Genomic DNA, 102,417 nt, shown 5'->3' with positions numbered 1-102,417 from the left:
TGTGATGACTTTATACTCCTTTATCACAATTTGAAAGGAAGTTTCAACCTCAGCAGCATCCCTTGTGGACCCGGTTATGTGTGTTATCTAAAAGGCTTGCACTGGCAAGCTTAGCACAGCATGGGTACAGATACAGGTCTCTCACTTGCCACTGTGCAGGCTGAAATGTGTCTGGCCACCTGAACTAGCAAGTGCAATCACTGTTTTCTTCTTCCACCTGCTTATTTCTTTTTACCCAGTGGCCCTGCTATAGGCTTTCTGGCAGAACGAATACCTGGCTGTATCCCTAGGCTGAGCAAGTACTGGCTGGGGAGAACCTGGGTGGTCTTGGGGCAGGCACAGCTACCTGAGCAAGAAAACTGCCCCTAGATCCTGGGCTTTCCACTCCCGCTGAGCTCTGCAGGCCTGGCCTTGGTGGGGTGCTTGGTGAGAGCTGCTCCGCTCCCTGGTGCGCAGTCTGGGCTTGGGGAGAGGGATGACTCTTCAAAGGCGAAGGGTCAGCTGCACTGCTCTGTGTTTTAGTTTGGCAGATGCAGCTGCTGGTAGGGCTGTGAGGGTTGGGGGTTTTTAACTGAAATTTAACAATATAAAGGTACAACAATCTTTTCTTGTTCAAGAATAAGCATGCTGCTCTACAGAGCTGTCCGTACAGGGGTTTGATACTGCTCTCTTCCAGGCGTGCATGAGCCATACAGTGGGGAGGAGATGGGATCCTCAGCTGCCTTCCACCACCGATGCCTTCTTGGGCGGGAGGCTGAGACAATCACATTTGGGGAATTAAGGTGTGTTGTTTTTTTTTTTAATTAGTAGAAGTAGACAAAGCTTTAGCTATTTTTAAAACAGGAGCCAATAAATGTCAGGCTGTGGTATTTCTAACCCCTGGAGTTGGAGCAGTGGCTGAACCATCCATTTATGGTTGGGCTGGTCTTTCAGATTTTATCCAAGCTGTAAAGTTTCTAAAATGAGAATCTTTTAACTATGGCCATGGAGGTCTGTCAGCAAGACCAGATGGCTGCCTGACCTACTTCAAGTCTTAACATGTGGCCAATATTTTTATGCCAGTGCATAATTATAATGGACCGACTTACTGCTGCTCTGGATGTTACTAAATACAAAAGCCCTTGAAAAGACATTGTGCAAGAAGGTGGCTTTGGCTGTTGCACTGCACTGTGCCTGGGGAGGCTTTGGGAAAGCTGTCTTCCCCGGCCAGTGCTCCTCTCTTGAAACGGCGATTAAAACTGAGAGCCTCAAACCTTATTTGAACGGAGCAGGTGATAATAGTGCGGGCAGGGGCTGCTCTGCCATGCAGCTCCCCTTGGAAAAGCATTAATCTGGCTGAACCACGGATTTTGGTTTTGGGGGCTTTTTTGGTGGCTTTTTTGAGACAAAGCAAAATTCCCGGAAGAAATTTCACCTGCCCTTTTCCACCTGACTCCCCTGCCACCCCTCCTTGCTCCCCGCAAAGCCGAGGGCTCCCTCTTCTCCAGGTGTGAGACCTTGTTGTCCTTTCTCATTTGCCCATCTAGCTTACCGACAAGCCTGTAAATTCTCAGTCACCCAAGGCGAAGGGTCCTGAACTGCCATTTTCAAGTCTCCCTGCACATCCCTTCTGCTGGCGCTGGCTCACGGTCCAGCATCGCTGCCCGAACAGCAGCACACGGGTTCCCCACGGGAGCAGCCAGCACCGTTTGCTCTTCCCATCGCTTCGCAGGGCAGGCTAATTCTGGTGCTTGGTGTAGGCAGACAAGTTAAAGTGATGATGGAAAAAAGGACTTTCTGTAATCCCTGCTAGCGCACGGACAATGCAGGATGCACGCGGAGCCCTCGCCTCCGTGTCGGCGCTGTGCTGCGGGTACCCGGTGTGTTCCGGGGACAGCCGGGCACCCTCCTGCACCCCGGCTGCTGTGCTCCGAGCTCCTGGGGGGCTGCACGGCACCGGCAGCTTTGGAGGAAGGTGCGAGGCCGGCACAGCGTGCACCAGCCGGGAAAGCTGCTTCCTGGGGCAGGGGCTGCGTAACACCTCCGGGAGAGAAAAATCCTAAGCCTGAAGTGTTAGGTTTTGGCTGTCTTTCAAAAGTCATTAATATCCAGCACAATTTAGGCTTTAAAAAAAAATTGCCATCTCCCTTTTTTTTGGGGGGAAGAGGAGGAGAGAACTTATTTTATTTCCCTGACTCATGCTATTGTAAGGAGTTTGGGAAAGAAAATACCAGGATTTTTCTAGCTTGTTGTTTTTCTTTTATTCCCTCCCCTATGATCACTGCTGAATTCCTCGCACTTCATGCTGTAAGCCTTGCTCCCTTAGCAGGCACTTGGCAGCCGCAGGCCTGAGGGGAGCTGGGACAGCACCCCAGTTTGGTGCCGGGACAGCACCCCAGTTTGGTGCCGGGTCTGATTCAGCCCTTTCCCCCGTGCTCACGGGGGCTGCAGAAACAGGGGTTAACGCTGGCCCACTTCATGGATCAGGAAAGTCCCGGAGGACACAGGGGAGAGGCAGAGCTGAGCCTCCCCCAACCCTCCTCCTGGCCTAATAAACAAATAAATAAATCTCAGGCTTTTCTTGGTGCTGACAGAGCCGTGGGGTGACCTGAACAGGGCAGCTCCCCCCCTGGGATGGGCAGCCCGAGGGGAGTCCCGGCTCCCAAACCCCCCAGGCAGGTCGGGCTTGGGATGCTGCTGTGACCCAGCACTGCCCCACACCTGAGTTTTTTAAATTGTTTGGAAAAAAAGGAAAAGGAGGAAAAGGAAAAGGAGGAAAAGGAAAAGGTAAAAAGGAAAAGAAAAATAAGGAAAAGGTAAAAAGGAAAAGAAAAATAAGGAAAAGGAAAAAAGGAAAAGAAAAATAAGGAAAAGGAAAAAAGGAAAAGAAAAATAAGGAAAAGGAAAAAAGGAAAAGAAAAATAAGGAAAAGGAAAAAAGGAAAAGAAAAATAAGGAAAAGGAAAAAAGGAAAAGAAAAATAAGGAAAAGGAAAAAGGGAAAAGAAAAATAAGGAAAAAGGGAAAAGAAAAATAAGGAAAAAGGGAAAAAAAAAATAAGGAAAAGGAAAAAGGGAAAAGGAAAAGGGAAAACGGAAAGGGAAAGGGAAAAGGAAAAAAGTAAAAGGGAAAGAAAAAAGGAAAAGAAGGAAAAGGAAAATGAAAAAAGGAAAAGGTAAAGGAAAGAGGAAAAGGAAAAAGGAATATTAAAAAAAAGAAAAGGGAAAAGGAAAAGGAAAAAGGAAAAGGCGTTCCCGTGTTAGATACGCTTCATCCTGCCACTACTCAGCACCAAAACAGCGCAGGGCAGCCCCAGCCACCCGCTATTTCACCCGTAGCCCCCGTTTACACCCCCCCCCCCCCGCTTTTCCTAATTGCATTTTGCGCAGGAAACCTCCACCTGCTTGGTGAAGACCCCCCCCCCCCCCCCCCCCCCCCCCGCCGAGCTGTGCCGGGGAGGAGCCGCAGCCCGGCCCGAGTGGGGCCCGGCCCTGTCCTGCCACGGACACCACCCCGCAGGCTGCCGTCCCGCGCTCACCCCTCGGACCCCCCCGCCGGGGCTACCGAGCCCCACGGTGCCGTGGGGTGGGCAGGCTGAGGCCGGCTGAGCCGGGCGCTGCTGTACCCAGCATGATGCTGAGGGGGTGCCTGGGGGCGCCCGGCTTTGCGGGCAGCTGTACCCCGAAACACCCCATCCGGCACCGCTGGCACTGCCCGGGGGGGGGGTACGGCACAAACCCAACCAGCCCGAGCCCGGCGTCGAGAACCCACGGGGGCCAAGGGCTGGGGGGAATCCCACGAGTGGGGCAGCAGGCAGGGCCGGCCGGGGGGGCCGGGGCTGTGCTGCTCTCCCAGGGGACAGGGACAGAACTGGGGGGGCTGCAGCAGAGGCAGGCGCTGGCAGAAACCCCACTAGATGGTGCCAACAGCCCGCGCACGGCCCCGCGGCTCTTCCGCACGGCCCCGTGTCCCCCCCCCCCGCACGGCCCCGCGGCTCTTCCGCACGGCCCCGTGTCCCCCCCCCCGCACGGCCCCGCGGCTCTTCCGCACGGCCCCGCGTCCCCCCCGTACGGCCCCGTGTCCCCCGCACGGCCCCATGTCCCCCCCCCGCACGGCCCCGCGTCCCCCCCGCACGGACCCGTGTCCCCCCGCACGGCCCCATGTCCCCCCCCCCGCACGGCCCCGCGTCACCCCCGCACGGCCCCGTGTCCCCTCCCCACGGCCCCGTGTGTCCCCCGCACGGCCCCGTGTCCCCCCCCCCGCACGGCCCCGCGTCCTCCCCGCACGGCACCGTGTCCCCCCGCACGGCCCCGTGTGTCCCCCGCACGGCCCCGCGTCCCCCCGCACGGCCCCGTGTGTCCCCCGCACGGCCCCGTGTCCCCCCCCGCACGGCCCCGTGTCCCCCCCGCACGGACCCGTGTCCCCCCGCACGGACCCGTGTTCCCCCGCACGGCCCCATGTCCCCCCCCCGCACGGCCCCGTGTGTCCCCCGCACGGCCCCGTGTCCCCCCCGCACAGACCCGTGTCCCCCCCCGCACGGCCCCGTGTCCCCCCCGCCCGCACGGCCCCATGTCCCCCCCGCACGGCCCCATGTCCCCGCTGCCCGGGGCTCGGCCCGGGGCTGGGGCTGTCCTGCTGCCCCCCCAGCACCCCAAGGCACTGGTCCGTACTGGGAGGGCTGGAAACAGGGCAAGCGTCCCCCGTGTAACCCCCTCCAGCACCGGGAAAGCGTTTGGCAGGGGACAGCCACCTCTCCGGTGCCCGGACCCACGGGGCAGCAGGGCTGGGTCATCGCCCAGCCCCACGGCCGCATCCTCACCCCATGCCCTGTGCCTGCGCAAGCCCCCCAAAACCGCCTGGCCCGCGATGAGGGGACGCTCGAGTGTCCTTCAAGCATCAGCCTGTCCTTTGTTTTGCTCTGCTGCTATTAGGGATCTTCCAAAGGACTCATCATGTCACAAGAGTACTGAGAAAATTAATCAACACTGGAGCAAACCCTTGAGGAGCAGGCGGGAGAAACCCTGCAGAAGTGAAAAAATATTCTGCTTATTGCTATGGCCCCAGTACGAAGTGGCCCACGAGCTGCAATGGGCTGTAACCAACCATTTAAGTTTAATTACGTGCAGGACTCTACCGGGAAAGGGAGATGGGAAGAAGAGGAACAGCACAGTGAAAAAGATGGGAACTGAAAATACAACATTGCTCCTCACAAGAGTATCATAAACCGACCCAGGGTGTCTATCGGCCGGGGCCACCACCCTGGGTTTGTAGTAAAATTTTATGTCCCTCTTGCCCCATGGGACTGCAGGTGTGAGCGTCGCTTCGGGTCCCACCCTGGGGCTCCCGGGACACAGGCAGGAGCTGGGCAGGGAACAGGGTCCCCGGCAGGAGCCATCGCAGACCCTCCGCGGCTTTCCGGGGCCTCCTGCTCTGTCTCCAGCAGCAGTCACAAGCTGAAAAGGGCAAGAACAAGGTAAATGCATAAAATGCCTCATCTCAGTCCGTCCGTGCTTGTGTGCGTTCACACTCACAGCATGTCCCCCCCACCAAGGCGCTGGGCCCCTGCCCTGCCTCCCGGGGCACCCCTCAACACCTCCTTCATCCCCCGCCATCCTCCACGGGAGCCAGCACCTCCGACGGGCTGGGTTCTGGAAATCAGAATTCGGCATAAATAGGGAAATCCAGGCTTTTGCCTGTTCCCGTGGCAGAGAAAGCACAGAGAGAGATAAATACGTGAGGGGGTGAATGAATAAATAACCTGGCAGCCAAGGGTACAACCGCATTTGGCTAACGCAGCCGAGGACCAGGCGATGCCGGCAGCGGGGCTCTCTTTGGCGCGTGCATTTTGGTAGTCCCTATAATAACACGACTATGTGGTCCTTGTCCCTCCTGTGCTCCTTGGGCTCCCTGCAAGCACCGGGGCTGGTCAGAAAAGGGGCAGTTGGCAGGAGGGAAGAAGGAGGAGGCTCAGCTGAGTCCCAGGACAGCCCCTTTTTAAGCATTAAAATAAATCACTGTACACATATCCCAGTCACAGGGCTTGTCAGGGTCAGCCCTGAAGAGGTTAATTAACACTCTTTCCAATAAATGAATTTCTATGCTTTACAGCAAGCAAAGCTGTTCAGCAGAGGCCGACCGGCCCGTGCCAATTAATGCTGGGTGAGCGTGCCTGCCGAACCGCGTGCCCCTTGGCTGGTGCTACAATTCCTGTGTGGTGACACATAATGATCAGCAATAAAGCAGCCCCCGATCCAGCCGGGCTCTCTGGTCGTTCTCAGCCCCATGGCAGGAGCCGACACTACTGGCACGAGGGCCGGCAGCTGGGATGTGCTCCTGTCCACACAGGACACAGGGCAAGCAGCAAACAGTGTCCTGGTTTGAAATGGATGGATTCAGCCCAGATTTGGCCGAAAAGAGCCCCAACCACCCCGTCACAGGGGTGAGCTGTCTCCTGGGGTCCTGGGTGCCGCCTGGGGTGTACGCCTTCATCTCAGCATCACCCCACCCTGTAGCGTTGACCTGCTGGGACCACAGCCCCTTCCCCAGCACTTCTGCATCTGGCAGGGGGGAGCCCAGCTTGGAGGGACCCTGCGGGAAAGCGCTGCACCCTTTGCAACCTACCTGGGATGGGGAAAGGCACTGACTCCCCCTCCAAAATGCACCAGGTGCTTTGGGGATGGAAACCCCCCTCACCCTGGCAGGGCTGGGGGCTCCCATGCCAATGTGCCCGGCTGCAGCCATGCACAGACGTGTTCGTGGGCAGGAGCAGGCAGGCACCGGCCTCTCTCCCTTTCAGGCTCCTCTGGCTCCCCACACATATTCCTGGGCGGGGGGCACGGGAATGTGGGGGCGTACCCGCACAGTGCGGTACCACACTGGGTTTCACTCTTGATTTGGTCTTCCTAAGGCAAGGATGCAACCGACTGCACAACCACGCTGCTGCAGCCGTGCTGTACTTCATTAGCTTGTGCATGCAAGGTCTCCCGAAAAATAAGACTTGAAAGGAAGGCAAACCAAAATTTTTCTCAAGTATTTATGCCTTTGCATAATTATTTGTATTATTATAATACACTGCCTCTTCTTGGAGGTGTTAAAATAGCAGCGAAGGGGCTGGAGGACTCTCGGGTCCGAAACGTGTTTGCCAGAGCAGGGAGGGCAGGACTTGCTCCTCTCCCCATGGCTGGCACCAGTGCCGCCGGGTCATGGCCAGAGGCCTTACCAGCCCTGGGGAGCGATGGGCAGGTCAGCGCATCCCCCCTTGACGCTTCTGCCCTTCCCTCCGGCCAAGTGGAGAGGCCAAACAGCGCCGGCGTCTCTGACCGCGGCCCCGCTCAAACCGCAGAGCCCATCTGCCACCGTGACAGAGGGCACGTGCTGCTGTGAATATGGCCGGTTCATTGATTGCTCTTGCTCCAGCGGATTTCCCTGAAATCCCTCATCAGTTGGTGATGGATCTGTTTCATAACAGCTCCCAGAAACCTTCTCCCACCATGGCCTGTGCCAGCAGAGTGTCGCTGGGCTCGCTCACATCCCGGCCGCGTGGTGCAGCTGCACTTTGCACACCTAAAGCCAGCAGCTCGCTGGCGCGGGGGGCACGAGGGCTGCCCGGGGGGGCCAGGGACCCATGAGGACGAGGTTTCTAGACCGGGCTGTGGTGAGGCTGCTTGGCCGCCAGCATCAGCCCAACACCATGCTGCCCACCCCAGGCTCAGCACCCTGTGTGCAGCCAGCGCAGCCGGGGTGGGTGGCCCTGCAGGACCACAGCACCCATTGCCACCCCAGACCGGACCCAAGCAAAGCAGCCAGAAGATATTTTTTCTTCCCAGACATGGGGCAGTTGGGGGATGAAAGCTCCTGGGGCAGCTCTGGCCCTAGAGAGGGGCCAGCTGCCGATGGGGTCTCTGCGGGCAGCCTCCTCTGCATGGGTTTTCCTAAGAAAACCCTGTTTTCCTGAGCAAGGGAAGGGCCCGTCTGTCCACCAGCCTGTTTCATCAGCCCATTTCATCAGCCCCTCTGCAGCAGTCTCGCCAAGGAGCTGGCTGTGCGCCTCTGCCTTTGTCTCTGAAGATGAAATAGGACACACTTGCATGATAACATTGATGCCCTGAGGCAGCTCTGGGCAGCCAGGGACGCGGGTGTTTATTCATCCTTCACAGGAATTTAACAAGAAAACAAGCAGGAAAGGATTGTGTCAGCTCTCCGGGGAGGGCTGGACTGGGGACGGCTGCCTGGCACTGGCAGGAGGATGTCACCCCACCGCCAGTATCCATGAGCAGGGTCACCAGCACCTCCAGCCTGCCCAGTAGCGCTCCCCAGATAACCCCACAGCAACCCAGGCAGTGGGGCAGAGCTGCCCTGGGCAGGACAACCCTGCAGGCAGTGAGGCAGAGCCACCAGCCCCATCCCACCACCCTGCTGCAGCCACTCGGGGCCCCGCGGGGCCCTCAGCACCCAAGGAACGCAGGGGCAGGCACTGGTCCGCGGGCAGGCCAGGAGCTCTGCTTTGCACCATCCTCCTCCTCCTCGGAGCAAAGGGTTTGGGCCGCGTGGAGCTGCCCGGTGCCTGCAATGAGCCGTTCTCTTTGAAGAGATTTAATGCTCTGCTGCGTGGCAGAGAGGAATAAGCCCGTTCTCCGCCCGCCTCTCTGGCTCTCTCCTGAGCCCTAGACGTTGCTGAGAGGAACTACAAAGAACTGAGAAGAGGGAGGAATGGTGAATCCCATCCCCTGGGACAAGGGGCCTCCCCCAGGGCGAGTAGCAGCCTTCCTCCTCGCCTGGGATGAGGCAGGATCTGGCCAAGCGGCGGCTGGTGCTGCTGCCCCGGACTCGTGCAAAGCAGCGGGAGGTTGGAGCCGGAGCATCCCAACCCCCAGGCGCAGCTCCAGGGGTGGCCCCGTGGCCGGCACCCGGTGAGAGCAGCGGGCACCATGCAGACCGCTTCCACACCGGGACCAGCGTGGCCACGGGGAGCACTGGTGCGAGGGCAGGCGCAGCAGGCTGTCCCAGTCACCCCCCAGCACCGTGGCGGTTGTCCTGCAGGACCTCCCACAGCAGGACACTCGGCAGCCACGTCTCCAGGCCCTTCCCCTGGGGGACCTGGAGAAGTGACACCAACCTGTGCAAGCAGATCGCCAAAACTCCACTGAAACATGGGCCAAACCCCCATGGGACACACTCCTGCCGGGGGAGCCATGGGAAGGGAACCCCGAGAGCGTGCCACTGGCAGTGCTGGGTCTTTGCCTCCTAAAACAGAAGAAGAAAAGTGCTCAGGCCCAAAGGCTGCGATGCTATTCCACTATTGCATTGTTTCACCCTCTGAGACCACCCTCGCTGGGGGCAGAGAAGCGCTTGTGGGCACGTGTTAGACCTGCGGGGCAATGCTGGGGTGTGGATCTGAAATAGCATCCTTGGGGATGGTGCTGGTCCCCTCCCAGGGTGGTGGAGGAGCAGGGCTCTGCTGCGGGGGCCGGGGACCGAGGTGGGACAGGGACGGGCTGCTGTGACTTGCAAGGAGCCTGGCACGGGACCAGACGCGGAGCTGCAGGAGGAGGAGGAGGAGGACGCGGGTTAATTAGCGAGGGGCTGGGAGAGTGGGCGAGAAGTAGGGCAGTGGATAACACACAGCACTGGGTTCTTGGAAAGCTGCTGCAGCTTTGTGGCATGTCAGGGACCTGGCGGTGCCCGCAGCCGCCCCAGGGCTCTCCGCGGAGATCGGAGGGGAGATGCAGTCATCCGCTCCTCCAGCCCAGCCCAAGCAGCAGCCCTAACCCACCCCTTGGGAGGAACTGCCGAGTTAAGAAACCAGTTCAAGGAGCCCATCAGGGATGAAGAGAAGGACGTGGGGACCTGGAGTGACGTCTGGCACACACATACCAACCTCCCCCGGGAGAGCCAGGAGAGTGGAGATCCTGGGGCAGGCAGGGATAGATGGGGATGGAGCAGTCAGTGATAGATGGGGATGGAGCAGTGAGGGATAGATGGGGATGGAGCAGGCAGGGATAGATGGGGATGGAGCAGGCAGGGATAGATGGGGATGGAGCAGTGAGGGATAGATGGGGATGGAGCAGGCAGGGATAGATGGGGATGGAGCAGTCAGGGATAGATGGGGATGGAGCAGGCAGGGCCTCGGGGCTCTGAGTCAGCCAAGAATGCTGCCAGCTCCTGCCATGCTGGCGGCCCCTGGGAGCCCCCACGGCGAAGGGGAGATGCTGCTGGGGCCAGTGCTCAATGGAAGAGGTTGGGGGAGAGATGCTGGCGAAGAGGGACCTGGAGAGCTCAAACCCGGCAGGTGAAGGCAGAGCAAAGAGCAGAGCTTCTGCCTTCATCCCACATGTTTCGGTCTCCTGGTTCAGGGAGGGCAAAGTCATAAATTTTCAGCTGTCTCCGGTTTGCAGCTCTGTGGAAATCGCTGCCAAAAAAAAAGTGTTTTCAGCCCTGGAGCAAGTGCCTAGCTGAGGGCAGAGGGCCACCGAAGCTGAACGAGTGCCAGGCTGCAGCAGGGGTGCTCGGTGGCAAATTTAAGCTCCCTGACAATGCGAGTGCTTTTCCTAACCTCCTGCAGCCCCTCTTTGCAAGGGGCTTTGCAAGGAGGTTTCTTAAAGCCTTCTGAACTGCAGGCTCCCAGGGGCTCGTGCAGCAAAGCACCATCGGCCTCAGAGCAGGATCCCTCCCTGGGCAGCGCAGTCCTCTCCAGTCCTTCATCCCAAGCTACCTTAGCTGTGCTGGATGGGCGAGGACAGCAGCCATGTCTTCAGACATGAGCTTTACAGAGTGCCTGTATCATTCCCCATATATAAAAATAAATCTATGGGGAAAAAAAGAGGGGGAGTGGGCTTTAAACAAGCCAGGATGGAACAGGCAGCAGCTAGAAGTGAAAGGCAGCTTGAAGGAGGACATCCCTGGAGCCCGTTCTCAGCCGCGTGCTTTAGCCTGCCTTTGCTCAGCACCGGCACCGTGGCTTTGCAAACACTATTTATTTGTTTTTTTGCAAACACTATGCACAAGCACACCCATGTGTGTGCAAACACTATTCCCCTCATTCACAGGTGAACACAACCCTGAAAGACCCTTTTACGTGAGTCTACCTGGGGGTAGGAGCAGATGCCAGCACTTGTCCGAGGCTCACCATGCAACCGTGCACCCCCGGCACTGGGGCACACATACCGTGCCATCTGGAGCGTGACACGGCGGTGGCAAATCCAATTTATGCGGCAGCAGGGCCAGAGAAATGCCAGACACATCTGGCCGAGTCAGGTCGTCCCGCACCGCTGGCGCTGGTCATACGGATCTAGGACAAACCCTCGTCTTTGTTTTCTCCTGTTTGGGCATCACGAGCATCCTGGGCTTTGTAGGATGGCAGCTCGGGAACATTAACCCACCGTAGGGTTATTTTGTCTTCATGCTAAACTCTTCCCGGAGATGTCAGCTGCCAGAACGTGTCATTTATGCTTCACGGCGCTGCCTTAGCATTCCGTGGATGTGACAGAGTGACAAGAAACAGCATCCTTGAAGGAAGGGCTCAATCCGGATGGTTCTTCTCTAACAAACAAGTGCGAACTGGGCTGGGCTGAGCTGGTCACTCGGGGTGACTCTGAAGGGGCCAGGGACGTCCATGGAGGTGGCTGTGGTGGTGGGGACATGCCGTGAGCTATCCTGAAACAGCCTCAGTCACTGGGATGTGCTCCCGAGTCCAAAGGCAAGACTCGGGCTGTTAAGGTCTGCTCAGACCCGGCGAGTCTGGTGGGATGCTGCCCACCCACCTCCTGGGTTCTAGCGAGTCACGGCACGTCGCCCTGGAAAATCCGAGGTGACGGGCGTTAACTGGGTTGCTGCTCTCCTTGCAATGGGCAGGCAGGAATGGCAGTCGTCAGGGCTTTTGGAAATGAAATTGTGGGGTGTTTCTGTCCGCGGCAGCTGCAGGTTAATGTTCTCATGGGGCTCCTTCTCCCCATCCATCCCAGGAAAATTCTTCACCAGCGTGAGCCTGCCTGCAGAGAGCGGCAGTTGGCACCGCACCGCAGCCCCTATTTCCTGGTGTTCACCTCTCGGCATCGGGGCGGGTTCCACATGGGTGCTGGCAGGGGAGCAGCACCGTGCAGGGGAGCAGGCTGCACCCCGGAGCGGGGTCCAGCCCCGGCTGGCAGCCCCGTGGACACGTCTCCGCTGCAGCCCAGGTGGCCAGCTGGCAATTTGCAGCGTTGCACTTTTATTTTCGCCTTTAAAGCCGCTGCTCTGTGAGCAGGGAATGCAGCAGTGCTTTGCCTTCCCTGACTCAGTTTACCTTTTAAAAAAAATCTCACCTCTCTTCCCTCTGCAGAGGTTTTTGGCAACACCCCCCGGCCTGCAGCACTCAGCCGGAGGGATGGAGCTGAGAAACTGGAGCCGTGAATTGAAGCCTGGGACATTTTTCCTTCCCACGCCCCTGTTGTGAAATGAGAAGGAACTTGGCCAGCATCAGCACAACAAGCCGTATCCATCAGCTCTGGCAAAATACAGACAATTGTTTCGAATGTTATTGGAAGGGAGAGGAGAGAAACACCTGCGCACGCACACAGGTCGTTGCACAAGGAAAATAAAGCCGGTCAGTTGCTGCGGGAGGTCCTGCCTGAACCCACGGGGCGAGCATGTGAAGAGGTCTTCAAATCCTGGTGTTCTATCAGCATCCCCTCCCCTCCCAGTGCCACTGGAGTTACACTGGCCTTGATAAAAATGGGAGCTGATTTTGAGCATAAAGCAGCTGCATGGGGTATCTTACCGCTGCCAGCTCATCTCCGCTTCACGCTGATGCTGGAGCGGGCTGATGGAAGTGAAGCGCACGTCGTTCCCCATCTTTAAAGCCACTGAAGAGCCACAGAGCTCTGCTCAGCTCTGATGCCAGGAGGCACCACGGCTCCAGCCGTGCCCTCCGGCCCTGCGCAGAAGGGGAGCCCCGAGCCCCCCCTTTCCCCACTGGACCCCCAGGTCAGCTTCTGCAGTGTCCCCTGCCCTCCACTCCACTTGCAAGCGTGTTTTTGGGTTCTTTGTCTTTTATTCCCACAGCATCACTCCTCCTGGCTTAGCTGGCAGTCTCTGTCCCACTGGGGACAGTCCCCAACGCCTCTGCTCAGACAGGGACGCAGCCGCCCCGTTAACCGCGACGAGAGGGGCCTTTTCTTCTTCGGAGGTGGTTTACAGGTGGCCAGGGTGTTCTGCAAAGCAGAAACACAGCAAGACTCCTTCTCTGGGGCAGGGCAGAGTCCCGCGGCAGCAGACTCCAGCCGCAGGCAGCGAGGGGAAGGTGCCATTTCACGGCTCACCAACACCATTTTGCTTCAAAACAAGAGCAACTTGGGGAAAACAAGAGAGCTCAAGGTCTGGGTGGACGCCAGAAGTTTGGAGAGCAACACCGAGCCGGGCACGCAGGAGCTCAGCGGGATGGTGCTCCCGGGCTGAACAGGGACGGCTGCCGCTGATACTGACGGACAGAAAATATGTTTTAAAAATGAGATGTCCTGACAGGCTGCGGCTGCGCTGGAGCCCCCGGCGCAGTCTGCAGAGCGGAGCCAGCGGCTGCTCAAGCAGCGCTGTCAGGAGCTCTTACGGTGACGCCGGCTTCGGCGAGAGGGCGGCGGGGGAGCGGGGATGGTGTATGCGGAGCAGGCGGAGGTTTCCTCCTCCGAACCCAAAAGGGGCAGGAGGAGAGGTTTTGGGGGAAGCCAGACCAAAATGCTGAGGCTCAACAGCTGAAGGTTGCAGCCAAGGAGTGCCACCCCAGGTCACCGGTCCCCCAGCTCGCAGGACGCCTGGGCAGGGGACACGCAGCCCACACTGTGGGACCCGGCACATTCAGAGGGAACATCAAACTCCCTTGTAAAATGAATGAAACCTTCATTTTTTTTCAACCCTGCTTTCTGATAGTTCCACCCTTTGCACGTGCCCTGAAAAGGAAGGAACAGTTTGACCATAAACATGGCTACGGCAAAAATCAGCTCAGATCTGGGACAACAGTGAAGTCACTTTTACTCTGGGATGTAAAGGTTTATTTTGTTATTTAAGGACAAGGGGTCACTGGGGAAAGGGTAGAGGACCGTGGCATGAAAGCCCAAGGGGTCAAGGCCATGTAGTCAGCGGGGAACCAGCCTTCATGGGCAGTGACAGGCAGCATCACTGGGGGATGTTTACAACATGACATTTTCATGCACTCGGAAAAAAAAAAAGCAGTTGGTTTTCAGGGCGGGAGCGTCACGTCTGCCTGCCTTTGCACCGGGGCACGACACAGAGCGCTGCTCGCATTAAGACACGGGTCAGGGGAGGCACTGCTGCAAACGCCGCTCGGGGACAGGAGCGGCAGCAGGGCTGCTTGGGAGCCAAGGCGAGACGTGACACTGGCTGCAGCAGCAGCCTCGGTGGCAGCCTGGGAGAGAGGGGCTGTGGCCCCAGCCCGAGCTGCAGGAGCACCCTGGATGGGTGAAGACAGGCAGGGGGGGTTTGGTCCAGCTGGTGGGCTGCCCATGAAACCCCCCTCTGTGCTCCCGTCTCCCGAGTCTGGGGTTTCGGGCATCTCCTGCCAGTGTCAGACCGTGCTGCGCTCGACCTTGCTGAAGATCCCATCTCCCTTCTGACACTGCCACGAGAAGCCATATATCCACTCTCGGCTCCCCAAAGCCCCTCAGTCATCCCTCGGAGGTGCCAGGCTTTCTTTGAGCTTCAGAGTAGCTCCTCTCTTCACTTCACATTTAAGTTTCTTGGACAATGGCAGGACCCTACGCTGTATTTCAGGGGGGTTCCTACCTAATTCTGCCAGTTTTCTCCTGGAAATACCTTAGCTGTGCATGCTAGGACATGTACCAGTCACCCAGAGATGCACTGCCAGGTATGCAAGTCCTGCCCTGGTGAATGCTATTACACCATCTCTTTTTATCCCTCTTTCACATTCAGCTCCACTGGTCTGTCAGCATCCCCGTCCCCCCCCACCAGTCTGCTCCTGGCCTTTCTCCCTGCCCTTCCCCACCTGCACCCCAAACCCAGGACAGCGAGACCGGTCTTCATTTGGGGCTTTCATGGCTATAGTAGCATCAGCCATACAGTCCAGAGCCTCCCACTGCTGCCCGGACTGATTGATTTGCAGTGGCCAAGGCTGAAAGGAGGGAGTGTGCACGGGGATGGTCACAGCACCCTCCCCATCCCCAGCCCACCCACCCATCGCCTCTGCGGCTGCAGCCCTGTGTGGAGGAGGCTCAGCCCCGCTCGGAGCAGCGTGGGGGGAACCGGCTGCTCAGGGTACCTTCTAACACCCCATCAGTCGGCCGGCTGCCGGCTTTATTGGCCCTCAAAGTGGATCAGCGCTAATACAAAGCCATATGCTTGTGTCTAGAGAGGTTAAGGCACGTGCCGGGGCTGGGCTTCCCTCCTCGATGCCACTGCAGTGGGCAAAGCCGGGCAGAGCCCGGCACCGGGACCACCGGGACGGCTGCAGCCTGCCACGGAAGGGGGTGGGCTGTACCCCTGCCCCGCACAGCACCTCGGGGCTGCAGAGACACACGTCTGAGACCCCGGCACCACACATTTCCTCTCCTGATGACCCGAGAGCGTGGCTGCAGAGCGTGTCACCCCGTGTCACCTGAGGAAAAGCCGTGTCGGTGGCCTGAAGAGAAGCGAGCTTTTTGCTCCAGCTAATAATCCCAACCAGGGTAAGATAAGAGATGCTATAGAAACTCCTCCAAGCTGGAGAACAGCTGCGCTAAATCCCTTTAGTCCTCAGCAAGACATTTGTTTACAGGGAGACTAGATTTTATTACCCGGGGCTGTCTAGTACAGGCTGTTCGCGGGCTCCCTGCCCGCCCCCCCGCAGCGCCGGCGCTGGCACGCGTCCCTCGGCCCCATCGGCAGGGGGGTATGGGGGCTGCGGCAGGAAACGGGGGCTTGGGGCAAGGTGGGTTTTCAAACCCCAGATGACCTCTCTTGGAAGAGGTCGGTCTTCTGGAGGAGGGATGAGCCGGGGAGCGCCCGTGCCAGGGTCAGCTTCCCTTTGCCCCCGTGCCCGAGACTGGCTGCCACGGCTGTGACAGCGGGGCCCAGCACCCTCGCCAACGGCTGCACAAGTGACATTGGTTTCCACCAGCCCAGCTGCGGGTTGGATCAGCCCCATCCCCGGGGAGGGTCCCGTCCCCTCGGGCAGGGCACGTCACAAGATGCCCTCGGTCCCCCCTGAAGCTGTCGGTGATGCCAGCAGGGATCTCTTCTCATCCTGTCTCCAGCGGCACCGGCAGACCCCAAATCCAGCCCCGCTCTCCTCCCCTCTCCCCACTGATGCCCAGCCTGGGGCTATGGGCAAATCTCAGCCCTCACCTCTTGCAACCAACTCCTGCCTCATGCCACCTTGCAATTACAGCCTTTCATTAAGCCATTAACCCCGTTTGGCATTGGGGGTCACGAGGCAGCAGGGAGGCAGTGGGGCAGGAGCCAGGGTTGGCATGACCCTCGCTGGGGCCAGTCACCCCCATGTACCCCCCGAAATAGGGCTGAGCCACAGGCTTTCCCCGCTCGGTGTGGTGTGTACCCCGCGGTGGCCCCGCCGGCGCCGGGAACAGGATCCGTCCGGCGACACGCTGTTCCAGACAGAGGTAGCACGGAGCACCATGTATGGCTGATCCATCTATGCATCAGGGAAGGCTGCGGCTCCCCTTTAAAGTGGGGGCGGAAGCTATAGCGGTTCAGATTTCTCCTCTCACCTGTCGCTAAATCAAAGGCCATTTGGATTTAATCTCCGGGAGAGGCAGGTTTAACTCTCTCCTGCGCGGCTGGGTGTCCCCGTGCCGGGGTGAGGACCTGCCTCGCCGACCTCCGGTACAGGCAGGGGGGACAGGCAGGCAGCTCGCTGCCAGCCCTCTCCTCTCCCGTTTTTGCCTGGTCTCCCATCCAGGGCTCATTCCCGGTGAGAGAAGCGATGCTTCACCCCCCTGAGGCTCTTGCCTGGCTGCTGCCTGCGGTGATGGAGACATGCTGCTTGGTGGGGACGCTCTCACTGGGGTTTCTCATTACTGACTGCTTCCTTCTCACCGTCTCAGCTGAAACGCCAGAAAGCCCTGCTGAAAACGCAGCCACCCTCACGTACGCCATGAATTTAACCATGGGCAGAAACAGGAGGCACAGGCACGAGCGGGTGGTGCAGGATGGAAGCATCCTGCGGGCATGGGCTGCATTTGCTGCCTCTGTGTCCTGTTACGGGGTGCAAAGGCACGGGGTTCTGGAGCACTGGGCACCCCATCGCAGGAGTCAGCGATGTATCAGCTCCATCAGCTTCCAGAAGCTGGCCCTGACTCAGGGAAATACGTCACAGTGCTGAAAACTATTTGCCACCACATTTCTAACGATGCTTCACTGCCTGTGAGCAATGGGCAAGGCACACCGCTCCCATCAGCTGGGAAAGCTCTTCACCCCCTGTGTGACTGCACAGTGCTGATCTGCTCGCTGGGCAGCGCAGGTTACTGGGGCACCGCGTCCGGGACTGGAGCAATGCCCAGCACTGGCTGCTCCAGCACCGTGCTGGAGAACATTGCTCCTGGCTTCCTCAGCAGCCACCATCCCCTCTGAACCGTGACAGCCGAGCATTGAGATACAAGCTCTCCAAAAACACATCTAGATGCAGCACGGGCTGTACCTGAAGTTTGCAAATTGTCTTACTGAAGCGCATCTCAGGGCTGCAGTGGAGCTGCGGCCGGCAGCGGAGCAGGGGAGTGCTTGGCTGGTGGGAAAGCTCTGCTTGTTCTTTTGGGTTCCCCCTCGCACGATCACGTTAAGGCACCATACATAAGGCTTGCTAGTGAAATAAAAATGAATGTTTGTAAAAGATGCTGCAAAACTTGGCAGAACATTAGGACCTTATTTTTGGGAGAGCTCAGCTCACGCCCCTCCAGCGGAGGAGCTCCGTCCCTCCCGAGCATGAGCTGCAGGAACAGAAGAGGCACCTCAGTGTCCCACAACCCGGGCTGCAAACAGCAGTGGGAGGGGAGCGTGCGACTTGGGCAGAGCCCAGACTTTCTCCCCTACTAAGTGTTGTTGGCTTTTTCCAGGAGCCGGGGGGTCCAGCTCCCTCCTCTGCCCTCGTCCCTGCGCCTCCCCTGGTCCCTGCATCTGCTGCTGCCCCCCGGCTCTCCCCTGCCAGCACATGGGGGGGAGCAGCAGCGCACACACCATTTTCCAGCGTTCTGTCCCAAACTGCCCTCTCCCGACTGTTGAAGGCTGCCCAGCTCGCGGGGGCTGCGCTCAGGCAGGGGCTGGCTGGCGTTTCAAGCTCGGCTCACTGCTCTGCCTGAGCCCTGGCACTGGCGGGGACCTTGGGGACTGCCCCTCACCTCCCCGCGGGGTACCCCACCGCTCCATGGCTGTTGGCCCTGCAGAGGGTTGGCTTTGGGGTTAAGGATGACCAAGAACCCTCTTGTCGCACGTCTCCAAGCGCCCCTTCCTCCAGACCTGCCTGTGAACGCCAGGTGTGGGGGTCCACCTGCCCCAAACCCACCCCCCAGCTCCTTTGTGCCCTGTCCCAGCTCCTGCCCATCACTACCGTCATCCTTTCGTCCTCCCGCTGCCTGCACTCCTCCCTACCAGCAGCTCAGGGCTGTTCTCCCTCCCTGCGCCCTTGCAGGCAAGTCACTGCCTCCCTCCCTCCCTCCTAGGGGCATCACGGTCCCCTCTCCTACGGGCACAGCCCAGGGCACGCTCCGGCTCAGCGCTGGCAGAGGCTTTGCCCCACGGGTGCGGTGCATGCCCTTGGTGCAGGACCCAACACTCCACCTGCATTACTAAACCCCACAGGGGACGGATCCTGGCCGCTCCCACAGCCCTGCTGAAGCCAAGACCCATCTCGGCTCCGCTCGCCATCTCGGTGGGTCCCCACGGTCCAATGCACGGCTCACGGGATGCAGGGCTTTTCTGTAGGACTCAGCCACGAGTGTCCCCATCTCCGAGTGCCCATAAAGGTCCCGTGGATCTCTCCCTGGGGAAAACACAGGCTTTAATTATTACTTTTATTGTAATACCTGACCCAAGCTGGCTGGCCAAGCCCTCCTTGAAAAATACAGTATTTAAGCGAATCATTCTGGACACAAAAGGCTGGAATGGAAAACAAGTCGCTGCATTCATCCTTCTCTGGTTTCTTCCCCTCCTTGAACACAGTCCCCCCGCGCCTTGCTTTCCCTGCTGTCAGTGGACATAAGCTAATACGGAACAATATTCATGCAAAAGGCCTTTGGAAATATTCATTGCTCATCTCTTAACAAGATTACCCCTGAAATACTCCATTGCTCTGAGGGAGATTTAAAACCTTTCAGGCTCTCGGTAACCATAGCAGCACAGATGTGAGAACTAAGGGGAGACAACTGATGTGAAAAATCATTGGGGGTGTACAGACAGGCTGTGTGCGACTGCAGCGCCGAGGCAGGGGAGCTTCTTATCTTGCAACACATTTCTTTGTCTAAGACAGCCAGGGCTGGCTCTTCACGCTGGCCAGACCACGCAGGACACATCCACTCTTTGCAGAAACGACTCCAACTGCAGACAGCGGTAGTGATGGGACCCGGTGGTGGCTCCCACGGCACCAGGGTCACCTTCCCGGCCACAATTTGGGAAACCCTCCCTGGCTGGTGATGCTGCTCAGAGTTTCTCAGCATGTCCATCAGCTCACGGCTCCTTCCCCGCAGGGTGCCAGTGATAACGGCTGGTTTAGAGCCAGGACGGGGTGTTTGGAGCCTGGGGTCTCCGCTCTCTCCTGCCATGGGTTCCTCCCTCACCTTGGGCACCACTTCTGCACCTCTAAGATATGCTGGGTGTTGTGAGGTTGAACAGATCCATGTTTTGAGGTCCTTTGGAATGAAACACTGGGAAAGCGAGCGGCGGCGAGGGCATCGCACAGCCCCCAGGCACCTCCCGAGAGCTGGCTGAGCCCTGCGGAGTTTCGCCATAGCTGCCTGGGAGCAACCGTGGGAAACAGTTTGTTCTCCTCTCTTGAAGAACCCTGTCACTGTCTCTATCTAAGCACAAAGCAGCATTAACCAATTTCTTTTCTAATTAAAAAAAAACCCATTTTTTTTCCAAAGCTGGGGTGAGATGACTTGTCATGCCCTGCTTCCTCACCGTCTTTGGTTCTTCATTTCCACCCATGTCGAGGGATGCCAGGCACCAAAACACGATCACTGCTTCATTCATGTGCCTAAACCCGGCAGTCTCTGCTCATCCACCCTTTCTCCTGGTTTTTGGCTCGTCAGGGTCCCATGGCTGTGCCATCACACCTTCTGTGTCCTCAGCTCCTTTTAACTACTGCAGCTCAGTCCAGCGCATCACCTCATGGCAGAATAAGTCTCTTCAGAAAGAGCTTCACGTGTGCGAGTGAAGGTGCATCCCTGGATGGTGCAAAAGCCCATCGGGCGCCATGGTGTGCTGGGTATTTCTGGACACCAGTCCCATTGCCAGTCCTCTTAGGGACCCAACCTTCCCCTTCTCCCAGGGCAGGCTGAGCTAAGAAGAGGACTCTGCACACACCGATGCAATCTCTTGGCTCTCCTCATGACAGGATCAGCTAGGGAAAGCTCTTAATATGGCTAGAATGTAATGATAATTGGGGAATTGAGAGGCGGGAATAATTCTTGTGAAAATTCTTCTGAAATGAACAGAATAAATTCAGCCAGAACTAAACGCTGAAACGGGTACTTCGCTATAGAAAGAAAACCAACGGCATTAAAACTACAAAAACTAGTCCAAAGCTAGACACCCCCCCCCCGCCCCAAGTTTATGATAAAGACTTATTTTAACTTTTGAGCAAGTTCACTTTGTATTTGCACTTCGCATAAATCAGCTTCTGAAACAACTCCAGCACGGACTAGGGAAGGCGACTGCTGAGGAAACACACCCAGATGGGGCAACCTGCACCTCTACGAGCAAACCCACTTCCAGAGGTGATGCCCACCCACGCGGCGCCGAGGACCGACACACATCCCACCTCTCCGCCCAATAAATCAACCGACCGTTCTGGGTCATAGTTTTGCTGAAGCCGGGTCATGGCCAGTGTTCCTACCCACAACTGCTCGGCATCTGCTCGTGGAGATCGCGATGCATCGTTTTCAGGGAGATTTTATTTTCCCCTTAGGTTAAATAGTTCATAAAATCACAGAATAACTGACAGCTGAACGTGGAGGTTGTGACGCACGGGTTTCAGGGAGACCTTTTTCCCCTCAGGTCAAATATTTCATAGGCTCACGGAAGAGTTGGGCACATTTACAGCAAGCCAGTCTGCAAACAAGTCCCCAGCCCCAGATAAGTGCAAGAAACACTGTGGGTGACTGGCCAGCCCCTGCCATGTCCCGCCATGAGCCACCCAACGGGTGGGGGGCCCCCACCGAGCTCCCCTGCTGCCAGAAAGCCCACGCCAAGAAACACACGATAATCTCCAGGGAGGACAAAAGGGCAGGACGGCTCGCGCAGCGTGACGGCTGCGATGCTGTCGGCTCCCTGGCGCTACCGGCAGCGGCAGGCGATGCAAGCGCAAAGTGCAACGTAGCGCGGTGCTCTCCAGGGCTGGAGTGGCTTTCCAGGACTGAGCTCCGCGGATTGGCCCGGAACACCCAGCTCTCCTCCCTCCCTGCCCTCCCTCCTTCAGCACCCTCAACCCACTGAGATTGGACAGCCTGGTGCCACATGGCAGAGAGGAACCAGGATAAAAGATGAGCTGGACTTGGGGACTGTAGCCTCCGCAGCGGAACAGCTGGGAGAAGTTTGCAGGGAGGTGGCACCAAACTTTGCCGGCTGCACCAAGCCAGTGCAGAGGAGGACAGACGGGCACCGGGGCTGCGGCCACCCAGGGACACCCGTGGGGTGAGCGCCAGCTGCGGAGCATCCCGTCCCCTCTGCGCCCGGCCATGTCCCTGGTGGTGAAGGAGAAGAACCACGTGCGGTTGGTCTTCTTGGGCGCCGCCGGCGTGGGCAAGACAGCCCTCATCCGCCGCTTCCTGATGGACACCTTCGAGCCCAAGCACCGGCGCACGGTGGAGGAGCTGCACAGCAAGGAGTACGAGGTGTGCGGGGCCACGGTCAAGGTGGAAATCCTGGACACCAGCGGCAGCTACTCCTTCCCGGCCATGAGGAAGCTCTCAATCCAGAACAGCGATGCTTTCGCCCTGGTCTACGCCATAGACGACGCTGAGTCCTTCGAGAGCATCAAGAGCCTGCGGGAGGAGATCCTGGAGGTGAAGGAAGACAAGTTCCCTCCCATCGTGGTGGTCGGCAACAAGGCGGAGAGTGGCAGCGAGCGGCAGGTGCCGGCGGAGGATGCCTTGTCGCTGGTGGAGCTGGACTGGAACAGCCGCTTTGTGGAGACGTCGGCCAAGGACAACGAGAATGTCCTGGAGGTCTTCAGGGAGCTGCTGCAGCAAGCTAACCTGCCCAGCCGGCTCAGCCCGGCGCTCTGCAAGAGGAGGGAGACGTTGCCCAAGGAGCAGGCGCTCCGGCCTCCCATGAACAAGACCAACAGCTGCTCGGTGTGCTGAGCCGGCCGCCCGGGGCCGGGAGGAAGGCACCGGCAGCAGCGACACCGGCTGGAAACTCAGGTGGGCTGGGTGGGGAGAGGCGCTGCCTCGGCCAAAACCAACCCTGCTGCCTCCCAACCCTTCCCTCCTCTTCCCCACCCAGCCCGCCGGGACCGGTGAGAGTTGGAGATGACAAGGAGGAGGGATTTGGAAGGGATGCTGGTTGCTGGAAGGGCACGGGGAGAGGGAGAGTTCCCAAAAAAGGCAGGAGGTGTACCTGGGAAATGGCCGGTGGGCAGCCAGCATGTTGCATCTGTGCCATGGTGAGCTTGCAGGCGGGCAGGCAGCTCCTCGCGTGTTAGGAAAGGGGGACAAGCAACGGGTCTTTGGCTGCATGCATCAGAAGGCAGATGCGGGCATCCGTGCAGCTGCATCGCACCCGCCGGTGCCGCTCTCCCGGGTCTTGTTCGGGTCCTGTGTCACCTCGCCCCAAACACCTGCACGTACAACCTCCTGGCGCGGCTGTGGTTACGACAGACCCAGTGTCCAAAGTAGTTTTGATTTTTGTACCTTGGCGTAGAGCATGCGATAGGGCGGTCTGTGCATCTCTTTGGTTTTCTCTTTTCTATTTTTGTGGGTTTTTAAGCATACCCAATAAACACGTTGTTGCAAAGCGGAGCTGGAAAGCGTCTGGGTTTCTTTCTCCTGTACTTCAAATGCTGCAGTGCCTGGTATCAGTGTTTTATGCCCAGACCCTTATCGCTGCGTTTGTGTTCCCTCCTCCACCTTATCTGGAGCGTCCCGGCACCGGCGGAGCCTCCCCAGCTCTCCAGCCTCCCTTGGCAGTGTCAGGACATCTGGTGTTACGATTTTCCTGACAATTTAACCCCTAAAGTTTTTACCAAGCATGAGTAACTAAAAATAAAACAGCTCTTCTCACGTCCAAGTACAGAAAAGAACAACAGCCATTAAAAGACAGCTGATCCACTGAAATAAAAACTATAAACACATTAAATGGAGATAATAAAAGGAGTGGGAGAAGAGCACAGAAGGGCAGTGTTTACTGTGCCTTAGCATGCACCACACTGGTTTACTCTCCCCTCGCACAGCCCATCCATGCCGTAATGAGCATTTAACCGGCTCAGCAGCCACACAAAAACAATAAATAAAGATATTAAAGCTTGGTGGATTAAAGAGTCATCCACCCTGGACCAGACCCAAGGGAGCTGGGTAATTTGGGGTCCCCAGCTTTCAGAAGCCCAGCCCTGCAGTATGGTGTGCCCCCCGCCCAGCCGGGCAGGCTGACACAGGATCACACCCAGTGATCCCAGCCCCTTCCCGACCCGGACAGGGGAGGAGAAGGTGCCGGCAGGGAGAGCCCAGCCTCCCCGTGGGCATCCCTCACTGGGGCACCCCACTGCCACGTCCTCCACGGGCACCGGTGCAATGACAGTGACCTCCAGGCAGGCGAAATCCACCCCCCCCGCCCCGAAGAGGTGCAGGATGAGGCCGGGGGCAGGCAGCGGGGAGGGCAGGCAGCGGGGAGGGCAGGCAGCGGGGAGGGCAGGCAGGCTCCGGCAGGACCCACTGCTGCTGGCCGGGTGCATCGGGGTGCCCTCACCGCTCTCCAGCTCGCAGCCACGTACCTCGTGCTGCCACCCGCGATGCTCTGCGAAGGTGTGTGGCCGCTCCTCGCCCAGCGCCGTGGGGACATGCGGAGCAGCTCAGGACAGAGCCCTTTCCTGGGGAAAACCAGGCTTCTGCCTGGAGGGAATGAAATACGAAGGAAGTTCACTTTCGGCAGCTGATCCAAGGCGGTGGCACCCTGCCCGCGGCAGGGATGGGCACGACGGATGCAGCCGCAGGTGATGCTGCGCCCTGGCTGTACCCATCACCCGAGCCACCCCGCCGTGGCAGGATGGGGACGGGGCTGTCCCTGCCAGCGCTGCCCACACTCGGCCCTGACCGGGGGTGACCTGGCCATGCTGAGGCACCTCCCGGCCGGTGCAGTGATTCCTGCCTCCATGAGCCGACCTCTCGCAATTTAGCCAGCCCTGCAGGAGTTTCACAACTTGCAGAGAGGGGTTTTTTTTGTTTTAGAGCAGGGTTATGCTAGACTCAGGAGCACTGGGCTTTTTGGTTTATAGTATTACGCTAAAAGCAGACGAAAACCTCTTTGCAGTGTAAATTTAGGAAGCTGGGACGAGCACGGCTGCCTGCCAGCCCCCTCCTGCACAGTGCGCCCTGCATGGTTTGATCCACGATACGGACTGGAAACAGCTGCTTATGTCTGGGGTGTCCCAACAGCCTCCCCAGGCTCAGGCTGGCGGAGTTCCCCCCGGGAGCCATCGTGGGGAGAGGCTCCCCCATGCCCCAGCACCAACTTCCCTGGGCTGACCACTACCCCCCCCCCAGGTGCTTCAGGACCCCCGCTCCCAGCCAGCCCCGGCCCATGACCTGCAGAGTACAGCAGCCGCTGGCGCAGAGATGCTGGCCGAGATGCTGGAGCTGCAGGAGATGCAGAAACTGAGATGCTGGAGCTGCAGCAGATGCAGAGACCGAGATGCTGGAGCTGCAGCAGATGCAGAGACCGAGATGCTGGAGCTGCAGCAGATGCAGAGACTGAGATGCTGGAGCTGCAGGAGGTGCAGAGACCGAGATGCTGGAGCTGCAGCAGATGCAGAGACCGAGATGCTGGAGCTGCAGGAGGTGCAGAAACTGAGCTGCTGGAGCTGCAGGAGCTGCAGGAGATGTTGGAGCTGCAGGAGCTGCAGCAGATGCAGAGACCGAGCTGCTGGAGCTGCAGGAGATGTTGGAGCTGCAGGAGCTGCAGGAGCTGCAGCAGATGCAGAGACCGAGCTGCTGGAGCTGTAGGAGATGCTGGAGCTGCAGGAGCTGCAGGGACCCTCTCGACGGGCCCACCTCCACGTGCCCCTGCAGTTCTGGGCTCCAGCAATGAGCAGAGCCATTGGAGGAACTCGCCCAGCAGCACATGCCACACGCCCAATGCCTGGCTGTGTTATACAGCCCCCCCCCGCCTCCCCCCGGCTGCGCAGGGGAAGGGGGCTCAGGGGCGGTGGGCAGGGATGCTCTTGGGATGGAGGGCAGCGCTCCCCAGCCCTTCTGCCCCTCAACTGCAACCCCACACCCCGGGGCATAGCGGGTTTGGGGGTTTTTTTGCAACGCTCCGTTGAAATCCTGTTGCAGGGGGCTGCTTAGCCGGGGTTACATACAGCTGCCTCACTTCAACCTTGGGGTCAGCAAGCTTTGGCCATGCAGGGACCTGGCACGAAGTTGGGGTTTGCAAGCATTTGCCATGCAAGGACTCCGGCAGGACAAGAGGGTTTCAGACACGGTCTCCCCAGGGCTCTGTGCGGGATGCAGGGCAAGGGAGAGCAGCCAGGAGCCTCAGCCCGTGCCAAGCTGCAAGGCACTGCGCTGCACCGCAGGGACGTGGTAGAATAACTGTAATATCAAAATGCAAATAAAGCAGCGGGGTAAGAGCCCCTGGTGCCTGTCCTAGAGGAGTCCATGCCGGACACGGCGTTGTCCCCCGAGGCGGTGTAAGCCCCGCTCCGGTTTCTGCCTGTGCACATCGGTGTGCTGGGACTCAAGCAGTGCTTCTCCTGTGACCGAGCAGGGCAAGAAGTGACCTGACTGCAAATGTGTCGAGTGAGGTTAAAAATAAGCCGGTCCTGTGTCTCATGGCCTGAGATGTGGGTGTGCAGCCTGTGTTCGCCCTCTGTTTTAGCAGAAAAATGCAGCTAAGGGCACTCCCGGGGTAGCTGTGTCACACAGGGGAGGTAAAGCCCTCCTGAGGGCTACAGCTGGTTTGGTACCAACCTGTACAATGGGATGTGTTGAAGAACTAAACACATGCAGCTCATTTTCTTTCAACAAGTGGCAACAAGTGAAATGGCTTTTCTTGCCCAGACACCGCTCACAGCTACTGAACACAGCGTATCCGCAGCTGAGTCTGGGGGACAGCAGGCGAGCGCAGACTGAGCACGAGATAGACCGAGCCATGCACGCAGAGGTTTGCTAGAGCTGTCCCTGCAAAAATCCCAGAGGCACACACCTAATGAGAGGAGCAAAATCTGCCCTTCCTTCTGCTTCCCCTCCCTGGAGGAGAGGGCAGCTGGGGCAGATGCTTCGTGCTGGGGCTTCAGGGGAAAGCCTGGGAGAACAGGGTCCATCCCAGCACCCGTCTGGGTCCCCCCCCCAGCTCAGCTCTGCCCTGACATGCTTGGCTGTCCCCGTGACCATGGCCCGGTGGCAATCAGAGCCTGCCGGGGCTGAAGGGCTGCCATCTCCATCAGCAGCAGGCTGCTGCAGTGCCCAGCGGCACAAGATCCAGGGAAAAGCCTTGGTCCCCGCTGAGCCACGGACGGGCACGACAGCACGACACCGCTGTCCCCAGGATGGCATCTCAGGCAGCAGCAGCGCTCGCTCTCACGATCCCCTCTCTGGGGCTGGAGAGGTTTCATCCCACTGGTTCTCTTAGTTAATTAGCTGTGGTTTAAGTTTGAGTTGGTTTTTCATAGGTGGGCTGTTATGGCCATATGCAGAGTGGCCCTGGTACCAGGGAAGGGAGATGTTCTGCTGGGCGTAACGGCGTGGCGGGGACAGTGGGACGAGGCCACGGGGGTCCCTGCCCCTCTGGGGCGACGGTGGACAAGCCGCTCTCCCTTCACAGGGCTGCTCTGTATATCACAACCCCCCCCAGAAGCAGCAAGGTCTGTGCCAGGACACACACCACTTCCCAGTGCCGCCGTGGCTGGTGCTGAGGTCTCTGGTGCTGCTTTTCTACAAAACAACATTGCAGTGAACTTGACCCGTCCACACGCAGAACCAAGGGCTGCTCCTTCCATCCCCAAAACACCAGAAAGATCCTGAACATCTTTCCATCGCAACTTTTTTCTTTCCCTTCCTTCTGCCTCCCCCTTCCCCCAGTTGGACCATTTTACTCCAGACTCTCCTCCAGACCAGACGCCAGCCCTGCTCCCGCGCTTGCCCACGTCACCCCCCCCCAGCCCGGAGAAGAGCTCCGTGTGATCCCTCCTGTTCTGTTCCACATCATGTAGCACATCCCATCAAACCGCTGCGAGATGCTCCCGCTTAATTTGTGTACACAAACAATCAGGGAGAATCAAGATGCTGCCGGCGAGAGCCGCACACCAGTGACAGCCGCGCTGGCCGCGGGGGGGGCATCAGCTGCGAGACCGTGATGTGCCTAATTGGTGCTGCCTGCTGCCGTTTGCTCAGGTCTTGATTGATGCAAAACTGTGGCACAAACACTTAAGCCAAGGACACCGAACGAGAAAGCAAAACATTTTAAAACGAAAAGCCGCACTTACTCGTTGAGGGTATAATTAGCCGTATTTGTCTTTAGGGCCTTTCGCTAAGCGAGGCTCAGCACCGGGGAAAACAAGCGGCCGTGCTAAGTGCTCTGGAAAGAGCAAACCTGCCGCCCTCGCATCACATGCGCCCCATTAGGGCTCTCCCAACCGGTCCCGCAGCGGGGCCGTCCCGGCAGCATGGCTGGGCTTCAGCTGGCCCACTCCGGGGCCGGCTGTGGAGGGCTGCAAAGAGCCTGGGTATTGCACCCTGTAAGAGCAGCACCCTCCCGTGGTCTTCAGTCTGATAAATGCATGTATAGAACATGGTGCCCGCTTTCCTCACTCACCTACGGCTTGCTCCACGCTGGCGATGAAGCCGGTTCCGTGCAGCGAAGACCCTCGCAAACCTGCTCCAGCGGCTTGCACTCTCCGTGGCGTAACAGCCTTCCAGCAACGCAGAAAGCCTATTTCAAAATTCAAGCTGAAATTGCTTGCAAGCAAGGAGTTTTTTAAAATATATGGCCCAATTCAAGCCACTTTTGGGAGGAGAGCCTCCCCTTGCACGCGAGTGGGACCCACAGTGCTGGACCCACGGCACACACCGCATTACGGCTGCAAACAAGCGGTCGGAGCGTGCCGAAGCCCTCTGCAAGCAGTCCTGCCCGATGGGCTGCGGGCATTGCAGCAGCCCCGAAGAACGGGTGGCCCCGGGAGGCCCCACTGCCTGGGGCGGAGGGGCTGGGGCTGGCACCGGGTGTCCGAGGCCGGGGCTGCTACCCCTGCCTGGTGTGTGCTGCGAGCAGTTACAGAATCACAGAATGACTATGGTTGGAAAAGACCTGTAAGATCATCAAGTCCAACCACCAACCCAACCCCACCATGCCCACTAAACCATGTCCCGCAGTGCCACGTCTACACATTCCTTGAACATCTCCAGTGGTGGTGACTCCACCACCTCCCTGGGCAGCCTCTTCCAAAGCTTCACCACTCTCTCAGTAAAGAAATTTTTCCTGATATCCAGCCTGAACCTCCCCTGGCACAACTTGAGGCCATTTCCTCTTGTCCTATCACTTGTCACTTGGGAGAAGAGGCCAACACCCACCTCACCACAACCCCCTTTCAGGTAATTCCCTGCCACCATCTCGTGGGGGAACCCGGGAATTACAGCCGAGGACATTTTGTGAAAGGAAAGGGCTTTCTCCCATTTCCTACCGCAAGGAAGGCTGCAGCGTTCAGAAAGCGATGTAAGGCAGCCCCGACATGTCCATGAGATGAGAGGGGACAGACGGGGTGAGCATTGCTTCTGCCCCTCAGGGCTGCCCAAATAATGCATTTTATTTTGGCCTGAGCGCACTACCAACTCACACTAATGTGGGCAAGGCCAGTTAATACGTGTTTTTTATCGCTATCCAAGTGACGGAGGCTTGCACGTACAAACGGTTCTGAGAACAGGACTTGCCTGGGTTTTAGGCAGAGTGTCCAGCTTTTTCTGAGCAGAAATTTCGGTATATGGAACTGTGTATATGAGAGAAAAATTGTTAGTCTGCAACACTCGGAAAGCACACGGTTGGGTCAGCATAAATACTACTCTCCCTGTGAACTCCTCAGGGCGCCCAGTGCTCGCTTGCACCCGCATAACCACCGACCCACCCTGCAGAACACGCAGAGCCGATGCAGATATCTTTCCCAGACAGAACAGACTGCAAGAGCTCAGGGATCCGCACGCTGCAGGACCTGGAGCATTTGCAAAGAGGATTTATAGTTCTTTGCCTTTTAATTGACAGCTCAGCTGCCAGGGGACAAGCGTGCAGAACTTTGCTTGATACAAAGGCTTTTCAAAATCAAAAGCCTCCTTTTGGGAGCCTAAACTAGTCCGTAAACACCCGAGTTTGTGCCCTGCTTCCTTCCAGTGCTGAGCGTCCAGGCAGCCTTCAGGAAAGACAAGGTAAGCTCCTGACCGCTCATGCCGCAGTAGACAGTGCTGCTTGTCCAGACAGGCAAGGAGAGGAGAAGTGGGGTTTGTGCTCCTGACACAACGCCGTGCCCCAGTGAAACGGCAGCGTCTCTTCCCCCCGCACCTCGGAGAGGCAGACGGGCTTCTGGTGCCGGAGGAGCCGGGCAGAGGATCTCCACTCTGCCCAGCGGAGCTTTCCACGGCAGCTCTGCTCATCCCCGTTAAGGCTCTGGCCCTTCATCACAGGGCAGCAAAACCCAGCGTTGCCTGTGCTGCTGGAAGCCGCCACGTCCCTTGCCTTACAACCGTGTAGCCGGCGGGGAGAAGCTGAGATGCCGATAAGCGGTTTCCTTCTTTTGCAGCCCATGAACCTCTGGCCTCTGCCGTGACGCACCGTAAAAGACTGGATAAATCCTCATACGTTGGTTTTTCTTCTCTCCCGGGTCCCATATAGCACAGAAGTCGGACACACAACTGATGCCTTTGTGGTCCTACCACTGTCTATCAAAACGGCAAAGCATTTTTTAAGAATGCGTCAATCACTTCTTACCCCAGGTGGAAATACTGCAATTTAAATGCCCCGTATTGACACGAACACTAAGAATAACCCCATTTAGAAAATGTGCTATTTGGCCTCCTAGCCTTCTTGAAGGTCCAAGTGGAAAAGAAGACGTCTTCAGCCATTTCCCTCTAGCCCCACTTGAGAAAAGTTTCCCTTTTTTCTCAGCTAGAGGTGGTGCCCACAGTGGTAAATCTCCAATGTCTTAGAGTTCTATAAAACAGATAAACCCATCGGTGTTTGAACTATGAGGTGATAAAGATCACTATCTTTACTTGGAGGTGTCTGTACCAGAAGACGTGATCTCTCACCTATGTACCTGATCCCATTATTTTTGGGTACTTTCTCTTCCTTTCCCTCTTCCTCCCGCCCCTCATCTAGGGACACAATTAAAACCTATTTACTTACACCGTGTCCTAAATTTCATACTATGAGGGTTTAGTGCTTTGTGTTTCCTCTCCACTAAACGATGAAAAAATAATGTTCTTCTGCTGCAGACAAAGTATTCAGCTTTATTCTGCGTGAACCCCAATTTTAGTCTCTAACGGTCTATGCTCGAAAGCGACACCGAGGGGTGGCCGAGGCCCCGTGCTGGGCTCACGCCTTCCCTTCGCTGGTCCCGAGCGCTCAACCTCACTTCTGGCAGCTGCGTTACGGAAGAGCCCCAGGAAAAAGGTGTTTTTCAGAGACGCTGAAGCACCCTGGGGGAATGGGTTTGAAACCGCTTCCAACTGCGCTCCCATCCAGGTTACTGTGCAACCCGTAATTCACAAAGTAAGAGGCAGCAAAAGCTTAAAAAAAAGCAGTTCAGGGAGACAGCACCAAAACACGTAGTAACCATGCTACCATTGCATGATGAGCAAGAAATAAAGGATATTAGACTAATACAGTAAGTTAGACATAGCTTTAGAGCCACCTTACTACATGCTCATGTTTACGTGTTGATGCTATAAAGAAAACCATCACCGAAAACCAGTTTGTTGGGTTTTGTGTTTGGGTTTTTTTTTTTTTAATTTGAGCAATTTGTAGCTATTTCAGAAATGAAACTCACCTAGAAATCAAGCAGATCCTTGTAGGCTTCCTTCTAGCCCTGTCCCCGGGCTCTCCGCCCTGCTCACCCGCTTGTCTTTCCGCGGTCTGGCCCCTCTTACGTGTTTCGGGTATTTTAGCCTGGTGTTGAATCTCCCACTGAGCACAGGGACTGTGTTTCTTTGTAGGTAACCTACGTACTTCACACTGGCAGAACTTGCAATTCGTTACCTGCAGAATAATCACCTCCTCTGCCTTTATCGGAAGTTTCCCGTCACCCGTAGGGTGAGAAGAGTTGGGAAGGAGACAGACACGTGCCAAGAGAAGGCAGAGGAAGTGGGTCCCACTTGAAATCAGGTAAAATAATGAAAAATCTGGGTTTTTTTTCCTGCTCCTGTGGGGTACAGCCAGTAACACGTTAATTGTAAACCATGAATGCTGTAGCCAAAACCAGGAGACCTCCTGCAAAACCGGGAAGAGAATCTCCTCCTTTCCAACACCATCAGTAACACAGGTCTTGAGTCTGCTTGAATGCATTTTTTCGGTATAAATTAAGAAAAGAAGTGGGCAAAGGATCCAGGAGCTAAAACCACAGCAAAATTAGAGAGGCATCTACCACAGTTTTGAATATTAAGTCCACTCCCTTGAACAAATGGAACATTTAAAACAATAAACTATTTAACTGCCTCCCAGCTAGTTCAAGGCAAGCCACCTTTGCCAATAATGAGTTATTGAAAGCAAAGCAATCTTCCAGCTTGTTGTGTTTGATAACATTTTAATAACCCTGAAATCATGACTGCACTGGGACCACGTTTTCATCAGAGAAAAATTTACAAGCAACTCGTTTCCAATGCATCCGACAGTAAAAAACACACACTGGGGGCACACACAGGACCAAGTGTCATGTTCATTTCTAATGAAGCATTTTCATTAGAGAGAAGAGAAACGGTGGGAGCGCGAGGGGTTTAAACTGGTCAGCTCGACTGTCTTTGCACGGGCTGGGTTGGCCGTTAGAGGATGGAGTCTGGCAACTTGCAGGAAGCAATAGTTAACCTGAGAGATTGGGTGTATCCGCTGGAGGAAGACACCTTAGACCCCACTAGAACATGGGCACGTTAGTAGTCCGTCCTCCCTCAGGAAAGCTACAATGTGGGTGAGTGGTGGAGGTGCCTCTCCCAAATTCCAAGAGCACGCGTGTATTACTGGAAGAGACCCCTTGGGAACGAGGGGGAATGTGAGAGGACAGAAGTTGGGCTGCTCCCGTAGACGTTAAGGTTTCACGGGTGCGTTACCGCCTTCGAAGCGACGCAAGGACCGGGGTGAAGCAGTCCAAGAGACCTGCCGGGAGCTAAAATCGTCCTGTGCGGGCCGCGGAGGGGCCCGTGGTCTCCTTCGAATTCCCGCTAAAGATAACATTGCGAATCACAGACATTTCCAGACATTTACGGAGCCGTCGTTTACCTTGGGGTTTGGCGGGGAAGGCGGGGTACGCCAGGCATCCGTACAGTTTACATACAGAGTTCGTTTGAGCTCGATATCCGATTTTTCAGAACTCCCCTTCCCTGAAACTGGCTACGCAGGACTTGGGCGGAGATTGTACATTCAGCATCAACGCGGCGATACAATTAGTACACCCGTCATTTGTACAACGCATGAACTCTAACAGACATTTAGCAGCAGTTCATACACAACGTCAGGAGATGATCCTACGGGTCACCACGGCAATCTTTGATCTGGTGTCATAGGTATGCTCCACACTACCGCTGCCCATAACCCAAATCCTAAAGGGTTTTTCAATTCCATTTCCAGACTCTTCCAACTCCAGTAATTCTTAACATATACAGATATCCATATACAGTTTTTAATTAAAATGCTCCTTCACATACACAATCATATATTGAATTATTAAGAACAATAATATATTTTTGGAGCAGAACAGCGAAACGATCTGCTCTGCCAGTGCCACCCACAAACGAGACAAGTAACTAAGAAGAAGTTTGACAGTTTCAGACCACTTAGGAAAGAGAAATTCTCTCGGCCTAAGGACGGGGGAGCCATGCAGTGAAAGTGCTATGGAGGATACAGTAAATGCAATATACGGAAAACCACAAATTGTTAAAAATGTTTTCTTGTAAAGATTCCGGAGCCATAAGGAGAATCCTTATCATCAGGAGCTATCTTTACAATTTCAGAAATAGCGGATAGCATTAAAGCAGAAGAGTATGACACTGAAAAAAATCAAAAAGAGCTACACAAACACGAAAAGATTGATTTTGGCCAAAAGCTGTATTTCTTTTAACATACCAGGGTGGATACTAAATTTTAAGAGTGCATCCGATTTACAAAAAGCCATCTCTGCCAACCTGATGGAAGACAAAAGCTCTCCTTAGCCAAAACATCCGACTCCGCGATGGACTTTGATGTCTATAGGCAAACAAACCCCAGGGATGCTGAAAGGGGAAGGCCTCCTTGCTAAGGAAAAAACCCAAACAAAATACAACCCACACAAAAAAACAAGGAAGGAAAAGAGAAGGTGACTCTTAGAAGAGTTTCATTACAAACACCTGGAAGAGAAAAAAAAAAAACCAACCAGGAGATGGGCAGGGAAGCAGTTCCCAATAAAAAACTCCCAGCAACAAGAGCTCTGCAGCTTTGGGGCGGTGTCGGTAACAAAACGAGCAGGACAGGCTGCAGGCTGGACATTTTAGGCATTTAGGGAACAGCAGTTACCCCCAAATCTGGGTTTGATGGTTTTTTAACTGTATCACATGTACCAGCAAACTCGCAAGACTTCCTTGGGGTCTTTCTTATTCTTATTAAAGGTATAGTTTATGGCAGAGCGGCCGATAATCCTAGCGAGAGCAAAGCCGGGCGGCAGCCGCGGCGCAGGTAGCTGTTCAGGGCTGTGAACTTCTTTCGTGTTAATCCAGCTCTCACCTTAGCTTTGTTCCCTTCTCAAACGACTTAGCGGAATGAGTTTTACTGTACAAAAACTGGGAACCGCTGGAGACCTGGGGCCAGACCTCCTGTAAATCACGCTTTCCGTAGGAACCACCTCAGTGCCACTACAAGGTGAAGAACCGGTTTGATGGAGCGGGAGGAGAACGTGAACTGGTCGTTAGACAAGGCAGACGGAGCAAGCTTGGGTCCCTCCACGAACCTTCTGCGATTCCCCTCCTATGCCTAAGGTCAGCCACTGTAAGTATTCTCCCTCCATTTCCAAACCTGAAAGGCCAAACGTGAGAATAGTTTGGTGTTTCTACCCAATTTTATTTACAGGTTATTTGCCCACCTCATAAAATTGAGCGGAACTGGCATCCAGAAAACGGGAGGCTACGGGGTGATGGAATGGTAGAGCCGGAGAGCAGCCTTCAGCCTCGCAATATTCAAAGTGTTAATGATTCACCTACTATTACTACTAAAGACATGAATAAATGAGAAAAACACAATTCTAACACAAAAAAATGATTACTGCTTTTTACGCAGCACTCTTTTGGATGCGATATGCAAAGCGTTGATGGTACAAGCTTACGAGAACGCCGTCACCAAGCAGCAGATTCAAAGTGCGTGGCGACGCTTACAGGAGTGATTTGCCTGGCTGTACACTTAATTCTCATTAGTATTGAAAGAGTTAAACTTCTTCCATGAAATACCTTAACAGATTTAACAATAGTATTTTTTTTTTAGTATCCCCTGCATAAAAGAAAAATAGACATTATTTGAACAGCCAAGAAAAAACTGCAATTTATTAAGTTTCAAAGAATCTTCGTACTCTTGAAAGCAACTTTCGGTGCATGTTCTTTAACAATCACATTCTATGAGGAGAATAAACATTAAAAGCCACAATTGTTGTTTGTTTTTTTTTTTTAAATCTCAGAGTTACAGACATCTTTAATTCAAAAGGAAAGGCAAAAAAAAAAAAGCGCCCCCAAACAAAACCCCACCCCCCAAACCCTTAAACAGAAATTTTCGTTCCCAATTTTAAAATATCAGGAGTTTTTCTACAACTCAATGCTAAACTTCAGCATGGAAAATTGTATGTAAACACGCACATACACACATACATATTTTATATAAGTGTGTGTGTATATATATATATAAAATATATATATGTTGGAGGCGTGTAATGGCAATGAGATGCAATTACTCTGAGGAAAGGTTATTCAGCTAAATACACTACTAAAACTCGAGAAAAAAAAACAAGTCTTGAACCCAGTTTGTGCATAGTTCATGATCCTCTATAAAACCAGCTTTTGTTAATTTGCAATCTTGCAGGACCCTTTAAATCTGATAAAACCATTAAAAAGCTAATCTTCCAAAAAAAAAAAAAAAAAAGTAATGCACAAGTTTCCTGATCCAAGCAGGCAGGGAGCACAATGTTCATATAATTTTTTAAACATACTTGAAGTGTATGTTATTCCATTGTCTTTCTTCCTTTCAAAACAATCAAAAACATTGATCTTTTTTTAAACATAAAGCGATTTTTTAATATATAAAGCACTCTTCAAACATCTATTTCTTTTGAGTCCATTATTTGGTAAATATGTAACTGCTACACATTAGATTAGGTATTTTCTTCTTTCTTACTGTCTTTTTTTTATTTTATTTTGTTTTTTAATAATATCTTCAGTGCTAGGAGTTGGGTTTTAAAAATACATGAAATGGTGTGGAGTTGCTCCTCGGGAAACCCGGCTTTCCTGAGACATCTTCCACCATGTGCAAGATAGTGATCACAAAGTTTTCGCCACTTTGACGAAGAGGAGGAAAACAACAACAAAAATAGTACACAGCAATGGCCAAAGAAAAGAATAATACAACAACACTGTTCAATCCCAGAGCTCTGAAGTAGCATATCTTCATTCTGAAAATAGTTTTCTTTACGATGGAAGTCTTTTTTTTTTTTCTTTTTTTTTTTTTTTTTTAATTCCTTTTTTATTTTAAAGTTTGAAGGAGAAAAAAAGGTCTGTAAACAGGTGGGAGCCAAAACTCCTGGCTCCTCCAAAAGCAGTCAAAACCTATGTCCAAGTGCTTGTTTCTGTTCCTGCTTGCAAGGGAACTATACACTCTTTACAATTATCTATGGCCACAGTTCAACAAGAGTATTTTTTTTAAACTTTATATTCCGAATGGAAAAATGGTGCAATACTCCGGTAATAATTTTCTTGCATTAGTCCACAATAAAAAGCCGCTAAAGGTAGATATACATATTATTCTCCAGAGATACACACTGTAATTTTTAAAATGCGGTAAGAGTCCTTGAGTAAACATTTACACGTGAATTGTCGCCGGCCCCTTCTATCAGTTTCTTTCTTTTCTTTTTTTTTTTTCTTTTTTTCCTTTTTAACATTATAGGATTAGCTACAAGAAGGGCTGCGGACACTCAGTGCAAAGTTAGAAGCTAATAACAATTAAACATTTGACCAATGAGCAAATAAAAAGCATATACTGAATAAAAGGAAAAAAAATTCACACTTTTAGTTAAACCACACATGGGCACACACATACCCACCCACACCCACAAGCACACTCACATACGTACATCTGTTCCAACAAAAACATAGTCTGAACTTTAAAAAAAAATTCTTAGAGCCTGTTTTTTGTGTACTGATGCCGACCTGGAAGTGTAATAATTAGACTTAGAAAGTGTTCACATTTTGTTATTGGCCTGCTGGATTCAAGTATTTGCATGTTGATATGTGGGGTTGGTGGTGTTTTTTTTTGTTGTTTTTTTTTTTTTTTTTTTACTTTTTATATTTTTGGGATAAAAAAATGACATGACAAAGTAATGAAACAAGGGTAATGTGCATAGGCAGATCCATGGGAGTAGTGGACACAGAGATACCCCAGCCCTGCCCTCCCGCCCCCCCGCTCAACCTGTACAGTCCAGAGTTACCATTCAGGTTCATTACTTTTCTGTACCAATGGTAAATATCACACTTCACCCTTTCTGATTATTGGGTCCGCCTCTGGTAATGTGCATAATAGTCACAGGCTCATTTTAAATAGGCTTTCATTTCCCCCTTCCCCCCCGCCCCCCCAGCTGATAAAATAACCCTTTCCAGCCCAAATTCGGAAAAGTGCCCTTCATGACAGACCTATTCTAAGCAGCTTTTATACTTTGTTTTTAAAATCACCATACAAACATAAAAAGACAACATAAAACAAAAAAGCCATGAAAAAAATAAAACCTGTCATTAGCATGTGACACTGACCAAAAGTAGCCCATACTGTTTCACGAACAGTTCACAAGGACTTCTGCAGTTCATACTCGATCCTGGACAGAGGTACTAAAAAGGGCTGCCAGTCTGATCTGTTAAAGCTGGATTCTTCATCAAGCCCGGGACTGGAAAGGGTTACAATTTTTATTTTTTTTTTCCTTTAGTGCTGATGATTGTTATTTCCATTTTGTTTCTCTCGTTTCCTAGATGGACTCCCCACTGAGAAGATCACCTGGAAGAAGAGTATTCAAAGGTGTCGGGCTGCCGATAACTCTGCCGTCGTCGGTGCTCGGGGGTCCCCAAAGGCTGCTGGAGTACTGCGGCACCCCACCCCACAGCAGGTCGCTGCTCCCCTTGCCCCCCAGGCAGGGAGCGTTCCAGTGGCCGGCGTCGTTGCGCACCAAGCCGTGGGAGCTGCTCGAGGAGCCCAGGCGCGTCTGGTTGGTTCCAGTGTTGGACTGCCAGCTGGAGGTGGGCGGCAGCGGCTGGCCTTGTGCTAAGAAACGGTTGACTTCCTCTTCGCCAGCAAACTCGGCCAGGATGGTAGTGTTTCCCAGGACACACCTGGGGAGAAAAAGAAGAGGTGCAGCGGCATGAAACCGGGGGTGCAAAGGGCGCTTTCGGGAATATCCAAGAGGGGTGTACATTCGTTTTCCTCCCAAGCGGAATTTGAGATGAAGATTTTTACCACGTCTGCTCACTTTCAGCAATGCCAGTCTCTCCAACAAAGACTTCTCTGCCCTGTTTTCTATTTACCTTTCTACACCCACAGGCAAACACAAAACCATACATCTGGAGACCACCTCGTTTAACTAACGCATCATGGGAGGCTGTACCCTATTTAGGCCTAAAGATACCTGCACACCAGCATTATCAGTAATAAATGACGCCAATAATGACAAATTTATTACAATACATTTTCAAAAACGACTCTCTTCACATTAATTTGTCATCCCAGAATATAATATAGGATTTAAATCCTGCAACACATTCAATCATGTGCTGTGTATTTTAAAATCAACTAACCAGGAGAAGAAAAGAAGTCTCTCTTTTTTTTTATTTTATTTTGGTTTTGAATCTGCCAGATATACGAGCAGAATAAAATTCAGACACCTTGCACCTCCGAAGGCTACAGCCATCGCACTTGATGGTAACTTTTTAGTTACAGCAAAGGCTGAAATGCTGTTTCTCAGTCTGTGCTCAAGCACCTGGTAACACTGCCTCCTTTCCCCACTTCTGCTTTTGCATAAATGTTGTAGCTTTTATTATTTCTGAGCACTGGGCAGTGGGACCTGTAGTAATTATGGCACTTTGCTTTACTAAAAAGATAAGATACAAAATATGGATCCAACAATGCATCATATGATGTAGCAAAGCAAGCTCCGCACCATGAGGTGTGTAATCCGTTCTCCTTTTTTAAATATTCTCAGAAGACCTAAGAGACTCAGAAAGATGAGAGAACCCTTCTTTTTTTCCACGCGTAACAAGTATGCTATCATACCTTTAAAGGTCTTATCCCATCACAATGCTTAACATTAACCCTTCAGTGTAGAGTTGAACTCTCTCGTGTCTAATGCTTAGTCCTGCTTTTATTTAAAGATACACTTGAAACCCACTGGCTGTGCTGGGAACACATTTCCAACATCTGTACTCTGAAAATTGATTTGTACTTTAACGCAAGTCACCACTCATCCTACAAAGTTGAAGGTTTTTTCTTTTTTTCCCCCCGTTTCCTGAGACCTCCCTTTTCTTTAATAGTATGTTTAAAATTCATTTCCTTTGTGTATGTTTGACAAGAATAACTGCATGACTAATGCAATGGATGCAGAATTCTTCCAAGAACCTAGCTTTCATTTTCTTCTAGAATTGATTTTGCAACCTAAGATCTTTTAAAGAAGAATGGAAGATAAATCTACCTGGCACTGTCTGCCTAAACCTCCAGGTTCTCTCTCTCAGTCCAGTCTCACCATTGCATGGCATTTAACTCTGAACATACAGTTAACGACTACGCTTTCGTTGGAATACAAATGTGTTTGTAACGGCTGTTCCCCCTCACCGCCCGACTGCAGCCTCTGGTTTGGAAGCCATCAACAAGCTGGGTTTGTGCAAATGCTCCTTGCTGAAAAATCACATCTTAAGAATTTCTACCTTTCCTAAATGAAAAGATGCAAATGCAGTCTTTGAAAACTACACATTCTTCATAAAATTTTTAATTAATTTTCAAAAAGTATTAATCGCTGCTGCTCTAATTTATATAGCAAAAAACCCCACCCAACCAGGGATGGAAAGTGTGAGCGAGCTATTCTCGTATCAAATCAGATGGGATCTGAGACTGTTGGCTCTGCGATGTATTTTCCAGTGATCAACTCCATGTAAACATTTCTCTATGCAACAGAGTGGCTGATGTATCTTGGAACTCTAATACTGTCCCGTTGGCTTCCACAAATCCCGTTGTATTTTACTGTTGTCACCCTGCCAGCAAACCAAACACGCGTATAGCTCAACCCTTTTCATTCGGAAAGGTCGGTCCTGTCCTTGCCAGCAGTGTAACTACAGGTATGCCACAACCTATTAAAAAACCAATTTAAACGGAGGCCTTCTGGATCACTGATAATGTAAGGACATTGCCATGTACATATTTAAAATAAGTGCTTATCTTTAACCTGGCACATTAATTTTGCCTCTGGTGTTATTTCTTTCACCTGATGCCCACATCTAAAGTGATGTAACTAAGACATGTCAATTTTTCATCTCCAATTGTTCTGAATGATGCTTTGTAATATTTAATTAAGGAATGGTCAACAGTTAAAAAAGCGACATGGTCATTAATATAATTATTATTACTACCATTTCTGTTAATCAGGTTCATAACGGGAGATGAGTTGCAACGTTACATATGGAGTATCCATTGCTCCTAAATCTCTAAGTACAGGGAAGGTAATCAGGCCAGTAGTACCGCTAGTTCCAAACGTTGCTCCCGCTACGCTCAGTATTATTCATTATACTCATGCTATAACCTGTTCAGAAAGAAAATTGCTTTCCAACTCTAAGCACCTTAGTATTCTTTTGAAACATCAGTCTTCATATTCTTAATCCTCCCTAACGTCACTGATTTTATCACTCAAATTCTCCAGCTCTTGTGTAGTATGCTGATTAGTCCCATGGATTTTAAAACACCTAAAAAGCACAATTTTTGTCATACATTTCTTCCAATTTCTTAACTCCTTTAAAAAAGGTGACCACCATGAACGCATTCTTTATGGATCATCGTTTTGTCCTTTCTTTTGCTCTCTAAGCTAAAACCCTGTCTCATGCTCTCTTTTCTCCGAGTCTCCTTTGGAATTCTTATCACATCTTACAAATTCTTTGCAGTCTTATAGGTGACAAACCCTTACTGAGCACATTATTAATGGTGAATACCTATTATCAAGTTTTGTAATGACCTCTTACTCAGTAGTATATGAGTATCTAACCCCAATTATTTTTTCTCTCTCTCATTAGGTAATTTCCAAAATCAGATTAAACTAACTAGTGACCAGTTCCGAGTCCTAGCAAATAAATGCCCAAGAAAATAGTTTCTGAGACAAAACTGGCTTCGTAACAAAGGAAAGAGAGAGCGGAAACGTACATATGCAGAGACTTTTGGGCCTTGGCTGCTTCCTCCTTGGAACTGTATCGGACCACAGCATTCCCTTGCGTCAGGTTCAAGTGGAATGTTATTAGAGGGCCATGTTGCAAACACAGTGTCCGCAGTGTGGAACCATCAATCTGGTAAGAGGGAAGGGAGGAAAGGTTATCTGTATTTTTGTGATTTTACTTTAAATGCTTGGTAACTAAGCAAGTTTTAAAAGCTAAAGAATAAGTACAGGAGAAAGGAAAAAAATAAAAGGTTTGCTTCCATAAGAAGAATTTAATTATCGACATAGCACTGTCTTCATTGAGCGAGACATCCTGTCTTTTTAAGGCTTCCCTACGGTCCAGTGCACAAAATTTCCCAATTTAGGTGACACAAATTGTATTTATCATTACAAGCCCACAGAAGTCCAGAAATAAGTCAAAGGAAAAACACATTGTTCATAAATACAACTATATTTTCCCCAAGATTAATTTGGACGTCGTCTACACTCAAGGCTTTGTGACTTATGTTCTTCCTTGTGAATGATGCTACGTGGAGGACTAGAGGATTTGACAGACTTAGGAGAAGAACAAAAAAAAAAAAAACCCATAGGAAAAGCACATTTTACATCTCTGTATCCGCTCTAAAACATCATTCACCTTCAAACTTACACATACGTAAATGCTGCACACTCAATGACTAATTACAGTCTTAAAAGTTCATACTTGATTTGACAGCACTTTGAAAACTTAACAAATTCCCTGTAGAAGACAGACACTGTAATAAATGCAGAATAATTATCTTCCCTTCAAATGAAGCAAATGACCAAGGCTGATAAATGTTCTTCGTGTCACATTTAAGAGATAAGACTCTTTCCATAACTAGTTATGTACAACTCTATTTACCTGGGGTGTGAGGTTTCGAAGAACCAGCCAGCTGCTTGTTCTCCCTGAGCTGTCAGTACTCCATGCAGAACCTACAATACAAATTCCGCAACAAAACATTTTATCACGATGTGGAGAGCATATTGCTAGAAGAAAACTTATCTGGAATCACAACATAGTAGCAAGCGTTATTGCTACAGAGAACAAATCCTACAGCAGTTTCCTCACGTCTTGATTTATTGTCTTCTTCGGAACGAAAGGTCGCTGGATGAAAACCTGCTTTTGTTACGTTTAAAAGATCTGTGGCTTTTTTCACATTCCCACAATAACGATTTGAAAACTAGCGGATGCAGGTATGACACTGCAGCAAACTGCATCTTCAGGTTACATTAGAATTAATCAGGAAGACACGTTTTAAAAGCAATTCAGATGTCCAAGCTCAGATCGCTGCTTGCTATTACAGAGTTTTATAGCACTGCAGCATTCGGCTATCTTGCCAATGATGGATTAATCCATATGACTTATTCAAAACAGATATTTCTGCACTGACAACCTTCTGATTAAAGATACAAGGACATAACCAACAAAATCCGCTTTTCCAACTTCAGCCTGGTGTTTTACAATGAGAAACTGTACAAGCTTGGTATTTATGAGTGGCATTTGAGAACCTGCGGTACTTCTGTAGTCACACGTGTGACCACACTCAGGCTCCAGAGAGAATCCTGGCTCCAGCAATATCTGCCCACCAGGTGGGGGTTTGGTAAAGAAAATAAAACAAAATAAATGGCAAGAAGAGGGAAGAAGATTTAATTCCCAACTTAGCGAAAGCAGATTAGTAAAACAGTCAGCTTTATAAAATAGGTGTAATACTTTTGAAGCTGACAATACTCCACAAACAAACATGATCTATAAATACATGTATTTATATAGCCACATCCATGGTTTCTCATATTTGTATTTAAGCAAAACAACAACATCTAAAAAAAGAGTCTGCATGAAAAAATTAAGACATTCCCTGAGGGCCCTGCAATGCCATCGGGTCCTAAATGCTTCACATCCATGCTCCAAAAATGTGTTCCATATTAAATTCCATGGGCTGATTCACTCCTCTTGAAGCCTCGTAGGCAGTCATAGATCATACCACAAAACAAGAAACATGTTTAAAAGATAATTTTAGAAATTAAGGAAATGGAAAAAAATCCTAGTTGGAGCTAAGTAATTTGGCAATTGCTACGTAAAATTCCTAATATGACCACCTGAAAGATGACTGCTTCGTTTAGGACTTATCCTAACTAAAATAAACAGACACCAGCTTCATCACCAAAACAGACAGACTCTACTTGTATTAACACTCAAGTTTCTGGAGCCTAATACAACAGTGAGGCACCCCGTAGCTGTGTAACACAGAATAAAAGCAAACAACTGTAAAAAGAAGGCACTGCGGTGTTAGAAAACACAGAAGTCAAGAGTACCAGAGGAGTAAGAGCTGGTCCAACCCAGGGGACTGGCACCCCACGTAGATGATGGCTTGGTGTTTGTTAAGCCTGGAGGTGGTCTCGTCGGAGCAGTAGTGTTTCTGGGTACCTTCCATAGTTCATGGGATAGAGAGGCTTGTGTGTGAGAGATTGGGCCAGAGGACCACGTAGACTTGATGTCTGACAATTTACCTGCAAGAGAAAGAAATACATTTGGGTTTTTTTAGTTAGCAACAACTGTTGAACCAAGCAGGATGGGTAATCATCAAGCTTCCGTATTGACTAAATTCTTCCAACTTTTCAGGAGAGAAAAAATAGCATTCTGTACCAGCCAGTGACATAAATCCTATTGCCTTTGAACCTACTTACACTAGTATTTACATTCTCAGGGAATATTATATTTAATGAACCTCACACCTGCTACATATGCAGTTCCCTTTTTACAATCTCCTACTATTTCGCTTTCTTGTAAAAGACGATACGTGAAAAAAAGACCAGAAAATGGACTTAAATATTTGAAATCTAATTTCATCAAAATGATAATGAAATGCTTCAAGATTGTCTCTCTCACAGGTTTAATAGAACTTAACTACTTTTTCTTACACAACTCATTTTATCTAATATAAAGTAACCAGTATACCCATATGTTCTCCTGATATATTATTAAAATTTCAAAGAGATCAAAGACCGACAAAAACTGTATTTCTGAATATTCAAAGTAACAGATACTCTTTTTTCCAAGTGTCTTTGAGAAAAATGAAGTCTTCAGAAGATTAGACCATATCACATGTCACTCTGTAACTTTTTACTGTTCAGTTTGTTATTTCCCTAATCATTTTTTAAACTACCTTACTACTGTCCCTGCCAAATCAGAGTTTTACAAAATCATACAAAAACCAAGAATAACAAATACAGTTTAGCATTCAGAGTGGCAGACAAAACTGATTCAAATTACGGATACCAAAACAAAACCCTTTATTGACCTTTAGACTTACACATCCCTGCCTTTCTTCCTTGCACCAACATATGTTGTGAAATTAAGAGTCCAATTTCCCTGTCACAGCACAGTCCCACCGTTACTAACATGAGCAGCACATGTTCGCCTGGAAGGGACTGAAATGGTCCCATCACGGCGTCTTCTGCCAGAGCAAATGATATTGCGATTATGCTGCCTTAATGCTTTAATGTTGACTGCAGACAGTAAGAAAATACTTGGTCTGACAAAGTCTAAGATGCAAAAATCTTGTGTTTTTTTTTTTTTTAAACCAGATTTGAACTGGCAGATTAAGCTTGTACTGAATCAGCGCTTTGCATCAGGCAGCCATTGAGGGTTTTTTATTAGTCCTAAAGCCCAATTTACCAGCCACCAAATCACAGCCTCAGTTATATACACACATGCTCCCCAAATTGCCTCTATTTACCTGTATCATTTAACTCCATGATTTTATACTGAATCATAACAATTTAAATGAAAGGGCAACCACTCTCCCATCCTCCTGCAAACTGTAGCGACAAAAATAATTTGACGATGATGATGAAGACATTAACAAGGGTAAAATGGTGGGGGGAAAGGGAGAAATTCTGAGTTTCAGAACTCAGAGCAGCTCAGCCTGCAATGGAGCACATGATACATGCATGTTACCACAGATTAGATGTTGCTATGTCAATATTTCTCATGTGTTTAACACAAAGATTAGATGATACTGCAAAAAAAAAAAGCAAATAAAGCAGAAATGCACGGCAGATAAAAGAAAAGCAAGCCATTCCTTTCTTCCCATTCACCGGAGTAAAACATTTCAAACAAACTCTCTTTGTTTTGCATTCTGCAGTATGACCTGGAGGTTGCACCTTCCTTTATTCAAAGAAGTGGAGGGTTTTCACTGATTAGATATGAAAATGCCAATACAATCCATACAACAGCCCCAGCGCATTTTTGCAATGGGACAAACCAGATATTTAGGAAGCTAGTTCGCAAGCAGAGTTTCCATGATTTGCAGAGCGAGATGCTCCAGAGTTTATAGCTCATTAAAAAGAATGGGGTAATTATTTAGACCATCTACAAGCTCAGCCATATAGGGGAGCATCAGGCTTTGGATTGACTATTAAAAGACATTTAAGCGCCCCAAACCCAACCCCTCCAGAGCCATGCAGAGTACCTCCTTGAGGTACTACTAAAATTTTTCCTGAGCTGAAGATGGTTCACTTTTAACAGTGAGTTTATTAACAAAAATTTCCTATCAGCTCTTACTGGAAGGGTCTAGTAGGGCTGTTGCTGCTAAGGTGCTAGACAATATTCCTCCTCAAAGTTGCAATGGAAATAGTCATTAAGAGATCTCGATGCCAATACAGAGTGTCAGCATGTGGCACCAAGTGGAATAAATACATTTTTCCTTAGCACCATTCCAGGCATACCATCCAACGCTCACCACTGAAGAGCTGCCAGGAGAGCTGCCTACCTAGCACAGTACTAAAAAATATGCTTCTGTCTATAGTAGCACTACTATAATAACTGGGAAAGCACTTTCTAGGGCCTTTTCTCAGAATGCAGAAGGATGTGAAAGTAGAAAGGCCATTTTTCGTACCTGCAATGCTAGGTGCGGATGCAATGCTGCTGAAAGAGCTACTGTAGCCGGAGGCACTAAGCGGCCAGGCACTCGATGAAGGCAGCGTGGCATTCTGAGATGATGTTGGGGATGACCCTGCAGAACCAGCAGAGAAGCAACTAAGAAAGATGGGCATAATGATGTTTGGTGTGACATAAGCAAATCTATTATGTGCAAATACAAACCATGCAAGGCATTTTCCTTAATCAGCCTGGTCTCTGAAGTCTAGGAATGAAATGTTATAGAAAGCATGATAAAGTGAAGCAGAAGTCTTTAGTAGAAAAGAAAAGAAAGCTGACTCAGTAGCAAACGTACTAGCGCCTCTGCAGAAGATAAATTCTGCATTTCCTTTAAGATACGTGACTCTCTCAAAAAACTCAGTGTTAAACTGTTTAGTCTCAAGGAACAGGCTTCATTTATAAAGGCGCTCTGCCAGCTGACTTAAGCAACGGCAACTGTAGATGAGCATAGATGTATATGATAAACTAACCTCTTACCATGGGTGATTTGTCCTAAATTACTTGAGGTAGGCACTTCTCCTACATCCTAATGCCCACAAACATCTTTAGCTTTTTGCAGACTTTCAGTAAAGCAAGGACATATTTTAGCAATCTCTTCTCAAACTGATAACATTAAATGAAATAGCCTGAAACCATCTTGGTAAATAATTTACAATCTGAGGAGCTATCTAAGCATACATACAATTTCCTTGCTGGCACCAAATGAAAGAAACCAAACATAAAATAAAATATCTTCATTATAAAGACCAGAAAAGCTGGAAGTATTCTCTCTAGCCACCAACAAAATTAAGTGTGTATCCTAGGTGACTTATCATTCCTGACATACATAGATGGGACTGCGATACCGAAACATCCTTAGCTGACTAATAAAAAGAGGTGAGTCCTTTGGAAAAGAGCGCTGTACTGAGGTAGAAGGGAGGAGGTAAAAGGACAATCTCATCCCTCACAGCTCAATTAAAAACACAGGCTGTATTTTCAACTGGAACAGCAACCAACCAAACTTTACCTTATCCAGACTCACTGCGCTCCAAAGGACACCAATACAGACATCGGTCTCAAGCAAAATACCTCTATATCAAGGCCCTCTCCGGAAATAACCTATTCCCCAGGCAGGAGTGAGGGAATTACATCAGATTCCAAGGCCCCTGTGCCCACAGAGCTGAAACCGTTCCTGATTCCACCTGGCTGGGACTTTCAGCTCACAGTAATCCTGCAAAACTTCATCAGCAAACAGGGTAAACCAAAAATCAACCCAAAAGCTTAGGTTTTATCTGTTCCTACGTGTACAGTGCAAGGACGGGATACACCAAGTCTAGCCCTCGAAATGGAGATCAGCTCTGTTAATACAATCCGTGTCCTTCAAGCTGTAGTATTCAAAGACAGTCCCTTCCTGGCAGCGTGTCACAAAAGCCCTTATCTCGTATGGAGGAGTACTGAAAATAACAGGTAATTTTACCTAGGAGCAAGCACCTAGGTTATATGAGCATAAAGAAACAGATTCAGCAACTACATTTTTTATTAAAGTTATATTATTAACAAGCTAAAACACTAGTGAGGAAAGGAAGCCTACACGGACCCCAACACTCACTGCTTTTCAGAAGGTTTTGGCTCTTGAGGACCTGTTTACTTCTGCAAAGACCATCTACACTGACCCTCTCTAAGTAGCGTAATTATTTCTTCATTCCACAGACAGATTATACACCAACAGAGCTAACGTATACCTTCCTTCTGTAAAGGCGGCGGACCTGTAGTAGGTATCATCTAACTTACAGGTACAGCTCTGTAGGGCTAAGCTTTTGGCCTAAAGGGAGTATTTCTTGGGGGCACCGTTTCTGAACTGTGACTGAATTATATCTTTGTGCTTTTCTTTTTCTAACTTCAAACCATCCAGGTTTCCTGCCCCTTGAAGTACATTTGGGTCATTAAAAGTTAATTCAACACTACTCATGCACACAAATACTTGACATTTCACCTTAAATAAAGGTTGCTTTCCGGCAAGAGACAGCTAAAATCATTTGAGGCCATGAAAACCCCTGCCTCCTTTCCCTCACGTCTCCCATCCCTTCGCCTGAGTTAACGAGCCCCGAGCTGGAAACCCGTTTCAAGGATAGTTCCGATTTACAATCTACGCAGATGTCACAGATGTAACTACTAGAGCAAAATCCACATTTTTAATCCTGACAGGTCCTTCTTGACAACCTGGTTATACCATTCATGTGTATATTGCAGTGCTCTAATAGGGTGCACATAACTTGCCTATTTCAGCACGCTGACCGTAGTTGAACCAAGCACCTTTCCCCTGATCCACTTTCAGTAGATCTAGTTAACAAGTAGCATAGGTTTATTGTTTTAGAGAATACCCTTCTAAGTCTGGAGTAAGCACTGCCAAGACAAAAGGAATGGAAATGGCACTGGGAAATACTAGTTTACTAGTCAATTCCTTATTTTTTTTCTTTGCTTTGATGGTTTCAGAGATAAAACAGTTCTAATTTATTTTGCCAATTGATCTTCTAACAAAGCTACAATTAATTAGTGTGACAGAAGCCTGCCGCCTCAGCAACCACTGTGGAACTTCTGTATTGTGTCTTCCGAGTATTTCACAGAGTGTACGTAAGAGGTTGGTCAGTACGGAGAGCGAAATCTTGTTCAAAACAAAGCGTTACAGGTTACAAAAACTTCCAGTGACCACAGAAGTTTATATTACATCTCACAGCCTTTTCCAATATGAAAATATTTACATTTCCATGGAAAATCAGAAGCTTCTTAGTCCCATATTTAAATCAAGTATTTCTGGATTTTCAGTGAAAGTTCAGAGCAGAAGCATTATTAGATTAAGATTACACGCAAAAATACACTACATCCATAATATATGAAGTCAACTTTTTTGGAAAGAAAGAATTTGCAGATGTGAAAGTAATTTGTGTGTTTACCTCCACTCTTGAGAAGATAGCGATTAACATCCTGTATCGTGGTGTTTATGGTAGGCCCAGTTGGAACACTTCCAGGAGTAACATCGGGGTCATTTTCAGGATCAATATTCTGCAGTCCTTTCCATGGCACTCCTGGATGAAACTCTGTTTCAAAGATAATAAAAAGAAGAGTACATAAAGTCATAATTCTCCGAAGTTCCTGCGTATCAGAAGGCACGAGGATTCAATAAACAAACCCAACAGTACGTTTTAAGGACAGCAGTTTAACCCGAATGCTTTGCATTTTGTTACCTGGTGGCCAGTTTATGCTGGAGCCATTGGAAATTTTATCACTATCGGTTTTGGCACGTGACCAGCTGTGAGGAACAGCTACGGGTGGGCTGGCGGGTGATTCACTGTTTTGAATCAGATCATACCGGCCATAAGAGTCATCAATGGAGGACTTTCCCGGAGGACCAATACTTAAACCTCCAGGTATAGCACCTGTAATGAAGGAAATGGAAAGGCTTTGTTTAGGAGTAGGACTAATTTTGGGTATGGAGTTTCATCAGTCCCTGTATTTTTTTTTTCTTTTTTTCTTTCTGTATTACAAAGATAAAAAAGAAAATTAAAATATAAACACAGTAAGCAAGGCTTAACAGCCTCAGAAGCCTTACTAGGAATTACAGCTGTGAGATACACCGCTGGTACAATCTAGACACTCAAGTTAAAGAAATTCGCATTACATTACTGCCAAAAAGAGACCAAGTAATTCAAATCATTACACTGATGGTGAACAGGCATTTGCTGAGACAGCATACTACAGAATATCACTGTAGGCAAGCCCTCTTCTCATCCTTCTCTAGGTACTCGTTGCTGACGGGATGGATGATTTGAAATGGCCATTCTCATGTTCCTACAATCTAGCGAACAACTATTTGGTGTAAGCAGTGCAGCTACTTGCAGAATAGAATAAAAAAAACTATTGTAAAAGAAAGAATTCATGCTGCTCGTAATAAAATCCAGGATACAATAAAGTTAAGAGAGCACCATGTTCTAACAGAACCAACTTGGTACAGGAAATAAAGGAATAAACGACTCAGGATACTGGAGGCGTTAGGGATAAAGGTGTTCAAACAGATTAGCAATCACTTCTGGAAAAATATGAAGTTTGTGCTCCTAACTCCCAGGGTGGGTAATTATGTAATCTATCATGTCTTTCTACAGGACTGGCTGTGAAAGGTTGATGATGTTGGAAAAATTGTGGGAGAAAGCCAATGTAAAGTTTTTTTGGATTGAAGGTATGCAGATCTGGAGTAAGGGGAAGCTTGTGGGACTTGTTTTGCCAACACTAATGGCGTGTTTTACTTCACATTCTGAGCAACAAAATTCAGCAAATGAAAAAAACCATTCTTGCATTGCATGTAGGAAATCACTTCAGCTATCACAGCTGCAAGAACTTCAATACATTGCTGCATGGGACTGCAGAAATCATCTTAAAAACATCGCAGTTTCAAAGGGTGCTCTGCACCAGCCATTTATAAGCACTTACCGAAAATAGTAACATGAGAAAAAAATAACAATTGCAATATGACTCAAGTCTCAAAAAGCCAGACTGACACAGAGATTAAATGCGACATACCGTGCTTGCTGGAGTTCTGGTCAAGCGAAGAAGCAGCACTAGACAGATTATCCATTGAGTTGGGGTGTGTCCACTGAGGAAGGCGAGACTGGGACTGAGAAGTGTCCTTCACTGACAAACCACCAGTAATGTCCATGTTATTTACATTCATGTTCGGGTTCAGTCCAGCTAAGGGGAAATAGGTCATTAGACACCCGTAATATACCGGAGGATTAAAAGATGTGTTTAAAATTCCAGCTAAAGGAAACATCGATTTTCAGGCATCTGTACATATGTGTAGTAATTCACTACGCACATTTTCAACCTGCTGTCAAGAACTTTTGGTTTTATAGGAACACCGATATCACTCCCATGAATTCAAAAAATGTTAAAACTTTGCTAAAAGGAAAAAAGAAAAAAGATGCGGGGATACTATTTCAAAGCTGTCAGTATTTCTACTTGCAGGCTCTTCACTTGTCTCTGAAAAGGCATTCTGGAAGAATGCACTGGAACGCTACGTTTAAACCAGTGAAGAATCTGCAGCATTCCATTGCTAAGCCAAAATATTCCTAATGTCTCACCAGCACACCCCATGATGTCTGCCATTTTATTTTGCTAACAGCATTTTAAAAATCCCAAAGCAACTAATTAAAAGGTCATACAAACAACTGCTATTCATCAGAGCAGGTATTGTACTGTTTGGGCATCTATTTTGTATACACCAAACAAAATCACTCAGACTATATTCAAGGAATAATTTTGACATGCTTCTGTGACACGAGTCTGGGTCCTTCTTGATATATAATCCTGAATTTTAGCAGATCACAGGAAGCTGAGATATGATAAGAACCTCTTAAGACTTAGGCCTTTAATTCATAAGTTCTTTTGCCTTCTGATGCTCCCTGCTATGACAGCTCACCACAGCAGTCAAAATTACCTTCTTAACTGCTGCATGGCAGATAAAGCTTGGCAATTCTATTGTACACAGCATAAAGAGAGTCACAGAGAGATTAAATTAATTCCTTTATGTCATAAATGAAGTCTGTAGCACACATCAAACAATCACAGAAAACAGGTCTGAAATGTTGTTCAGTTCACCCTGTCTCAAGGCCGAATCGATTATTTTGAGATCAATCATGTCTGACAGATCTACATCTAACCTACCACAAAATGACCGGTGAAGATGATTTCGGCAACTTCCCAGATAATTTATTCCAGTACTATACCTTGCTTAAAGCAAATAAGCGATCCTTAATTTTTAACTAGATCTCCTTTAACGCGACAAAGGTTTATTACCTCTTGCATTAGCCACATGCAAGAAAACTTCTTCAAAGCCATCTTTTACATTTTTGAAGATTCCTGCATGTCTCTTAAGTCTTCTCTTCAGACTAAAGTGAGCAGAGGATTTCGTTTTTTCCCTAGCAGTCACGTTTTTGAAAAGTCTAATAATCTGCACAACACTCTTCCTGCATTCCTTCAAACTGATCTGTATCTTTCTTGAAATACATTGACCAAAATTGATGCTTTACCAGTGCTGATTAGAGCGGAAAGATGACTTTGCATGACTTCTGGGTGATATTCCTGTTTCTCAACATGACATTTGTGTATCTTAGAACATGATGCTGTTAATATATATTTCATTCATAGTAGATAGTTAATTAAGCAAATCTTCTGTTCCCATATTTGTAGGCAGAGCACAGGTGAGCAAACACAGCCCACTTGAACACCTACCAGGTAGGCATGTAGTACCATGATTTTGTTTAGACATTTCAACATTATTTAATAAACACATCTTCTGTATTCCTTGAATGGTAGAGCAAAATATTTAGATGCTGAAATAATGAAATATACTCCCCTCTGCCTTTTTCATACGGAACTGCTTTAACGAAGGACACTCACCAAGAGGGTAAGGAGCAAAGGTGTTCGGTGAAGACTGTTGCTCTTTGGTCTGCAGGTCAGGTAGGCCGGGAGCCTGGGGATGGGGTGAAAAGCTATCCATGGCTGATTTGCCTGCAGAGGGGTGCAAAGATAGATGCGGAGGGGGAGGCTGCTGCTTCATAAGCAGGGCCTGGGCCAGCTGGCGCTGGTGCTGCTGGATCTGCTGCTGCATGTTATTGATTGTACGTGCAACCTGGCAAGAAAAAGAATCGATATACGCTCAATTCAACAAAAAGACTCTCGATTTCTCGTGCCTTTCTCTACAGTGAAATAACACAACAGATCTCTTTACAAATAAAAGTTGACTGTATTAAGGGTTGAAGAGCTTTCCTCCAATGACTGAATGCTGTGAAATAGCTTTATTACTCTAGCACGCTTTCAATACTCAAGCCGTGCACTGTATTACTGTTTCTAAGGATGCTTTAGCTACTTTGGCATAACATAGCACAATCTCTTTAAGCCATTGAAACCAAACTCTAATGGAGAGATTGAACTGGCAGGCAAACCTACTTGCTGCTCCTGTTGTCTCATGGGTCCGGAAACATTACGCTGAGCCTGTAACATCTGCTGCTGGATTTGTAAACGTTGGTACGCCTACAAGACAGAAACAAGAGGTCAGAGGTCCTAACATATACAATAAGCTGAACAGGCTTGCTTCAACTGCTCTGGTACATTATAAAATAGAAAAGACAGAAACAACAGAGTTCTCTGAGAACAGTCAATGAAGGAAAAGTAACAAACTTGTTACACGTGTATTTTATAACACATTTGTTTAAGTCCAGTGTTTGTTGCGTTGTGGTTTGTTTTTTTTTAAACCAAACACATCAATAAAAAACCTGGTGAGTAAGTTTGTGAGCAATAAGTGGTCATTAAAGATAGGAACCTTTTTTTTTTTCCTGAAAAAAACTGTACACAAAGCAAAACCTGTAATAGCAGTACCTCTTCTTAAAATATTCTTAAATATTTTCATACACACACACACATATGTAAAATTTGCAAATATAGCAAAAGTACACAACTTTTCAAAAACAAGTACTTCTTATCACATGATGTGTTTAATACACATTCCATTAATTACAGGAAATTTACCCTACAATTTATTTTTTAGTGAGGCAACTGAAGGAACTTCTCCAGGTAACTCAGGTGACCAGCACTGCCAAGATTTCTCTCTTGTTATGTTATGACACAAATCTCCCAGTTGGTCAATCAGTGGCATATGTTGGCATGTAATACACAGATTAGTGCTGTTTGAGAATATATTACGTTACTCATACCAGTACAAAGACAACTGACTTTTTAGTTCCACTGATCCACTGTAAAGGATAATTATTCCACAAACGACTATTTATAAAGCCTGAGGCAAAAAACATGTTTTTGTTTCTTTAAAAAGAAACCCTACCAAAGAAATCAGCATCTGATTGTTTTAAAGATCTGTCATGTCCATTTAAAAATTTAGTTAGCCATTTTCTTATTTTATCTTCATGCCTTCAATTCTGATTTAGAGCTTATTTGCCATGTCTTTTAACTTACCAGCTGCAGCTGATAGAGCTGGTTCAACATCGTCATATGCTGAGGATTATTAATTGGCGAGGTTAACTGTGCAGGGCTGAGACCAATGTTTTTTGCTGCAAACTGCAAAAGCTGTGCTTGAACCTAAGAAAGAGCAGTGTATTAAACATTGTACATTTACTTTTAACACTGGCAACTGTGTAAGCCGTTAATAAGAGTCACAAGACATCAGCTGGAAAATATTACTATTACCAGAAGTAGTACCATGAACTATCAAAAAATTAACAAGAGGCAGTAACACAAATCTGAATAACCCTACTCAAATGTCCATTTATAGAAGAAGAGCTGAGAACAGACTCCTCAACTCTCTAGAAACACTACGTTTTGCAAAAAGGAACGCGAGAATGTGCCCACACAGATAACATACAGAATATACCCGTGAGAACATGCTTACTGGCTAGTAAATAAATCAACACAGACACAGCCAGGCAACAGTAGCTGCAAAGCCTTGGGAGCATGACAGAATGCATATGGAAGGGTGAGTGCATATGGAAGAGTTCCAGGGAAAGGGAAAACTCAAGAGTGGAAGGGCTGTCTAACCTGAGGGGATAGAAACTGAGGCACTTGAGCACGAAGACTAGGCTGGGATGAATTAAGAGGTTGCACTGGCGGTTGCTGCGGCTGTTGCATGGTCCTGGCTTGTGCTGCTCCGCTATTGCCAAACATACCCAGATTGCCACTCGGTATCTAGAGCAGGACAAGAAAGACATTGGCATTTAAAGACATCACTCAACACATAAGCTGAAAGTCACTTATCTGTGCAGTCTTTATCCTCAATGATTATGACAGGCAGGGATAAAGAACCCAGTACATACAGACTGTATTGACAATCAGGTTTAGAATCAGGCATGGCAAAGATCACCATGTACCCAACAACATCCCAAACCTCGAAAACTTTGTACAGATGCCTGAACAAAAGGTAGCTGAAGCTGAAGATCGCTTTTATAAGGATGCATAACCCCAGAGGGTCACAAGATGAACAATGAAAAGTACTTGCCAAAAACGTTTGTATTTGTGTAGCAAGGGACAGGAGAATGGAGTCATTAAACTCACAGCATCCTAATCCTTAAATTACCTAGGCAGGGTTTTTTACGAACTATGGATAAATGGGCATGCTCTTAGCACAGTCTCCACTTCTCAAAGATATGCCTAATGGGCTGTAAGTGCTGGACAAGTGTTGGCCTTTAGAAAACTAACTTTAAAAGAATATACGTAATAAAAGCCACCATAGAATGATACATGGAGTTTTTCTGTGTCATTATTTCTTATCTTTGCTGGAACTTCAATTTATATGGCAAAAATAACCTTTTCATAATCAACAGTAGTCTATGAACTCTCAGTCTCGTGGTGTTCATGAATCTTCCGCTCCATCTCCTTTCCATTTCCTTCCTTTTCTTTCCCTTTCAGCACATTCTACCCAGGGGCCAAAACATCCCTCTTGCCACAATGCTCTCTTTGACCAGAGGTGCTAGAAGCACAGTTTCTTTCTTACCACCTGTCAAATCTATGAGCTGTCTTGACACTTACAGCAGGAATAAAAAAGCCCCCATCACTTCTCACCCATCTCATCACTGAATAATTATGCCAGCCAGGAAAGACGAATTAGAACAATGTCTCTGCCTTAGAGTCTGTGACAATTAGCAACACCTCAAAAAACCAGAAACCTCACATCAATCAAGGCAGAGCTATAGCAGGGTTCAGTGGTATAAACCCATAACTCTTCAGTCTCTTCTCAATGGATGCGTGTAATTAGCAGGCTAATTACAACTAAGCAGTTGTTTTACGTCCTGTAATGTGAACCGTTTACACAGCAGGTAGTTTCTCCACCGACGTTTCATGCGAACAAAGACGCTGCACGCGCTTTCAGCTTAAACCACCGTTTACCCCGGGGAAGTGACGGGCACTAGCAGCGAGTCCAAGAGAGCTGAAATTCAACTTGGGATCTCCCCCAACAGCCTTACCTGTCTAGAAGAATTCAAGTTTTGCATGCCCAGCCCTGAGGCAATCCCGCCCAGGGTCTGATTAGGGAGTGCACTGTTTGAAAGGGGGAGCTTCAGGCTTGGTGAAGGCAAAAATGGTGAAGTAGTGGGCTCTTCCACTAGGCCGCCATCCTGATTGGAGAAAGAAAGGGTGAGCTGTGCGCAGCACCCAGGAGCAGACAGCGCACAAAACAGCGTCCCATGGAAATACAAAAGGGCATGGATGAATAAAAATATTTGAAGAAAAAAAAAAAAAGGTATGAGTAACAGGGAATGAAAAGTATGGAGTGAAGGGAGAAGAAAGAGAGAAAGAGGATTAAGGTACTGTTTTTCTTTACTTTGTTGCACTTAACCCACAAATGCACAACCACCCTCACCCACCTCTCCAGAAGGAAAGGAGGGATTCTAGCAAGCGATCGCAGAGCTATTATGCGGCCATCCCCTCCTCCCCCCTTGGATTTTTCCCTCTCTTCTCCACCAGATCAAAAGGTGGAAAGGGAAGAGACCCAGCATGTTTCAGGGAGGTCTTCTGTTGGTTTGGTAAGCTCTCGGCAGCGGAGCACAGACGTATATACGACATCCCGCTTTTGCTAACCCAGAACTTGGGAAAGGCCAGATCAGCTTATTTGATATCAGTCTGCATTTGGTTCCACATCATAACTCTGCTCTTAAAAAAGCGTTTTTGCATTAATCCCCTCTCCTAACTGAGACACAAGAGCCTCTTTTCATATTCACATAGCACTGAGTTATTATTATCCACTATGAAACATTACACTAACGCACTCAATGAACACAAAAATACTTAAAAACAGTAACGATAATGCTGTCTGCGTAGCCCTCCTAGGAAAGCGATTAAGACACTGCCTGAACATTCCCCAGGAGGAGGCAGATTCTAGGAAGACATAAGGAGCCCCTCCTGATAACGGGGCTGTAAGGAACCATGGTTGAACATGGATACGATGCACAGAAGGCAGCCCCCGCGGAGGGCAAACAGCAAGTCAGAAAATAAAATAAACCATATAATCCCCAATCAAACAGGTAGATATCTAGCTGGTATTACAGTGGGGTACCGACTTCTATCTCAAACTGTGCTTTGATGTCTGGGAAGCCTGCGGCAAGCATGATCAAATAACACTGTGTACAAAGTAGAGCTCCAAAAACAGGCAGAGTGAAAAATCTTTAATTTGCAGTGTGCTGGACTGGTGTTTTTCAGGCAATATATTCATTGCAAAGAAAGGCTTTTGAATAGGTGAGGAGCTAGGTTATTTCACCCAATAAATTCAATGCCCCAGAAGATTGTGAGAAACTGATAAAGCTCCTTTGTTAAAAACGCAGCCCAGTCCGCTAACCAGATACCCAAACAAATGACCTAATGCAGCAAGCACGCTCGGTAAATTTTATGTTCTAAGTTAATCCTGAAAAATGCATTTTCAACAGCTCTCCTTTGATGCAAAGAAAAAGTTTCTCTACTATCAGGCAAAGTGACACTTGACGCGCTATCCGACTATCCTGAGGGGGACACTGACATTTTCTAATGATATCCCCAAGGCCTTTCAGCTCAAGATATTTTACATTCTACTGGACATCAGTCACACTCCACAAACAACTGCAGCTTGCATGACAGTAACAGGTTCAAGGATTTCTCCTTAGATCACAGACATATGTTTACAATTCTACCCTTCCCCCTTTAAAGTGAAAATAATTTCAAGCTTCGTGCGTGCTCTCTCCTTCAGATGCCATTGTTTCCTATGTGAACAGACCTATTGACCATGAAAGACCAATGCAATCCCTCCCTGCCCCCAAAATTTATTCAAGTCTTGTCTCATTGACATTATTTTTTCTCATTTTGGAAACAGGCAGTGCCAGGGACAGTGGAGGACAAGCCACACTGGAGACTCAGGCATCTAATTTCCAGAACAGGCGGACTCTTGCTGCAAGGCCGCCTTCACAAGCGCGTTCCTTGGCTCAGCTGCAGCAAACGTGTTTTGTAGCAAGTTTATAACACAGTGTTCACATTCACTTTGTTCTGTTTTTTTTTTTATTTGAACTTACTGTAAGGTGCCAACCCTGCTGCACAAATCTGCTCTATAGGTGGAGCTGAAATCAATTCATTTCACATAAAGTATTTTAGTCAGTCAACTTAAAGTACTCCTCAGTCATTCTCAACCTAGATAGCTGATACCTTTACCGCTGACAATGCTTTGTGACCCATGATTTTTCAGGCTCTTTATGTACTAATTGTTTCCTTTTCTACCTAACCTTTCCTCCACAGTGATTTTCTTACAAATTTACGTTGCATTTCTCCCTCAGGCTAATCAATTCAACAAATCCCCTACATCTGAATTGTCAAAATCACGCTCAATCCAGCAATGCCTTTACCTTTTTTGAAGGGACTTGACACAACTGTAAAATCCTACTAGTTGAAGTATATCCTTCTACAGTTATCCAACACAAAGCACCACACCGGTGCTCAACAATACATTACTTTTAGGACTTCGGAAAGTCTCTCACAATAGTCTCACGTACCAAATATGACAGAATGCAAGCGGCATTACTCAAGCATTTTTTAGCCCTGTGAGATATGGACAATTTAGCAGAGGATTCCTGGACACATTGGCAGTCATCTGCTAACAACTGCCACTTCATGAATCAAAATGTCCCAACAGACAGATGAGAGACTGATGAATTTGCCAGATGTCTTTGTACAAAGTCAGTTACAGAAGTAGTCAGTAAAAAATAGACACTAACAACTTCTTAAAACAGAAGAAAACCTTTTCCAAAAGAGGAAGTTGAAGTAATAAAATCTCACCTCAAAATAAGTTCTCTTCAAATCTGACAGGAGTTAGGTACAGGCAAGAGAAACTCGCAGGAAATGCAATACTCCAAGAAGTACTCATCATTGGTATTTTTCATTTTGAAAACACAGGAATATGAAAGAGGTTTCAAAATTTGGAATTTCAAAAAAGAAACAGTCACTGGATCATAGGAAGCCAAATGGAGCAAAGAATAATTATTTAAAAGTCAACCTTAAAATTCTAGTCATCATCATCATCATCTAATCGCAAGGCCTGCAAAAGTGTTTCTGCATAATGACAAAATATCCCATTTATTATCCCAAAGACAAAAAGCAATCCCACTCACCAGAGACAAGTGGGATCAGAATGTGAAGGACGAGGTTGAAAAAACCCAACAAACACTAGGTTCACATTAGAAACAAGGGAAAAGTCTAGTCAGAATATTTTTGGAAGAACATGATTGCAGCCAACAGGCATCAAGACTTGTAGACCTGGCTTCCTCAACAGTAGAGAAGAAGATCCGATCAATGAGTAAGACAGTAGTGAAAAGGAGACTGAATTTGTAAGGCGAGAATTTCACAGTCTCCTACACGCTCAAAAATTTGGGAGAAAGTTTGGAAGCAGCATCAGGGCAAAGGAAGACAGGAGCCTCTGCTGGCAGTATGGGAGAAAGGATGAAAAAAACAAAACCAGAGGAGAACAGGAGGGAAAACAAGTCTGCCATGGAACTAACAGAAGCCTCGCAGAAGGCAAGACTGAGCTAATGCCAAAGCTGGCTGACGTTACTTCTCTTCAGAGAGCTGACCTGACTTCTCATCACATACATTTGATACAATGGTCCAGAGTTCAATGCTTGCATCTGAATGTGCTAAAAAATTAAGCGACGTCACTGTATGGTTCAAGATTTTCAATTACGGGGTGGTCAGAGCAGGTCAGCAAACCACCACATTTTTCTTCTGAGCTTAGAAGAACACTCGATAGGTGCAGTGAGAATACACACCAAACCTGAGTCCCAGTTCTCAGAAGTGGTACCCAAGCCAAATCCCTACGCTTTAAGAAAAGATTCTTTGAAGCACTCTGGGCTTATTTCCAATATTTTTCAAGTTGTTTCCAGGAAAATCTTACATGCTTTTCTTACAAATTGATGGCTCCAGAAGACACCAGGTAACATCTTCAAGCAAACCTGATACCTAAGCACAGCATGCTCGCCACCAAGTATAAGATAACGTGGTCGAGATCACGTATCAGGGTACTGCTAGGCTGGATCTTTATTTCCTCGAAGCCACCGGATTTTCCCCCTTCTCCTTTTATGGTGCTACAGGGCAAGATAACATCCTGAAAAACAGGGAGTTTTACCTGTCAGAGAAAATGCAGAAGAAATAATCATGGAGACTCAACTCAGGTGAGCTGAGAGAATCAGCTGAGAAAGAGTGGTAGCAATGAGCATACTAACCCAACTTACAATTTAATGAACAGGAACCTCGCATAACTTATTGAAGACTCAGCAAAGCCAAGCAAAAGGATAATGACTTGATAAGACAATAAGTAAAATAAGGAACATTGGCTGGAGTGCTTTGTGCAGCTGTGCGGAGAGCTTGTTCACCGACCAAGGATGTCCTGAGCAGGAAGTGAGACAGCTCCAGGCTCATGCTCTGAAATAGTACCTCAAAGGGCAAAAAGGTTTTGGAGAAGAGGAGTCGCTCTAGTAGCATGAGCTATAAATCTGAAAGGAATCTCTTTGGAAAAATATCTATTCTTAGAGTAGAAACTACATTTGTTTAATTCACTTAGCGAGTTGCTCAACACTTTGATAGCTAACAAATATAGTTTGGGATTATTTCCTTTGTTATAGTAAAGTCACTGTGACAGATTATGCCTAGACTGGCAGACTTTAGTTGCTGTATGAATATTAATGATTTTAGTACTCTCTTCTCAGTAGTTGTGTTTAACATATGTTTCCATAATTATGCACCATGCTGCACACAATGCACCTCCCTCCCTGGCAACAATTTTACTCAAGATAAATTACAATAATTTGCTCAAGATATTGTTACCCTTGAAAAGAAAAGGTTAACTGGCATGCATGCGTTAATTTTGTGACCTTCATCAGGACAGAGATCCTTCTATTAACATATTCGTTAAAATTTGCCATCAAGAAATAGATTGGCCATAGTTAAGGATGAACTTTACACGGCAGGAAGAGAAAAAGAAGGAGGAAGATCCAGGTTGAGCCTCACATTGTAGGAAATACACAATCAGTTTAGTCTGGTTTAGGGAACAACAACGTAACGGACACCACATCATTCCGATATAAGTAGGGAGCCCAGAAAGAACGAACGTTATTACTCCCCCAAAAGCAGAAAAGCAGTTTTCTAATACATAACCTTCGGAGGAAACTGCCGTGACACGAGATTACACAGCACTGCGGCAGCATTTGAACTATCACAAAACTTTTGGTATGTGAGGACCCTCTAAAGCACATTTTATACAGATGCTAATTGTTCCTTATTAATATAAATAACCCACAATTATGTAAGATGCATTTGTGTTTAACCAAATTAACTTGTTTACAGTTTGCATTGTACCAGCACAAAACCTCAGCAAACTGTTTATTTAGACTGTGATGACAGCAGAAATAGTAATAGCTGTCATTAGAAGGTCAGTATTTATCAGATGTCCTAGCATAGCGCCAGGCTAATTTTCTTAGCACAACACCTGGGAACCTGTCACAACACAAACCATAACTTTAAGGATAACGCTATAGTTAAGACTATAAGAAAACACAGGGTGGAGAACTGGAAAGATAATCGTTATTCAGGGTCGGTAAAGTTTTTAATACAGTCTGTGTTAACAAGACTAGATATCATTACTGTCTCACATCCTGTAAACACCTTATGTAAAATGAATTGGCTTCAGCACAGTTTGTGACAAGTACCGATTTCTGCACTCAGAAACCACCACCCCACACCTTTATGAATATTTCAAATAAACTGTGAAATACAGAATGGCACCAGCAGCTCTTCATTGCTTATTAATAATTTGGGGGGGATTCTGAGGTGGTCTCGTGGGTCTCTTTGTAGGACTTTGTGTCAGGTTGTAGCTCTCATTTCCTACTGAAGATCCGGCTGCAGTGTTCCCTACATCCTTTTCTTTAGGCACTTTGAATCTTGGACACCAGGAACTTCTGGAGCCTTCTCCTCAGCCATTAAACGGTGCTGGAGAATGTGTCATACGTGATCACAGAAAAGGAAGCTCATAGGGGAAGCTATTTATGACTGTGCGTGGCTGCTCTTTGACTTAACAAAAATACCTCAGCTCCTCATTCCTATTTAAGTACTGAACTTTCACTGAAATCTATAAGGAGTTCAAAACTAAAACAGGAATTAGGAGCCTAATTCTTGAAGATTTTGGCCTTGGTCCTGCCTGATCATTCTTTTGGGCAAGGGTCACGGACTCTCTGGACTCTTACAGAGTGAAAGGCTTCCCGTGCTCTGTTTCTTTGTTCTTCCCATTTCTAGTTCCATTGCATTACTGATTCCTTAGCAGGTTTTCATTTCGGGTGTAACACTGGGGGTGACCATTGTTAATTTCTATGTGGGAATCAAATCGCTGGTCCTTTCCACAAGGACTAAATTTCCCCACGAGATTAAAGAAGAGAAGAAAAAGAATAAAGCACCATGTAATTACCTATCACATTTCTCTCTACAGCTTTCTAAACGGACAGTACAAATCATCAGTATTTCTATACTGTGTACAGTTTTGACTTGTAAATCACATTCATATTTCTGAACTTACCTTGTCAAGGAAGGTGGGGCGGTCCATGGAAGACTCTTTGGAGATTGGTGGTGGGCGGCAGCCAAGGGGTTTGGTGACCATTCCATTATAGTCGGTCACTCCCATTCCACGCTTGTCCATTTCCACCTTCTTTTCCAGCAGAGCACCTTCACAGAAAGAGGAAACATATTGAAAAAGCTGACGCAAAGACAGTGAAATTTGCCAACAGTAGTTCAGAGAAGTAGGTCTTGCTTACAAAAGCAAAAGCAAGAAGGTAAGTATTATTATCAAATACATCTGGGTAAGATCAAACTCTCAGAATCTTGAATGGTTCCTGTGTTGCTTTAAAGAGAAAAAAAATTTAGTTACACAGATACTTACTCATGGCCTGATCGAGATTCATATTGTTGCTCTTCAAGGCCTCTTCCGCTGGCTCTCTCTGTCAAAAACGTGGATTATGTTAAGAGAAAAAGTAATCATGCTTATATGATTTCAAAGCAAAGAGAAAACAGATAAGTCTCAAATACCAGATTTAGTATTTACTCAGCAGCACAAATAATGTCTGCGCACATTTTTTTTCTGCCTTTACCAATTCCTGCAACAATTCAGTTAGTTTCGGATTGTCAAGTAAGTACCAGTTCAACAAGGTCAAATCATACTGTTCTATTCAAACGTCTCCCTGTTTTCTATGGACAACTTAAATATCACTATGACATGCCTTTCTCTAAAAACAAAACAGAATAAAACAAACACAAACCCACCAAAAAACCAACCAACTATACTCTAATTTCACCTGTTTAATAAGAAAAGGGGAACAGCAGTGGAATTATTACGGAAGTTCAAAGTAACACCTACTGTTACACAACTCTGAACTTCAAAAGATTTATAAATGTCATCACACAAAGTATATCATCAAGTAATCTATCTCAGAAAGCACTCTGCTAGTTTACGGTAGATTTCTGAAATTAGAGTAACGTCTAAATGCAGGTAACAGAACCACTTCCCGGTGTGAAGAAGAGACCGAAGATCTTTTTGTAGCTACAGTCTGAAACATCGCAAGTCAGAACTACAGGCTACAAAAGCTAAGCCACAGGTGTGCTAGCTATGAGCACTACTCACAGGGAAGCCCATGTCTGTGAGCTGTTTTATCAGACGGTTCATGATCCAGGCCTCATCTTGCTTGCTAGATGTCTTCATGCCCTTAGTAAATAAATGGGAGATTCCATTAATGGTCTGGTTCCTGTATTCATACCAGTGAGATGTACATAAAATAGATGGTGAGTTTTTCTTATTAATGATACATGCTACTGAAAGATATATTAGTACATTAATTTAGAAAGTATTGAAGAACCCTCCGAACAACGTAACTACGATTCTCTTCCCCCAAAGCGTACAAATTTTATCTCAGCTGAATAGGCGTTCAGTGTACTATTTAGTATTTGATTTGCCGACCACTGAATTAAAGCCACCTTTGAATTTACATTTTTCATTTTAATCCTTGGCAGAAAAACATAATGAAATAGTACAACACTTCCTAAAAAACATTCCCAAAAACAAGTTTGCAACCTTGAAGTTAAGAACGTTACTCAGTGTATTTTCTTAAAAACAAACAAGAGCGTCTAGATAAACACCTTTAAAAGATCTCTGTGCAGCTTTTCTATCACAAAATCCTTAAGAAGTCTCTTCCTTTCAGTTCTCCAGAAAGTACCAAGGGACAAGCGTGGATTTGTTTTGGGCTGCGGACAGTACAAGAAACAACCATACTTGATCAAATCACTGGCCTAACTGTTGGCTAATGGAATAACAAACAAACTGGCTAAATGCATTCCCAATTCCTTTAAGTTACAGCCTGGCCTTCTCCTGAAATAAAGACTGTGCAATGGAACACTTCCTAACACAATTGTCTATGTTCTTGGTTGACTGCGTCATTAATACAATTTGCTTTGTTCTCATACCAGTACACACCTTACAATTATCTGTTTGTTCCTCAGAAATGGGAAATAGGTATTTTTTTGTTGAACCACTTCATCACGAACTACTGTTTGCTTTTCTACCACCACGGAAAGTGTCTGAAAGCCCCCTTAACACCATTTCTGTTTCTGCTAATACATTATCAGTTCTTTAGAATAATTGAAAGCTTCTAAAACTTAAGAGAAAACAAAAGCAACACCAACAAAACTCCCAAAGCATCGGACATGCTTAAAGTCAAAGATCTCCCATTTTGCCCTGGAAACAAGCTAGGCTGTACTTGAACCACTGTAGTGGCAAGCTGTCTTTGGGTTCAGGTGTCAGGTCTAATTTAAGAGTACAGGTGTAATGCAACAGAAAATTTGTGACAACTTATTCTAGAAATGTTATACTAATTCCACTCTTTTCTAGAGAGTATCTTTATTTTTGTCTTACCTTTTGAAGTCCTTTCTTCGGGGCGTTCCCCCAGGAATTACAGGAGGAGCTGCTCTCTTGTGAAGCAGTATTATTCCACATATCTCCTTCTTCATCTTCCCACTGACTAGTACTGAGATTCACTTCATCCCCACCACTGCCCCAGCCTTCTTGCATAGATTTTGAAGCTGGAGGGAAAGGAATGAGGGAGAAGAAAAATCTTATTCAGTTTCCTGCAAATTTTACAGAAATATCGTTTTGTGCCATACCCAGTATGCTAACATTTGAGTCTTTTCAAGAGATAGAGAGGTTCACCAAGGAGCTTAAGTGGTATTAAATGATAAGGATGCCTTCTTTGAAGCTAGCAAAAAAGAAAAGTTCTCTAAAGACTTCATAGAAGAAAAAGTCCAGCAACAGCAAGTCTTGCTTTTTCCTGAACAAGTAAGAACTGTGGTCACGGTCATTCCAGTCTCCTAGGAACAAGGAACCAAAAGTATGACCACACACTTGCTAAGTGCTATTTTGCTTTCAATGAATCTCACCGTTTTAGCTGCCACATTCTTCCGATGAACAAAACCAAATTTTGAGGTCATTAATGGTCAGAAACTCATTCCCAACTCAGAAGAACGGAATCTGAAAGGAGCACGTGGGCTGCAGGGAACACTTTACATTCAGTGACGAGGTTGTGTCACCTCGTTCCGTTTTATCCTGTTTGCTCTGTTTAAAGCTGGGATTACTCATCTTAAGATCTCTCACTCCTCATTTTAGGTTTTCTGGGCCTTCTAACTATCTCTCAGTAGAGTACTTTGCAGGAGTGCAACTTGAAGACTTCCATGGCCAAAACAGAAGCCTAAAGCAAGCACTGTAGCCTTCAGGGCATTTAGAGATGGAGGATTTTTATCAAAAAACATTAGTTAGGAATCGTGAAGCAGTAAGTAGATGAAGACGTTCCTCAACCTGTGAACAGTTTTAACAGCTGAAGAAGATAGCCACTCCCTCAGTTTTACGGAATAGCGAGGTTATGACTAGTTGTTGTCATGTGTTGCTCTTCCTACCAGAATCAACCCTAGTTTGACTGAGCTCAGTTGCTTCTCATCCCAATACAGGTTTCTTTTAGGCACCCAGGGATAAGCACTATTCATGTTCTTCTGCAGTTTCGCTGTTTCCTGCATCTCTGCTACACTGCTTTCCAGGTACGCAAAAATACTCGAAGGAATACCTTTAAATTTACTGGACAGATGCACTATATTCATATTTTTGTTTGACTTTGGTATCTGGAATATCAACATTTTGAGACAGCTAGCGGAGTTTGGAGAATGAAATTATTAAGACAGTCCGATTGAAATGCACAGAAAACCAGAAGCGCTGTTTAAAAATACCGGCAGAAGCAAACCCACCGTGCCCTTTTTTCCCCCCAGCCTCTTACGACAGTGACGATCCACGCACGTACCTGGTTTGCACAGTGCTGGGGCAGCAGCTGGAGCATTTGTTCTTCCATATGTCCCTGCCGACTCGGCAGGATTATCTCCCCACCCTGTACCACTGCTGGGGGGTTTCCCCCATGCTGAAGTGCCATTATCAACTGCAGCAGAAGGGGATGACGGCTCTCCCCAAGAAGCTTCGTTCTTTGTGTGGACAGTAGGCATCTCTCCCCAGCCTGCTGAAGCAAGGGGAAGGAGAGAAGAACAGTGACGAGAGGAAAGGTTTCTTTTGTCAATAATTTCAAAGACGGACATTGTATTAAAGTCTTCGTCTGGAAAGAGCGTGCATGAACCAGTAAGTACACACAGTGACTCTAATTCAGCATATAAAAAAAAAATCCCTTTGATTTGGTCTTAAAAGTCTTTTTCTTTAGTGATGCCAAGTTGTCAGGACAGAAAGGGTATCTTTCAACGTAGCCGGGAGCAGTCAGGCTGCCACGTGGGCAGCCGCTTCCAGCGGGACCTCTCAGAGAGACCGAACAGGGCTCGGGGAGCACAGGCAGCAGCACCAGCGTTCCGGAGACCACGACCCAAATCTGAGTTGGGCCTTGCTTCACTGAAAGATTTTAAGCTATTTTAATTCCTTTTAGCTATTTACAAATCATCAAATCTCTTTTCTCATGCCCTAGGAGTAAGAGGATATTTGTTTTGTTACCACTTTCAATGTAGATTATATATGTTGTATGCATTCCTTAAAGCTTTTATTACAGCTCACGGTTGACTGTGTTCCCTATGTACCCCTTCATCACTGAGTCTCTACATTATAATAAATACGATTTTTAAAGAGAACTAGACAAGACTGCAATTAGCATCTGTAGTCAAATCATAAGGAACGACAGGTAGAAGTAATTTTCCTACAGAGTATTATTTTAACTCATTAAAAGACGTAAGTCACTATAAAGACACTGTCTTAGTCTGGCTTGGCTTGAATGTAATGCCCTTAAATCTGTATGACACCGATTTTAGGCCTGAAGTTGAATGTGCCAGCAACAGCCATATAGCTTCCAAGTCCTAAAAAGCAACGCTGACCAACACAGCAAAAGTGTAAGCTGAATTTAAAATAACCATTACCTCTTAAAAAAAGTTTTTTCTGAAGAGACAGATTTGGGTCAGATGGAGTTCAAGGTACTTTTTAAAAATATACAAAAGAGACAGATACATAACAGGCAAGAAAACATCGTTATTACATATACCTGATATTAACCTATTTGTCTACAATTATCACAAAAAGCATTCCATTAACACGACAACTGAGATCTCAACAAGTATTGCAGAATTCAGTCTGCTTAAAAATTCCACTATTGCCCTGCCAAATTTGTAACTTCTGGCAGCTCACAACATGGACCCAGATCTGGTAGGAAAGAAACTTGGTTTTGCTACTACCCAAAAAAGTGTCATTTCTGTTTCCAGCCGATTTTTATAACTTAAGGACGAGATGCCTACTTTGCTGCAGCACTATTCCTTTTTTGCTCCCCAATGCTCTCTGTAAAAATGCTCTGGAAAGGTTTCAAAGAGCAGAAACATAACATTTTCTACAAAACCTGACACCTAGAGTAGGCAGACAGCAGCAACGAAGCCGCCGCAAAAGAACTTTATTTAAGAGTACCTTGAAATACATTAAACTAACCAGGCAACGGTGTTTCATTGAACAAGTCTGTGCAGAACTTAACTGATTTCAACAGAATTTCTGTTACTAGAAACTGCAGGCAATATACATCGCCAATAATAACTCAAACACTGGCTAGCAGAGAAAAAAATTCCTTTCAAATAGATGGGCTTTTATTTGTCCGCCGCTCCAGTGCCACCATATTACAGATTTATTTTAGGCTCTATTTCTTAAAGGAACTGCAGTTCTCTCAGATACCGATAAAAGTGCCTATGACATAAAACATATCCAAACTAAGCCGACACGTTCAGGAATACGTAGGTTAATAAAGCTCCCTCACTACCAGCAAGATTCATTGCGTTTTACAACGTACTCCTGAAACAACTCAAAATTTCCCTGTTTCATTAAATTGATTTCCATTTGAAACAAAAATACTGTGTTCTAAGCTCTATCAACGTATCTTAAATTTCTGGGTATTTTAAGGTGTGTACCGAAGACAAACTCGCAGACGCACACGTGTATGTATATAAATGAACCTCTACTTAACACGACAACTTCCTTGGTGTTGCACATAAAATACTTATTCAAGCTTTCTGCTTGTGTCTTTAAGCCAACTTTATTTAAGGAACGCTTTATTTGAATTTCTGCCTCGCTACTCAGGAGGCAACCTTGTCAGACAACTGCATGTATTTAATCATACTGGCATCTGAAAAAGATTAACTACAGGCAAATGAAACAGAAAACAAAACAGCTCTAAAGCACCAACTAGAATACAAATACAAATAGAGTGCAGAATACGAACATTTCCCTGAGTTCATGCAACCTATACTAGAAACCCTAAGTAATTGAATTTATGAAATCAACCTTAAAACACAATTCACATATCGAAAAGGCAAAGCGTGCTAGGTTGTAGAATAAAAACCTCAAAAGCACTGGTCCTTCTGTTGCTCTTCACTATAAATTCAACAACATTGATTCAAGACCACAGATGTGTAACGTCCGAGTTATTTTGAGTTAAGTGCTTTAAATGCGCTGAGCAGTAAATAATACGGGATTACAAGTAACGAGGGAGCCAGCCTTTACTGAAAGAGAATACTTGCAAGCACAGAAAAACAAACAAAATGCATCAACCAGAAGTTTTCAAAACTATCTTAAGAGATCAAATTAAGTGCAGGAAATCAGTCAATAAAACCTGAAGGCTGCTGGAGAAATGTCTTGTGCGCTGCAAAAATTAACCTGTAGGTAAGTGCCAGAGCACTTCTCCATTACAAACCTGTTTTCCCCTCTGTGTTAAGTACCTGCTGTCTTAAGGCTACTATCTCTGTGCTACCTTTTTATGATTCCGTATGACTCTACTGTAGAAACTTAAAAAGGTGAATAGTTATATTTTTGAATGAATGATGCAAAACTCTACAGGTGAAAGAAGAAATTTACTCTGTATTCGCCAAAGGACTCTCTTTCTTTAAACCAGGTTTTTCCTCAATTTTTAAAATAACCCAGTATGCTTCACATTTGAAACAGACACAGGTGGAATATTAGTTCCAAGAGTTTGCAGTTCCGAGAGCTTGCCTCTGGCAGCGCGATGCTTTCCAGTACTGTCGTACACCCCGCAATAAAGGCAGCTCACAAACGGCCTTCCAGGGGGTTGAATGAACGCAAGAAGCTACTCCTAAGTTCCTTCACACAGCTATTTGGAAGGAAAACATCTTCACAGTGGTCTCAAAATCTGAACCTGTCTGAAATTCTCAAAAATTCTGCTCCGAGAAAACTTATTTCTCTTCCTGAGAAAAAGCTCCATGCCTTAAATAACACCCCGATCCGCAGGAAATGTTGTTTTGCAACAGAATGAGCTCCGTTAAAGGGTTCTTTGGCAAGAAAGCAAGGTTTTAATACTCAAGTTTTTCAACACTGTTAGAATTGCAAGAAACAAAAAGATCACAGTGAGTAATAAACATGGACACATTGGCAGAGCTTTGTTTTATAGAAATAAAAACATAATTAACATTGGGCCACAGCCAACAGGAAATCCTCAAGGGAAAGTGAAACGTTAACTAAGCTGTGGCAGGACGCAGTTGTTTTCCCTCAAAATAACCCTATAGCCATTTGGATGGCAGAAATTGTTTTCCTTCAAGTTGTTTGGTCCATGATAAATACCAGAGCATATGACCACGATACAGGCAAACCAAAATATTAGAACCTTATGTAGATGAAGAAGGACGATATTAGGTAGAAAAATGAGATAGTTTACTAAATAGTCACTAGTTAATCTGCTAATAATAGGAAAGAAATAAGCTATAGGGGAGTGTGCGTGTAAAGGGGAGGGTTATGGACATTTTTAAGAGACACCTGAACCCTTAACCTATCAGGTCTTCATTTTCTGAAAGGTATTCTGGTTCATGCGGTGGAGCTCCATGCCTTCTTTCATGGCTCAGCATTAGGGAAGCTCTTATTTGGCTTTCAACCTTGTGTGAAAACAGAGGGCAGGTTTCTGAGGATCACCTGGCTGTGCCCCAGAACTTGGCTGTTAGAGGGCTGAGCACCCGTAACAGGATTTTAGGTTTTTACACATCAGCATCCTAAAGGAGCTCAAAACTGATCTGGTTTCAAACCCACTCTGCTGAAAGTTCAAAGGCAAACGCATCGCTTGCATTCTCCGTTTCACATAAATTACATGCTATGAATGACACGTAAGTCGCCACTGAGACAACGGCACTGCATTATAAAAGGAACAGAGAGATGTTCAGAGCTTTCAGAATTTAGACCTGGTTCAGATTTTTAAAACTTAAGCTCCTTACTCTCTAGGAACCACAAAGACCTTAGTTTTCGACCTAAAATCTCCATAGGGAAGCCTACAGTATCTTTTGTTGAGGACGGGCTGTTGGAACCCTGCCAGTCTCTACCCACCTAATGGGAACAGGAAAGTATCAAGCCCCCTCCTCAGCATTTGGAGGAAGGATCTGGTGCTGTTTGGGATCCAGAGATCTCTCTTCTCATCGTCCCTGTTTGCAAAACCTTTTCTCACTTCTTATTCTCCTTGTATCAAAGCTGCAAGAGTTAAAAGTGCTAGCAAGAACTATGCACAAGTAATTTGGATAAAAATTGAACCTCAATCAAAACCACTAGCTTTCTGCTTGTCTTTCTAAACAACTCACCAATGGTTTGGGAGCAAGCTCCTATAACCAGAAAGGACTACGTTTATCACATTATCTACCTTTTTTTTCTTCCTCCAATAAAAAAAATAAACTCCTTCGAGCATTATGCATGTTCATCAAGCATGTACCAACATCTGCTTCCCATCAATAGCTTTTAAGTTCTGTATTCAAAGAATTCTGAGAACTTCTGGGGATGGGTGACAACTTGAATAACAAGACTGCAGCTTGGCCTCCATTTCTAAACTAACACAGTATAAACTTAAAACCCAAAAGGGACTGCTGCTCCCCTGTGAACAGTTAACTAGTGCTGTACAGCAAAATTAAAATCCACTTCTTTGCTTTCAGGATGCGTGACTGTGCCACCTGACAGCTACTCCAGACTTCCCTGCTATACAGGAACAGAACCCAGGGTTCCTTATTCATGATATTCCCTAAATAACAGGGAATGATAACAGTGATTGGCAAAGCGCATCATGACCGATGCCGAAGACAAAATGCCAGCGGTAAATAACTACTTAGTTCAAGCGTCGTAAGATTTTAGATGAGCACTTAACCTGCGCCCTACGGCACAACCTTTAATTAATCAATTATGTTTTGCATGGAAATACTGTACATGGAAAACTGCTGTTGGGTGAAATTTGGTTCTGGATGAGGGAAGTCTCCTGGCTACAGGATTCTCGTCTCCCTTACCGGAGAGGTTGGAAATGCATAGCCAACAGGACAGGGAATTGGAGTAGGAAAAAATAAGGTTAGACCACATGACAACAAACTATAAGCCCACGTCTGTGTCGTAGGAAAGCCGCTCATTACTTGCTTCTCATCTTTTAGCTGCCGCAGATGGGACACGGTCTGTAGATGTTTTAAGTCTGTGTAAATTTCCACAAAGACCAACAGGATATTGCTCTACAGCTGCTATGTGCTACACGCAGTGTTAAAAATAGGTCTCCTGCGCTTCGAATGGGGAAACTAATAGGATCATTTTAAATTACATTTTTTGCTCTGTGTGAGATAAGCAACGAGACTAGCCCCTCTCAGGCAGTCAAAAGTAAAGATGGGCGTAACACACGAAGAACAGGGGACTGCTCCCACCTTCCATCTGCAGATTAGACAATAATCCTCCAAAATATTTCCATGTATGGCCTTTAGATCGGTACCTGTGTACACAACTAAACGTATGTAAGCAAAAATACACAACAAAAGGCCTAACCTAACCTACGCCCTCAGTAACTTTCTCTGAATTTTAATACCAGAACCGTATTTTAAATTGTCTTCACTATTACTCAGTTTATCCTCTTTCTTGCATGCTGTCTTAAGTATATTCTGAGAGTTGCTCTTGCTTTAGTATCTTAGAGTCTTTCTAATGGACATTTTGCAAGATGCACAATACTGTCATTTTAACCTAGGCTTGCGGTAGCTTGAGTGGACGGTTGCAAATTAATAAGCAGTTCTCTGACTGCATAAACATATTACTTCAAAGAAACCCTTCCTTTGCTACCACCACCTGTTCTCCAGAGGAACCACTGTAGAGCAACACCAGTTTTAAATTCCATTTTCAAGATCTGAAGGACTCGGAGCAGGATGTTTTCCTCTGCAAGGTGTTACATTATTTGAAGAGCATTAACAATATATGAACAGTTTTACAAGCACCAATGTAATCATCCAAAAATTCAGCTTAACGCAGAAAAACCACCCAAAACCAAACAAAACTCCACTTTCATGATATCTCCACTACAACTCAGAAATCTGAATTGTCAGTTTCATGAGTAAAGTTTTAAATATGGATGAAATAAGTTTAAGGGAAACGAATTACAGATCACATATGTTGGACTGACCAAGTACAAACCTATTTAAAGATTTCTCCTTCTGGAGCACATGTTATTTTATTAAAATAGATACCCTCAACTGTTAAAATATTTGACCAGAGTAGGGAACATGAGACTATTTTTACACAGACATTACAGTAAGCTTGAATTATTTGAGAACATCAAAGAGAAAAATGATGGAAATAAGAGAAGTAGAACAAATCCCACTTGGAGAAAAACATAGTTAAAAAGTCAATATTTAGCCATGACCAAGACGAAACAAAAACTTGGAGACAAAAATCAGATGAAGAATTTCAAAGAGCATTGCAAGATCAGATTTATTTTGAGAAGTCTGTGGTCGTGATATAGAGCAGGGCTGCCAGTAACTTTTATTTAAATACCTCCCTCCTAAGTAGTTTTCTCATTTCTTCCCCATTTTTTATTCCTTGCTGCTTGTCTACCACAGCGCCTCATCTTTGATTAGAAAAAACCCTAGATGCCTAAACGCTTGTCTTTGGAACACAGTTGAAGTTAAAATAACTTTTCCCAGCCACCCTGAATATTAACATCTTTAACCAATCCAGCTTTATGAGAATCACATAAAAGTCCAGGATACTAGCCGTGCTTGAGACCTGAAGTATGGAACAGAACCGTTTCTTCATGAAAGACAACAAACAGAAGACAGAGAAACAGCAACAGCCTAGATTCATGCAACCGTTAAAAAACATCTGTTGCCAAGAGATATGGTTTGCAGAAAAGAAACAGATGCATACTGTCTAAACAAGAACAAAGACTGAGCAATGGTAACAGAGGACAAGTAAGAGAAAAAAGGTTAGCAAAAGGACCCCAAACTCTCAAATGGCTGAATTAAAAGAAAGTGCTAAGTAACTGTGGAAGACCTGAGGAAATAAATACGGATCGACAACCTAAGGATCTAGCGCGTTTTTGACCAGGTGTTGTTTCAAGCCTTTCTTACATTCACTTGGACTATGGAAGTTTGTGGGTCAGGTTCCATGGGTTCTGTCCTCAAGCCAAGAAGTTAACATTGCTTCAGAGTAAACGAGTACACTTATTCTACGACAAAAATACAGGATTTCTGTCTTTAATGGGTTACTACACACCGATCAGGCCAGACAGCATTCAGTAATCGGTACTGGTATAAAGCATCCTATAAAACTATTTTCATACCTGGACCAAGCAGCGGGGACCGGTTCGGCTGGGCACTTGACTGGTGCGATGGCTGAGGTTCAACCATATTTGTGTTGATAATGGTGCTAGTGGTGGTGGTATTGGTTGTGGTACTGCTCTGAATTATAGGATTATTTCTATCCCACATGTTTACAGTCTTGTTGTTGTTGTAATTTGGGTCGCCCCAAGCTGAGGTACCGTCATCGATTTCCATCTTGCGGCGAATGGACGGTGGAGATGGCTCTTCCCAGCCAGTTGCCTCACAGTTCTCTTTTTGTTTGGCTGGCACTGGCCCACCAACCCACCCTGACCCCGTCTGTTTTACAGAAGCAGCTCCTCCCCAGTTACTCACATTGTTGTCCTGGGGTTTGTTAGCCCAATTTTGTTGGGGGCCTGGCTTTAAAGATTCCCCCCAACTTGTACCTGTATTAGCCTTGCTGTTTGTGCCATTTCCCCAACCACTGGTCCCAGACCTTGTGGAATCATTCCAGCCAGACCCTGATCTATTGTCAGAATCCCAGCCAGATCCATTCTTCTTCCCATCACCCAAGTGTCCAGGAACAGATGACGAATCTGTCCAATCTCCACCTCCTGACGTCCAGCTTGGATTTGATTTCTGTCCATCTCCCCAGTTTTGAGATTTGGGTTTCTGAGGTTCACCCCAGGTAGGCGATTTGTCCTCCTGATTTGCGGTCCCACTCCAAGCGTGGCCGCTTTTGGCAGCAGCAGCATTATTAACAGTAGTAGAGCTTGCTGACTCTCCCCATCCCCCTGGGCCATTTGGTGCTTTGTTGGTATTGTCTCCCCAACCTGTATTTGTTGGAACAGCTGCCGGCGGAGAGTTGACCCACCCAGATACTGAAGAGGTATTTGTACTGTTCATGATGGACCCATCGTTCTTCCCCCCTGAGTTTGAAGATTGAGTAGCTGCACAACCCCAGGCCTCTGTTCCATTGTCATTCTTTCGTTCAGACCTTGGGGACTCTTCAAATTCCCAGGCAGTGTTTTGCTTTACAGGGGTCTGTCCCCACCCTGTATTGGACAGGACCCTGGGGTCAAGGTCATTTCTTGGCAACTGAACTTGCCCTTGGTCTATCATCCCTTTGTCTCTCCTCCTGCCCTCTCCAGCCCCCTCCCTCCCAGTACTGCCTTCGTTTTGACTGCCACCGCTGTCGTTACTTCCTTCGCTAGCTGTGGTGCCAGATGCTGCAGCTTTGGCCCAAGAGTTTATTTGTTCGTTGCCCTGCTGCACGGCAGGATTCGGACTGGTAACATTAGAGCTCTCCCACCCTGTTGATCCTTTCCCATTGATGTCGCTATTGGAATGCTGGTTTGGGGGCTTGCCCCATTCACCGTTCACACCGTTGCTGGCGTTACGGTTGGGGTGGCCCCAAGCTCCAGAATGCATACTCCCAACACCGCTGTTGCCACCGCCCCTGCCCCACGCTAGTACCCCAGGGCCAGAAGGAGGGCCCGAATCCCACGCGCTCGCTCCATTTCCTTCCTTTTGCACAGCACTGCTGGATCCATTTTGTTTAGCACTTAATGCTGAGTTCACAGTGTCTCCATTCCCCTGACTGAACCCAGAATTGCTGTTTCCTGTGGCAGGATTACCTGGGGACATCCCCCACACTGAACTGCCCATTCCTTCACCACTGCCCCCGCTGACTTGAGAAACCGATGTTCCGTTAGCACCAGGAAGGCCTTGCAGGTGGGGCGGGATGATGGCCCCCATACCAACGGCCATCCCCCAGTTCGGCAGTCCATTTGTCTGCATTGCATTGATAGGGTTTGGTGAAGAGTTCATGGGGTTAGTGTTATTTGGTCCATCAGTGTTAAGGTTCTGAGGTTGTACGCTGAAAGACACATTCTGAGAAGTGGACGTTTGTGGTTCTGTGCTCTCTTGCGGCAGCAAGTTCCCCCAAGCACCTAAGGTGCCTGTTGGGTTCCCATTCTGGTTGCCCATGTTCTGACCTATGGCACTGACTGGACTGCAAATACTGGAAGGGTTGCCTGCTCCCACAGTTCCTTCATGTCCGAGTACAGGCCAGGCAGCTGGATTGGCATTAGGGTTAAGGTTAAGATTAATGCCAGCATTCGAGTTGGAAGCACCCCAGCAGTTCTGACTTCTACCATCTCCCATCATGTTGTCCATCTTGCCATCCCCACCGCTGGCAGAGCAGTGAGCTAGGCCAGAGCTGGAGCCCGCAGCCACACCCCAGACTCTGGCCGAGTTGCCGTTACCGTTTGCTCCACCAGCTCCAAGGGCACTCTGGTTAGAAGTGCTTTGGACGAGTGCTCCGTTGGCGCCATTATTGCCATTAGTTTTCTTTGTATGTCCAGTGAAGTTGCCTTGGGCACTCCCTGTAGCCATGCTACTGTTCTCTGAGCCACAGTTGGAGGCAGAGTCAGTGTCTGTAGTACATTCTGAGGCAGACTCAGTCTCGGCTCCAGTAATGGAAGGCCACGCTTCCTTGTCAGTCCTGTCTATTATCACTTTATCCCAGCTGCAGTTGCCTTCACTCCTGAAAGCGGGCTGCTGTCCCCAGTGGGAATTCTCATAATGGTCTCCCAATCCACTGTGGCTGAGATCTGAAAGGATCCAACAAGGTTAAAAATGAGTCCACTGTTCAAGCACTGCAAAAGCCCTCTATTAACTACTATTTTACATTGCTAGTTACAACACTGCATTCTGCTAAAATTTAGAGTACATTCTCTAACATAATACAGCAATTTTCCTCACTACAATAAAACACGATGCTCATATTTAGGGTTTTTTTTTAATCTGGCAAAACTCTCAATTAAAATAATGGAACAATTCAGTTTTAGAACAGAGCAACAGGAGTGTTTTGGACCCCTTAGTATACTAGTAAAAATAATAAGCAGGCAATAAATAAGGACAGCAAATACACTAACGTATGTGAAAAAAATCTAAGGAGCAAGTTTGGAAAAAACACAGAAGAGTATCTAGCAGACTCTTACCGTTTATTTTGACTCAACTCTCATTCTTCAGAGAAACACAAAGAAAGAGCATCCAATAAAAAAATGTAAAATGTCTGCCTGCCATTAGAATTACACACACACCCACGTCACACTCAACACCCTAAATTCATACTGCTTTTAGGTTTTCAAGCCTTCCTGTAAGTAAAGGAACAAATACGGACAGCCACCTTTACTATTCAGCGTCAATTATACATTTAAACACCGCTACCGTAACTTACATTTTTAGCAGTCAACTTGGGCATTTCTAAATAACAGTTTTGTCAAGACACTTCTCTCAAAGGATTTACATGCCGTTTAAACAGTTTTTGGCACTTGCACATACAGCCCGATTTCCCCCGCCCCCCACCCAATGAAAATCAATGCTCTGTTGTACAGATACGCCGAAGACAGTCTTTTCAGAGCACTGCCCACATCCCCAAACGCAGACGCTAATCCAAAAAATAAAACAAAAGCTCTCGAGCATCTAATTGCTTGCTAAGGCACAAAGTTAAACTGGAAGACACAACACTTCTCATGCTAAGAACTCAAGCTTAGTTCAAGTTTTTGCCTTTACTTCCATCCTGATTGCTCTCTACAGGATTTCTAGTACAGATTACTCCTTTTAGTTTCTTTTGATGGGGATTTTATAGCAAGTAACTCAGTCTGATCCTACAGATACGTAACGAGAGACGATCTGCAGAACGCTTCCTCTTAACTGGTTGTCTAAGTAAGGGAGAAAACTGCATACACATAAATTAAAATTTTTGGATGTCAATTATTTTTACTTGCTGTAAATCTGCAGAAACATTACTTTTATTTTTTAGGATTTGAGTAAGAAGAATATTTTGTGGGGAAGATGGATGCAACAAACTCCCAAATAAGCTGTTAACAGTGGATGCCGAATATGCATTAATTTAAATCGCAAATATTTTGGTGTGATTAGCTCCTCTAACTGCCTGCAATGAGAGGTGTTCTAATTCTGCAAAAAAAATTGTTCACAGCATAAAAAAAGCTCACTGTCTTTGACAAAGTCGCATTATTCACACAGTTCACCTGCAGCTTTTAAAGAAAGGGGGGTGATTACTTGGTTGCCTCATGAAGATTTATCAAGATGAAGAAAGAACACGCTAAACCAGGACAGACTGCATTTTTCCTTTTTTTTAAAAAAAACTTAAACCAACTGAAGCAAAAGTACCAATGCTAGAGAAAGGAAAACAGTCTTAGCTCATCACCTCACCTTCTCATGATGCCAGGAAAAGCCTAGCGTTTCACAGAAAGAGCTAAATAATTGACATGTTTATGACAAATCCCAAAGAGAATGTGAAAGGAGCCACTTGGATTTACCTGGATTCTCTCCCCTACATGCAATGACTAGAAAGGCAGAAAGCATCATGCTATTCCTGGATAAAGCCAACTGGATACACTACGGAGCTAAGGAAGAAGGTTGAAAATTTACCTGATAATCTAGGTTTGCTATACAGGTGTTAAATAGAGACCAGAATCCGAGATAAGACATGGAAGGGAAAGGAAGCCTCTGAAAGGACTTAAAAAGGGTCAACAGGGTCAGAAAAATGAGCCAGGCAGCATCCTTAGCAGAGTAGGAATGAACAAAGGAAAAAGCAGCGGCAGTCCAGGCCAGAAGATAAGAAGTTGAGGCAACCAAGGAATCAGATAAGAGGAGTTATGCGAGATTTTTTTACAACACTGTGGGTGGTGAGATTTGGCACTACATTTCAGACTTGACAGAAAGATTTAAAAGTAGCTTGAAATAATTGTTCCAATAAAAAGGTCTTGTCAAAGCCGAAACCTAAGCTACATGTGCAAGCGCCTGGGAGAACGACGGTGCTGCCCAAGGCAAGCGAGAGCGTCTGTGCGGGGCAGGTTTGCGAAGAAGGATCAAGAGCGCAGTGCAAGACGTCTCAATACTCACAAAGACCGACGAGATGAAAGGGAGCTGCTTGTTTCATAATTTCTTTCTCCTCTCCCCCAAAGACGGTGGTTAAAGCAACGCTCAAGTTTGAGAGCACTCAAGAGACAGAAAGTAAAGGGAAGGGGTGGGAATGGAAGAGGATGATGACAAAACAGCTTAGAAAGATTCCCGAGAACAGGGAGCAAAATGGTTCATTAAATAAGATACCAAGATTTTGAAAGGCAGTCGGAGAAACAGAAACAAGAAGACAAAAAATTATGAGGGGGGAAGATCTATAAGGACCAAGAGATGACCATGGTGAAAGTAGAAAATGGCCAAGGGCCTCAGCTTGGATAAGCACATCTACTCCAGACAGCACCACGCCGAGCATGTTTGGCTTGGGAGCAGCACACGTGTGGCTCCAACCCCTTTGCTTTTCAAGGGTTTGCAACTCCAAAATTACTCCCTTTCATGCACCATCAGCATAGTTCCTTTTACTGAGATTCAGATTACACCCTCAACAACCACCACTGATTAACCCAAAAGTGGTTACTTTGATAGGGATTACAGGAATTTTTTTAGGTGACGTAAAATAAGAAGCCCTCTCTTGAGCAGCAGCGTCCCTGTGCTGCGCCTTCCCTGCTGCGGGGTCAGCGGGACCACGCTGGTACCTTCCACAAGTCAGCGATTCAAAAAAAAGAGCAAAACCAGAGATGTGCAATAACTTCGTAGTGTCCAAATTAGTTACTGGAACAACTGGTTCTAACACCAAAGGCTGCTGCTCTAAAACTTGGAAGGAACTGGACAGATAAAGAAAATGACAAAAAAAAAAAATCACAATATAAATGGAAAGCTGCAAATCCTGTGACTTTGCTGCTGGACAAACATAACAGAGTTTGAGTACAGAACTGATCCTGAAGAGAGTACTTTTTATATTCTCGTCTCTAGAAGCAAATAACTGAAAGACATTTTTCCATTTTCTCTAGATTAAAAGTAGTTCATTCCTATAAATCAAATAACCAAAGAGTAGCACGGACCTACTTAATCCATAAGGACTTTAAACATTTGGGAAAAAATAATGAAAGCAAAATATTTTATATTATTAAATCTAGAGAATTTTTTTGTTTGTTTGGGTTTTGGTTTTTTTTAACACAGAAATTTCCTCCAACTTTCTAGGAAACCAACTCTTCATAAACATTGCCAGTATTTTATTTTCAAAGCTATTGAGACTGAAATGGGAAACACATTTAACAACTTAATTCTTAAGAATCAGTTCCTTTTTATTTATGCAAAGGTCAGAAATAAAGCACTGCAGTCCACCAGAAGCATTTCTGCCCTTCCTCTGTGAACTGAGCAAAGATTTTAAACAAAGCATCAGGAACAGGAACGACAGGTATTTTGTGTTAGTAAATCCTCATGCTGGTACACTGCAAAATGAAATTGATTTTTAAATTAATACTTTGTGTTTGAAAATCTTAATCATGCATCTTTTATAAAATACGATTCCCTTGATTAACAACATTTCTTCAGCAATCAGGAAGGAAAAATTAACCTAATACCAAGAATAACAGCTCAACTTCATTTAAACCAAACATAACTTCTGTCAAATTGCAATCATACATGCTACCTGAAATGTGCACGGCTTTGGTCAGTGTTACCAATAAGCATGAGGGTTTTGTTTGGTTTTTAAATAATATCCTTAATGGGATGGGAGGAGATTGCTGGTGTTACTACATACTGCACCCAACATGCTTTACCAACTTCAATGCAGTACTTATTAAAAATAGAAAACCTTTTTGGCTGTGTTTGATAATGAATACGAATAATTAGTTGCAAAATCAGTTTAATGTTTACACAGGTTACAAATGTTAAGGATGAACAGAGTGAAATGGGAGAAGCTGTTGCATGCATTTCTTAGAAAAGCAAAATACTTTGCCTGCACAAGCAGTTTACCCAAAACCTTCAATCCTTCTCCAAAAATGTCATTTATAATAACATTTCTTTTCATTTTTATTCAGCCAAGTTAAAAGTAACTGTATCTTCGTAACTTCCACTGCAGTAATTAGTTCGAAAGCTGCGCAGTAAGATTATGCATCCTGAACCATAATCTAACATGCAGCTGATTTAGGAACCGAAGTATGGGGAGGGTGCGAAATGGCAAAGCCTGGGATAAACTTCTAATGAGAACCACGTTATTACTAAGTTTTGCTCATCTAATTTTAAACCAGATGTAATAGCGACTCCCCCTCTTTTTACTAGTTTTATTTTTCAGTCCATGTTAGTCAGCGTAACAACAACCAGATTCATTGGCTCGTCCCGTCCTGCCCAGAGGACAGATTACAGACGGCGTTGTTGTTTGCTTTGACATGCAGAAGAGAGAAAAATCCCAAAGGCCAGTGACAGTCCTACCGGGATTTTACTTGTCACACAAAGGTTAGCGATTCTGAGCAGGAAGTCAGGAAAAAAGGGCAAATTACTTTCTCTCCCCAGAAGAAACAGTTTTCCATTCAACGTGAGCAGATCTTTAAAAGACTACACAGTAATTTTTTCTAAATCTGAATTAAATAGGAATTACCCGAAACATTTTAAGTGCTAGACCAAATGTATGCTAATTTCATAGGAGAAAAAGAACAGATGAGACAAGTATCTCTTCTGAAGAACAAAACAGAAGAAAATAGAAAATCTGGGAACTGCAGTGCTAATATTTCAGGTTACCTGCTACACCCGGCGCTATGCACACGCTCGCTGAGGCTGAGGACAATTTGAAAACTGTCATCTATTTGAAGCCACTTACGAAGCTAACTTACAACAAGTCTCATAGACGTTAGGAAGCTGAAATCTTGAATAGCCTACGTAACGTGGAAAGACAGAAAAGAGATGGAAGCATTGAATAAAGCAGCTTTATTTATTTTTAAACTAAACCGTAGTTAAGTACACAAGTGGGAAAGCCTGTTACCGTGTTTTAATTTTCTGCACTACGACGTTAAAATGTAGTTCCTCTCCTCTGATGCTGAAAGCGTTCAAATGCATTAAGAAAACAAGCAAAAACAAACAACATTTTTCATTGTTAGTAGAGATTCCACTAAATGCCACCTCTCCAAAACAAAAGCAGCAGTAGAAACCACCAAATAATTGCATTTTTCTGCTCAGAGCAACATATCTTTAGCAAGCAGCTCACTGCGAAGACGCCATTTTATCAAACCTGAAATGCAGCCAAAAGCTTAGGACGCTGTGCTGCTGCTCTCTCTCTGAAATGTTATGTAATAAATGGATTTAACAGAAGCAGATGCTATTTTCTCAGGGTTAGGGTTACTTTCTCTCTTTTTTTGGCTCTAAAAAGGGCTGATGGGTAATAAAATACCTGAAGAAAGGAGCCGCCCAACCATCCTAGGAGACGCTACATTGTGTGCAGAGCTGTTTCTACTCCTGCATCTACGTTCTCCAGGGCTCTCGGCTTCAATATGTCGGCTGTGTACAGTGTGAGCCTCATCCTGTAGAGCTGCCAAGAAAATCTCTCTGTGCAAGCGTGCGCCCAGACAACCTGCAAGCTCGGTCGGGCCTCGGTTGCACTGGCTATGGAAATGCCCTTTCCACGCACAGCCCTCCTCCCCCTTCCCCTCGCTCCGCTCCTTAACGCTCGGTGAAGGTATCAACAGAGTAGGATTTTTAAGCTTTGATTATCTAATTGCAGCCGACACTAAACCGATCTTCCTTCCTCTTTAAATTCTTCCAACTGTCACAAAACATTTTCACTTCGGGACCCAGCTACAATTAGCACCCTTGCTGCTTTTCTCTCGCTTTTGAAAGTCAGCCAAGAGAAGACGCAGGCACTGCTGACTGCCTGCACGGGCAGCAGCTCCTGCCTCCTCCTGCCTGCCCCAGCCCCAGCCTCTGCCTCCTGCCTGCCCCAGCCCCAGCCCCTGCCTGGCGTCCTCCTGCCTACCCCAGCCCCTGCCTCCTCCTGCCTACCCCAGCTCCTGCCCGGCATCCTCCCGCCTGCCCAAGCCCCAGCTCCTGCCTCCTCCTGCCTGCCCCAACCCCAGCCCCTGCCTCCTGCCCAGCGTCCTCCCGCCTGCCCCAGCCCCAGCCCCTGCCTACCCCAGCCCCTGCCTCCTCCTGCCTGCCCCAGCCACAGCTCCTGCCTCCTCCTGTCCCAGCCCCTGCCTCCTGCCCACCACAGCCCCAGCCCCTGCCTGGTGTCCTCCTGCCTACCCCAGCCCCTGCCTCCTCCTGCCTACCCCAGCTCCTGCCCGGCATCCTCCCGCCTGCCCCAGCCCCAGCCTCTGCCTACCCCAGCCCCTGCCTCCTCCCGCCTGCCCCAGCCCCTGCCTACCCCAGCCCCTGCCTCCTCCTGCCTGCCCCAGCCCCTGCCTCCTCCTGCCCCAGCCCCTGCCTCCTCCTGCCCCAGCCCCTGCCTCCTGCCCACCACAGCCCCAGCCCCTGCCTGACGTCCTGCCTACCCCAGCCCCTGCCTCTGCCTGCCAGCCCCAGCTCCTGCCCGGCATCCTCCCGCCTGCCCCAGCCCCAGCTCCTGCCTCCTCCTGCCTGCCCCAGCCTGCCCCTGCCTCCTCCAGCCCCAGCCTGCCCCTGCCTCCTCCTGCCTGCCCCAACCCCAGCCCCTGCCTCCTGCCCAGCGTCCTCCCGCCTGCCCCAGCCCCAGCCCCTGCCTACCCCAGCTCCTGCCTCCTCCTGCCTGCCCCAGCCCCAGCCTCTGCCTCCTGCCTGCCACAGCCCCAGCCCCTGCCTGGCGTCCTCCTGCCTACCCCAGCTCCTGCCTGGCATCCTCCCGCCTGCCCCAGCCACAGCCCCTGCCTCCCCCAGCCCCTGCTTCCTCCTGCCTGCCCCAGCCACAGCTCCTGCCTCCTCTTGCCTGCCCCAGCTCCTGCCTCCTCCTGCCTGCCCCAGCCACAGCTCCTGCCTCCTCTTGCCTGCCCCAGCTCCTGCCTCCTCCTGCCCCAGCCCCTGCCTCCTCCTGCCCCAGCCCCTGCCCCTGCCTGGCGTCCTCCTGCCTACCCCAGCCCCTGCCTCCTCCTGCCTACCCCAGCCCCTGCCCGGCATCCTCCCGCCTGCCCCAGCCCCAGCTCCTGCCTCCTCCTGCCTGCCCCAGCCCCAGCCCCTGCCTGGCGTCCTCCTGCCTACCCCAGCCCCTGCCTCCTCCTGCCTACCCCAGCCCCTGCCCAGCATCCTCCCACCTGCCCCAGCTCCAGCCCCTGCCTCCTCCTGCCTGCCCCAGCCCCAGCCCCTGCCTGGCGTCCTCCTGCCTACCCCAGCCCCTGCCCAGCATCCTCCCACCTGCCCCAGCTCCAGCCCCTGCCTCCTCCTGCCTGCCCCAGCCTCAGCCCCTGCCTCCTGCCCAGCATCCTCCCACCTGCCCCAGCTCCAGCCCCTGCCTCCTCCTGCCTGCCCCAGCCCCTGCCCAGCGTCCTCCTGCCCGCCCCAGTGACAGCTCCTGCCCCAGCAGCGGCTCCCGCCGCTTGGCGGGCGAGCAGCAGACCAAGTCCCAGATGTATATTGGCGCGCTGCCAAGCCCTTAATGACTTCCCTGCCTCTATCTAAAAAAGATCTAAGTGGCAAACATGAGAGCGTATTAATCAAAGGCGCTGTTGTTTATAAACGCAGAGGAGAACTGCCCTAAACAATGCAGCGTGGATCCGGGCGCTTTCTGCCTCCTGCAGCAGCGGGGACCGACCATCTTACCAACCGCAGGCTGGAGAGCACTGCCTCTTTCAGACACAGAAACACACAGAGTGTGAACAGAAGGGGGGGCAGCTGAATGTTTTCAGGACCTAACTATCATCGCAAATTCTGAGAACACGCGTAGAGAACTTTTATCAATGCATAGATACAAATCTCAAAGGATAATTTACACACAGACTTCCAGCATGTCTAATACACTCCTTCACAATTATTTCCCCTTCTCCCTTCCTTGCTCTTCCTCCTCCTATCTGCCCCAAATACATATTAACGACACAGTAAATGGAGCACGTTTTAAATTTGCTGTTTCAATTCTTGTCAGGTGTTCATTGAGCAGTTTTACCCTTCTGCACCGATCGCACACAACTGATGTCTCTTTAAAGGTTTGGCTGCATTCTCCAAAGCGCTGCCACTTCACTACCAAAGCACAATCGCTGCTGCTATTCTTGGCTCAAGAACTGTTCCACTAAAGTACTCCTGAAAATAGTTGGTTTCCTCCTGAAGACATTTATTCTCCGTTTCTCTGCAACAGCCTCGGAATACTGGACAGGTTTAACCTCATTTCAAACACAACACATGAATGAAAATCAAATCCGTTTGGTTTTGTTCCCATTCGGAAAACTATTGCAAATGCAACCAGAAACTAAGCTTGAGAGTTAATTTTGCAATAACTTTAAAGCAAAAATATTGTTGCAGTTTATTACATTCCTTTAATACCAGCTATACACGATTGAAATTTCCATTAGTTAAAATGGTATGTCAAAACTGGAAGAGAACATAAGACACATTCCCACGTTCCTTCTATTTTTCTTATTAATAAAACATAAACTTCCTGTAATCAGCTTCAATTTACAGAGGCAGGTGCTTATAAAGGGCACCAAATCACAGGGACTGCGTTTACCGGACAGGGTACATAGGAAGGCAACGCAGAACCCCAAGGAGAAGTCAGAGCCCACACCAAAGTCTGGGGCAAAATAAAGCACAGCTTCTACTCCAGCTCGTGCTGGCAGAGAGCGGCTGTTCCCTTCCACATGCCCCGTCTTGTAGCAACCTCGACAGGGCATGTGACTGATGAATAGGAAATCCTTATGGATACCTGAAGGCTAAAAAAGGGGGATTTGAGAGGTTATGCAGACCACTCACCTGATCTAAGCGACTGTTCCCGATACGCTGTAAGTGACATTTGCCCAACCCACCAAGGAAGCCCTCCAGCAACAGAGACTGCACATTCCCAAGTGCTCTATCTCACTTCTTAAGATAGCTTTCATACCGGCACGTTTTTCCTAATGTCTAACCTTAATCTTCCTTGTTGAAATTTAAGCCCATTATTTCTTATCTGATCCATCACAGGCATATAGAACACATCATTTGCTTCCTTGCAGCAGTCATTTAGGTATTTCTGCATTTCTAATTCCAGTCTCCCTTCAACTCAGCAGCTCCAATTCCTTCACTCCTTGCAAGGCTTGTTTTCAAGATCCCTACTCATTCCTGTTGCATTCCTCTGCTCTTCTTCCAGCTGGTTCACTTCCTTCTGAAGGCACAGTACCCCAAACCGGACTCGATATTCAGAGGCCTTATCTGAAGGGCCTCATGGGAAGCAATACTGTTTATATCCCTCAGTACGTCTGTCGTCTTTTCAACAGCGTGACACCGTTAATCTGGTTTACCCTGTGAGCAACTCCAGATGCATTTTCGCAGCGTGATACTCACGTAACCATATCTGTGTACAGAGCTGCTCTGGCCAAAATAAAGAACCTCTCCCCTTTTCTTTATTTCTTACTCAATTACAGAATTTTGTCACCACTATTCCATATTGTAATTTTGCCTTCTGGTCGCCTTGCACTCTTCTCCAGTTTGGCATCATTCAAAAATTTAACGAAAGCTGTTTACAGCCAAAAGACTGATGCAAATATCAAAGAGTACAAATTTGCACTCTCACTCAAAACATTCTCATTTTGCCAGTAAGGGCTGAGAGCTGCTCTCTGTCTGCACCCTCCCGAGCAGCTATGACACTTCTCGCAATACTTTCACCTTAAACTTCCCACTTACTTACACTGCCACACATCCATCACGAGGAAGTCTTCTGAGGCGCTGTGAAAGGCTGTACGAGGTTGACTCCTAGGACGTGATTTCCCCTCCCGCGTTGCAGTGCCTGCCGCACTGCTGACAGGGAACCACTCTCCTCTGGCTGCACCCGCTCTCCACAAACCCACGTTGGCCCTCTTCTTCTCTCTTGCAAAGTTCCCAATGCACAGAAATAGCCATTTCGGTTATTTTTTCTAGTGTCATGCTAGCAGACTACTCTGACTGATCTGTAATTCCTCAGTTTCTCCTTTCTCACCTTTTAACACTGGTTGGTTGATTTTCTGTTTTCTCGTGCTCACGCTCTGAAAGAATGCCGGCGGGCCAGATTGCTCCAACCCACCCTCAGGGGAGTCTATGACGAGATTCATCACTTCTGGACAATCTGAAACAATTCATTTCCTTAAGTACTCTAACTCACTGCAGCCTTAGTTCTAAGTCAACCATTCGTTTACAGATGAAGGGAAAAGCATTTAAAGTATTCCTGATGCCATCTATCAATGGTTCTCCCTGCTGAAGATCAGGCCGGTTCCCTTGGCCTTCCTTTCCCTAATGGACTTAAGAAAATATTGTCTTTTTGTTTGTTTGTTTGTTTTTCCTAACACCTACAAACTTCTTCCTTTTATATGTTTCTTGTAGTATCATACCTGTTTCCTGAGCTGTACAAATTCAGCTTTCCAATAATTTTCACATGATGTTACTCTCTTTCTGCTCTTCCCAAGGACCAAACTCTTATTTGCCGGTCACTTTGACCTCAGTTAGTTGCCTTCTACCTTTTACTTCTCCACCGTCAGAGACAGGTCCTGCTACTCCGGCTCTTCACCTGCTTTGTCAGAAAACTGCCATCTGCACATTTTAACAAGGTGCCAGACTCTTCGTCTCCTGACCCCTGTCCCCCAGAGACGCGGGCAGCTCTCGTACCTGGCTCTGACGGAGCACAGCCGGCTACAGGGAAGCTGGAAGTAGGATGCAGGTCTACTGATGCCAAAGCAGAAGCAGTGGCCTTTGAGTAGTGATGTTTTTGCACAGCCCCACTCTTTGAAAGTGAGGACAGCAAAACTATAAAGGCATTTCAGTTATTTATCCTTTTAGAGTTTCCTATTTTTCCTTCTCCTGGTGAAAAATTTTAATCACTGTCAAATAGATTTGAAGCAGCAGATTTATTTTTCACGCTCTGCTGCCTGATGTCAGATAACATACACAATACAGAAAAATTAATTCCAAAGATTAGTTTAGTGATGAGTTTTTACCATAATTTTTCATTCATAATGCCCGTATTTGTGCTACACAGCGGTTGCTACTTCTCTATCTATATTCAAAGCATTATATGGAATTTTTGAAAGTTTACATGGGAGAGAAAACCCTTTACTAGCTGACACCCACGTCCCATGGACTTTCCCATTTCCACATTTCAGAAAGTGTTCATTGCTCAGGGGTATATCCACACAGTACCTCCTGGTTAGATCCCAACTCCATGTTAACGGCTACATTTTTGTCCCTGTACGATGTTTTTTCTAACTTCCTTTTGTCTAAACATATACCTGTCACTTGCGACCTTTGGTAACGCTGCCCGATTTCCAGGGACACGTACCAGACAACAAGCACTACACCAAATGCTAAACAAAGCCCTCAGGAATAAAACAAGAAGAAAGAAATGTAATCACCACTCATGCAACCTCTAGTGGTACCTGACCATCCCTTTACAACGCCAATTCCATGAGACTATTGGCAAAAGATTTAATCAAAACAAAACACTGATAATGCCCATATTTTTTAAAAAATGGCGTAACATCAAATTTGATCCCACTAGTAGGAAAACTTTTACATAGCCACATTGTGGAAACCTTGTGTATAGTGATGAGCTGTACAGTGAACTACTCTGCAAATTACGGCTAACACCTAGTCAAGTGATGGAAAAACTGAAAGCTGTTAGGAGTTTTATTGCAGATTAAGCATCATATGTTTGCTATATACAGTGATCTTCCACAAAAGTAGTAGAAATAGCCAATTCTTGTTCTTACAAAGAAACATCACCATGCTAGTTCCTACATTCAAGATCAACAGCCGTGATACAACAATGAACGTCTTCCAGGTGCTATGTAGTACACTTGAAAAAAGTGTATTTGCTGTAGAAAGTGTTAAATTATATACATAGAAAGTGTACAAACAAGGTGAGTAAATAGAAATCTAAACCTTGATTTCTACTTTATAGCACTTAGTGTTTTGACTATTACATATGAAAAACACTGTTTATGGACGATCCAGGAAAAAAAAGTTTTTGTTCCTTAACTTTCCAACTAAAAGCAAAACCACAGTCATGTTTTGCCAACAAAGATACTCTGCTAGTGGAATTACAGAACAAGGGCGCAAAGAGATAAAGTTCATCCATAGAAGCGGTCCTCACATGTGCTTTATTTGTCAAAAATCAGCCCGTCTGCCACGCATCCAGGAAATCAAGCTAAATCTTATTTCAAGCTTTGGAAACGAGACTTTATTCATACGCTTCGGAACTACGTATGCATATACATGCCTTAGCTACAGTCATCGCAAAGTACAGTGAGCTGAACTGGGCAATTGTTCAAACGTGTGTTTACCTTGAAGGTTACTACTACTTTGCTAGATCTGATGAAACAACTGTATGTCAAAGCTTATCTGTGTTTTCCAACTATATTGACTGGTTTTAGACGAGATTATCTCTCCCTAAAACTTTTCTCCAAATTTGACCCTACAACCGTATAAAATTGCTGTATTAGAAGAAACTCCAAAGTAACCCACAGTTGAAGGATTGGATGCTTGAAACTAGTATTGTCAGCCATGCTTTAACAGTAAGCAGGTTTTTTTAATCTTGCTCCCTTAAAAAAGTTATCAAAACCGAAGTTAATACAAACAGATTTATAAGAAGAGTTAACCTGCCACACAATGGCATTCAGCAGCTTCCAACTGCCCACACCACTTACTTGAACACTGCACATTCCATGCCACAAGCGCGAATACGCAAACTGCAGCTAAAGAAATCTTGAAACATGAAATAAAACTTCCAGCTTCATAGAAAAGAAGAGAAAATTTCAGCACAGAATCTGGCATCAGCCCACAGTAGGAAAATAAATCTCCGTAACTGCTGTCAAATTCTCACTTCCCAGAAAACAACAGACAGAACAAATTAAAAGCGTAACTCTTCCGTTTCCACAACGCTTGCGTGTTTTCTCGTTTTGACTACTGCATGAATTACTTGCTTTCCTTTCTTTTTAGACTTCGGGAACATATGTTACGGATCCGTTCCACAAAATACTCTGCTCGCCAATACAAAAGAAGGCAGAAGTTTCATCGTGACTCCTGCAGGACACGCTCCATTTCTTTGGAGTTGATGGATGTTGGTTTCACATTGCTGAATTGCAGAAAAGTGAGAGGCATCTTCACGAAAAACTACTTCTTTTGATCTTTGTTCTTATAATCATCAAATGCCTGGAGACTCCTATACAAACTTCGTAATTTGTAAAGAAACAAAGGCGGCTATATTACTTGCTATTTTTAATCTCCCATGGTAGTTTCCAGAAATTACCTCAATTCTTTTAGATCGCATGGCAAAAGGACCGTTCCATTAATGCCTCGCACCTTAATGAGGGAAGTTAACTATTCACCACATTTATCGGAGTCAGTTGACAAAGTGGGGAGGGAAGAGATAAAAAGCTCCATCTGTAAGTAAAAATAACAAACTAGACTAGATGTTAGAATACCGCTCATGAATTACAGATACAGCTTTCCTTCAGTGTAATCCTGAAAAGGATTACAGAGGGGGCATGTCAAGAAAAAGCTTTGTAGCTCAAGATAAAAGTTCCAGACAAATAACTATTCCACTGAAAATGCTCTAAAGTACTAAAGAAAATAGTTTTGTAATAGTTAACAATGAATAAGTGACTGTTTTCAAGGGATAAGATTTCTAAAATATTCTATGCAATTTGAAATGTTTTAATGTCCTCTCTTAACAGTTTGTCTAGTTGATGTTTTATAGATTACCTTAAAAGAGAAACAAAAACTCGCTACTCTCATCCGCTTCACTGATATTTTCAGATGATAAACCTGACAAAGAATATACAGTAGTCATTAATTCCCACTTTCCTTACAATGGCAGAACATCCTTTTTAATTCATGACACTGCAGTTAGAGTTCTGATAAGTGTTTTGGATAGGCCAAGGCAGTAGATAACAGAGGCTGCTGATAAGAGAATAAAGAGATAAAATAGTGTGATTTTACAGCGAAGAGGCTGGCAATGCTTCTCTAACAGCCTTCCTTGTATCCAGGTAGTTATAAATAGGGCCTGGAAGGAAAAGTGCTTGCATAATTTCAAGTTAACTATGAAGGAATATGACCCTATAAAAAGAAAAGTTACAGACATGAATTTACATTAAGCATCTTCTGGACACAAGACACTAGCTTACGACGATCCTGGCTCTCTGATTCATACCAGTCATCCATCAAAAGAAAGTTCCTATTGCTCATCACGAGTATAAAGCAGCCACATACGGAGACTTGCTCGGGCAGAATCCAGCACAGGTCTAACAAGCTCTGGTTAGGCAACCAGCTCACCCGAGAGCGAGAAAGCCCCAAAGCACTGACGTGTTATTGTCTGCCCCTACACTTTGAAGACGTCTAATAACGTTCATGAAGTGATCGCTCTTCTCCAAGGCAGGTGCTGTTCAGACACACAAAAATCCTGCCTACGTGTGGATCAGGTACCTACACCCATTCTTCTGGACAACTTTGATTATTTCGCTCCTTCACCTCCCCAGAGAACTTTTACCTGGCAAAGACTCTTTAGTAAGTGGAATACCCAGGGAACCAGAGACAGACATTTCACAGAATCACTAAGGTTGGAAAAGACCTGCAAGATCATCAAGTCCAAAGGAATTTAATTTAAAGGAATTTAATTTAAAGGAATACAGCTCCTACTGATGGTGAGAGGAGGAAGGCAAAGGGTTTCCTTCTGACAACGTATTGCTCAGTCAGAATCCTCGTGTTTAAAGTTCCTTCTTTTCATATTCACAAAAATATGACCCAGTTTGAATTAAATTTCATGGAAAATTTGTAACTTAAGTGCTGGAGGTTTTCAGGATATAGAATCCCAAGATTTTTTCTAAGGCTGATAGTTACTTAAATCCTAACAGCCAAGATGAAAAGGTTTTGGCCTTCCCTGGATACTCTTCTTACTTCTTTGCTCTTTACGCTCGTCAAGGTGAAGACGAAGCCAGTATGAGAGACTAAATAAGACTGTCAATATACGTATTTCATGGCTACAAAGGAGGTCTCTCAGGAGCGAGATACGCTGTGCTCCTCTCTCGGCCCCACAAAGCAGCCAGGCACACAGCTGTCATGGTTATAAACGGAGCTAGACAGATTTTTTTTTTCTCCTGTAACTGTTTGTAGTTAGTAAATGAACTGACACTCCACCTGCTGGAAAGAGAAATAAAGGAGCTCTAGTATTCAGCAAGTTCTTTCTATGAGGAAGATGCATTTACGTCTGAAAACACAACATCTTGCTGTCAGTAGACAAAAAAGTCGCCAAGCATTTAGCTTGTCTAAGATTCCCTTCCCTGCTCCGAGAAGTATGCACAGATTTTCTGGTGCTTTTGGAGGCTTTTGTTTTGACTTTACATAGTAAACAACCACCTGACAATTTTGACTCTGTGCACTAATCGCTTTCAAGTAATACTTTTGCTAAGAATCTGATGCGGGTTAACTTGTTTTTGTGCAATATGGAATATAATATATAATATAATATGAATAATAATAATAATAATAATAATAATAATAATAATAATAATAATAATAATAATAATATAATATGAAGCGGAAAAGCTGCTGCACTCCTCTTCCTCCCATCTGTACTGGCTGTACTGGCTTTTACTGTATTCTGAATTTTTCCAAGTGACAGAAAAGTAGCAAAAGAGTAAAAAAGCAAACTAATTCTACAGTGTAAGACATCTGCTGATAGTTGCCAGGCTGACAAACTACAGGAACAAGTGCTTATTTTATACAGCAAGTTAAAATAGGAATGAGGACAAGAAGTCTAAAACCTTAAGGTACAAATGCATCTGGCAAGATCAAAGTCAGACAGCTAGTACTATACTCTTACAAGCTAAGTTCTTTGACGGAGTATGTTACAATTTACGGTGGACTTTGTTTTATGATTTACAGCACGTTTCTTAAAGATCAAAGAAAGATGTTTCAGAGACATCTATAATGATGCGTGGAAGAAGTCTAATACTGACCCTCAGCCAGCCTCAGCCACTTGAGTTGGTCAATCTGTCTCTACCATATAAATAATTAATAGGTTTCTGAAAATAAAATAATAAACATCTAAATACACACACACACATTTTTATATATATACATATACACACACACCACAGAACATTAATCTGACTGTTAACAAACATCTCCAAATCGAGAAGAAGCCATAAATGTCAGCCACCACCCCTGCTGAACTGTGATTTGCAAAGAAGATGCGAATGCTGCTCTAACTGTTGGGAACTCATTACTTCCCGCCTCACTAAATCCAAATACTTGAGAATACAGAAGCAGAACCTCTACCCCTCCCTAAAACCCAAACAATTTAAGTAAACAATTGTTTTATTTTGCCTTTTCAGATTTGTGTTTCTGGGGAGTAGTTCAGTAATATTTTCAAATGCATCTCGATAACCATAAAAGCTATAATTTGAAAGAGATGCTTTTCTTATCTAACGAAAACTTCTAAGGACAACACCAAATAATTTCCTCTGCTGGAGTTCAGTATCGCAGCAGCAAGTACAGTGAAAATAGTGAAAGTTTCACTAATGCCCAAAGGGAAAAAACCGCAGACAGTTCAGATCCAAATTTTGTGATGTCTGACAGCATTAATGAGTGATAATGAGCAACACTTGAGATCATACAGACATTACTAATATTCAAGCTATCAAACCCCCCGCCGTGACTTAGTCCAGATAACTTTTTCTAAGCCATAGATAACTGTACCTCAGAACACTCCCTGCTTTGCCTAACATGATACATGCATACAGAGCAGTGATGAAAAAGGTGATTTATATCAATTACTGACCAAGCTCATCTCCACTGTAAAAGTAAAAAGTTACGCTATCTCTAGCACAGAAGGGCAAATAACAAGAGAGCTGCTTCTTATTTTCTCAGCAGCAGCTTCAGGGAAAAAATGGTAGCTAAGAGACTCGCTCCTCAATACGCTATTTCCAATAAGCAAAAGAAGGTCAGCGTGTCGATCTGCAAAAGGACGGAATAAAGCTGTAGAGAGGCCAAAGATACTCCACGACTTTTCCCAAAGTATTATTTTCCTAATGTGAAAATTAACAGTTGAGAGCAGAAGCAAGTAAAGGCATAAAAGTGTCACAACACAACATTAGCAAAGTTCCTGGTTTTTATTTACATATAATTATATGCAAGACTCTCTTTAAAAAAACATTAAAATTGTCCGAATAATAGTCAAAAACTTGGCAATACCCAAACTAACAACGCTGCTGTAAGAATGATCACTGAAGAAATATTTGAATGTCCTGAAGGTCATATCAATTCTAACTATTAAAGAAACAGGCGGGGAAAAAAACCTGGAAAAAGACCCCACAGGTCTGAGCATCTAAATAAGTAAGAAAACCTTTTAGAACTGGATCCTAGAAACGACACACCATATTCTGCGAGAAAGAGCAACAGCATACGCTTCACTTGAAATCCTGTCGGTTAAGACAATTCTTAACATTCCATAAGTTTTTGCAACGCCCGTGCTACCGGCGGAGGGCACGGCTACACCAAGAACGAGTCGCCATCCCCCCGGGCTTGGATTCCTACCTGTTTGGGTCTTACTGGGGTGATGCTGTCCACCTGCTCCTTGCTGCGGAGGAGGACTCGCCCCTGCTTGCCCAGTGCCTTGCGCCGGGCTGGTGCCGGTGAGAGTCCCGGTAGGCAGAGGCTGACCCCGCTTTAGGAGCTGCTTCTGTTCTTGCTGGCGGAAGCGTGGAGGCACCTCTCGAGGCAGGTAACGGGAGGCAGCTGGCTGCTGCCCATTAGCAGACGCACGCTTGCCATTGCTGCTGTTGGTAATAGTGCTGGTGGAAGTACTGGTACCGGTACCGGCAGGTTGGGGCTGGCTTAAACTGGTCTTAATAGGTTCTGGCACTACATAAAAAGAAACAAAACCAAAAAGTGCTTTAATATCAGAAAAGCTGTGGGTCGGTTTTTTTTTTTCTGTAACTGAGCAAACGGATAATGTTTTCCAGTCTCCCAAACAACAGTTGGCAAAACACAGACTACAAAATACATAAAATACATTCTAAACAGAAAAGTGTTACGAGCAGAACGCAGGGCTAGGTTACCATGTCTGTAGCCTCCTGACACATTTTATATAACAATTTTCAAATCTGCGACTCAAAAACCTGATTTTGTACAGCTGTAAAGTTTAGGTGCCAGCCTACAGCTGATAAAGGCGTCACACCCAACTCTGAGAGCCTACACGTCTTCTTTGAACCCTGCAAAGCCTTATCCCAGACACTTCCCGCTTCCCAGCCTGCATCCGAAGTCAGCGGCACACAAGAGAGAAGCGGTTCACTGTAAGTAACTGGCACCCACTGCGTGAGGAGAGAGCGTATAGGCTGGAGATGGAGCAAATCTATATACGCACGAGCAAGTTCATGTCAAAACTCAAATGGCTCCCATATACACAAATGCATACGTCTGCGTATGTGTCTGGCTGTTTATACCAAATATGATTTAGGAAAGTACAACGCTAAGAAGAAAAACACCGATTTCCTATTAACTCTACAACGGAGCAAGGGAAAAAAACTTCTTAGATGTTTTCACTTCCAGCATTTCTAAGACATCTTGGTTTGTTGTCAAAACAAGATGTCTAAGAACACTTACCCTAAAACAGTAAATAAAAGCCCGACAGACAAAAGGATGGCTAGAAGTAATTGTTGTTATGCTTGAATAACGTGCAGAAAAAATTAATGATTAAATAATAGTGGCACAGAGTAACTCTTTTAAAAGGAAAACTGGAAGAGTTATTAGGACACAGAAAGCAGCATGCTGTGAAATCTGAATTTCAGAAAATTAGTTCAATTGAAAAGGAGTGTATATTAGAGGGGGGGAAGTTTCCAGCTAATGAAAAGCTGTAAGAAAAGTTTCCAAGTAAAGATTAATTTGTGTTACTCCTGCTTTAACCAATCTGTAGACAGGCGTGCAAATACTTTGTACCTACAATGATGCACAAATATGTTCTATGTATCACGATTTTTAAAAAAATTATTTATTGAATAAATTGCCTGCGAGCATAATTTTCAAGGACTTCAAAAATATGGGGCTTATGTTTTCCAAAGTTACGATTAAATCTCTGATCATAATTAGTTCCTTTCATCGGAAAGGGTGGATGACTTGCACAACTCTTTTGCCATAAGAAGCCTATTTCAGAGCCATTTTTTTTTTTAATCCAGCGTCTTACAAAAACACCACGTTTTCATATCCCACTGAAGAGCACAAGAACCATTGCTGCACTTTGCAAAGTCACGTAACAAGTGCTCCTCTGCAAAGCATTTCCCATTTCTAAACTGCCCCTGCAATGCAGTAACTGAAAAAAGGAAACCGCGTTTCAGTTTTATACTAAGGTACACACTTGCAAGAACTCAAGTGAACGGGCACGAGGACAAACGAGCCTACACCATTATTTTTCCACGTATCACAAGCGCCTGAAGGAAAGCTTCCTCATCTGTAGTACAAAGCCCTCAACTTCAGCCCCAAAATGGATATTCCAATGTGTAAAGCATGAATGTTATTTTCATCAACGTTAGAGTTACTTTTAATGCTAAAAAAGGTTTTGTCTTTCAAAGAAAGGTACTAATTCCCCAGTATATGCAGAGCACATCCCTTACAGGTACACCAAACCAGCCATCCAGGTCACACTAGGACGGAAAGAACACCTCAGCACATCTTATCTTCTCTCTGATTTAGTGAATGTATTGACCAGTCTATAGGATAGGCTGAAGACATACATTTGTGGCTAAAGTTTACATTGCAGAGAAAGAAATTTATACGGTTATTTGTAGATCAGTATTTCCGCACAAGAGTAACACAAGCTTTTCTTGAATCTTCCAAGTCTAAACCCTTTCAACATATTAAACAGTGTTTCAACTGTTCCTTTTCCATAGTTTCAGCCTCCTCTTTACTACCAGGACAAAATACAATGTCCTATAAACAGTTCTGGAATTAAAACAGCATTAAGTTTTAAAAATAAGGATAAATTCTAGTTATTCTCTGCTTAGGCAAAATGCATTGCCTGTTAGAGTATTTCAACCTGCTATTCCTTACTGTAACAAATCTTCTGTATGGTTTAAAAGAGGAGGGAGGAGAAGAGAGAGGAGATGTGACAATTCAGTATTGAACAGAACACTCATTTAAACTGCACGGGAAGCTACTGCACCCATCTAGAGCACCCACCGCCTTTTTAGTTCAGCAGTTTTTCAGTTTTGGCTGTGAAATTGCTTATACTAAGATCAAATCACACTGCCTATAACCATGAAAGCATACATTTTCAGGCTTCTAATGAACGATATCCCATAAAACAAGTTAAAAGACGTGATCCCCCAGCTTGTTCAGCACTCACGCAAAGCTTTTGTCTTCTCCTGGTCTTTACCTCAACCTTCGTACCAAGCGTTTCAGGACACCCCAGTCTTCTACATTTGCACTCCAGGCGTACACTCGATATGCCCCATACTAACCTTGCCTGAAATAAGCAGGCCAGACCCACCCTGGTCTGTAGCGGAATTTGCCGACGCAGCTTGGCACAGAGAGGTCAGCAGTGCCGGGTCTCTTTGGGAACAGCCACGAGGGAGCCGGGGCGGGGGTACCGGGAGCAGAGCGGCACGACGTGGCAGCGCGTGGCAGGGAATTTGTTCAACTCTACCAGAGGTGCCCGGCCGCCCAGAAGAAACCCTTGGGCTTCCTAGACGCACGGGACCGAGTATTCCTCCGGCTCATCACAAGCACATCCAATAAGTGCAAAATCGCATCTCGTGTCGTCATACGTACACTGTAAACCAGAGCTCGGCCTCTCTCCAGGCTTTGACACACCCGAAAAACTGATCGGCTTCCACAGCGGCAGCAGCGAACAGGCGTCAAGGTAGTGTCAAGGGTGGTTTCAAAGCGAGCAGTGACTTGGATGAGCAAAAATATGCCAAGTTTGACAGCAGCTATCAGCACTTTGCTTCTCCAAGACTCTTCTTATGGAAGCCTAAACAATTTCACCTATGCTTATTTCTATAACAAAGAAGGAGCTTTGAATATAAAAAAAAAATTAAAAGTACCAGTAACATCTGAAGAGCAGAGAATAAAATCTTCTTTGCCTTTTCAAGACGTACCACCAGCTTTGGAAACGAACAGTTTATCCTAACTCTGACAATTAAAAAAGTAGATGAAAAATGTCACAAAATGCGAAATAATTCATTTCATATCAAATTTGCATATTCAAGATGTATGTGAAAACCATTTTGTTTCCACAATATAAATACATCTGTCACCCGCATGATATAAAATATTACTTAGCTTTAATGGGTCTTTTTTTAAGTCCTGTTGACTTTACCATTCCACCTGGCCTTTAAAAAAAATTGTAGCATAACCTATGAATTAAGCTGATCCTCTCACTGAACAGCAGTCCCTCCGGAGATGAATGTCTCTCCGGCTCTCTGGACAGCACGCACAGCTTCTGCGGGTCACCACCACCGCCTGCCTGGTGGGTACCAAACCTGCGGCACGGAAAACACCGGCTCAGGCTCCCGTCATCCCGGCTTTGGGAAGGCTGCACCGCCTTCGACTTGGGTATGCGGATGTTTAAGAAATGCCTGTTGTCCAAACCTGAAACTGTATCAAAAGCCAACTCCTGCTCAGTTTTGCTTGCTTTGACAAACTGAAAGGATAATTAAAATAGTATCACTTTTTCTGTTTTTGAACAAAGCGTATATTTCTATTTTGTTTGGGAGATGGAGAGCAGAAATGGGAAAATTAGAGATCTTGGTGTATTATTATTACTAGTACTATTATTATTACAGACATGTATTTACCTACTACTACTATTATTATTATTACAGACGTGTAAGCATTTACCAACACTGAAATGTCAAGTACTCAGCACTTCTGCAAAGGATGAAGCCATATGGGATTCGCCCGTGGCCACAAGATTCAGAAAGAGCACTCCAGACATTAGTCTGATCTACCAAAAATACGAAACCATTTCAGCCAGGAAGTTTCTCCAACTCGGATACAGACTAGCCACGTAAACCCTTGCGCCGGCAGATGCGAGGGAACACCGGGGACAAGGAGGAAAAGGGGACAGGCAGGAGGAGGCAGCCGGGTGGGGATGAGGACCGCTCCCTCCATCATTGCCACCCAACGTGTCTCTCGCAGAGCCAGCTCGGCTCTGGCCATCAAACACTGAAATACTCCAGCTGGGAAAAAAGGTTGGAAGGGACAACCGCACGGCAAAGTGAGAAATTACAGCTTGCTTTGATTTGCTTGGTTTTTTAAAACTAAGAAATGATTTTCCCGTAAAATTGAGTAAGTATACAAGAGAATTAAAACCATTAACTGGCAGAATGCCAACAGAGCCGATATTTATCTGGCCCTGAGATTTTCTTAAGGAATACTAATTAATTGGAAACATATTTGAGAGGACAAGGCAGGCTGCTTTTTAAAAAGCATTATGTTCTCAGTACTTTTTTTATATATATATATATATATATAAAAAAAATAAATTGCATCTGATACTTCCAAATAGGTACGCGCATGCAGGGGGGTGTGTGTGTGTATATATATATATATGTATGTATAAAAAAATCACCAATCCAAGCCATCGAGTACAAAACAATTTTCAATTTTTGCTTTCATGTAAATTAACAAAGCAGCTTCATCACAAAGGTGTGGCCAGAGAAACCCAATTTCAGTGTTAGAAACAATCTTTCCCTCTAAATATCTGAATCACAGATGGGGCGGGGGGAAGAACAAATAAAATCAAACTATTAAACACACTGTACTTTAGAATGAAAATATTTCTGCATATTAATAATACTGTATTTTTGCTAATCAACACAGCAATGTGGGGTTTTTTGTATATGAAAATCTCCTTCAGACGAGTTAAATGGAAGCTCTTGCACGAATGCTCTGTATACAGTCATGGTAGCTGGAAAATAACCATTTAGTTACACCATTGACAGGAAACAAAGCAATAAGTGAACAACAGCATAAGAATGGGCTTGATTCCCAAATTCCAGCTTCATAGCAAGCTTAGGATTTAGCCTTCAAATTTAGACTTCAAATACAGCAATAATATTTGGAGAATATACATTACAAAGACAATACGACTGTATTCTTCGAAAAAACCTCAACACCTATTTATTAAAGTCATCTTCAGCAATGTTTAAGCAGCAATTTTCATTTGATATGCACCGGGAGAAACACCTACCGTTCAAAGTGTCTACATTAGATTTCCTAATTATTAACTGTCATACGATACTCGCTCTCAGAGCATCTTTATAAACCATTTAGGCATCCTCCCTCCTACAACGGATGTATTTTGAGACAGTGGCTATCCCTTGCAGAACAATGTACAAAGACATCGTATTTTCAGCAAACTGCAGGCTCAAAGCAAACCAGACAGCAACCTTTTGCATACAGCACGGCAGCGCCTGTGGTCAGCAGGAGCTGCCTACAACACTGATGCTCTGTGCGCTATACATTTAATCAGCCCCAAGGGCCAACCTGCCAATCTATAGAGAGACCTTGCCAGTCCCTGAAGGAGCAGCCTGTCTACCCTTTCACCTGCAAGTAATACACTGTCACAGCTAATGTTATGTGGGCAGCTGTTTGAAATCCAGGAATTAAGTGTAGCCTTTATGGTTAAATTCGCTTTAATGCTAAAAATATTATTTCAAATGTATGGGGGAAGGATTTAATACAAAGTGATTTTCATAACTGGTACATGATTAAAGAGCTAAAGCAAAAAACATTTAAGTAGAAAGCTCTTGCAAAAATACAATTAAAGGCGTAAAAGAAAAGCCTTGAGATTGCTTGCTCTTAAGATGTTTGCGATGGGTATCTGCTTATTCTACATTCTGAGAGCTGTACATATACTAAACAATGAGCTTGCTTGTAATAATTATCAGTACTTAATGGTATCTAAACTTCTTAATCCAATTTTACCCAAACAAATCCAGTAATTACTCCATATGCTTTTTGATGATTGCAATCTCAGGAATCCCAACTGCATAAAAAAGTGTTACGAGCAATTGTAGGTGGATTTTATTAATATAATGAATAGGATCAGTCTAACAGATTTCAATTACAACAATAGCTTTTAAGTACATTTCTATGACATAAGGAAAGAACATGCATAAATGAAAGAAGCTGGTTAAGCCACATAATACTGATTTATGGCAGCTTTTTCCTTTCATTCACCTCATTAACATTTCTCTATGTTTCAGATTCCCCCACTCCAGCTCTATAAAACTCGCATTTCCAAAGCCTTCAAGGACCAGACATTCCAGAAGAGAAACAGTTAAACCCAGAAATGCATTCTTGGCTGCTACTGTGACAGGATTTATTTACAGCTTCTATTAAACACAGCAGCTCCATTACAAAGTGCTGGATGTGAGAAGAATTTTTGATTATACAACGCCAATGCCTCACTGCGTTAAACATATCATGCCAGTGTATTATTTTTTTTTTTCCTTCAGCAATTCGTTCAGGTCATTGTTTGATGGGTTTATGAATTCATTACAGGAAACAGATGGATCCCATAATTCAGAGCTATTCTCCCAGCCAATCATATGGGCAATTTTTTTCCTCGTCTTGCTCCCCCCTCCAAATCAACCTTAATGAAGCCACTTCCTCCATGGCCAATTCCCCGCGCACACACACCGTAGCGATAACCGGTGCTTATTAAAGCAACCTCCAAACACTCCGTGCTTTCAAAAGCAAGCTGAACGGGAGCACGCTCATACGCAGACACCCCCTTTGAAGTCAGAGAGAAAGCCATGAACTTACCCAAGTCGGGTGAAGGTAACCAAAAACCACAGGATCGTGGTGGGCAAAAATAGATATCCTGATTAGTAAGAAATCCATTTTCGTCTGCTGAAAAAAGGCTCTTCTTAGGAAAAAAATTGTTGCCCCTCAATCTACTTTCAAAGGATGAATTTTCATTTAGCAAATTACCTCCTTTGTCTACTACGCACTGGTATTTTTTATCCACAGTGACATCTACTGGCAAAAGTAAAGGTATTTCAGTAAACTATTGCATAAAAACCTACTTCCTAACGTTTCTGTACAAAAGCGGGTGATTTTCTGTCTGGATCT

General features: G+C 46.4%; 2 protein-coding genes across 6 annotated transcripts; one reads left to right on the top strand and one right to left on the bottom strand.

Annotated features, from left to right (window-relative positions):
- The first annotated feature begins 21,864 nt into the window (after positions 1–21,864).
- On the top strand, positions 21,865–22,491 carry LOC104261307 (GTP-binding protein Rhes-like). Its single transcript, XM_059828350.1, has one exon. It carries the CDS (start codon positions 21,865–21,867, stop codon positions 22,489–22,491), a length of 627 nt encoding a protein of 208 aa, XP_059684333.1.
- Positions 22,492–37,419: 14,928 nt separating this feature from the next.
- Positions 37,420–95,122, bottom strand: TNRC6C (trinucleotide repeat containing adaptor 6C). Of its 5 annotated transcripts, XM_059828074.1 has the most exons (21): positions 94,876–95,122; positions 74,364–76,955; positions 73,306–73,311; positions 66,585–66,794; positions 65,156–65,322; positions 63,872–63,952; positions 63,134–63,191; positions 62,774–62,919; positions 56,166–56,315; positions 54,745–54,891; positions 54,166–54,288; positions 53,146–53,229; positions 52,597–52,828; positions 50,719–50,886; positions 49,389–49,580; positions 49,098–49,241; positions 46,127–46,243; positions 43,542–43,736; positions 42,091–42,161; positions 41,198–41,337; positions 37,420–38,133 (listed from the first exon to the last, which is right to left on the bottom strand). In XM_059828074.1, exons 2-21 carry the CDS (start codon positions 76,735–76,737, stop codon positions 37,773–37,775), a joined length of 5,166 nt encoding a protein of 1,721 aa, XP_059684057.1. In that variant the 5' UTR covers positions 76,738–76,955; positions 94,876–95,122; the 3' UTR covers positions 37,420–37,772. The 5 variants fall into 5 exon arrangements, with proteins under 5 accessions (XP_059684057.1, XP_059684059.1, XP_059684060.1 ...); XM_059828076.1 differs by lacking the exon at positions 46,127–46,243 and having other exon boundaries at positions 56,166–56,339; XM_059828077.1 differs by lacking the exon at positions 46,127–46,243.
- Positions 95,123–102,417: the final 7,295 nt, after the last annotated feature.

This window comes from Gavia stellata, chromosome 22 (genome assembly GCF_030936135.1).
Source record: "Gavia stellata isolate bGavSte3 chromosome 22, bGavSte3.hap2, whole genome shotgun sequence".
Lineage (NCBI taxonomy): Eukaryota > Metazoa > Chordata > Aves > Gaviiformes > Gaviidae > Gavia > Gavia stellata.
Note: the sequence above shows the minus strand (reverse complement) of the source record. Positions and strands in the feature narration are given on the sequence as shown.

Bases quoted from the DNA above. Each gene is read 5' to 3' on its own strand.
- LOC104261307 (XM_059828350.1), top strand. From the start codon at position 21,865: ATGTCCCTGGTGGTGAAGGAGAAGAACCACGTGCGGTTGGTCTTCTTG.
- TNRC6C (XM_059828073.1), bottom strand. From the start codon at position 76,737: ATGGCTACAGGGAGTGCCCAAGGCAACTTCACTGGACATACAAAGAAA. The intron at 65,323-66,584 runs GTACGTGCGTGG...CTTTCCCTCCAG, and splicing joins CCCAGCACTGTGCAAACCAG to CTTCAAAATCTATGCAAGAA. The intron at 43,737-46,126 runs GTACGAAAAATG...TTTCTCTTGCAG, and splicing joins ATCCGCACCTAGCATTGCAG to GTAAATTGTCAGACATCAAG.